Consider the following 144,179-nt stretch of genomic DNA (forward strand, 5'->3'; position numbering starts at 1 on the left):
CCCTCACGGCCATTTTCTTAAGAGCTTCTCACTGCAACTACCTTTCCCTCCCAATCCTCCTTCACATTTAGCAACTCCCTAAAATACTCTGCCCACTTTCCTCTTACTGCCTTCTCTTCCATTATCATCTTTCCATCTGCACATTTTACCTCTCTAATTTTACTTAATTTCTTTCCAAAACACCTTTTTATTACTTTCAAAATTGTCATATCTTCTCTCCTATTTGCCTTCTTTATCTGATACTTTACTTCTCTTTTCTTGTATCTCTCATGAGTCACTCGCCTATTTTGTAACCAATCTGTGAAAGCTCGCTTCTTCTACAACCTCCTTTGCTTCCTCATCCCACCACTCGCTACCCTTCCTTCCGTCCTTGTTCCACACACCACCTTTCCACACCTCATGACTCCCTCCTTGAACTTTCTCTATTCTTCCTCCACTCTTAGTTCTACTCCATCGTTCACTTCTCTCAGCCCTTTCCTTTTCTTTCTCATTTAAGCAGCTCACTCCAAGCACCTTCCCACCTTTTGTCCCCCCCTCTCTCCATCTATCCCCATCCTCCACCAGAAAATGATCTGATATCCCCCCCAGAACATGTACATCCTTAACTCTTCCTATTATACTCCTATTTACCACTACATAGTCCATTAATGCTCTACCACCCTATCCCATGTATACTTATAATCGACTTCCTAAACACTATTTGCTGTCAACTCTAGACATCTCCAATTCTCCACTACGGTTCTTTCCTGGAACTCCACACTTCTCAACCACTCCATCTATTGGTTCATTTCCTACCCTACCATAAGGTCTCCCAATACAACTACATTGACGTTTCTTCTTAATCCCTCTATGCACTAGTTTAAATCTATCCAAAAAGGCTCCCTTTCTTCTACACTCCTCTCACTACCAGGCCCATATGCACTTACAAAACCCACATCCCCTTTCCCAGTTTCACCTTCATCCACATTAACCTTGAAGAAACTTTCCACTCCACTACACATTTACCTATCTCTTCACTTACTAGTATAGCCACCCCTTCTCTCCCTTCACTTACAAGAACCTCCAACTACACTTGCCCCTCCCTTTCAACTTAGTTTCATTCAAAGCCAACACATCCATCTTTCTTCTCACAAACATACTGCCAGTCTCTTCCCTTTTACTCTCATCTGTACCACATCCACGCACATTAAAAGATCGAACCTTAGGGTACTGGTTGGAAAACTCCTAGACCCTTTTATGACTACTTTTTTTAGGAATGTTCCCTGTGGGACTACATGGAGAGGGATGCCCAGTCCTGTTTCTGTTGCCTCTTACAATTGAAGTGGGAAGACTTGGTGGCAGTATTCTTTCCCCCACCACAGGGGTAACAAAGATACTAGTAAATATATTCCACAACACGAACACCACTGCTCTACATCTCATTTTTTCCCTATCTTTGTAACCCCCACCATCCTTCTTAAACATTTCATCTTCCTTACTGCCTTCTTCAAATTCGGACTGTTCCATATAGGGCAGAAATACTACCTGAGTAGAGTTCTTTGTTCTACTGGAATATAGAAAAAGTATTTTACATTAAAACTTTTATTTTCCTACATCAATATACAATGGAGTGAAATATACAGTAAGTCTTACCAAGTGATACCAATTTGTGAAAAGTATAATATCACTTAAGTAAATTGACAAATGAGCTGTATCCTAAGTTTATTTATTGTCCAGGTATCACAGCAGCTTTGCCATTATTATCAAGAAGGAACCATTGCCTCAGCAAAATTTACATCTTTTAGCTATCCACAAATGCAAGCAGAGGCATTTACTGCTTATCTTATAAATTTACTCTTCATCTGCTTCATAGTTAGGTGCGGGAGACTTGAGAGTACTGTAATCTCTGATTGGAGAGTAGAACTGAAAGATAAAAGATAATTGTTACACTAGAAAACAAGAATTAAATATTTGGTTCTTGAGCTTTTATTCCATCCCATAATGCATTACAAGGCAAATTTGCAATATACTACCTTATACTGCTTTCCAGCATATGCCTGGTTAGGTTCAGGGTTGCTAGACCTGTTCCAGCTTACATCAGGATTCTTGGCTGCAAGGCGAAATGTGTACAAGCCAGATGCAACTACACCTGCACCCACGCACACATACAGAGGGATGAGCTGAAAAAGTTACTTTGGTTAGTATATGATAAACCATAGCAATTTATTTATATTTGCATTAACAACTACCCAACTACAGGGTTTGCGCTACCTGTTTGCCACACCAGCAAAGATGCTTCTCATGACGCCAGTGGCAACTGGTAATTTTGTCTGATTCTCTTGTCAATCCCCACAGGCATGGATTCAAACCCTACCCAAGCAGATTACTACACATAATTATGTGGTTGGTAAAAGTCATGATAAATGCAGTTACTGTCCTTTGGGTAAGGAAAGACAGAACCAGATGGACATTCCAGCAATAACACAAGTCATGGATAGAATGATAACCCTATCACAAGTCATGAGTACACACCACATGGCAAAACCATCATCAAGGAGCATTATTAAGAGGTTCTGCATTGCCTCCATAATGCTGTGTGATGCAAATGGATGGACATGTGGGCAGTGGGCAATTAGCAGCTCCATGATAATGCACCCGCCCATTCATCACATTTGACGCACAGTTTATAGGCCAAACCTGTGCTTTGTCAGGCCCCCCTACTCTCCTGACATGGCTCCATGTGATTTCTAGCTTTTTCCTAAGCTGAAAACATCCCTAAAAGGGACCATAATTCAATTTTGAGAAAAATAATCATGTGGAATATGATGGACCAGATGCAGGCCATCCCAAAAGAGGTTCCAGCACTGCTTCCATGTAATAGGCCGGTAGAAAAAGAGAGTAGAATGAGGGATATTACATTTTATGGGTTGGGTGTTTATGAAACAATAGCCGAACAAGTTGCCTGTCATCCTTTCCACCTTGATAAACAAGAGCCAGAAGCTGAAGTGTATTGCTGACATGACATTACCTTTTAACCTAAGTGAGAATTATACAGACTCAAGATTGGATGGATGGGGTGAAGGGGGCTTTGGGGAAGAGGGGAATGTCTGTTGAGGAAGGACGGGAGAGGACAGAAGACGGGTGAATGGAGAATGGTTGTATATGGATGATGATGTGATGCATGAGGTGGAATGGGCGGGGATGGGGGGTGAGGTAGTACTGTATGTGCAAGCAAAATTTGACGCAGCCTGAAGGGATTTCTCCCCGTCTTCTCCTTTTATGCATAGGGGGTTGCCGATTTAATGAAGCGGCCTTGCTGTGTCTTGCGACACTCCTTCTGACCCAGGGCAGTGGACAAGGTGCAGGGATGACCCATCATCCGGGAGGTGCTATGATGAGAGGGAGGGTGGAGGGGTGTGGAGTGTATTCGGGGATGGAATGGGTGGGAATGATTTATGCCTTTTCCTTTTTAGCTACCTCCCTTGTAAGGGGGAAAAAACCTTGGTATATGTATCTATATTATAATTTAATCTATTATATATTTTTTGCATCTGACCTAGTTATGGACCAAAAGGTCTCCTGTTGGCATGCTCTGCCTTTGTGATCCTTTGTAAAGATAGGAAGAGAAGGCGAGCCAAGCAGAGAAGGTAAAAGATGCAAATGGAAGACAGTGAGAGGAAGGTGGGCAGTGTATTTTACAGAGTTGCTAAATGTGAAGCAGGATAGGGAGGAAAAGGTACTTGCAGTGGGAAGCACAAAGAAAATGATCATAATGAGTGAGAAAAATGAAGAATAAAGAAAGATGAAGTGAAGGTAGCTGTTAACCACTTCACTCCAAGCCAAAATCTCGTGGGCAGCATTAGCTGCCAGACATACGATGTTGCGTCATAATACGTTATAAAAAATAAAGTCACTGCTGTATCGATCGTTCTCTCTTTCACCCGTGAATTTTGATAACCATAGAAAATATGATGAAGCCAGTTTATAGAGTATGGAGTCATGCAGGTACAACTACAATAAATATAATCAAGACGCCGACATCGGCGTCCTCACGTACCCACTTGCTCCTCATGACACATACGTAGGCGTCACCATATGGAAGGGGTTAAGACTAGGAGGGCAGGCAAGTCACCTGGGTTGGATGGATGCCATGCAGAATGTTCGAAAAAAAGAGGTACAGTGATGGTGGACAGGTTGGTGAGGTTATTTAATGTTAAAAGAGGGTAGAGTGCCAGAGGACTGGAAGAGTGCCTGTATAGTTCCACTTTACAAGTGGAAAGGGAACAAATGTGAGTGTAGTAGTTTCAGAGGTCTTCAGCTTGTTAAGTGTAATTGGGAGGGTCTTGATTGAGAGGATTAGGAGTGGAACAGAGGAATTGGTGAAGAACAGTGTGGGTTTAGGACAGGTAGGGGTTGCATAGAACACCTAGTCCACGTCAATGCCATCGTCAAACTGACACCATCTCAAACCTTCCATCACAGCTCTTCTCAGTACTAAATTCCTGGTCCTGGAGCTGCAACGTCTACGTCGTGGGACCACCCCCCAACCCCAAGAGTTGGGGGCCAATCAGCAGCAACTACCCCTGGCCATCAGCTCTACGCAGATGGCACCGATCCCCAAGGAGGAGCTACGCCTACCTGGGGGAGTACCACAATCCTTTTTTTTTTTTTTAACACACAATGTTACGTTTTTTCTGCACTGAGGGGTCATTTTCTGGCGATCACCCCTCTTCTTCTACTTTTAGCCGGAGATGTAGAGAGCAATCCTGGGCCCACCACAAAATACACATGCCCAACATGCTCTAAACCCATTACTTCGAGCAGACAGACAAAGGGCTCAGTTCAGTGCAATATATGCAAAAACTGGGCCCACCTCACTTGTACAACACTTGCTGACACAAACCAATACACAAACACTTGGACATGTTCTACCTGCCCTCCAGTAACCCCAATCCCACCTCCCCAACCACAGCCAACACCCTTACCCACTCCCAATTTCCCTTTGCCCTTACCCCCGATTAGTACTCCCCTTCCTTTGTCCCCGATCTCTCCTTTCCCCCCCTCTGACCCAGATCCTATACCTTCCCCACTACCACCCCAACCTCAACCCCAAACGGCAACATACAACACATACAAAACACACAACATCAACATATTACAACACAACATTGACGGTATTAACACTAAAAAACATGAACTTGAACACTTTCTTAAACAACACAACATACACATTGCAATTCTACAAGAAACAAAATTAAGACACTCACACAAAACACCATCATTTCATAATTACACCACCATCAGACAAGACCGGACTGACGGCAATGGCGGTGGACTCATCACCCTGATCCACCATTCCATCTGTTTTGTGGACACAAGTGCCACAACCAAAATTCTCCTCCCTACCACAGATAACACAACAGAAACCCAATCCATTCGTATCCGCACAGGCAACAATTCAACACTAACAATAGTTAACATGTACATTCCCCCCCAATCATCCCCCACAGTTCCAAACACCTTCAGACCTCAACTCAGCCAACTAACCTCAATCCCCAACCTGATCATGGGTGGTGACTTCAACGCCAAGTCGTCTGCCTGGTTTGTCGACAACCCTGACACAGACAGAGGGCTTGATATACAGACTCAATTCGACTCATTGACTATCATGAACAACACGCATAATCATACACATATCCCATACCAAGCCCTCTACACTCCCTCCTCTCCTGATATCACCTTTTGCTCCCCCTGCCTAACCCCAACAACATCATGGAGAGTGGTCGGAGCCCTTGGCTCTGACCACCTTCCAATCATCATCACCACCAAAACAAGATGCACCCCAGCTGGCCACAGACACACTTACACTAATTACAGGAGAGCTAACTGGGAAGCCTTTAATGAAGAGACAGAACAACATTTTGAAACACTTAACAGTACACCAATCACAAACATAAACAATGCTGTGCACGCTTTTAATACAATCATACAAAACGCAGACAAGAGATACATCCCTAGAGGCAACAGAAAATCACACAACCCCAACTTCACACCAGAAATCCAAGGCCTCATCAGACAACGTGACACACTTAAACACGATACCCCCACACCTATCCCTCAAAACATAGCAGACCAAATACAAACACTAAACACTGTGATTGCCAATAAAATACATGAACAAAAAACACAAAATTGGCAAAACTTTATCAATACACTTGATCACAAAACAAACACCAGCAAATTGTACAAAACACTCAACAGCATCACACTATCCAACACTAACACTACACGCTCTCACGCAGCAATAATCACAACAACAGATAATCTACCCTCAAACAGACAACAAGCAAACGCACTCATACGTCATTTTGCACAGACGAGCCATCTTACATCTCACCCTGACGACCGACGCACCATTCGACGTAAGAAAGACTTTCCCACAGACTCAGACTATACACCCTTCATAGACAGTCAGACAAAACTCATAATGCATAGTCTCAAGCACTCATCTGCCTGTGGCCCTGATAACATAAGCAACATCCACCTAAAACACATTGGACCACAAGGTATACACGCACTCACAAACATTGCAAACTACAGCTATTCACACAACACTATACCCGACATCTGGAAGCATGGTAAAATAATCACCATTCCAAAACCGAACAAAGACCCAACAATCCCAACGTCGCACCGCCCAATCACACTTCTCTGCACCCCCTCTAAAGTCATTGAACGCCTAATACTTAAACTTGTCACACCATATATTCCCCTTGCTGACTCACAACACGGTTTTAGGCCACTACACTCCACAAACACTCTTCTGACAAACCTCACACAAAGAATTTTAGATGGCATCAATTCAGATAGGCCCCACCACAGAACACTTCTTATAACATTGGACATTAGTAAAGCTTTTGATGCTATCCCCCGCCACAACCTAACAAATAAAATATATAACACCAAAAGATGGCTGGCCAATTATCTGGCAGGCAGGAATGCTCATGTGTCATATAATGGCCAATCATCGCACATCAGAAACATTAAGAACGGAGTACCACAGGGCTCAGTTCTATCCCCCACATTATTTAATCTATACATGCATGACTTACCCACACCAGACACCTCAGAAATACAAATCTCTTCCTACGCAGACGACATAACAATCACATGCACACATCGTAACACAGACAAAGCTGCAGAAATAATCCAGCCTTACCTTGACACACTCAACACATGGTTCATCACAAACAGACTCAAAATAGCTCCAACCAAATCTACAGCAACACTTCTCACCAACTGGACAAAAGAACACAAATATATACCTTATCTCTACATCAACAACACTCTAATACCACACACAAACACACCGAAAATTCTTGGTGTAACATACGATACATCCATGTCTTTCAAACAACACCTCACAAACATAAAAAACAAATGCACACCTAGACTTAACGCACTTAACCCCTTCCATACGGTGCCGCACACGTAGGCGTCATGGACTTAGATCTCGGTGGCAGCAGCCAATGCCAGCCGTACGACGTGTCGTAATAATACTCGCATCATAAAATATAGTCACCGCTTATATCGATCGTTCTCTCTTCACCCGTGAATTTTGATAACCATAGAAAATGCCATTACAAAAGAATTAGAAAGAATGTCATTATGGAGGGGCGACTACAATAAATATAATCAAGACGCCGATATGGCAGCCTCGCGAATACACTCACTCCCCATGACGTCTACGTGTGCGGCACCGTATGGAAGGGGTTAAGTCAATCACTGGAACAACATTTGGACAAAACAAAGAAACTAATATAACAATATACAAACAATGCATACGCTAAGTGATGAATTATGCGAATCCTGCATGGGCTCCTAATCTCAGTGAGACACACCACAACACCCTTCAAATCATACAAAACAAAGCCCTAAAAACAATTACAGGCTGCACAAATACATCACCTACAGACCATTTACACCATGAAACAAAAGTCCTCAAAGTCAAGGACCACCTCGACATGAGAGGCACACAAACACTTGCTGCAGCCACCACAAACACATCACACCCGCTACACTACATAGCAGAACACCCACACACACCAAGAAACATTAAAACTACACCCAAAGACCTTTATTACACACAGATACTCTCTTCTCTTCCTCCACAACCACCAAATACCAGCCTCCGGAAACATATTCATAATCATATCACTCACCGCTCCATTAACACACTGAAAGACAACACACTGCTGCATGCCAGACCCCCTGATATCCACCCTTCTGAATCCTCTCTCCCACGTAAGGACAGAGTCCACTTGGCCAGACTGCGATGCGGTCACCACCCAGCACTTCTAAGCTACCAGAAGAGGCTGGACGACCGTGTTGTGAACAGCTGCCCAGGATGTAACACTTCACCCCATACCATACAACACATAATGGAAGACTGCATTATACACAATCATGCACGCAAACAACACAACATACACTCTATAAAGGATTTGTGGGAAAACCCAGTTTCGGCTGTGGCCTTCCTTGGGGAGACGGGACTGCTCGGACAGACAGTCTAGGGAACGACAACAACAACAACAACTAAATTCCTTTCAGTGACATTTTTCGTTATTGATTCCCAAGAAAAACATTATGTTGATGGGTAAATATTTAGAAGCGCACACCTATACAATACAGCAACAGAAAATTAAACAATTATGCAAATTATAATAATGCAATGTAATATTATTCTTGGCAGAAAGTTGTTGAAAGCTATAAACAAACGTAGCTTCTTCAGTTGCTTGAGACCATCTTTGTTTTGGTAGAGGAAAGGCCAAAGAAATTAATGTATGATAAATTCATTTATTCTAACCTAACCTGCATGCAATGCCTATAATTCTAATTTAAAAAAAGGTGACAAAAATAATCCAAATAACTATAGGCCTATAAGTTTGACTTCAAACATAGGAAAAATTATGGAAACTATCATCAGAGATGCTATTGAACATCATTTTGAAAGTAACAGTTTGATAAATGATAGCCAGCATGGTTTCAGACGGAAACATTCTTGCATGACTAACTTACTCGAATTCTGTAACAGTTATCTCAAATTATGACAGAAGAAACAATATAGATTTAATATATCTATGCAAAAGCTTTTGATACTGTCCCCCACTAAAGACTACTTACTAAATTAGCTTCACACAGAATAAGTGGTAGCCTATTACATTGGACTAGTAATTGGTTAAATGATCAAAAACAGTCGTTTTAAATGGAAAAACTTCTAGATGGAAAAATGTTACAAGTGGAGATCCTCAGGGTTCCGTTCTTGGGCCACTTCTATTCATAGTATATATAAATAATATTGACCATGGACTAATCTACCATTACCAAATTTGATGATACAAAACTGTGCGGAATGGCAAATGATCACTTAAACCAATTAGATATTCAAGAAGATTTAGATAAATTACAGCAATGGTCTGAAAAGTGGCTAATGAAATTTAATGCAAGTAAATGCAAGGTAATGCACATGGGTAAAAATAACAGTAGGTACGATTACAAGTTATTTGGAAATTTGTTAACAAAAGTGAATAGTGAAAAAGATCTCGGCGTAATTATCAGTAACAATCTCAAATCATCCAAGCAGTGCATTTCAGCCTCTAAGAAAGCAAACAAGATTCTAGGACTGATTGCATGATATTTTGACTTCAAAAGCCCATCACTAATTAACAAGATAAATCGTTAGTTCGTCCACATTTGAAATATGCTGTTTCTGTATGGTCACTGAATCGGTCAATTTATAGTTTCACCCAACCAACAAATTTGATATGTGGCTTATGTGTTTCTGGTGAGAAATGTTGTGATATGAACGATGGTGTACATCATTTCCGTCGCAATTGCGTGCTTTTTAAAATATTAATTATTAAAGATATGGACTTTGGCCTACCTCTCTTCTAGAACGATCCGGGGGGACCTGTGGGAAATCGTGGTTTTTGGGTGGGGAGCAATAATAAATGGAGTAATGCACATTGCAAAAAAGATAGAAAATGGAGAAGAACACATAAGAAATTAAATCAAATACAATATTGTCACCCTTGTTGGCGGGAGTGTGCCGTGTTTTCGGCTATGTCCATGGCAGCCATGTTGTGGTTGAGCAGCGGCAGCGAGGAATCGCTAAATATCTTGCTATATCCGCTAAATTTAGCGAAGCCCACTTCGGGCGCGCAAAAGTTGCTAACTGTAAAATAAGGAATAAATAGTGAGCCTCAAAGAAAATGCCTAAGTGACTTGTCCAGCATTTCAGGAAATCGGGAAAGAAATCGAATTTCTATATAACAAATGTACGTCATTTTCCTCTGAACGTAGTTTTAACCTACTCAGACACAAAAGAAAACATTGTGAATGGTAGCACAAGGACCAATGAAAAACATAACTACACCTAACGTAACATACCCTAACCAGACCTAACCTAATGTAACCAAACCTGACTTAACCTAACCTAACCAGATCTAACCTAACCAACCCTAACGTGACCAGACCTAACCTAACCTAACCAACCCTAACTTAACCTTATGAATCCTAACATAACGTAGCCTAACCTAACCAACCCTACCCTAACGTAACCTCAACCTAACCTAGCTTGGGGGCTTTGCGCCCCCCCCCCAGACCACTCCAATCCGCACAAAAGCACTCTTAGTAACGTAACTTGAGGTCTCTTAAAAGTATAACAAACAGTATAAATATGTGTTTATGTATTATAGAAGTAATAGTTAATAAAGTAAATGGTAAGCATATATTCCGGAAAATAAAAACCGATTTCCAACCTGTTTGGCAATGCACGTTACTCAATTTAATAATCCCCCACCCAAACAAACCCGATGTTAGCGATTTGTTCGTAATGCGTTACCAATGTAGCGGAAATAGAGAAATCTTTCGAATCGTTAGTAAATAAATATAGCTGCGTGCGTGTTTACCCACGCCATTACCGCCGTCAAAGGTGAATTTGTTTAGTGTTCTTGTTCATTTTATACCTGTTTTGGAATGGGCTTTACTCGAATTATTAGTGCTCCTCACCCAAAAAAAAACCAAATCCTGGGGGAGATGTAGACATAAATGCATAACTTCAATATTTAATTACTTAAAAAATACGAATTTACGACGGAAATGTACACCATCGTTCATATCACAACATTTCTCAACAGAAACACATAAGCCACATATCAAAATCGTTGGTTGGGTGAAACTAAAAATGATCTTTTTATTTATTTATTTTTTTTTACATCTAACCTAGATATGGACCAAAAGGTCTCCTATCGGCATGCTCCGCCTTTGTAATCCTTTGTAACTATCAAAAAGATGGAGTCTAAAGGAGTTGAAGCAACTTCATTTATTTCTGTATAGGTTTTAATAATGTTTTCTGGTGTTGATTTTCACCAAGAATCCAAAAAATTTGTAGGGATGACAACACTTTTTAACTCCTGTGGAATTTTCCAATAAAACTGGCACAATATTCTTTACCACTTATATGTATGTCAAATTTGATTGAGATATTTCATTATTAAGTGGTACTTTCCGACTGCTCCGGAAAAGCTCTTGTTACTGAGCTACGGGTGTGTGACCCTTTCTGCAGCGAAGGGCGAGAGTAGTTTTGCCGGACTTAAATTCAAGAATATACGTATACTTTCATTCCCTCCAAAAGTTTGTAGTATCTCGCCTATAGAGATGGAAGTCATTCTTTACAGTTATACCATAATTCTTAGCAGCATGAATTGGGAAAAGATTAAACGTAACCACGAAATATATTAGGGGTAAAACAACCCAGTTCTACTACATTTCACAAATACTAACCAAAATCGTATAATACGAATTACTGGTCGAAACTATTGTTGATACAATTCTAAAAATACCCCGCATGCACCACTATAAATTAATATGGATTGTTTTCATCACTAGCATAGCCTCAGAGAAGTATTGCGTCACTTTAAAATAATTTAACCTAATTTCCAAAATATGCATTCAAACAAAATATATAACTTCACAACTTTTATATTGGAAGTTAATACTTACAGCTGGGTGCCTCTTCAGACTGGCGAAGCTAAGGCCCTGCATGATGTTTGCTCTTTCTTCTTAGATTTTGCACGTACGAGCGGGCCGGACAATATGGCTGACGAAAGTGGAATCAGCTGTTTTCTAGGTAGCGATGGTGTAATTAGAAAATGTAGAAATTTCATTCCCGTTTTTCTTTCAAGGTATGGGTGTCTTTTGTAATACGTTTTTATTAAAAAATCTACCAATTGTGATTTAGAAGTGTTCATTGTAAAATCTAAATTCTTCCATTTTACTTCAGTATTGACTCAAGTCGCCATTGACAAAAAAAATAAAAATCTGAAGCGAAACGTCCGCTTATCTGTTAGCACGTAGTACGAAGTTTGTGAGTAACAGAAGCATATAAGTTGATTAATGGAAAATTTCGTTACAATTGCATCAGAGAGGCAATAAGATGAGCAAGAAAATGTCTGAGTATCTAGTTTGGGCCAAGTACGGGCTTGACAGTTAAATATCGAAATAGTGTAAATAAATAACAGTGAATTCACTTATTGCAGGTATGATTGTTTACAAGATCATTGTTGGCGATATGTGTGATATAATGGTACTTTATGACTCAAAAATTAGTATATTATGCCCATGTTATTTGAATAAATTTCATCTTCGACCTAAAGCTGTAGTACCTGTATAGCCACTAGTGAATGTAAAATGTTCTTGATTCAAGTAAACTAATTACTTAATCCAAAGACTGCCAACATTCATGATATCACCGTGATGTCATGAATGTTTGTTGCTCACAACTGACGTAAATTCGTATACCTCTTATGCGTCACCGTTTTCACAAATTTATATTACAGCATCAATTGAATATGTTGAGCTCTTATGAAGTTTCACCAACATAATTAATCCAACATGGGAACATGTTTATGTTACCTTGCTAGGTGGCAGTGACCTAAACTGAATGTTAATAGAGTTCATATTATGATATTACCTAGCTAGTGGTAGGGTCACGGTGTATAAAACCCCACCCTCTCACACTCATAGTGAGCTGTGTATTACTGAGCCATGGGAGCAAAGACTTTACAGATCCCAAGCAGGGATTATGTTCCAGTAATAGACAAATGCATTTTTCACTTTTATATATATATATATATATATCACAGACAAAATGTAGTGGCGCACACACACACAGACCTCATGACACAGTGGTAAGAGTTCCCGGCTGCCACTATGGTGGTCCGGGTTTGAATCTCGCCTAGGGCTGAAATAAATTCAGTATCGCTGTGCTACTAGTTGTGACTCCAACATTTGTTGGCAGGGAGTAGGGTGTGTGTGTGTGTGTGCATGTAAGGTCATACCATTACCCATAAATTGGTCATATATAAGCTCTGAACTCTCTTCTGGGAGGGAAATAGCTGTCAGTCATGAGTCGAACATGTGATCCAAGACCATGGTGAATCCAACCATCTACAGAATTATGAAAGGTAAAGAACACCTTGATAGAGAGGACTTGTTAAAGTGGGACAGAGGAAAAATGAGGACATGGAATGAAACTCAAAAAAGATAACTACAGAAGAGACCTGAAAAAGAATAGGTTCCCACACAGAGTGATAGATATATGGAACAAACTGGATGAAAAAATAGTGTGTGCAAACAATACAAGAATTTAAGAACAAACTCGATCTTGGGAGATACAAAAATGGATCACCACGAGCATAGCTCCCCTTCCCGTATAATACTAAGTAAATACACACACACACAAGCACAGGAGCAAAAATTTGCAAAAAGGTCGTCAAAAATAGATGGGTTAAACATTTGGAAGAAAAAACTATATTGAATCCAAATCAATTTGGATTCAGACAAGGAAGATCATGTACAACAAACTTGATCTGCTTCATGTTTGCTATATACATAAATGACATGGATGAAGGAGTAGAGTGTTATATGAATTTCTTTGCAGACGACACAAAAATACTAAAGAAAGTAAAAACAGAGGAAGATTGCAACTTGTTACAACAAGACTTGGACAAGATCTGAAAATGGACTCAAAAGTGGGAAGTGAAATTCAATATTATGAAATGTAGTATAATGGAATTTGGAAAAAGTAGAAACAGAATATCGAGAGATTATGAAATTGGTGAAGAAGAGGTCAAAAAAGTAAACTCAGAGAAAGACCTTGGAGTGATGATCAGCAAAGACATGACACTGGATAAGCATATTGATAGAATAGTCGGAGAAACCTACAATTTATTGAGGTCAATAAAAGTGGCATTTGCCTATTTGGACGAGGAAATGATAGAAAAAAATTAACTACACTAAGACCAAAACTCAAGTACACAGCAACACTATGGACACAACACTATGGAACAAAGAAGGGAAAGAGGAGACCTACTATGTGTAGAATTATGAAGGGTATGGAAATTTTAGATAAGAATGACTTATTGAAATGGGGCAATGGAAAAACAAGGACACAAAAAAAAAATAATTACAGAAGAGATATGAAAAAAAATAGCTTCCAAACAGTGATAGATACTTGGAACAAATTGGACAAAGAAACAGTGTGTGCAAACACTATTCAAGAGTTTAAGAAAAAACTTGATGCTGAGAGATACAAAGACTGGTCACCATGAGCATAGCTCCCTTCCCGTATAATACAACTAGGTAAATACAATATATATACAGTCAAACCTCGAATGCCCGGACCCTTGTATGACTGGTCGAAATGAACAAAGGGTGGACTTTTAAAGCAAAGTTCCCTATTTGTCCGGTAGGTGGCAGCGATGGCCGTACACATGTACTCAAACCCGGCCCAGGCAAGCTGCCGTTTCATAGAATTTTGTACCAAAACGTAGTAAAATAGCGGCATGTGGCAACTGCACAAGGACATGAGGAAATTTTTTCTACATATCAGCAGGCTGTTAACCTCTTCAGTACGGGCCAAAATCTCGCGGGCAGCCTTAGCTGCCAGAGGTACGATGTGTCGTAATAATACTCGCATCATAAAATATAGTCACCGCTTATATCGATCGTTCTCTCTTTCACCCGAGAATTTTTATAACCATAGAAAATGTGATGAAGACAGTTTAGAGAGTATGTCATTACGCAGGGGCAACTACAATAAATATAATCAAGACGCCGATATGGCAGCCTCGCGTATCAACTTGCTCCTCATGCCGCCTATGTATGTGGCACCGTATGGAAGGGGTTAAAAACGTTCAAGAACTCAAACTTTAGTTTAAAAATCATAGAACTAGTTATCAAATGATAAATGGTACATCAAAATATGACTTTTATTGGTAATTGTGTTACTTATAAAATATTATACCCCAAAAGATACGTTTTTACCATGTAGAAAAAATTCTACGCTAAAGTTTCAGTTTTTTTTAGCGATAATAATATAAAAAAATAATTTTTATATCTTACTGAATATGTTAGGGCATGGGGACCTTATATACATTCAAGAATAGAAAAACTAGAACCACCATTTTGTCAAAGTTTGACAAGTATATCTTGCTATGAAAGTCTGCACACGCCCGAGAAAAATGTATGGCAACACTCCCATTCTACACGGCAGTGTAGAAAACGCGGCAAACCTGGCCGCCACCACTGTCCTGCGTGCATACTTTCCGATATTTACAGTGTACGTAATAAAAAATACAGTACAGTACACTGTATATACAGTACATTTATATGCCTGTATTACAGTTATTATTACAGAATTATTAGTATTATAGCATTATTATTACAGTATTGTTATTATTACAGTGTTAGAGTATTATTCTTATGTGTTTCTATGCCATATCATACATTACCTGTACGTATACCGCTATGAAAATCTACGGGTGTTAGGGCGATATTTTCGATGACCAGACGTTTGGCATGACCGGACCACCCTTCCCCCCAATTAGTCTGGGCTTTCGAGGTTCGACTGTGTATATATATATATATATATATATATATATATATATATATATATATATATACACAGTAGACCCTCGTTTTACGCGGATTTTTTATGCGCGGTTTTGAATTTACGCGGATTTTTGGGTTTTTGGGTTTTTGTATATATATAGCCTTAGCAAAGGAAGTTGGCGGTGAAGGATTTGCAGATATGGAGGAAGAAGAGGTTCGGGAACTGGTTCGTGGCCATGCAGTTGAGCTGTCTGAGGAGGAACTGGTGGAACTCGTCCAGTCGGCCAGTGAGGAGGAGGAGGAGGAGGAGAAGGGCAATGTTGAAGAAGAAAGCCAGCCACAGGAAGGATTAACTTTGGACTCATTGGCAGCCTTGATACGACAGACCTCCGCTCTCAAGGCTGCCATTTATGAGACTGACACATCCATGGTGAGGGCAATTGCGGCGGAGAATGGCATCGACAGTGTTATGGCGCCCTACAAAGCCGTTTTGCAGGACATGAAAAAGCGCCGAGTACAATTGCCCATCACCATGTTTTTACAGAAACGTGGTGGTCCAGCTAATTCTGATGCCGAGTCCGACTAGACTGCTACCTAGACTACTACTCCTTCTACATATATTCATTTCATGCACTGTTTTTTCTTGTTCTTTTGTTTGTATTGTATTGTTTTCCTATTTTTCTATTGTATTATTTTGTTCAATATGGCAATTCATTGTGGAAATAAAATTATTAGGGTTCTAATGATTGTTTTGGTATATCTCCTTCAGTGGCGGAATTTTATGCGGATTTTCGTTTTACGCGGGGGTTCCCGGTCCCTAACCCCCGCGTAAAACGAGGGTCTACTGTATATATATACACATATATTTACCTAGTATTTTGCGGGAAGGGGAGCTACGCTCATGGTATCCCGCCTTTGTATCTCGCAGTGTCTAGTTTGCTCTTAAACTGATAAATGGTTTTTGCATACACTATTTCATTGTCCAGTTTGTTCCAAGTGTCCACCACTATGTGGAAAACTGTTTTTCTTCAGATCTCTTCTATGTTTTTCGATTTTCTTTCCATGTCCTCTTGTGCTTCTCTTGTCCCAGTTTAACAAGTCCTCTCTATCGAATATTTCTGTGCCCTTCATGATTCTGTAGATGGTCAGTAGGTCACCTCTCTCTCTTCTTTACTCCAGAGTTGGTAACTCCAATTTAGCCAATCTCTCCTCATATGACAAGTTTGCAAGTGCAGGTGCCACTGCCTCTGGTCCGTGGCAGTGGACAAGGTGCAGGGGTGGCCTGTCATCTGGGAGGTGTTGGGATGGGAGGGAGAATGGAAGGGAGTGGAGTGTATTTAGGGATGGAATGGGTGGGAGTGGTTTCTATGCCTTTCTTATTGGCTACCTCCCTTGTAAGGGGGAAAAAGCCTTGGTATATGTATGAATTGACATTATGTTGACTGGGGAACTCGTGTGGAGAAAGATTGTCACTTTGGTGTTAATGGAAGTTGCAATGAATGTTAACCCCTTCCATACAGTGCCGCACACGTAGGCGTCATGAGGAGCAAGTGGATTCGCAACGCTGCCATATCGGCGTCTTGATTATATTTATTGTAGTCGCCCCTGTGTTTTTACATTCTCCCTAATCTGCTCTTAATCCCATTCTCTGTGGTTTTCAAAATTCACGGTGAAAGAGAAAACGATCAACATAAGCCGTGACTATATTTTATGATGCGAGTATTATTACGACATGTACGGCTGGCATTGGCTCCTGCCCGCAAGATTTAAGTCCCGTAGTGAAGTGTTAAGGAAGGGGAGGACTTGTCTGGGATATCCAGGGTATGTACAGGTAGGGTTGATCAGGGAACTTTAGGGTTGATCAGGGAACTTTAGGGTATGAAGTGACTGGCATTAACGTGCACTGAATCTTATTCAATAGTCATAAAGGAGATGTGTTACATGAATGTCTTGCAGGAGAGTGATCTGGGGAGCTTGGTCTGTGTTGCCTCTGTGCTAACAGCACACTGCAACAGTCACTCTTATGGAAATGTTCCATGATAATTGCAGTGGAGTATTGGTTGTGAAGGTTGTCTGTGGTAATGTGTTTGCAGTGTGTCCTGGTTTATGACAGTATGTACAGAGCAGTTGTGTTCTTGATGGAGAGCGTTGGCATGAGCAATGTTGAGTGCGACCTTGTGTCATGTGGTGTGGACCATGTAACTTGTGCTATTGTGTGGGTGGGTGCACTGGGTACTGACTGGCTCTGGATCTGGGTAATTGCTTTGTCAGTGTCAGAGAATTTTCTTGAGTATTCATCTAGTGTGATACCTGGTGTGAATGGAATAAGCTTTCTGGAGTGTGTCAGGGTGTAATTGGGACAGTAGTCAAAAATACGCCATGAGTGAAACTGTGTTCCAATGAAACTTTTGTGTGAGACCCAGTCAGAAATTCTGAGGCTCACTCAGTATGCTTTTAAAGGTTGATGCAATTTTTACAGCTTTCACGTTGGTGTGGTGTGGTCCATGATTGTATGTCCTAGCCAATTAGTATAGTGAGGAAAAGTGATCTAAGTGGCTCAAATGATGGGGGGTGAGGAAGTATGAGAAAAAATTTGACACAGCCCGAAGGGATTTCTCCCCGTCTCTCCTTTTCTGCATGAGGAGACGGAGGGGGAGAGGGGTCACTGAATTTATGAAGTGGCCTTGCTGTAGATGTGCTGTGTCTTGTGACACTGCTTCTGACCCAGGGCAGTGCACAGTATGCAGGGATGACCCGGCATTCAGGAGGTGCCAAGATAAGAGGGAGGGTGGAGGAGAGTGGAATATATAGGAAAGGAAATGGGTGGGAGTGGTTTCTATGCCTTTTTCTTTTTGGCTACCCCTCATGTAAGGGGAAAACCCTTTGGTATATGTATGTATGTATGCATCCTCATGTGATGAAGTAGAGTTAGTTTGAGTGGCAGGTGTTAAATCAAGTTTTGCCTGCTCAACCATATTGATGTAGTCAAATTTGTGGGAACTTGCTGATGGCAATGCAGGGAGGAAATTATTAGCATAAATGATGCCATGTTGAGCAGGGGTAAATGATGATATATACAGACGCTCCTCTACTTACGTTCATTCGTTTTACGTTTTTTCGATTTTACGTTTGAACTGACTGTAAAAAAAAAAAAAATTTGAGTGAATTTTTTTAGTTTAGCGCGCTTTCCGTAGTTCAAACGATACTTGCGCATGACGCTGCGTCCATTGCTTACATTGCACAAATGACAAACTGAACATGCCTTGCCTCCTCCTCCTCCTCCTCCTCCCCCTCCTCCTCCACCATCTCAATTTATGTTGCTTGAGTTTAATTTATTTGAAATTAATATTATTATTTTACAATGTTATGTGTATAATTAATGATTTAGGGGTGTTTTATATGATATGGTAATAGAATTTACGGATGTATAGTACAGTAACAACTTATGTTCATTTTCAACTTACGTTCGGCCGTTCAGAACGTAACTAAAACTTAAGTTGAGGAGTGTCTGTATGTTGCTTTGTCAAAGTTAAGCCTTTGAGGATATCAGCAAGGAAATGGATATCAGCTACATAGGTGGTAACTGGAATGGCTGGGCACTCATCTTTGAAGCTAATGTCTAGTGAGAATTCACCAATGATTGGGAAGGTTACACCATCTATATTGTAAAGGTTGATGTTGGGGGTTCCAAAATGGTGACACATTTTGTTTCAGTGCAGAATCTGTGGAAACTGTAGTGTCATGATGTTAACTGGGGAGCCCGTGTCAAGAAATATTTTCACTGTGGTGTTACTAGACTTAGCAATGAAAATTAAGGAATCTGAAGACATGTCTGGGATATCCAGAGTGTGTACCGGTAAGGTTGCAAATGGAATATCTTGATATGGAGTAACTGTCCTGGGTGTGCACTGAGCCCTTGTATCCTGTATTCATAAGGGAGATGTGTTACATGAATCCCTTGCAGGAGATGTATTATATGAACGTCTTACAGGAGATGTGTTACGTGAATGTCTAGCAGGAGATGGGTTACATGTCTAGCAGGAGATGTGGTATGTGAATGTCTAGCAGGAGAGCTATCCAGGGATTCTTGTCTGTGTTGTCTCCATGCTAACAACACACCGCAATGATCAGTTGTGTGAAAGCATGTACCATGATGCTCGCAGTATCAGTTCTGTTGTGATCGGTATTTGTGATAACACATGTTAATGAGGTGTCCTGGTTTGTGGCAGTATGTACAAAATATTCGTGTTCTTGAAGGAGAGCGTTGTCGTGAGTGATGTCGCTTGTGTGATATATATCTTGCTCTTGTGTTATGTGAGGAGGACAGTGTGACCTGTGCTATCATGTGTGTTGGGGCTGTGGGTACTGACTGGTTTTGTATCTGAGTGATAACTTGTTTTTTGTCAGAGAATTTCCTTGAGAATTCGCCTAATGTGATACCTGGTGTGAATGTAATGGCACTGGCTTTCTGGAGTATGTCTGGGTGTAATTGTGAGAGAAGGCAAAAGTATGCAATGAGGGAGACTATATTATCCAATGAAATTGTTTTTTGAGACCCAGTCACCTTTTTTGAACATGGGAGTTACGTTAGCTAGCTTCCATTCTCTTGGGACATCAGATATGATGGATTTCTTGAAAATAATTTCTAATGGAACAATAATCTCATTTTTCATTTCCTTTAAGATTCTTGGATGCCAGCCGTCAGGCCTTGGTATTTTATAAATTTTGAGTTTCTCTATACACCTTTTAATTTTTTATTTTGTTATATTTACTGTAGTAAGTTTACTCTAAACTTTTCACAAGTTTCAGTTTGGAGTTCACCTTGAGGTATTTCTTCTACAAATACTGAGCTAAAATAGTTGTTTAGAATATCACATATTCCTTCATTTGACTACAGGTGCTCCTCTACTTACGTTCATTCGTTTTACGTTTTTTCGATTTTACGTTTGAACTGACTGTAGAAAAAAAAATTAGAATTTATTTTATTTTTTATTTTTTTGAGTGAATTTTTTAGTTTAGCATGCTCTCCGTAGTTCAAACGATACTTACGCATGACGCTGCGTCCATTGTTTACATGGCACAAACGACAGACTGAACGTGCCTTGCCTCCTCCTCCTCCTCCTCCTCCTCCTCCTCCTCCCCCTCCTCCTCCACCATCTCAATTTATGTTGCTTGAATTTAAATGATTTGAAATTAATGTTATTATTTTACAATGTTATGTGTATAATTAATGATTTAGGGGTGTTTTATAAGATACTGTAATAGAATTTACGGATGTATAGTACAGTAACAACTTACATTCATTTTCAACTTACGTTCGGAACGTAACTAAAACGTAAGTTGAGGAGCGTCTGTATTCAAATTGACCGTCAGCAGATAATAGTGGCCAATGTGATTCCCAATAACCTTTTTATCTCTAATGTAACTATAGAATTCTTTGGGATTCTCTTTGGATTTATCAGCGATATTCATTTCGTATTGTTGTTTTCATTTTTTATTGCCTTTTTTAAATCTTTGTATTATTACATAACTTTGATAGTCATTAAGTGAACCCGAGCACTTGTATTTCTTATAAACCTGTCTCTTTTTAGCAATACTTTTTTTCAGTTTCTTTGTTGAGCCATTTTGGGCGAGCTTGATTTGGGGGGCATCTGTCCTTAAATGGGATGTAATTATGAATCTTAGTAAGCATATTTTGAAATATTTCACACATTTGATCTACAGGTCTTTTGCTTAATTTTGCCTCCCAATCTGTAAGCTGAAGCTCCTGATGTAGTCCTATGAACTGAGTTTTAACCAAAATAGGGTATTTTAGATACACAAGTATCTATTCTAAATTTTTTTAGCAATTTGAATCTAAGTTGTAATCACTATTGCAATAGTTTCACAAACTTCTACATCGGTTATCATGTGTTCACAGTTAGAGGTCCATCTTTGTTTCTTCAAAAAAGGAGTTTTCCCAATTTACATTTTGAAAGAATTTTCTGAGTTTCTCAAAATCCGTTTTGTTGTACATTAGTCTTCCTTTTCTATGTTTCTCATTTCTTCTCAAATAAATTTGTTCTTTTAGTTCAAACTCTATTAGTATATGGTCACTCTTCCCAATTGGTATCTTGTATTCCATTTTATCCACAATATCAGGCTGACATAAATATGAAATCTAGTCTTGATGGTTCTTCATTGTTTCTATATCTGGTATTCTCCTTTACCCATTGATTCATTGTGTATTCAATGGTCATATCCAGAAGTATATTTCCCCAAAGGTCTTCTCCACCTTTCACTGTCATTTCTTTCCAACATATATCTTTTGAGTTAAAGTCACCCATAATTACTATGTTTCTTCCTTTCAGTAATTCAATGCATTCTTTGTGTCTTCCAACATTTTGGAATGATCACTCTCTGTCCAAGGCTGTGTTTTTGGAGGTACATGTATTACTACAAATCTTCTACTTTTCAAGTCACAATTTTCAGCTTTTATCATAATCAGTTCCACATTTTTTTCTTCTGTTATCATTGTCACATTTAAGCCTTTTTTAGTCAAAAACATGACTCCTCCACTCTGGAGGCATCAAAGGGAGATGGAGCTACATTGAATATAAAGATGACAACATATATATATATATATATATATATATATATATATATATATACATATATATATATATATATATATATATATATATATATATATACACACATACATACATACACACATACTCTAACTGTAGACCAGTCTCCATGACAAGCACAACAGCATAAATATGTGAAAAAGTTATCAAAATTAGATGGATTAAACATTTGGAAGAAAATAATATACTGAATCCAAAACAATTTGGCTTTAGACATGGAAGATCGTGTGCCACTGACTTCATTTGCTTTTACTTAAGGCTAATAGAAGTAATGCAAGGGACGGATGGGCTGATTGTGCTTTCCTAGATTTATAAAAAGCATTTCATTTGATTAAGTACCACACAAAAACATACTAAGAAAAATTGAAATAATAGGTGGTGCACAAGGAAAGTTATTGAAGTGGATGGAAGATTTCTTGAATGGGAGAAAAATGAGGGTGGTACTTAGAGACAAAAAATCAACCTGGGAAGAAATGATAAGTGGAGTCCCACAAGGTTTTGTTTTGGCTCTGATAATGTTTGCCATTTATATAGATGACATGAATGAAGGTGTGGAATGTTATATGAACTTCTTTGCAGATGATGCAAGACTACTAAAGAGGAAGACTGTGAATCACTACAGAAAGACCTGGATAAAGTCTGGGAATGGAGTCAAAAGTGGAAAGTGAACTTCAACATAAAAAAATGTATAATGGAGTTTGGAAAAAGTACATACATATACCAAGGCTTTTTTCCCCCTTACAAGGGGGGTAGCCAAAAAGAAAAAGGCATAAAATCATTCCCACCCATTCCATCCCTGAATACACTCCACACCCCTCCACCCTCCCTCTTATTGGAAAAAGTAAAAATAGAATATCAGGGCAATTTAAAATTGGTACAAAGTAAAAAAAAAAAGTTAGTTCAGAAAGAGACCTAGGAGTAATTATCAGCAAAGACATGTCACCAGACAAGCATATCAACAAAATAGTCGGAGAAACCTTCAATTTAACCCATTAAACTCCGATGATAAGATTCTTGTCATTTGGTCAAATAAAACAAAAAATCATAAAACACCAAAATGTTTGATCAAACACCAGAAAAACATGACGTCAGTCCTCGCTTCGCGAGCGAGGGAAGCGAGGACTGACGTCATGTTTTTCTGGTGTTTGATCAAACATTTTGGTGTTTTATGATTTTTTGTTTTATTTGACCAAATGACAAGAATCTTATCATCGGAGTTTAATGGGTTAAAGATCAATGAAAGTGGCCTCTGACTACTTGGATGAGGATATGGTAAAGAAAATATTAGTCACACTGATAAGACCAAGATTGGAGTATGCTGTGACACTATGGACATCCAGCACAAAAAAAGAATATAAAGAAATTAGAAAGAATCCAAACAGCAACATCAAAGATGGCACCAACCTTCTCTAAATTGACATATAAAGATTGTCCAGACTCAAACTACCAACCCTGGAACAAAGAAAGAGGAGATCTACTGGCCATTTACAGAATTATGAAAGACATTGAAGTCCTTGACAGAGAAGATTTATTAAAGTGGGATAAAAGAAAAGAGGACATGAAAAGAAATTCAAAAAGGATAGTTATAGAAGAGGTCTGATAAAGAATAGTTATCCACACAGAGTGGTAGATATCTGGAACAAATTGGATGAGGGAACAGTGGGTGCAAAAACTATACAAGAATTTTAGAACAAACTAGATGCTGAAAGATACAAAGACAGGTCACTACGAGCATAGCTCTCTTTCTGTATAATACAACTAGGTAAATACTTCCAAGCTGTCAACACCTTTCAACTAGAGCTCTGAAGGCTGCTGAACAAGACAAAAATTCTCAATAGTGCAAGTAAAACAAGAGGTCTGGTTTGTATTGAATGGGAGGGGAGCACTCGTTACTCAAAATGATGTCTCTGCAGTGTTAAATCAATCTAATGAGAGAAAATGAAAGAAAATAAAAACATTGATTTTGACCCAAATGTTGACTCAAACACAGAGCCCTCTGGAAGTGCTATGCTGAAATTAAATGTAAACGGAGGCCTTGAAACACCAAGGATGTTTCGACTGTGTAACAAAGACACTTTTTCTGGTTTTGGTAAGTATGAAAGATGAAATTTGAGTCGAATCTTAGACATGGAAAGGGAGATGAGTATTAGTAGAAAATTGTGGAAGAAAGAATTTGTAGAACAAAGGAAAGAGATTGTAAATTTATTGAAAGGCCTTTTTGAAGCTAACAGTGAGATATGTGAACTAAAGAAAATAAATTCTGAACTAAATAATGAGCTAAAGGGATTAAAAAAGATCTAATGGAAGTTAAATGTGACAAAGAAAAGATAAAAATCAATGATACTTCCAATAGTGAGAACTTAAAAAAAAGGCAAGTAACAAAATACAGGCAATGTCTGAAAGAATTGAAAAAAACTTAGGTGAAGAAAATTTACAGAAAAATAAGAAATGGAATGAAAACAGAAAATGAAGAAATTGCTTTTAAAGAAATAGTACAACAGATGCAGGAAAATGCAAAGGACACAATTATTCAAGTAATCAAAGAAAAAGCAAATTGGGTCAGAGATACAGTGGATAGAAAAAAGTGTATTGTGGTATATGGATTAAAGGAAAAACATGGTCTGGTGAGGTACATGAGAGAAAAAGCAGAAAAAGAAATAGCAATAACAATTCTAAAAGAAATACAAGATGGTGACCAGGAAGTAGAGAAAGATATAGAAGTGTATAGAATGGGACAATATTCTAAAGAAAGAAATCGACCTCTAAAGATAAAACTAAGATCACAAATGGTAGTAGAAGACATATTAGCAAAAGCAGGCAAGTTAGCAAAGAGTGAACATTACAATATATGGATAAAAAGAAAAATGAATGTAGAGAAAATAGAAAGAAGACACTAAGAGGTGAAGCTTAGAAAAAAATGCAAAGAGAACAGAGACCTAAAGCAAGGAGTTCTGTTGGAGGGTCATAGACATAAGGCTGAGAAAGTGGTACATCAAGGTAAGAGTAATAAAAGAAACAGAAAACAGGGTGGAGAAGGAAAAAAATTAAAAGTGGCCTATACTAACATAGATGGATTAATCTCAGGATTGAATGAACTAAATGATTACCTGTCAGATGAAAAACCAGACATAATGGGAATTGTGGAGACAATTAAGGGGTCCACTACCACCTAATAGTTTTGGACATTGGTTATACAATTAAAAACAGAAATGAGAAACATGGCAGAGGAATTATGTTCTTGGCAAAGAAAAATGTAAATGTGATAAAGGTTACTGAGGGTAAAAATATTGTGGAAGTGATCATGATAAAAGTTGAAGATAGCAACATGAAAAATAGGAAGTTTGTTGTGATTTATGTGCTCCCAAAAATGGTCTCTTGGAAAGAGGGTGAGCATTCAAAAATGTTAGACGATACAAGGCATTCATTAAATGAGATACTGAAGGATGGAGGTAACCTGGTACTTATGGGAAGTTTTAACTGCAAAGAAATCTGTTGGGAAGAGATGACAGTGAAAGGCAGAGAGGATCTATGTGGTAATGTATTACTTCATGACCATAGAACATACAGTGATGCAATGGTTAATGAAAATACCAAATACAGAAGTAATGAAGACCCATTGTGACTGGGTTTAATATTTACAACAGAACCTGAAATTGTGTATAATATTTAGTACAATACACCATTTGGAAAAAGTGACCACATACTAATAGAGGCTGAACTAAAAGAAGAAATATATGTGAAGAGAAATGAAAAATACAGAAAAGGAAGATTGATGTACAACAAAACAGACTTTATGAAACTTAAGGAATTCTTTCAAAATGTTAATTGGGAAGAATTCTACATTGAAGAGGCAAAAGTGGAAGAGAAATGGATAATCTTGATGGAAATCTATAATGAAGGAGTGAATAAATATGTACCTAGACAGAAACAAGAGAAGGTTCAACAGAAGATGCAGTGAGGCAAAAGAAGAGAGAAAGCCTGGAAAAGATGGAGGAAAGATGAAAAACCTGGAAAATGGCAAATACATATCAACCATATATGTGAATGTGTAAAAATGAGTAGAGAGGAAAAAGAAACTATGTAAAAGACATAATAGAAAATGTAAAGATCAACCCAAGTTATAGATATGTGAATGGTAAATTTAAAAATAAACAGGAAATGGTGAAACTATGCAACGGAAATACAGAAGATCTAGAAATAGCCGAAGTCATGAACAATCACTTCACATTGGTTTTCACTAGAGAAAAAATACAGCATTGGGATGAAGGAAGTGAAGTGCAATCTCCCCCATGAGGGAAATAAGAATAACACAAAAAGAAGGGATCAATTAACGAACTTTGATGTTAGGAAATCACACGGCTTGGATGGAATTGCAAATTGGATACAAAAAGAATACAAAGAAGAACTAATGGACAAAATATCAACATAATAAGTTGCTCACTCAAATAAGGAAAAATACCAAAAGAATGGAAAATGCCAACATTGTACCAATATATAAAGGAGGAAACAAAGAACTAGCTAATTATAGAACAGTCTCCCTTACAAGCACTAGCCAAAGTCTGTGAAAAGATTATCAAAATAGATGGATAACACACCTGGAAGAAAATATAATAAACTAGAGACAATTTGGATTCAGACAGTGAAGATCATGTGCTACAAATTTAATCTGTTTCTACTCAAGACAAATAGATATGATACAAGAAAGGGATGGATGGGCTGATTGTGCATTCCTAGGCAAAAAGTCTTCAACAAAGTACCACACATAAAATTATTTATAAAATTGGAAAACATAGGAGGGATATAAGATAACATACTAAACTGGATGGAGGATTTCCTGCATGGTAGAAAAATGAGAGTAGTGCTCAGAGAAAAGTGTTCAGGTTGAGAGGAGGTGAATAGTGGTGTTCCACAGGGATCAGTATTGGCTCCAATAATGTTCGCTATTTATATGAATGATATGGATGAAGATGTGGAATGTTACATGAGCTTCTTTGCAGACAATGTTAAATTATTGAGGAAATTTAAAACCAAAACAGATTGTGAATCACTACACACAGACCTAAACAATGTTTGGAAATGGAGTCAGAAGTGGAAAGTAGACTTCAACATTAAGAAATGTAGCATAATGGAGTTCAGAAAAAGTATTAAAGAAAAAAAGAAAAAAAAAAAAATCAGAGCAATATACAGTTGGAACAAAGGAAGTGAAGAAGATGAGATCTGTAAAAGACCAGGTAGTAATTATCTCAAATGACTTGTCCTTTGATAAACAAACAAAATTGTCGGAAAATCCTACAACTTGTTAAGATCAATAAAAGGGGCTTTTACCTATTTAGACAAAGAAATGGTTAAAAAAAATATTAGTCTCTCTAATAAGGCCTAGACTGGAGTATGCTGCAACACTATGATCACCCAGTACCAAAAAGAATATAAAGAAAATTGAAGAAATCCAGACAGCAACAACGAAAATGGCCCCAGCACTTTCAAACCTGTTGTATGAGGAGAGACTGGCTAAATTGAAATTACCGATTTTGGAACTAAGAAGAGAGGCAACCTACTGACCATTTAGGGAATCATGAAAGGCATGGAAATTCTTGGTAGAGAGGACTTACCAAATTGGGACAAGAGAAACACAAGAGGACATAAAAAAAAAACTCCAGAAAGGATAGTTATAGAAGAGACATCTGGAACAAACTGGACAAAACAATAGTGTGTGCAAAAACCATACATAAATTTAAGAGCAAACTAGACATTGCAAGCTATAAAGACAGGACACCACGAGCATAGCTCCCCTTCCCATAAGATACAACTAGGTAAATACACACCCATATATATATATATATATATATATATATATATATATATATATATATATATATATATATATAAAGACAGGACACCATGAGCATAGCTCCCCTTCCCATAAGATACAACTAGGTAAATACACACCCACATATATATATATATATATATATATATATATATATATATATATATATATATATATATATAAAGACAGGACACCATGAGCATAGCTCCCCTTCCCATAAGATACAACTAGGTAAATACACACCCACAGCCAAATATATATATATATATATATATATATATATATATATATATATATGTTGAGGCATTGTGACAGGTTGGTGAAGGTGGGTGAGGAAGACATAAATCAGAGTCCAAGTTTATTTCTGACTAGTTTCGCACAAATAGGCTTCTTCAGAGAAATAATGAAGAAGAAGAAGCCTATTTGTGCGAAACAGAAATAAACTTGGACTCTGATTTATGTCTTCCTCACCCACCTTCACCATATATAAATATATATTTATGTATATATATATATCTATATATATATATATATATATATATATATATATATATATAAATCTAGTCTGTCAGGTGATACAAACAAGGTTATGTATGGGTTGATCTTAGGAAGATGACTAGTGACTCCAGTCACTTGAAGGGTGTACACTGCTAAGGGCAATGAAGATAGGGTATGTACCTATATCAGGATAGACTAGCTACTCCAGTCACTTGATGAACATCCACTGCTAGGGACGACAAAGATATATTATGTGCCTTTATCAGAGTAGACAAGTGACTCCAGTCACTTGATAATAATCCACTGCTAGGGGTGAAGAAGTTAGGCTATGTGCCTATATCAGGATAGACAAGCAACTCCAGTCACTTGGTGTCGAATAAGAGAACGTATCCAGGTACTGGTGCTTGCCTTGGGAAGTGAAGCGGCCTTGCTGTGGGCATACTGTGTCTTGCTGCATTGCATCTGACCCAGGTATTGGGTAGGAGACAGGAATGACCTTTCATCAACAAAGAGCTAAGTTGAGAGGGAAGCAAGGGTGGTGAATAGGAGTGGAATGGGTGGGAGTAGGTGCATGCCTTAGACTTTGCTACCTACCTCCATCATAAAGGAGAAGCCCTTGGTGTGTGTGTGTGTGTGTGTTTAAATATATATATTTCTATGTATTATTTTATTTTCCCACATACCAGGTGGGATTGTGTGTGGTTTCTGCAACCTTGCATTGTTTCTATGCTGGTGCCATGCCACATTTGCATATGGTGACATTTTATATCAATTTCAACCAAACCTAAGATTTATATGAGGTCAGATGAAGAGCAGTATGGTAAAATGTAAAAGTTCCTTTAGGTCTCTTATATAGGCTGCAGCAGAAGTTATGAATGCATATGTTATTATACTTGTAGTCTACATTGTTACATAATGAAGGAGACTGCAAGAGACCATAAGGCCTACACTAGGCAGTTCCATGTCCTAATAATTATAATCTGTCAACCCCATCCATAAAGTTGTCTAACCTTTTCTTAACCTGTACAGCGTTGGGGCCTTTTTAATTAAAGCAACTCAAAATTATGTAAAACCAACAAATCTTGCTTATTTTGATTCACCTTAGCCTAGAAGTGGAGAAACTGGGTCGATTTTGTTGAGATATGCGTGCAAAAGTTTGGTAGGACATCCGCAGACTTTCGCTCCTCACGCGGGTTGAACGAGGTTGTATTTTTTGGGGAAGCTTCGTTAGAATTTCAGAGAGTGAAGGAATTTTACATTTATGATGTTTCAAATCAATGTACAGTCACCCATAATAGTCTGACACTTATGGAAAACGTGTTTATAAATAGTTTTTGTGGATTTTTTGGTAAATATTTATTACTTTCTCATCTGGTAAATTGATTTTTTGGTATATTTTTTCTATAATTTCATGGAGGAAAGGTGATTGTGGTGTTTCTTATTGTTTTAGTAAATGTTTTAGTAAGGATCCATCACACCATTATTGTCTGGCCACATTTTGTATTATGCATTTATTACGAAAATTGGCAGTGTGAAATTGCCAGTTCTATACATCTGAATACATACTAAATAGCACCTGCCTAACTGTCGAAGTACAACTTCACCTCCTCAACTTCGTTTTGTACACCAGAGTCACCTAAATCATGTCTTAAATGCCGATTTTATACCCCAAGTTACTCCCAAAAAATTGCTGCTGGGGTTACCAGTTTTGTCAATAAATAAAAAGTTTTGGGTGTTTTTTTTATAGCCAAGGGATAGGATTACTTGGTAATTTCCACAGATTTGACCCTTGACATAATGCCTGTTTTTGGTGAATTTTTAATTTGTGGCATATGACGTATGCCACTGATGCTGTAGGGGTTAAACAACTGATAGTTTCAACACTGACTACAGGGTAACTAAGTCTATTCCATTCATAGTAAACCAGTTCTTGCCTAATTCCTTTTTAAATCTAAATTTGTCAAATTTAAATCCATTACTGTGAGTTCTGCCATTTGCTACATGCCTTTGCATTAACAGGGTTGAATTAGGAAGCCATTGGCTAGTTATATCTTTTTATATTTCTCTATTCCAGACTCCTTTCTCCACTTTAACATTCATTTTACTTCTGAATGGAAGAGATTGGTGCTGTAAGAAGAGAGGAGATTCAACGTAGACTAGACAATGTTAGAATATGACGAAGATGAAATGCTGTTAACATTAGAAAAAAGTATGGAGAAAAGATCCATGAAGTTCAGCAATACAGCAAAGTCCTCTGAACCTGGTGAGGCAGATGCAGCTTCACAAGACTTGGTGGAAGAAAATAAGAGGACAATGGAAAGTTTTCCCATAAGTGACATTAAATCAGAAGAGATGGAGTCCAGTAGTGATGACTCTGAAATACATTCATTTACTGTGATTAAAAGTACACAAGTAAGTTCCTATTGTTTTATATTTGTTAAGTATAATGGGTGTATGCACATCATGTTTAGAATTAAAAATCTTTGAATAGGAAAAAAATATTGTGCTACAGAGAAAGTAAGAAAAAGATCCTATTTTCTTTCAACCACATTTTCTTTCCCATAGGTTGAATTTCCTGTACAGTTCCATGAGCTGCAGTGTAATACAGACCTTAAGCTTCCTCCCTCAAATTGGTTGCAGGAACACACAATGGCAAAAATACCAAATATAAGCCAGCGGCGAGCTGATTTTTCAAGGTAGTTAAAGTAATATCCATTTTGGGGGAGAGTATATAACTGGTCAAGATGTTTGTGGTTTCTGTTATGATTTTGAGCATAGAGGAAACAGAGCTTGTTCAGAAGATCAGAATGGTTAATTCCTAGTTATCCAGATTGTTTAGGGAATTTATTGAGTTAATCTAGTCGGTTTTGTTGAATTGAGAGGTACTAATGGAAACCTATCTCCACTTCTTACATCCCATCAGATTATCTCTTCTTGCCCACCCCAATCATCCAAGTGTAATTGGCATTTGAATACAATCATTTAGTGTGTACTGGTAGTTGTGTTTGTATGTAATAGATCAATATTGATTCAGTATCATGTTGTATTCCTTCAGACCTGGACAGTGGATAGGGGACAAGGAGCTAAGATAGAGGGAACATAATGTGTGATGGATTGGAGTGGGATGGGTTGGGGTGGGTGCATGCTGTGACTGGCTACCACATCTATAGGTGAAGAAACCTTGGTACATGGATGAATAGTTCTATCATATGGTACCATCATATGAAGCAGTGGGGTTACCAAGAATTTGATTTGAGTCCTGCCAAACACTTTTATGTAAATACCATGTACAAATATGTTTTGTGCACATACTATTATGTACAACTGAAACACCCTTTTTGTTGAAGTATTTGTATTGCACTGTGTCTTGCTGCATTGCTTCTGACCCAAGGCAATGGGCGAGATGTAGGGATGACCTGTCATCCAGGAGCCAAGATGAGAGGGAGGGAGGGAGGGGTGATGAATGGAATGGAATGGGTGGGGATGAAATAGGTGGTAGTGGAATTATGCCCTCTGACTTTGGTTACTTTCCTTGTAAAGGGGGGAAAACCGTTGGTTTATAGGAAAGCTATAGGAAAAGGTAAGGATGTTTTTTTGGCTTTTATGGATCTGGAAAAGGCTTATGAGAGGGTAGACAGGAAGGCACTGTGGGAGGTTTTGCAGATATACGGGATAGGAGGAAAGCTTCTAGGAGCTGTCAAGAGTTTTTATGGGAGTAGTAGAGCATGTGTCAGGATTAGAAATGAGAGAGTGAATGGTTCGAGGTAAAGGTGGAACTTCATCAGGGATGCTTTATGTCGCCCTTGCTGTTCAACTTATACATGGATGGAGTGGTGCGAGAGGTAAATGCAAGGGTGGTGGGTCTGGGATTGGAGATGTTTAAAGAAAATGGAGAAAAGTGGGAGGTGAGGCAGCTGTTGTTTGCAGATGACACTGCACTTGTAGTAGGATCAGAGGAGGGATTGAGGAAGTTGGTGTCAGAGTTTGAGAGTGTGAAAGAAGAAAGTTGAAGATAAATGTGGGTAAAAGTAAGGTGGTGAGATGTAAAAGGGGTGAAAGTGGCAGCAGACTGGAAGTGAGCATTAAGGGAGAGCGACTGGAGGAAGTGGATAGTTTTAGATACTTGGGTGTGAATGTGGTCAGGAAAGGGTGGAGTGGAGGTGGAGGTAGAATGTAGATTGAGAGAAGTGAGTAAATGCCTTGGTGGATTAAAAAGTGTAATGAGGAATAGACATTTGGGAATGGATGCTAAGAGGAGACTGTATGAAGGAGTGATTGTGCCAACAGCACTGTATGGAGCAGAAACACAGAACATGAGAGAGGAAGAGAGGAGTTTAAATGTGTTGAGATGAGGTGTCTGAGAAGTATGATAGGGGTTACTAGGCTAGATAGAGTGAGGAATGAGGAGGTGGGGAGGAGAACAGGGGTGGTAAGGGAGTTGGGAGATAGGATTGATGAAAGAGTATTGGGATGGTTTGGACACATGGAAAGAATGAGTGAAGAAAGACTAGTAAAAGAGGTATGGAAGGCAGATGTGGAGGGAGTGAACATGAGGGGGCGACGTAGGATGAGATGGATGGATGGGGTGAAAGGGGCTTTGGGGAGGAGAGGAATGTCTGTTGAGGAAGGACGGGAGAGGACAGAAGACTGGTGAATGGAGAATGGTTGTATATGGATGATGTTGTGATGCATGAGGTGGAATGGGCAGGAGGATGGGGGGTGAGGTATAGTATGTGTGAGAAAAATTCGATGCAGCCTGAAGGGATTTCTCCCCCTCTTCTCCTTTTCTGAATGAGGGGATGGAGAGTGGGGGTCGCTGATTTAATGAAGTGGCCTTGCTGTAGGTGTGCTGGGTCTTGCGACACTGTCTCTGACCCAGGGCAGTGGACAAGATGCAGGGAGGTGCCAAGATAAGAGGGAGGGTGGAGGTTGTGGAGTGTATTAGGGATGGAGTGGGTGGGAATGGTTTTTGTGCCTTTTTCTTTTTGGCTATCTTTGGTATATGTATGTATGTAAAAAAAAGATATTAATCTAATGATTTTCTCAAGAAAACCCCCTTTTGATTTTCTTTCTCTAGTTTCCTTATGGCCCATGAGTTTCCTGACTGTATAGGTGAAGTGGATGTTGTTTCGGATGCAGAACTCATAAAAAAACTGCTGAAAATTCCTTACAACCCAAAGGCTCATGTGAGCATGATGATACACCGCATTGGGAAAACCCTTCTCATTGATGATTTTGACATCTACAAATACCTTTTGCGTCAGTCAGAAATGGAGTGGCTCTGGTTGAGAAAATTCTTCTTTGAGCATGTGCTTCAGTCCTTTGCACAGAAGGTAAAGATAAAAACTTCGTGACACATTCTTGGTCAGATTTATATGGTCATTTATATATTTTATATGATCTTGTCTACAAGTTTTTGTTAGACTTTTGTTCAAATCTTTATGACTGCTGATGTTTTGCATTATTTTGCAGGAGAGGGTTCTGATACGGCCTAACAAGAGTCGTGATATGGTGCAGAGTCGTAGTTTGTTGTCCAAGTTCCTGTACCACAGCATTTGTCAACAAGATGGCAAAAGTGAAACAGAAGCTCAACCAAGGAATAGTTCAATGTCAATGCGCAGAGTAAGTTTCAACTTCCATTTAATATGTATATGCAGATATATGAACATATGAATTTAAGACAAGTTTTGGTAGAATATGTGAGAGGAGGAAATTGGAAGTAAATGTGAGCAAAAGTAAGGTGATGGGATGTACAAAGGGATAGTGGTGACAATGGGGGTTGAATATAAATTTAAAGGGTGAGAAGTTGTCATTTCCTAGACTCTGGTCAAGCAGTCCTGTCTCCCTGAGGAATGCCATAGCTTGAATAGGGTTTTCCTACAAATCCTTTATAGAGTATATATTGTTTTGTTGGTGTGCGTGATTGTGAACAGTCCAGCTTTCCATAATGTGTTGTATAGAAGGGGGTGAAGTATTGTATCCTATGATGTGTTCATCCGGCCTCTTCTGGTAGCTTAGAAGGGCTGGATGGTGGATGCACTGTAGTCTGGCCAAGTGGACACTGTCCTTTTGGTGGAGAGAGGAGTCAGAGGGATGGATATCAGAGGAGGTCTAGTATGCAGCAATGTATTGTCTTTCAGTTTGTTGATGGAGAAGAGAGGGACATGATTATGGATATCTTTTCGGATGCTGATGTCTGGTGGTTGTGGAGGAAGAGAAGAGAGTATTTATGTGTGATAGGTAATTGGATGTTGTTTTGTTGTTTAATAGTGTATGTGGATGTTCTGCTATGTAGGGCAGTGGGTGTGCTGTGTTTGTGGAATCTACATTGTTTGTGTGCCTCTCATGTCAAGGTGATCCTTGACTTTGAGGACTCACTTCATGATGTAAGTGCTCTTTAGGTATTGTATGTGTGCATCCTGTAATTGTCTTTACTACTGGGGTATTGGCTGCATGTTGTTATGGCAGAGTAACACGCAGTTGATACTTTAGTGTCTATATGGGCCGCCCCTATGGACCAGAGCCACACATAATTTTGTCTGTGATAGAGGAGGACTCTGCTCACAGAGAAATGATGAAACTTTTATTGTACTACTACTGTCCTTCTGTTTTGCCGTCCTGTACCATTTCTCTGAATTTCATTTCCTTGTTTCGCTTGCCCTGTTGTGGGGGGAAAAGAATACTGCCATCAAGTATTTCCATTTAGATCGTAAGAGGCGAGAAAAAAGGGACGGGGATTGGGACCAGGCATCCTTCTTCCTGTAGCCCCACAGGGGACATTCCTAAAAAAAGTAAAGGCATAAGAGAGTCTAGGAGTTTTCCAACCAGCACCCTAAGGTTTGGGTCTTTTAATGTGCGTGGATGTGGTACAGATGAGAGTAAAAGGGAAGAGATAGGTATGTTTTTGAGAAGAAAGAGTGTTGGCTTTGAGTGAAACTAAGTTGAGAGGGAAGGGCAAGTGTGAGTTTGGGAGTGTAATTGAGAGGTTTTCAGGAGTGAAGAGAAGGGGTGGCTATAGTAGTAAGTGAAGAGATAGGTAAACATGTAGTGGAGTGGAATGAGGTTTCCTCAAGGATAATGTGGATGAAGGTGAAACTGGGAAAGTAGATATGGGTTTTTGTAAGTGCATAAGGGGCCTGGTAGTGAGAAGAGTGTAGAAGAAAGGGAGGCTTTTTGGATAGATTTAAATGAGTGCATAGAGGGATTAGCGAGGAACGTCAATGTAGTAGTATTGGAAGACCTTAATGCTAGGGTAGGAAATGAACCAATTGTCAGAGCGCCTGGGAAATGTGGAGTTCCAGGAAAGAATCGTAGTGGAGAGTTGATGGTGGAGATGTGTCTAGAGAGTTGATGATAGCAAATACAGTGTTTCGGAAGAAAGTCAAGCAAGTACACATGGGAGAGGGTGGTGGAGGGAAAGGTGGTAGACTGAGCGTTAATGGACTATGTAGTGGTAGATAGGAGTTTAATAGGAAGAGTTAAGGATGTACATGAGCTAAGGGGAGAGAATGGGGGAATATAAGATAATTTTTTGGTGGAAGGTAAGTTAGGAGTGGAGGATAGATGGAGAAAGAGGAAAAGGACAAAAGGTAGGGAGGTGCTTAGAGTGAACTCTTTAAATGAAAAGGAGAAGGAGAACAAGAAGAAGCTGAGAGAGGAGTAGGAGGTAGTGAAGGATAGAGTAGAGCTAGGAGTGGAGGAGGAATGGGGATGGTTCAAGGAGGGAGTCACAAAGTGTGCAAAGATGGTGTGTGGAACAAGAAGGACAGGAGGAAATAGAAGGAAGGGTAGTGAATGGTGGGATGAGGAAACAAAGAAGTTTGTAGAAGAGAAGAAGCAAGCTTTCACAGATTGGTAGCAAAATAGGACGAGGGAGTCATGAGAGGTACAAAGAAAATAAAAGAGAAGTAAAGCAAAAGGTAAAGGAGGCAAAGAGGAGAGCAGATGTGAAATGGGGTAAGAGTATGACAGAAAATTTTGAAAGTAATAAAAAGATAATTTTGGAAAGAAATTAAGAGAGGAAGAGGCAAATCAAGTAGAGAAGAAAAGGTAAAAGGTGCAGATGGAGAGATGATAATGGAAGAGAAGGCAGTAAGGGGAAGGTGGGCAGAGTATTTCAGGGAGTTGCTAAATGTGAAGGAGAATAGGGAGGGAAAGATAGTTGCAGTGGGAAGTGCTAAGAAACTGAGAGTGATGAGTGAGGAAAATGGAGGAGAAATAAGGAAGGATGAAGTGAAGGCAGTTGTTAAGATGATGAAAGCAGGTAAGGCACCTGGTCTGGATGGATGCCATGCAGAATGTCTAATAAAAGGAGGTACGGTGATGGTGGAATGGCTGGTGAGGTTATTTAATGTTTGCTGGAGAGAGGGTAGAGTGCCGGAAGACTGGAGGAGTGCCTGTATAGTTCCACTTTACAAGGGAAAAGGGGACAAGTGTGAATGTAGTAGTTTCAGAGGGATTAGCTTGTTAAGTGTAGTTGGGAAGGCTTATGGGAGGATCTTGATTGAGAGGATTAGGAGAGGAACAGATGGAGTAATTGGCGAGAAATAGTGTGGATTTAGGACAGGTAGAGGTTGTGTAGATCAGATCTTTGTGGTAAGACAGATATGTGAGAAGGCTATAGGAAAAGGTAAGGATGTTTTTTGGGCTTTTATGGATCTGGAAAAGGCTTATGACAGGGTAGACAGGAAGGCACTCTGGGAGGTTTCGCAGATATATGGGATAAGAGGAAAGCTTCCGGGAGCTGTCAAGAGTTTTTACAAGAGTAGTAGAGCATGTGTCAGGATTAGAAATGGAGAGAGTGAGTGGTTCAAGGTAAAGGTAGGACTTCATCAGGGATGAGTTATGTCACCCTGGTTATTCAACTTATATATGGATGGGGTGGTGTGAGAGGTAAATGCAAAGGTGGTGGGTCAGGGATTGGAGATGTTTAAAGAAAATGGAGAAAAGTGGGAAGTGAGCCAGCTGTTGTTTGCGGATGACACTGAGCTTGTAACAGGATCAGAGGAGGGATTGAGGAAGTTGGTGTCAGAGTTTGAGGGAGTGTATGAAAGAAGAAAGTTGAAGATAAATGTGGGTAAAAGTAAGGTGATGAGATGTAAAAGGGGTGAAAGTGGCAGCAGACTGGAAGTGAGCATTAAGGGAGGGCGACTGGAGGAAGTGGATAGTTTTAGATACTTGGGTGCAAATGTGGCAGGAAAAGGTGGAGTGGAGGTGGAGGTAGAATGTCGATTGAGAGAAGCGAGTAAATGCCTTGGTGGATTAAAAAGTGTAATGAGGAATAGACATTTGGGAATGGATGCTAAGATGAGATTGTATGAAGGAGTGATTGTGCCAACAGCACTGTATGGAGCAGAAACATAGAACATGAGAGAGGGAGAGAGAAGGAGTTTGAATGTGTTTGAGATGAGGTGCATGAGAAGTATGATGAGGGTTACTAGGATGGATAAAGTGAGAAATGAGGAGGTGGGGAGGAGAACAGGTGGTGGTAAGGGAGTTGGGAGATAGGGTGGATGAAAGAGTATTGGGATGGTGTGGACACATGGAAAGAATGAGTGAAGAAAGACTAGTAAAAGAGGTATGGAAGGCAGATGTGGAGAGAGTGAACATGAGGGGGTGACCTAGGATGTGATGGATGGATGGGATGAAAGGGGCTTTGGGGAGGAGAGGAATGTCTGTTGTGGAAGGACGGAAGAGGACAGAAGACGGGTGAATAAAGAATGGTTGTATATGGATGATGTTGTGATGGATGAGGTGGGATGGGTGCGGGGATGGGGGGTGAGGTAGTATGTGTGAGCAAAATTTGACGCAGCCCAAAGTGATTTCTCCCCCTCTTCTCCTTTTCTGCATGAGGGCACATAGAGGGAGGTCGCCGATTTAATGATGCGGCCTTGCTGTGGATGTGCTGGGTCTTGCGACACTGCCTCTGACCCAGGGCAGTGGAAAAGTTGCAGGGATGACCCGTCATCCAGGAAGTGCCAAGATAAGAGGAGGGTGGAGGGGAGTGGAGTGTATTTAGGGATGGGATGGAATGGGTGGGAATGGTTTTTATGCCTTTTTCTTTTTGGTTACCTCCCTTGTAAGGGGGAATAGGCCTTGGTATATGTATATATGTATTGTCAGAGAGAAGTTTCCTCTGGCATCAAACAATGAAATACAAATTCTGAAGAGGCTGCCAACCACTGTCTTGGCAGACTTGTTGGTGATGGCTGATGCCACACAATATCTTGTAGCAAGATCTACTATGACAAGAAATAGATGTTGCCAAACCTGTTTGAGATCCATTGCAATTACTTCATTAAATTTCTCTTCTATTGGCATACTAACAATTGTTCTAGGTTTTGGGTGTTTATACTTAATATACACTTCACAATTTTCAGTAACACATCTGTTTCTCCATGTCAAAGGATTACAAAGAAGGAGCATGCAGACAGGAGACCTTTTGGTCCATAACTAGGTTGGATGCAGAAAAAATTATACATACATATACCAAGGCTTTTTCCCCCTTACAAGGGAGGTAGCCAAAAAGGAAAAGGCATAAAATCAATCCCACCCATTCCATCCTTGAATACACTCCACACCCCTCCACCCTCCCTCTTATCTTAGCACTTCCTGGATGACGGGTCATCCCTGCACCTTGTCCACTGCCCTGGGTCAGAAGCAGTGTCGCAAGACCCAGCATATCCACAGCAAGGCCGCTTCATTAAATCGGCGACCCCCCCTATCCGTTCCACCATGCATAAAAGGAGAAGACGGGGAGAAATCCCTTCAGGCTGCGTCAAATTTTGCTCACACATACTACCTCACCCATCATATGTTCATCAACCAAAGTAACCTTTACAATGGTGTGCTGTAGTTGGCTTGATATGCCTATGGGTACCCCCTCAGTGGGTCCCATTGGTTTGGCCCAACCAGAAGTAGGCATAACCCTCACTACTGATTATACAGCTGCCTGGTCTTCTCACCTCTGAGAGGGCCACTATATGTAAGCTACCTGAGCTTCATTAATGTAAAGGTGGGAATGGAAATAAATTATTAAAATAAAGGAAGCAAGTTCATGTCTAGAGGGAATGAAAAGTGTCATGAGAAATAGGTATTTGGAAATAAGCATAAAGAGAAAATTAGACAAAGGATTGGTTGAGTCCATTGCAATGTATGAAGCTAAGACTTGGAATTTAAAGGAACCAGAAAGGAAAAGCCTAAACAAGTTTGAGACAGAGTGTTTAAGAAGTATGTCTTCCAATTTTTTTTTCCAAAATCATGTTCTGATTCTTCACTAAATTACTTCTGTAGTTTTGCTCCACATGATTTTTCAGTTTTGTGATATAGAACCTTGGAATTATTACCCCATGTATACTCTTCCAACCCCTCAACTACATGCATAGTTCTGTTAACTCTTTATCTATATTGCAGCCTTCTATTATGGTGTCAGAGGTGCCTGAGCCAACACTTGAAGATCAACTTCCTCAGTCATCAGGCCAAGCATTTACTCGTAATATTCTATGGACTTTTGAAGATTTGCGTATGCTGATAGGGACAGACTTGCCAATATTTGGTGGAGGAACTCATCCTTGCGTCTCATTACGACTCAGAGACACAAACAAACCCATCAACATACTCACAGGTACTTATGTTGTCCTTAAAGGGTAACCACTTCATAAATAAAAGGTGTCTAATTTTACTGGAATTAGTTTTGAGTACTTCACAAAGTCAATAATAGCTAAATGAGTTACACCAAAACTTTTTTTTTATTTTTTTTTATTTTTTTTTTTATTGGAATTTGAAATCACTGATCCTATTCCCAAAATGTCTGCTTCAGCCTTTCTTCATCAGTTGTATTCATTCTTCATGCATTGTCATTTTATTAACTTAATTGTAGTATACAGAAAAGGAACAACACTCATTGGGTCCTGTCTTCTATTCTCTAATTTTTTATCATGCCTAGCCTCAAAGCCATACAGTTTCAACTTAATCTATATCCTTGATTTCCAATTATTATATTTAGATTTGAACTTGTGCATTGTTTGAGCTTGGGCTATATCACTTTCTAAGTTATTCCAAGTATTTATGCCTCTATATGGAAAACTGTATTTCATCACATACTTTAGGCATATGGTCTGTCTTAACTTCTATGACCTCTTAAGTCCCTCCCATCTTTAATCAGGAGAACTCTTCTGTCAATGCACTCTGTCCCCTTTAATGACCTCAATACTATAATCATATCACCTCTTTCTCTTCTATCTTTCAAAGTTGGCAGACCCAGTGCTATTAGTCTTTCCTCGTATGGTTTATCTGCCAGGCTGGACCAGTTTGGTTTCTGCCCATCGTATTCTCTCAATCTTGTTGATCTTCTTCATTCCTGTGATTATGTGTGGACCATACTACTGACACATATTCCAGTCTTGGATGGATCAAGGTTTTGATGAGTTTTTTCATCATCTATTCATCCATGTAGTGAAACGCCACCTTGATCTTCTGTGGTCGTATGTCTCTCTCACAACTAATATGTCTGTCAGAAGACAGGTTGTCTTTTATTAGCACTCCCAAATCTTTCTCCTCTTTTGCTTTTGTAATGAGTTTACTTCTCAAGGAATAGTTTAACCTCTTCCATACAATGACACCTACGAAGGCGTCATGAGGCACGAGTGGGTACACGAGGATGTTGGTGTCAGTGTCTTGATTATATATATTTTGTAGTTGTAGCTGAGTGACCCCCAAATTCTATGAGATTGCTTGATCATATTTTCTGAGAGAAGTAAAGCAAAAGGTAAAGGGGGCAAAGAGGAGAGCAGATGTGAAATGGGGTAAGAGTATGACAGAAAATTTAGAAAGTAATAAAAAGATGTTTTGGAAAGAAATTAAGAGAGGAAGAGGAGGCGAATCAAGTAGAGAAGAAAAGGTAAAAGGTGCAGATGGAGAGATGATAATGGAAGAGAAGGCAGTAAGGGGAAGATGGACAGAATATTTTAGGGAGCTGCTAAATGTGAAGGAGGATAGGGAGGGAAAGATAGCTGCAGTGGGAAATGTGAAGAAAATGAGTGATGAGTGAGGAAAATGGAGGAGAAGTAAGGAAGGATGAGGTGAAGGCAGTTGTTAAGATGATGAAAACAGGTAAGGCACCTTGTCTGGATGGATGCCATGCAGAATGTCTGAAAAAGGGAGGTACAGTGATGGTGGAATGGCTGGTGAGGTTATTTAATGTTTGCTGGAGAGAGGGTAGAGTGCCTGAGGACTGGAGGAGTGCCTGCCTGTATAGTTCCTCTTTACAAGGGAAAAGGGGACAAGTGTGAATGTAGTACTTTCAGAGGGATTAGCTTGTTAAGTGTAGTTGGGAAGGCTTATGGGAGGATCTTGATTGAGAGGATTAGGAGAGGAACAGAATTAGTAATTGGTGAGGAACAGTGTGGATTTAGGACAGGTAGAGGTTGTGTAGATCAGATCTTTGTGGTAAGACAGATATATGAGAAAGCTATAGGAAAAGGGAAGGATGTTTTTTGGGCTTTTATGGATCTGGAAAAGGCTTATGATAGGGTAGACAGAAAGGCACTGTGGGAGGTTATGCAGATATACGGGATAGGAGGAAAGCTTCTGTGAGCTGTCAAGAGTTTTTATGAGAGTAGTAGAGCTTGTGTCAGGATTAGAAATGGAGAGAGTGAGTGGTTCGAGGTAAAGGTGGGACTTCAGCAAGGATGCGTTATGTCACCCTGGCTGTTCAACTTATACATGGATGGGGTGGTGCGAGAGGTAAATGCAAGGGTAGTGGGTCAGGGATTGGAGATGGTTAAAGAAAATGGAGAAAAGTGGGAGGTGAGCCAGCTGTTGTTTGCGGATGACACTGCACTTGTGGCAGGATCGGAGGAGGGATTGAGGAAGTTGGTGGCAGAGTTTGGGAGAGTATGTGATAGAAGAAAGCTAAAGATAAATGTGGGTAAAAGTAAGGTGATGAGATGTACAAGGGGTGAAAGTGGCAGTAGACTGGAAGTGAGCATTAAGGGAGGGCGACTGGAGGAAGTGGATAGTTTTAGATACTTGGGTGCAAATGTGGCAGGAAAAGGTTGAGTGAAAGTGGAGGTAGAATGTAGATTGAGAGAAGCGAGTAAATGCCTTGGTGGATTAAAGAGTGTAATGAGGAATAGACATTTGGGAATGGATGCTAAGAGGAGACTGTATGAAGGAGTGATTGTGCCAACAGCACTGTATGGGGCACAAACATGGAACATAAGAAGAGAGAAGGAGTCTAAATGTGTTTGAGATGAGGTGTCTGAGAAGTATGATGGGGGTTACTAGGCTAGATAAAGTGAGAAATGAGGAGGTGAGGAGGAGAACAAGGGTGGAAAGGGAGTTGGGAGATAGGGTTGATGAAAGAATATTAGGATGGTTTGGACACATGGAAAGAATGAGTGAAGAAAGACTAGTAAAAGAGGTATGGAAGGCAGATGTGGAGGGAGTGAACATGAGAGGACATCCTAGGATGAGATGGATGGATGGGGTGAAGGGGGCTTTGGGGAAGAGAGGAATGTCTGTTGAGGAAGGACGGGAGAGGACAGAAGACAGGGGTGAATGGAGAATGGTTGTATATGGATGATGTTGTGATGCATGAGGTGGAATGGGCGGGGATGGGGGGTGAGGTAGTATATGTGAGCAAAATTTGACAGAGCCCGAAGTGATTTCTCCCCATCTCCTTTTATGCAATGGGGGGACGGATAGGGGGGGTCGCAGATGTAATGAAGTGGCCTTGCTGTGGATGTGCTGTGTCTTGCGACACTGCTTCTGACCCAGGGCAGTGGACAAGGTGCAGGGATGACCCATCATCCAGGAGGTTCTAAGATAAGAGGGAGGGTGGAGGGGTGTGGAGTGTATTCAGGGATGGAATGGGTGGAAATGATTTTATGCCTTTTCCTTTTTGGCTACCTCCCTTGTAAGGGGGAAAAAGCCTTGGTATATGTATGTATGTGTGTAGGGGAGGGGCCACTATGGGCATTGGTCAGATGGTCAGTCCCATGTTACTGTGCCTTTGAGGGTTCATCCTCCCTCCATCACCTCAATGTCACCTTTTAAAAATATGGTCCTTTAAGTGGTTGCTCTCTCTGCTGGACAAAAATGTTAAAAATACATGGTTTCATAAATACACACAAGAGCTTCATTTTACATATAAAAGACCTCCCAGTGAATGCCAATGAGAAACTGAACATAGTTGGAGTAGTAGCGAACACATGATTTAGAGAACATTTCTTAATCCAAACTAATATCCCTTTTATTGTCCATTGCTCAGGTATCGATTACTGGTTGGATAATCTCATGTGTAATGTCCCTGAAGTCCTGATGTGTTACCATCTAAATGGTATTGTCCAAAAATATGAACTTCTGAAGACTGAAGATCTCCCTCACATGGAAGACTCACCATTTTCCCCAAGGCTTATTCGTGATGTAGCACAGAATATTCTTTCTTTCCTGAAGAACAAAGCTACCAAGGAGGGACACACATACTGGCTTTTTAAAGGTTGGTTCCCATTATAAAGTACCTTTTCATAATTAAGTGATGTTCGGGAGTGCAAGATTTCATTTGAATCCATTCACTGACATTAACAGCATACAATATAGTAAAATCCACAGCACCCATTGCTATATCATGGACTATCCATGTACATGTAGACCACACATCAGACATAATCCAGATCAATCAATCTACTCCCCATGGGTCTCTTGTAGGAGACCAATGGCTCCCAGCTATGGCCACTGGGCAGGCTCATTACGTCACTCAGGGAAGAAGTATGGTGTTATGTAGGAATGCATGGCCAGTATCTGCAGATCAGGGAAGAGAGAATGCAAAAGATAGGGTGAATGAAGGGAAATTGTGAATGGATGAAAGGGTGACGTGGCCTGAAGGGATGTTCTTATCTGCTCTGTAAAGTATTTTGAGGGGATTAGGAGGAGGGGATTCCCATATTGTGAGGTGGTGGTGGTAAACCAGATCTGGCTATTGGGCCATGTTGTGGAAATATGTACCTTGCTGCATTGCCTTCAGCTCAAGCGGTATGGTAGGAGACAGAGATGATTTCAGCCATGAGGTGCTGAGATGGGAGAAGTATTGAATGGGTTAATGCTTATAAAGTTGGTGTGTGCTTTGACTTGAACACCTTACAAGAGAGAAAAGCCCTTTATATGTGGGTGTAGGTTTTTTTGTGCTCCTACTTATATTACAAAGAATAAGAGCTAGCTCATACAGTCAACTTAAACATTCCCAATGGTTGATTCTGACCTTGAATTGCCCTATGTTGTTTGATTTTATTATTCCTCTAATCATATTGTTTCTATCTATACACCAAAGGCTTCTCTTCCCTTATAAAGGAGGTAGCCAGCCAAGGCAGGCATCCACCCCTACCCTCACCCATCCCATTCCCATCCATCATCCATCATTGTTTGAGATTTATCTCAGCTCCTCGTAGACGAAGGGTCATCCCTGTCTCTTGTCCATTGCCCAGGTCAGGAGCAGTGCAGCAAAACACAGCTTCATTACTTAGCAACCCTTGCACCTCATCCCCTCATGTGAAAATAGAGATGGGGTGACACCTATTTGGGATGCAAAAATTTATTATACATTCACGTATTATTCCATGAATTAATAAGTCTACATGAAAAAAAGTTTTTTAATGACCTTCAAACATCAAATTTTTAAATTTCATCTCATGACCTATTTTTCCAAGACAAATATTCTTTATTCTAAAGGTTATTTATGTACCAGTCACCCTTCCCCCCACTTCAGGTTGGGTGGCAGAGTTATATTATATATTGATTCCTTGTGAGGGGGGGGAAATACAGGAAGGGATTTTCTCTCTCTCTCTCTCTCTCTCTCTCTCTCTCTCTCTCTCTCTCTCTCTCTCTCTCTCTCTCTCTCTCTCTCTCTCTCTCCCTCTCTCTCTCCCTCTCTCTCTCTCTCTCTCTCTCTCTCTCTCTCTCTCTATATATATATATATATATATATATATATATATATATATATATATATCTCTGTCTCTCTCTCTCTCTCTCTCTCTCTCTCTCTCTCTCTCTCTCTCTCTCTCTCTCTCTCTCTCTCTATTTTCCTTCCTTGGCAGGTTACATGGTGCAAATATGCCTCTGATTATTATTATTTTCCTACTCTCCTTGAATAGGCAAAGATGATGACATTGTCAAGTTGTATGATTTGACATCTTTATGCAGTGAAGGAGGAATTACAGTGGATGGCTCAGAAGAGTTGCCAGAGAATGGTGAAGGGAATCCATTTACAGTTCCAGTTGGAATGTTGTTTTACAGAGTAGCTAAGAACATGAAGGCATCAGAAGAGGCTCATTCAAAACAGGCAACCATAAGAGCTCTGCTAAAAAACTCCCTTAGCCTATTGGACAAACACAAATACCCCCAAGTAAGCTTGATTTACATATGTGGTTTGGTTAGTTCATGATTTTGTAGGATGTGTTACCAATAGAAAATTACAAAAGACAAGATTATTTGAAGGATAGACTGAGCAGCACTTGTTCCAGTATGATACTGCAGACATTACTAAATAAAGATGTATTTACTGTAATTCTGGCAAGGACCATTGATTTGCAAGGTAAACAATAAAAGGAATTACACAGCATAACACATGTTTTGTTTATTTGTATGTTTAATGTTCATACATATAATATTTGCTACTGAATTCAAATATCTCATTCGTTTTGACATAATATTAATAGTTTTTTATTTAATTTTAATTTCATATTTTCTCATTATATATGCAACTTTTCTATATGGCAGTATATTGATTCAATCCATTTTAATATTGTAAGGATAATTACACAACATTTAGTACATACATAGATATACCATGGCTTTTTTCCCCCATACAAGGGAGGTAGCCAAAAAAAAATGGTATAAAAACCACTCCCACCCATTCCATCCCCATCACACTCCACTCCCCTCCACCCTCTTCCCTCCATCTTGGCACCTCCTGGATGATGGGTCATTCCTACATCTTGTCCACTACCCTGGGTCAGGAGCAGTGTTGCAAGACACAGCACATCCACAGCAAGGCCACTTCATTGAATCAGCGACTCCCCCTCTCCATCCCCTCATGCAGAAATGGAGAAGACAGGGAGAAATTCCTTCGGCTTGCTTCAAAATTGTCTCACACATACTCCCTCACCCCCCAACCCCCCACCCAATCCACCTCATGGATCACAACATCATATACAACCATTCTCCATTCACCCGTATCTTCTGTCCTCTCCTGCCTTCCTCAACAGACATTCCCCTATTCCCCAAAGCCCCTTTTACCCCATCCATCCATCTCATCCTAGGTCGCCCCCTCATGTTCACTCCTTCCACATCTGCCTTCCACACCTCTTTTACTAGTCTTTCTTCACTCATTCTTTCCGTGTCCAAACCATCCCAGTACTGTTTCATCAACCCTATCTCCCAACCCTCTTTCCACCCCTGTTCTCCTCCTCGCCTCCTCATTTCTCACTCTATCCAGCCTAGTAACCCCTATCATACTTCTCATGCACCTCATCTCAAACACATTCAAACTCCTCTCTTCCTCTCTTATGTTCCGTGTTTCTGCCCCATACATTGCTGTCAGCACAATCACTCATAGCATCCATTCCCAAATGTCTATTTCTCATTACACTTTTTAATCCACCACAAACTCTGTCACTAACTTCCTCAATCCCTCCTCAGTTCCTGCTATAAGCACAGTGTCATCTGCAAACAACAGCTAGCTTATCTCCCACTTTTCTCCATTTTCTTTAACCATCTCCAATCCCTGACCTACCACCCTTGCATTTACCTCTCACACCACCCCATCCATGTATAAATTGAACAGCTAGGGTGACATAACACATCCCTGATGAAGTCCTACCTTTACCTCAAACCACTCGCTCCCTCCATTTCTAATCCTGACACACGCTCTACTACTCTTGTAAAAACTCTTGACAGCTAAAAACTTTCCTCCGATCCCATATATATGCAAAACCTCCCACAGTTCCTTCCTTTCTACCCTATCATAAGCCTATTCCAAATCCATAAAAACCCAAAAAACATCCTTACCTTTAGCTATAGCTTTCTCACATATCTGTCTTTCCACAAAAATCTGATTTATGCAACCTCTACCTGTCCTAAACCCACACTGTTCCTCACCAATTCCCTCTGTTCCTTTCCTAACCCTCTCAATCAAGACCCTCCCATAAGCCTTCCCAACTACACTCAACAAGCTGATCCCTCTGAAACCACTACACTCACACTTGTCCCCCTTTCCCTTGTAAAGTGGAACTATACAGGCACTCCTCCAGTCCTCCAGCGCACTACCCTCTCTTAAACAAACATTAGATAACCTCACCAGCCAGTCCACCATCACTGTACCTCCTTTTTCCAGACATTCTGCATGACATCCATCAAGACCAGATGCCTTACCTGCTCTCATCATCTTAACAACTGCCTTCACTTTATCCTTCCTTACTTCTCCTCCATTTTCCTCACTCATCACGGTCATGTTCTTAGCACTTCCCACTGCAACTACCTTTTCCTCCCTAACCTCCTTCACTTTTAGCAACTCCCTAAAATACTCTGCCCATCTTCCTTACTGCCTTCTCTTCCATTGTCATTTCTCCATCTGCACCTTTTACCTTTTCTTCTCTACTTGATTTGCCTCCTCTTCCTCTTATAATTTCTTTCCAGAACATCTTCTTATTACTTTCAAAATTTTCTGTCATACTCTTACCCCGTTTCACATCTGCTCTCCTCTTTGCATCCTTTATCTTATGCTTTACATCTCTTATCTTTGTGCCTCGCATATGATTCTCATCTTTTGTAACCAATCTGTGAAAGCTTGCTTCTTCTCTTCTACAAACTTCTTTGTTTCCTCATCCCACCATTCACTACCCTTCCTTCTATTTCCTCCCATCCTCCTTGTCTAGAAGTCCTTTTATGATCAAGGTTTTCTAGAGTGCATACTTTCATCTTCTCCTCTAGAGACCATACATCTCCCATTATAGCAATATCCCATTGTCCTTGATATCTTCTTTCCATTATTGTGATGTCCTGATGAAATCTCTCACTATGCTCCTCACTAACATCACCCAAGTTTTTGGGGAAGAAAGCTGGGTGAGAATGCATAAAATTAACCTTTAACCTCTTCAATACGAGTTACAGACGCTCCTCAACTTACGTTTTAGTTACGTTCCGAACGGCCGAACGTAATGTGAAAATGAACGTAAGTTGTTACTGTACATTTGAGTAATGTATGACCGTTCATACTGTACTGTACATTCATAAATTCTATTACTGTATCTTATAAAACACCCCTAAATCATTAATTATAAACATAACATTGTAAAAAAATAACATTAATTTCAAATAAATTAAATTCAAGCAACATAAAGTGAGATGGTGGAGGAGAAGGGGGAGGAGGAGGAGGCAAGTCACGTTCAGTCTGTCGTTTGTGCCATGTAAACAATGGACGCATAGTTATGCGTAAGTATCGTTTGAACGTCTACCACTACGGAGAGCGCGCTAAACTAAAAAATTCACTCAAAAAAAAAAAAAAAAAAAAATTACAATTTTTTTTTTTACAGTCAGTTCAAACGTAAAATAAAAAAAACGTAAAATGAATGAACGTAAGTAGAGGAGCGTCTGTATATTCTTGCATGCAGCATCGGATGCCTGATGTTCAATGCATCACTCCACTTGTGATATGAAATATAAAGTCACTGCTTTATTAGTCATTCTCTTTCCTTTTGAGTAATAATAAACACAGAAAACATGAACCAGTTCACAGAATTCAGGGAGTCACTTAGCTACAGCTACATACATACATACGCACATACATACATATACCAAGGCTTTTTCCCCCTTACAAGGGAGGTAGCCAAAAAGAAAAAGGCATAAAATCATTCCCACCCATTCCCTCCCTAAATACACTCCACTCCCCTCCACCCTCCCTCTTATCTTAGCACCTCCTGGATGATGGGTCATCCCTGCACCCTGTCCACTGCCATGGGTCAGAGGCAGTGTCGCAAGGCACAGCACATCCACAGCAAGGCTGCTTCATTAAATCGGTGACTCCCCCTCTCCGTCCCCCCATGCATAAAAGGAGAAGACGGGGAGAAATCCCCCTGGGCTGCGTCAAATTTTGCTCACACATACTACCTCACCCCCCATCCCCCCATCCATTCCACCTCATGCATCACAACATCATCCATATACAATCATTCTCCATTCACCCCTGTCTTCTGTCCTCTCCTGTCCTTCCTCAACAGACATTCCCCTCTTCCCCAAAGCCCCCTTCACCCCATCCATCCACCTCATCCTAGGACGTCCCCTCATGTTCACTCCCTCCACATCTGCCTTCCATACCTCTTTTACTAGTCTTTATTCATTCTTTCTTTCCATGTGTCCAAACCATCCTAATACTCTTTCATCAACCCTATCTCCCAACTCCTTTTCCACCCCTGTTCTCCTCACCTCCTCATTTCTCACTCTATCTAGCCTAGTAACCCCTATCATACTTCTCAGACACCTCATCTCAAACACATTCAAACTCCTTCTCTCTTCCTCTCTCATGTTCCATGTTTCTGCTCCATACAGTGCTGTTGGCACAATCACTCCTTCATACAGTCTCCTCTTAGCATCCATTCCCAAATGTCTATTCCCCAGCTACAGCTACAAAATAAATATAATCAGGGCACTGATGGCAGCATCCTGGTATACCCACTTGTGCCTCATAATAATGCCTATGTAGGCGTCATCATATGGAAGAGGTTAAGGATATATGACAACCCAGTTTCTTGAATTTCTCAATAACCTTTGCTACCAGTTGTTTATAATTTGGATCTTTTAATATCCTAGGAATCCACAAAGTACATTACAAAATGCACACCAAGCTTCTTTTTCAACTTTTGTCATCACTCTTTCCCTTTTCTCCAACTTCAACATTGCATTTACTTGGGGTCCAACAAGTGCACCACCCTTGATCTTAGCCTCAGATAGCTTTGGAAACATGAGACAAATGTCTTGAAAAACTTCTCCATGGAGCTGGTCAGGATGTTTTTTCTTCAATTCAGCTGCCATTATTGAAGGGTCCTGCTTCATCTCACATACCAACTTTGACAGTCTGAGCAGTTGTCTTCTTGCCCCGGGAGCCAGGTTTGTGAGGTGGTGCAGTGCCGGGAGAGAGTGTGGCGACTGCCTTTTTGAGCTTGAAGAGTGACACATGGCTCACATTCAGATCAGCAGCTGCATGCTTTACTGGCACTCCCTGCTCCATTAGGGTGAGGGCACGAGTCTTCTCCATTGTCAGCTTGCTATGCCCCATTGTGATGGTATGGTGGTGTCTGACAGGGCGTCAAATTCAGCAGAAAGATGAAAAAGTTGTGGTCTGTAAAGCTGCGTAACACAGGTGCATGCTGTCTGAGCTCTGAGAACACTCTGGAGCTGAGCTTGGCAAGAAGTTGAGGGAGACAAGGGGAGGAGGGAACATGCATCATACCAAGCTCCTCCCACTGCCTATATGGTGGGAACATGGTGTAAAAGTTAACTGCAAATTTCAAATTAACATTTCCATTACAGTGGAGAGGTCAACTTTTCCTTTGTGCCAACTGTACGTAGCAGAACATCCACACATGCCAAAAAACGTCAGAACAATACCCAAATACCTATACCACGCACAAATACTCTCTTCTCTTCCTCCACAACTGCCAGACACTGGCCTCTAGAAGTATATCCATGATCATATTCACAGCTCCATTAACAAACTGAAAGACAATACATTGGTGCATGCTAGACTCCCTGATATCCATTCCTCTGAATCCTATCTCCCCAAAAAGGACATCCACCTGGCCAGACTGTGATCTAGCCACCATCCAGCCCTTCTAAGTTACTAGAAGAGGCTGGATGACTGCGTTGTAGACAACTGCCCAGGTTGTAACACTTCATCCCAAACTATACAACACATTATGGAATACTGCATTTATACAATCATGAATGCCAACAACACAATATACGCTCTGTAAAGGATTTGTGGGAAACCCATTCCAGCTGTGGCATTCCTCAGGGAGACAATACTGCTTGGCCAGACATTCTAGGGAATGACAACAACAACAACAACAATCTTGCCTAGAGGTGACCCACAGGGTTAACACTCAGTCTCCTGACCAGGTCCCACATTTCTGTCAAATTTATATTTTCTTCACCTATTTTACATGAAGAGTGCTAACAACTGGTCACAGCTCCTCACCTTTACATGTTAGTAACAGAAACAATCCTACATTAATACAGTGTGTCTTCCCAGAGAAATCTATAGGGGAGCCTGGGTACCATTGTTGTACACTGTGGGGTTGTTGCCTTCCAGTCAGTGAAACTTGAGGCAATGGCCACAGACACTGGTTCAGCCCACAATTCACTCATTGAAGAGATTTTGTTGTGTGGAAGGACTAAATGAAGGACTATAGTTGTCCCGGTTTTTTGTATGGTGGTAGAATATGGAGCAGTAGATGTCCGTTGACAAGTGAGTACTTTGTGGTGTACTGATTGGTGCCCTAGAAGTACAATTCTGAAGCAGCCACCCTTCCCATTCCCAACAACTCTCATTAGGTTCAGTGGATATACCCCATCCATGAGTTCTATGGGCGTCCCCTTGATCTCCTCCATCAAGGGTTGTCTCATTTATTTGGTGCCTTCCAACAGATTGTTTCTTCTGCGCACTACTTGCTGTCAGATCTCTACATGCCCCAAGACATTGACCCAGAATCACCTCATGTTTCGGACTGTAGTGATGAAGAGAGCGAGTGGTCATCTGTTGCCAGTAGTGATAATGAGGACAGTGACAGTGAAGGAAAAAGTGAGGTAGATGCTGTAGCTTCAGCATCAGGGAGTTCAAGTTCAACAATAAAAGTTTCTTCTTTGTGTCTTCCTTATAGAAATCGCACAAGATCTGAAAGCTACAGGTAAGTTTTCTTTCATTGAAAGAACAGCTGATTATAGTTCCGAGTCAAAAAAAAAAAAAAAAACAATGTGTAAGTGATCTTTTCTTCATTTATTTACTTGTTTGAATTTGTATTTCATTTCTTCCCTGTCTTCTCTATTTTATGCATGAGGGGATGGAGAGGGAAGGTTGCTGATTAAGTGAAGTGACCTTGCTGTGGATGTTCTGTATCTTGCTGCATTGCTTCTGACCCAGAGAGTAGGCAGGAGATGGGGACGACCCTTCATCCATGAGGAGCTAAGATGAGAGGGAAACAAGGATGGTAGGTGGGAGTGGGTGTGTGCATTTGTCTTGGGTACCTCTCTTATAAGGGGGAAGAAGCCCTTGGTATAGATAGTTTTATTTTTTGGGGAGTGGGGTGTTTCAAGGATTTACTGATGACTGTTTTGAGAAATTTTATTTTATTTTATATATTAGGGCTTCTTCCTCCATATAAGGGAGGTAGCAAAGTCAAAGGCATGCTCCTGCTCCCACCCATTCCACTCCCATCCATCACCCTTGTGTCCCTCATTTATCAAAGCTCTTCATAGATGAAAGGTCATCCCTGCCCCCTGCCCACTGCCCAGGTTTGAAGTAATGCAGCAAGACACATTTTTGAGAAAAACCTTTGATATTTAATACCTCACCTTTTTTGCAGGCCTCCACCCCTTCAGTTCTCAATAGAGGAGCGATGCAAGGTAGCATTGGAACATGTGGTGGCAGCACTTGAGGTGTTACAACATAGTAATAACACAGACCAGTCAAGTGTACCAGGATCATCGAGTACAGGAAGAAATTCACCTGTTAAATCTAAAGAGCAGGTGGGGCCCAAGATGGCCAAGCCATTCCAGCCTATCCCAATGCCTTATTCTCCTCTAAAGAAGGAAAATAAGAATGAAGATCCAGTATCAACAGTGCAACAGTCATTTGGACAAGAACCACAGCTCACAGTCTCCATGTTCAATCAGCAGTACTCAGTGTCTAGCTGGTCCGATAAACTTAGTGTACTGCTTCTGAGGAAGGCTGCACTAGTTTATTTAGTGATGGCATATAACACCTTTAGGAACAACAAGCAAGTATTGAATGATTTCAATTATTTGTTTTGGAATTTGATGAATTGATGACAGAAAGAGGTTTTGATCAAGAGGGGAAGTTTGTTGAGCAGGGAAGGGAGAGGGTGGGGGATAGGAGCGAGTGGAGGATGGTTGCGTGTAGATGATATTTTCACACATCCTGAAGAAATTTCTTCCCATCTTCTCTCATTTCCACATGAGGGGACAGGGAGGGAGGGATTGTTGTGTAAGTGAAGCAGCCCTGCAATGGGTGTGCTGTGTCTTGCTGCATCGCTTCTGACCTGGGAAGATGAGAGTGAGGAATGGATGGTGGATGGGGTTGGAGTACATGTTTGCCTTTGATTTGGCTATCTATATCTATCTACCAAGGGTTTTTACCCCCATATAAGGGAGGTAGTCAAGTCAAAAGACGTGTATCCAGTCCCACTTATTCCTCCACCCATTCATCAGCCCTCCCATTCGAGCACTGCAGGAATAAAGGGTCATCTCTGTTCCCTCACTGCTCAGGTTGAAGGCAGTGCAGTGAGACAGCCTAGAGATGTTAGCCCATCAGGGGGCTGCACCTTCTCATGGAAGTGAGGGGGTTGATGGGTTTTGAAAATGGGTAACTTTGCTGTCCATATTACAGTTGTTTGTGAAATGAATGAATCTGAATTAAGATAAATGTGAAGCTACCCCCCTGTGTAAGGGGGGAAAAGCCTTTGGTATATGTATGTATGTATAATAAATTGTGTACTTGCTAACTTACCATTGGTGTCATTATAGGTATGGATTGTCACTCCGATATATCCGCTTCTGTTTACATTCATGGTATGGTATGATAAGACTTCTTGGGCTCAATGACAATGAACTGCCTGTACCCAGCCAGACACTAAGCCTTGCAGGAGACATATACTATATGCTGGTCAAGGCATGGAGTGAGATAACTATCCATATAGAAGACTATAACATGGAAGCAGAATCACAAAAAGAAATGTTGCAACTCCTTGAGAGCATTTTACCTGCTCAGGGTAAGCACAACCAGATTTGAATATGTAATAATCTACAAGGTGATATTTGTGGAAACATTATGTCTAAGTATAGTTTAAGAAAAATCCTGCTCATTAAAAGATTTATTTATCCTGGTTAGAATGCAGCTGGCTCATTAAGGTTCCTTGTGATATTGAAGAAGCTCTGGTGCTAAGCTCCAAAGTTTATCAACAGGCACTGGATTTAAGTGGTGCATCCGTCAATACAAACCTCTGCAAGAGACTTGGCAATGTATACAATGAATTGGGTGTTAACTACATGAATCAAGCATCAAGTAAGTATCCATTTGTATTTTGCTGTTTCTCTAGGATCCCCAAATCTAAGACATGAACAGATTGGAATTACATACATGCTTACATACATATATCCATATACCAAAAGGCCCTTCACCACTTATAATGGGAGTGACCAGTCAAGGCATGTGCTTACTCTTCACCCATCCAACACCCATTTGTTGTCCCTTTTATCTAAGGTCTTTTTGGGTGAAGGGTCATTTTTGATATCCCCCTGGCCTGTGTCAGAAGTAATGCAGCAAGACACAGTATTTCTACAGCAGAACCAGACAGCCAAAGCTAGTTTACCCCATCACTTCATTACATAGTGACACTCCCCACTTACCCTGTCAAGAAACTACAGAGCAGACAGGATCATACAAAATGTAAAGCATTTAAATCTATTTCCCATTAAAAAGTGGAACCCTGGGGGACTTCAAACAGATCTCTCAGATTTTGATGACACAAATATTTATTGCCTTGAGTTTAACTGGCTGCAAACCTAGAACTCCATACTGGTTGGGAGTGGACCTTAGCAAGATCACCACCTTCAGGTATTGTCATTGAAATGTAGTTCAATGCAGGAATTTGTGTTACACAGATTGTGATTGTGTGATACACAGTTGTGAGGAATGAGGTCTATCTATATACCAAGGGTTTTTCCCCCTTACAAGGGAGGTAGCCAAGTCAGAATGCACATACCCACTCCCACCCATTCATTTCCCATCCACTACCCTTTACTCCTCCTCCTTATAGCTCCTCATGTATGATGGGTCATCCCTGTATCCTGCCCACTGCCCTAGGTCAGAAGCAATGTAGCAAGACTAAGTACATCCACAGCAAGGCCACTTCATTTAATCAGTGACCCCTTCTCCATCTCTTCATGCAAAAAAAGAAAAGACGAAGAAATTCCTTTGGGATGTGTAGAAATATCATTCACACACAATGACTCCTTACCCTTACCCCTCATCCCCCATTCCCTCTCTTCCTTGCATCACAGCATCATCTATACACAGCCATTCTCCATTCACCCCTATCTCCTACCTTTTCCCTTCCTTGCTCAACAGACATTCCCCTCTTACTCGATACCTCTCTTAACCCATCCAACTGTCATCCCCACAATTTCATTTCATCCACCTGTGCTTTCCACACCTCTTTTACTACTCTTTCTTCACTCATTCTTTCCATATGTCCAAACCATCCCAGTACTTTTTCATCAGCCCTATCTCCTATCTCCTTTTCCACCCACACTTTCCTCCCCACTTTATTTCTCACTCTGTCCAACCTTGTAACCCCTACCATACTTGTCAGACATTTCATCTCAAACTCATTTAAACTTTACCTCTCTGCCTCTCTTAAATTCCAAGTTTCTGCCCCATACAGTGCCATCAACACAATCACCCCTTCATATAATCTCCTCTTTGGATCCATACCCAAATGTCTATTTCTCAAGACACTCTTTAATCCCTCAAGGCATTTACTTGCTTCTCTCAATCTACAATTTACCTCCACCTCTTCCACTCCCCCTTTCCTGTCACGTGTGACCCCAGATACCTAAAACTATCCACTTCCTTCATCCTCTCTCCTTTAAAACTTACCTACAGCTCGCTGCCATCCTCTTTCCTTGTACATCTCATCACTTTACTTATATCCAAATATACCTTCAACCTTCTTCTATTGCATACCTTTCCAAATTCCATCACTAACTTCCTTAATTCCCCTCTGACCCTACCACAAGCACATTGTAGTCAGCAAACAACAATAACACCCCACATTTCTCCATTTACTTTAACAACTCCTGTCCCCTGCCCATTATTCTTGCAATTACCTCCAGCACCACCCCATCCATGTACACATTGAACGGCCATGGTAACATGACACAGCCCTGACAGACCCACCTTTACCTCAAACCACTTGCTCTCTCCATTTCTAATGCTAACACAGGCTCTACTACATACATACATATACCAAAGGCTCTTTTCCCTCTTATAAGGGAGATAGTCATAAAACAAAGGCATAAAAACCACTCCCTCTCATTCCGTCCCTATGACACTCAACTCCCCTCCACCCTCTTCCCTCCTTCTTATCTTGGCACCTCCTAGATGATGGGTCATCCCTGCATCTTGCCCACTGCCCAGGGTCAGAAGCAGTGTCACAAGACACAGCACATCCACAGCAAGACCACCCCCCATCTCCTCATACAGAAAAAGAGAACATACATACATATACCAAGGCTTTTTCCCCCTTACAAGGGAGGTAGCCAAAAAGGGAAAGGCATAAAAACACTCCCACCCATTTCATCCCTACATACACTCCACACCCCTCCCACCCTCCCTCTCATCTGAGCACCTCCTGGATGACGGGTCATCCCTGCACCCTGCCCACCGCCCTGGGTCAGAAGCAGTGTCGCAAGACACAGCACATCCACAGCAAGGCCACTTCATTTAATCGGCGACCCCCCCTCTCTGTCCCCCCTTGCATATAAGGAGAGGACGGGGAGAAATCCCTTCGGGCTGCGTCAAAATTAACTCACACATACTACCCCACCCCCCACCCCCCTGCCCATTCCTCCTCATGCAATCACAACATCATCCATATATAACCATTCTCCACTCACCTCTGTCTTCCGTCCTCTCCCTTCCTTCCTCAACAGACATTCCCCTCTTCCCCAAAGCCCCCTTTGGGGAGAAGACTGGAAGAAATCCCTTCGGGCTGTCTCAAATTATTTTTCATACATACTCCCTCACCCCCCCCCCCCCTTTCCACTGCATGCATCACAGCATCATCCATATACAACCATTCTTCATTCACCCATATCTTCTGTCCTCTCCCATCCTTCCTTAACAGACATTCTCCTCTTTCCCAAAGCCCCATTTACCTCATCCATCCATCTCATCCCAGGCTGACCCCTCTTGTTTACTCCTTCCACCTCTGCCTTCCACACCACTTTTACTAGTCTTTCTTCACTCTTTCCATGTGTCCAAACCATCCCAATACTGTTTCATCAACCCTATCTCCCAACTCCCCTTCCACTCCTGTTCGCCTCCTCACCTCCTTATTTTTCACTCAATCCAGCCTAGTAACCCCTATCATATTTCTCAGGCATTTCATCTCAAACACATTCAAACTCCTACTCTCTTCCTCTCTTATGCTCCGTGTTCCTGCCCCATATAGTGCTGTCGGCACAATCACTCCTTCATATAACCTCCTCTTAGCATCTATTTCTCAATGCACTTTTTAATCCACCAAAGCATTTACTCGCTTCTTTCAATCTATATTCTACCTTCACCCCCACTCCTCCCTTTCCTGCCACATTTGCACCCAAGTATCTAAAACTATCTACTTCCTCCAGTCTCTCTCCCTTAATACTCACTTCCAGTCTGCTGCCACTTTCTCCCCTTGTACATCTCAACACTTTATGTTTACCCACATTTATCTTCAGCTTCCCTCTTTCACACACCTCCCCAAGCTCTGTCACCAACTTCCTCAATCCCTCCTCTGATCCTGCTACAAGCGCAGTGTCATCCACAAACAACAGCTGGCTTATCTCCCACTTTTCTCCATTTTCTTTAACCATCTCCAATCCCTGAGTCACTACCTTTGCATATACCTCTTGCACCACCCCATTTATGTATAGATTGAACAGCCAAGGTGAAATAACACATCCCTGATGAAGTCCCACCTTCACCTCAAACTACTCACTCTCTTTATTTCTAATCCTGACACAAGCTCTACTACATACACATACCAAAGGCTTTTTCCCCCTTATATGGGAGGTAGCCAAAAAACAAAGGCATAAAAACCACTCCCACCCATTCCATCCCCATCACACTCCCCTCCCCTCCACCTTCTTCCCTCCCTCTTATCTTGGCACCTCCTGGATGACAGGTCATCCCCGCATCTTGTCCACTCTACTACTCTTGTAAAAACTCTTAAGAGCTCCTAAAAGCTTTCCTCCCATCCCATATATTTGCAATACCTCTCACAGTGCCTTCCTGTCTACCCTGTCATAAGGCTTTTCCAGATCCATAAAAAGACCAAAAAACATCCTTACCTTTTCCTATAGCTTTCTCATATGTCTTACCACAAAAATCGGATTATGCAACCCCTATCTGTCCTAAACCCACACTGTTCCTCACCAATTACTCCCTCTGTTCCTCTCTTAATCCTCTCAATCAAGACCGTTAAGCCTTCCCAACTACACTTACCAAATTGATCCCTCTGAAACTACTAGATCCTCTTATGCTTTTACCTTTTTTAGGAATGTCCCATATGGGACTGCAGGGAGAAGGATGCCCAGTCCTAATCCCCGTCCTGTTTTTGTCGCTTCTTGTGATTCAAGTGGGAAGATTTGGTGGCAGTATTCTTTCCCCCCACCACAGGGGAGAAAGAGGGAGGGAAGAGGGTTGAGGGAGTAGAGTGATGGGGATGGAATGGGTGGGAGTGGTTTTTATACCTTTGTTTTTTTGGCTACCTCCCTTGTAAGGGAAAAAAAAGCCTTTGGTATATGTATGAAACTACTACACTCACATTTGTCCCCATTCCCTTTGTAAAGTGGAACTATACAGGTACTCCTCCAGTCCTCTGGCACTCTCTTAAGCAAACATTAAATAACTTCACCAGCCAGTCCACCATCACTGTACCTCCTTTTTTCAGACATTCTGCATGACATCCATCCAGCCCAGGTGCCTTACCTGCTCTCATCATCATAACAACTGCCTTCACTTCATCTTTCTTTATTTCTCGTCCATTTTCCTCACTCATCACTCTCATTTTCTTAGCATTCCCCACTGCAGCTATCTTTCCCTCCCTATCCTCCTTCACATTTAGCAGCTCCCTAAAATATTCTGTCCATCTTCCCCTTACTGCCTTCTCTTCCATTATCATCTCTCCATCTGCACCTTTTACCTTTTCTTCTCTACTTGATTCGCCTCCTCTTCCTCTCTTAGTTTCTTTCCAAAACATCTTCTTATTATTTTCAAAATTTTCTGTCATACTCTTACCCCATTTCACATCTGCTCTCCTCTTTGTATCCTTTATCTTATGCTTTACTTCTCTTTTCTTTGTACCTCTCATATGATTCCCTCATCCTATTTTTTAACCAATCTGTGAAAGCTTGCTTCTTCTCTTCTACAACCGTCTTTGCTTTCTCATCCCACCACTCACTACCCCTCCTTCTGTTTCCTCCCATCCTTCTTGTTCCACACACCATTTTTGCACACCTTGTGACCCTCTCCTTGAACTATCCCCATTCCTCCACTCCTAGCTCTACTCTATCCTTCACTCCCTCCCACTCCTCTCTCAGCTTCTTCTTGTACTCCTCTGTCTCATTTAAGCAGTTCATTCTAAGCACCTCCCTACCTTTTGTCCTTTTCCTCTTTCTCCATCTATCCTCCACTCTCAACTTATCTTCCAGAAAATGATCTATCCCCCCACTCTCTCCCCTTAGAACATGTACATCCTTAACTCTTCCTACTATACTCCTATTTACCACTACATAGTCCATTAACACTTTACCACCCTTCCATCTACCATCCTCTCCCATGTGTACTTATGCTTGACTTTCTTCCTAAACACTGTATTTGCTATCATTAACTCTCTAGACACATCTCCACCATCAACTCTCCACTACAATTCTCTCCTGGAACTCCATACTTCTCAACCACTCTGTCTGGTTCATTTCCTACCCTAGCATTAACCCCTTCCATACGGTGCCGCACAGGTAGGCGTCATGAGGAGCAAGTGGATTTGCGATGCTGCCATATCGGCGTCTTGATTATATTTATTGTAGTCGCCCCTGGGTTTTTACATTCTCCCTAATCTGCTCTTAATCCCATTCTCTGTGGTTTTCAAAATTCACGGGTGAAAGAGAGAATGATCGATATAAGCCGTGACTATATTTTATGATGCGAGTATTATTACGACACGTCATATGGCTGGCATTGGCTGCTGCCCGCGAGATTTAAGTCCCATAGTGAAGTGGTTAAAGTCTCCCAATACTACTACATGAAGCTTCTCCCTAATCCTTCTATGCACTCATTTAAATCTATCCAAAAAGCCTCCCTTTCTTCTACACTCTTCTCATTACCAGGCCCGTATGCACTTACAAAAACCCACATCTCCCTTCCCAGTTTCACCTTCATCCACATTAACCTTGAAGAAACTTCTTTCCACTTCACAACGCGTTTACCTATCTCTTCACTTCCTAGTATAGCCACCCCTTCTCTCCCTCATCCTCTCTTCACTCCTGAGAACCTCCCAACTACACTCCCAAACTCACACTCGCCCCGCCCTCTCAACTTGGTTTCACTCAAAGCCAACACATCCATCTCTCTTCTCACAAACATATTACCTATCTCTTTCCTTTTACTCTCATCTGTACCACACCCATGCACATTAAAAGACCCAAACCTTAGGGTACTGGTTGGAAAACTCCTTGACCCTCTTATGCCTTTACTTTTTTTTAGGAATATCCCCTGTGGGGCTACAGGGAGAAGGATGCCTAGTCCTAATCCCTGTCCCATTTTTGTCCCCTCTTATGATTCAAGTAGGAAGACTTGGTGAAAATGTTCTTTCCCCACACCACAGGCTCTACTACTCTCATAAAAACTCTTGACTGCTCTTAACAGCTTTCCTCCAATCCCACATATCTGTAAAACTTCCCATAGTATCTTCCTGTCCACCCTGTCATAAGTCTTTTCCAAATTCATAAAGATCCATAAAACATTCTTACCTTTTACTAAAGTCTCACATATTTCATTATATGGACCAGAGCCATGCATCATTTTGTCTGTGTTAGAGGAAATTTCTGCCCATAGAGAAATGATGCTACTTTATTGTAGTGCAACTGCCCCTTTGTTATGCTGTCCCCCCCTCTTAATGCTATCTTGTACCACTTCTTTGAGTACATATTTCCATTTTTGCCTCTGTCCCCTGTGATATATATATCTTTTTCCATCTTACCAGGGAGGAATAAAAAATCAGAAGGCATATACCTACGTTCACTCCCATCTATCACCCTTCCTCCATCTCATCTTAGCTCCTCATGGATGGTCATCCTTGTATCCCACCCATTGCCCTAGGTCAGAAGCAATGCAGCAAGACACACTACATTCACAGCAAGGCCATTTCACTTAATCGGCAACCATCCCTCTCTGTCCTCACATGCAGAAAAATAGAACAGAGGGAGAAATCCCTTTGGGCTGCGTCAAAATATTATTCACACATAACCACTCCCTATACCTACACCCCTCCCTTCCTTGCATCACAATATATACAGTCATTCTCCACTCACCCCATCTCCTGCCATCTCTGTTCCTTGCTTAACAAATATTCCCCTCCTGCTTACTGCCCCTTTCACCCCATCCATCCATCTCATCATCGGTCATCCCCTCATGTTCACTACATCCACCTCTGCCTTCCACACCTCTTTTACTCCTACCTCTACTGTATCCTTCATTACATCCCACACCTCTCTCGACTTCTTGTACTCCTGCTCTTTTTCCTTCTCATTTAAACAGTTTACTCTAAGCACCTCTCTACCCTCCACCCTTTTTCTCTTTCCCCCTGTGGTAGGGAGAAGAAAGAATATTGCCATCAATTTTTCCCACTCAGGTCATGAAAGGTGCCTAAAATGAGATGGAGGGATGGGATTAGGCATCCTGCTCTCTGTAACCTTAAGTGCTAAGTTCTTACAAGAAGTCAAGGCATAAGAGGGTGTGGGAGGAGTTTTCTAACCAGAACTTGTTTGGGTCTTTTAATGTGTGTGGGTGTAGTACAGATGAGAGTAAAAGAGAAGATAGGCAGTATGTTTGTGAGAAGGAATATGGATGAGTTGGCATTAAGTGAAACTAAGTTAAAAGGGAGGGGTGATTTTGAGTTTGGGAGTGTAGTGAGGAGGGTGTTGGGAGTGAAGAGAGGACGAGCGAGGGAAGGGGTGACTCTACTATTAAATGAATATATGGTGGAGTGGAGGGATATTTCTTCTAGGAAAAAATCATGAGTGGAAAATCTTGTGAAATGTGTTTTTTTAAACAAATAAAAAAATATGGAGTAGTACATACATACATATACCAAGGCTTTTTCCCCCTTACTAGGGAGATAGCCAAAAAGGAAAAGGCATAAAATCATTCCCACCCATTCCATCCCTGAAAACACTCCACACCCCTCCACCCTCCCTCCCATCTTAGCACCTCCAAGATGACGGTCATCCCTGCACCCTGTCCACTGCCCTGGGTCAGAAGCAGTGTCGCAAGACACAGCACATCCACAGGAAGGCTGCTTCATTAAATCGGCGACCCCCCCCCCTCCATCTCCCCATATAAAGGAGAGGACGGGGAGAAATCCCTTCAGGCTGCGTCAAAATTTTGCTCACACACACTAATATCTCACCCCGTCCATTCCACCTCATGCATCACAACATCTTCCATATACGACCATTCTCCATTCACCCCTATCTTCTGTCCTCTCCCGTCCTTCCTCAACAGACATTCCCCTCTTCCCCAAAGCCCCTTCACCCCATTCATCCATCTCATCCTAGGACGTCCCCTCATGTTCACTCCCTCCACATCTGCCATACCTCCTTTACTAGTCTTTCTTCACTCATTCTTTCCATGTGTTGAAACCATCCTAATACTCTTTCATCAACCCTATCTCCCAACTCCCTTTCCACCCCTGTTCTCCTCCTCACCTCCTCATTTCTTACTCTATCCAGCCTAGTAACCCCCATCATACTTCTCAGACACCTCATCTCAAACACATTCAAACTCCTTCTCTCTTCTTCTCTTATGTTCCATGTTTCTGCTCCATACAGTGCTGTTGGCACAATCACTCCTTCATACAGTCTCCTCTTAGCATCCATTCCCAAATTTCTATTCCTCATTACACTTTTTAATCCACCAAGGCATTTACTCGCTTCTATCAATCTACATTCTACCTCCACCTTCACTCCACCTTTTCCTGCCACATTTGCACCCAAGTATCTAAAACTATCCACTTCCTCCTGTTGCTCTCCCTTAATGCTCACTTTCAGTCTACTGCCACTTTCACCCCTTGCACATCTCATCACCTTACTTTTACCCACATTTATCTTCAGCTTTCTTCTATCACACACTCTCCCAAACTCTGTCACCAGCTTCCTCAATCCATCCTCCGATCCTGCCACAAGCGCAGTATTGTCCGCAAACAACAGCTGGCTCACCTCCCACTTTTCTCCATTTTCTTTAACCATCTCCAATCCCTGACCTACTACCCTTGCATTTACCTCTCACACTACCCCATCCATGTATAAGTTGAACAGCCAGGGTGACATAACGCATCCTTGATGAAGTCCCACCTTTATCTCAAACCACTCACTCTCTCCATTTCTAATCCTGACACAAGCTCTACTACTCTCATAAAAACTCCTGACAGCTCCCAGAAGCTTTCCTCCTATCCCGTATATCCGCATAACCTCCCACAGTGCCTCTCCGTCTACCCTATCGTAAGCCTTTTCCAGATCCATAAAGGACCAAAAAACATCTTTCCCCTTTCCTATAGCTTTCTCATATATCTGTCTTACCACAAAAATCTGATCTACACAACCTCTACCTATCCTAAATCCACACTGTTCCTCACCAATTACTCCCTCTGTTCCTCTCCTAATCCTCTCAATCAAGATCCTCCCATAAGCCTTCCCAACTACACTTAACAAGCTAATCCCTCTGAAACTACTACATTCACACTTGTCCCCCTTTCCCTTGTAAAGTGGAACTATACAAGCACTCCTCCAGTCCTCTGGCACTCTACCTTCTCTCTAGCAAACATTAAATAACCTCACCAACCAGTCCACCATCACTGAACCTCCCTTTTTCAGACATTCTGCATGGCATCCATCCAGCCCAGGTGCCTTACCTGCTTTCATCATCTTAACTGCTGCCTTCACTTCATCCTTCCTTATTTCTCCTCCATTTTCCTCACTCATTACTCTCATTTTCTTAGCATTTCCCACTGCAGCTATCAGTCAAATTTAATAATTAAAGACCAATTTTTAGGAATATTTATGAGAAAAATTAACTAGGTTAGAGTCCATATTGAGTGTAAATATAAAAGTAGACTCAAATCAGAATGTTTTTTCAATTTTCATTGATAGAACTTTGTAATGAGGCGGGAGTGGATATGTGTGGAGTTGAAGAACTGTGGAAGCAGAGTGCAACAACACTACAAAATGGCATCGAACTTTTCACGACCATCGGGGACATTGTAAATGTATCCCTCTTACACTCCAACTGGGGTCGGCTTCTACGACTCTGTGCCTTCTACACTGTGCCCAAAGGAAGCAGAGGAGAGTTTAAGGGACAAGAGAGACATTATTACAATCAAGTAAGTAGTTAACTTAGTTAAAGCCTTGGTGTTCTCTCTCTCTCTGTGTATGTGTCTCTCTCTCTCTCTCTCTCTCTATTTTTTTCTTATTTCTATTTTTATTCTTATTTATTTATTTTTTCTCTCTCCTGTCCCCTGATAGTATCTATCTCATATATCAGAATGTCATGCCAACTCCCCAGCTGCTGCCTACAGAAATGTGTTTGAATCAAAGAGTGAAATATTTAATTTTATTAAAAGCATGGATTTTTTTTTCCTCTCCAAGTTCATTCCCTGACCATGACCCTTTCCTATTCCAGACCAAGAGTTAATCTCCATTAGTTTAATCTGTTCCCTTTAAAGACTCAAGCAATATTATTGAGTCTCCATTTTCTCTTGTTTTTTGAATGCTGGCAGGTCCAGTGCTTTTAATTATTCTTCAAATGTTTTACCTGTAAGCTGGGTGAGTGTAATCTAATTGTCTTTTAAATATCTTTTCAGGCTGTTAAGGCATACCATAAAGCACTGGAAGTTATTAAGTCACGGAAAAAAAATCCAGAGGTATGGGATCTTGTGGTGTGGGAATTTTGCACCACTCTTTACACCATTGGAACTCTCCTGCAAGACAACCCACCTCTGTCTCAGCAGGTCAGTGAAATGTCTTCAGGTTGGAATATATATATATGATCAATCTGTTGCCCCTGGTCTCTTGCAGAAGACCCAAATTCTCCAGGAAACCAGCAATAGCCTCCAGGTAGGACCATAAGCCACTTAGATGTGTATGCATAAATCATTTACATGTGCATGTATACATTCTCATTAGACTACACTTCTCTGCTCTTGGTTATTTTTAGTTAATTGAATGGTAGGAAACAGGTTAGGAGGGTCCAGTGTTTAAAAATAGAACTGCCTGTCATAGGTAGACTGCAAGAGGTATATATACATAAATGTAGACCAAGGAAAACATGGTTGAAGGGATGAGCAAAGCCAAGAGAGCAGTTGGTATGTCATATAAATGAAAATATGTATAGAGGACAGACTTTGAGAACAGTGTACAGAAGATAACCAGTTACTTGAGATAGGAATGGCACACCAGGGATATATTGCTTAATGAGAAACCTGGTGCTATTTACATTTAAATTTAGCAAGTCTTCAGGACTGTGATTTTTTTTATTTATTTATTTAATTTACTTTTTATATATACACAGACCATGTTTTTTGTGATACTATATTCTGTTGTAATTCCTGTAATTTGTAATTATGGTTACTTGTTTTGAGTATAGCGATAAATTGATTCAGAAAAACTCAGGAAATTAACATTGAACAGTATAATTTCTATTTTTATACAGGATGACCTATTTTTAACTAATTTAAAAGATTTGGTGTTCAGGGTCAGGAAGAAATAGATCGTGAAGTGATAGAGGTTTTGTCTAAAGCCCTGAAGCACTGTGATGTCAAAACACCCAGCCCGAGACAGCCACTCTATCAGTATCGAGCAGCAGTGATACATATGCGACTTGCTGGGCTCTACCACAACATGTACAGGTGGGAACCATTCACTTGTTTATGGGTGTGCCTGAACACTAGTACACAGGAGGAGGGGAGAGTATAGAATATTAATATAAAGTCATGGAACAGTAACTGTGAAGAAAGCAGTTCAGAAAAAATAATGTGGAAAGATTGTGTCAAGACAGAGATAAATTTTTGGGTGGTGTAAGCATTTTTTTATGTTGATGAAGATGTGATACATACCAAATAGCCTTTTCCCCCATATAAGGGTGATAGCCAAATCATAGCATAAATCCACCCTACACCCATCCCACATTTGTTTAAAATACATTCATTGCCCTTCCTGTCTTACCATCATATGGATCAAGGATCATCCCTGTCTCCCACCACATTGCTTAGGTCAAGGGCAGTACAGTGAGACATTATCACAACAGCAGGGCCCAAGAGCCAGAGCTGGTTTAGTTTTACTATTTCATTATAAGGCAACTTGTTCCCTACTCCACATCCAATTGAACAATTTACTGAGCAGACAAGACCCTTCCTTCAGGTGGGATTATGTCTTCATCCATTTACAAAGGATTACAAAGGAGGAGCATGCCGACTGGAGAAATTTTGGTCCATAACTCGGTCAGATGCAAAAAAAAATATAATAATGATAAATGAATGAATAAAAGCTATGATAATGTACATAATATTAGATACATACATGCATATACCAAAGGCTTTTTCCCCCTTACACAGAGGGTATCCTAAAAGAAAAAGGCATAGAAATCACTCCCACCCATTTCATTTCCCATATATTCCACTCCCCTCCACCCTCTTCCCTCCCTCCTATCTTGGCACCTCCTGGATGACGGGTCATCCCTGCATCCTGTCCACTGCCCTGGGTCAGAAGCAGTGTCGCAAGACACAGCACATCCACAGCAAGGCCGCATCATAAATTCGGCGACCCGTCCCCTCATACAGGAAAGGAGAAGATGGGGAGAAATCCCTTCGGGCTCTCTTCAATAACACTGAGCTGAGCGTCCTTCAGTGGAACATTAACGGGTTCCTTCGCAAAAGATCATATCTATTGGCTATCGCTCAGCAATACGATTTTGACATCATTCCACTACAGGAAACACTACTTAGGGAGGAGGCATGATTCCCGGGATACCGCACCTTCTCCTTACTACGCAGCGACACCACAAGAGGCTGCATGGTACTCGTCAAGGACAGCCTACCCTGCAGCGAAGACACCAACCCCATATACTGTGGCGATGGCGTGGAGGCTCATGCGGTTCTCGTACAACGAGGCCATGAAACCTTCACCGTCTACAATTTGTACAGGGGCCGTCAAGCTGTCCTGGACCTTGGGGAAGTGAGCACCCTTGCTGGGGACAGACTCCTCATCCTCGGAGGGGATTTTAATGCTCACCACCCATCTCTGTCATCCACACAGGGCCCCAATGCTGCAGGGAATCACCTACACCATACACTGACTTCCTCCTCCCACATCGCCTTGCTGAACGACGGCTCCCCGACCCATGTACGAGGAGGCAGGCTTGACCTAACCCTTGTGACTGCCACTCTCTCCTCCCGCGCAAGATGGGAGGTCCATCCTGTTGTCACCAGTGACCACCTCGCCGTATGCATGTACATACAAGATGTGGCTCCCCCACCGGTGGTGCCACACATCCCGCGGTGGAACACATCCAAGGCCAACTGGCCTCTCTTCTCCAATGCCCTGGCATCCTGGGCAACTGAGTACAACCCCTCAACTTGGGACGTCGACAGCTTGGAGGCGGACCTCTCAACCGCCCTCCACACTGCCGCGAGAGATACGATTGCACTGCAGGGACAGCCCACCCGGAGGCACAAGAACCACTGGTACTACAACGAGGAAATGAGAGAGGCTAACCACAGGGTGTGCATGTTCCGTCGCGCCTTCAGACAGAACAGGACGCAGGTCAATCTTGCCAACCTTTGAGCAGCCGTTTGTGAAGCGCATGCCACGGCTATGCGTGTCAGGGTCAACAAATTCCATGAGTGGTGTGAGAGCTTCAACACCCACACCTCCCTCTCCGAGGTCTGGTGCAAACTTCATGTAGCCACTAACAGGTCTAGCCCACGTCTAACCCACCATGCCCCAACCGAAGAGGCACAGCGGCTGGTAGAGGAATTTGCCTCTCGAACCAGCAGTGCCTTCCTGCCGCAGCGCACCCAGCCACCCACGAGATGCAACAACAGCTGCGGGAAGAAAGGATTCACCACGTTGGGGACATGATGGCCCAGACGGACGAGACCGACGAAGAATTCACTCTCGGAGAACTCATGGCCGCCCACAGACCTAACAAGCGGCTGGTAGAGGAATTTGCCTCTCGAACCAGCAGTGCCTTCCTGCCGCAGCGCACCCAGCCACCCACGAGATGCAACAACAGCTGCGGTAAGAAAGGATTCACCACGTTGGGGACATGATGGCCCAGACGGACGAGACCGACGAAGAATTCACTCTCGGAGAACTCATGGCTGCCCACAGACCTAACAAGGACACCGCACCCGGCGAAGACGGAGTCACCTACTCCATGCTGGCACACCTCGGACCTGCAGGAGATGAGGCCTTCCTCCGCGTGATCAATGCGTCCTGGAGAACTGGGAGACTGCCCACAGCCTGGAAGACGGCCACAATAGTACCAATCCCCAAGCCCAAGGAACCCGGTACCTACCGCCCCATCAGCCTGGTCAGCTGTATGGGAAAGACAGCAGAAAGGATGGTACTCAACAGATTGCTATGGAAACTAGGTCCGTTGCATGAGCATATCTTTGCTTATTGCAAGGGCACTAGTACGGCCCATAGCATTGCCACCCTTCTAGCGGCAGTGAGCAGTGAGCCCTCCATCACAGTTTTTCTCGATCTGGAAAAGGCCTTTGAGCTAGCCAGTCCTCTGGCGATCCAGGACACTCGCATGCAAAGGTCTGAGAGGAAGACTTCTCACCTGGATAGCCGACTACCTGTCACGCAGATCTGCGCGGGTGCGCTTCCAAGGCCACATGTCGGAGCCCACGGTGCTAGAGAATGGTACACCACAGGGAGGGGTTCTCAGTCCGACCCTTTTCAATGTGCTTATCTCCAACATACTGAAGCTCCCCCTCCCCCACGGGTGCAAAATCATTTCCTACGCCGATGATCTAGCTCTCATCATTGCTGGGAAGCAACGATGCCACGACAGGGCACAGCGCTGCCTCGACGCCGTCGCAGCGGAATGCGTCAGGATCGGGCTCAAAATATCCCCTCGGAAGTCTAAAGCCATGGCATTCGGACTCAGACGAGGAAAGGAACCCCTCGCTGCTCAAGGATTCGCGCTGTACTGGGTCACACAATTCCAGTACCTGGGCGTATGGCTCGACAGGGGCCTCACCTTCAACAGGGAAATATCCTACCTCAGAGAAAGAATGAAGGCCAGAACCACAGTGATGAGGGCCATGTGCGGAAGAGCACTTGGTGCCACACATCAAGTCCTCCGCACGTACTACGTACAAACGGTGCATTCTATCGCCGACTACGCAGCCCTCTCCTTACTGTGGACGTGGACAAACTCCAAAGGCTTGAGACATGCCAGAATGAAGTGGCTAGAGTTATCCTGGGAGCACAACGGTGGTACAAAGTTCTCAACCTCCAGCGGGAAGCCTCGCTCCCTCCTCTCCAACTCAGGATAAGAATGCTCGCGGCGGACTTTGTTGCCCGCGCACTCCACCCCCACGACGAGACAGGCCTAAGTCGGGACATCTACTCCTCACTTGCACGCGCAGACACAGGTCTAAGTCAGGACATCTACTCCTCACTTGCACGCGCAGACACACTGCAACGCCCCAACACTTGGCTCTCACACGCGGCCAAGCTCCTGGATTCCTTCCAATTACAGCAACCTCACCTCGAGAAGGGCATCCCACAATCCCACCCGGACTTCAAATGCCCGCCTCCGTGGGCACCAGCTCCCGTGACCTTTAAATTTACGACACTCCCGGGGACAAAGGGCGCATGCCACCCGGACAAAGCGCGTGTATTAGCAAATAACGGCATCTGGGCACTGACGCGACCTGGTCATACAGTGTATTTTACAGACGGGTCCGTCGAACAATGCAGCCCAAACACGGCTGGAGCTGCCTTCGTCACTGATGGACACATCTTCGGCAGGAGAGTCAGCGACTCCGCGTCCTCTCTTCAAGCCGAGGCCGTGGTGATGCAGGGGGCCCTAGAACATGCCCTTGTATCCCACTCCAATTCCGTGGTCATCCACACTGACTCTCTGAGCCTGATAAGCTGCTTACAACAGGCAGAGCCTGAAGGTAATGTCCACCTCCTCACCAACATAATTGCACTCCTGCACAAATTACACCATGAAGGACAACATATCATCATCAACTGGGTGCCAAGCCACGTCGGTGTGCATGGAAACAACCTTGCAGACGCAGCTGCTGCCACAGCCCGCAAAAGAGCCAGTGTCGATGTCCAGGTCCCTCCCAGTAAGAGTCAGCTCCAACTTAAAACCAGGGCATTAGCACGCAAGAAGTGGCACCTCCAATACAGGCAGGAGGCGCAGATCTCCCAACGAGCGGGTTGGTACATAAAGGTGACAGCCTATGAACCTCTAGTCCTCCCCCGCTCCACTCCCAGAAGGCTAGAAAAGCTGCTTTTCAGGTTACGTCTAGAGGACCGTTGCTTCTGGCAACTTAATCCCCAGAGCACCATAGAAGACCGCTGGTGCAACCACTGCCATGAAGAAAATGCCGACCTCCACCACTACCTGAGCGATTGCCCCGCCACCTCTTTCCTCAGACGAGGACCACCGGCTCCCCCTGAAGGTCTTGTGAGCCGCCTATGCCGCCTCCAAAGCCCCTATGAGCTCGGTCAGCTGCTAGAGCGTCCACCGCCGCTCTAGCAGCCGCAGCTTCTCTTTTCTACTGCCCCCTATCACCCTCTGACTAGCTATACTATTTCACCTCCTCTCCACAAGGTGTGCCCTACATAAACACCACCGCACAGGCTCAAACAAAGCCTGTGGGAGTGATTCTTCACTCCCGAATTTCGGAAAAAAAAAAAAAAAAAAAAAAAAAAATTCTCATCCCCCATCCCCCACCCACTCCCCCTCATGCATCACAGCCTCATCTATACACATCCCTTCTCCATTCACCCCTATCTTCTGTCCTCTCCCATCCTTCCTCTACAGACATTCCTCTCTTTTGTAATGCCCCTTTCACCCCATCCATCCATCTCATCCTAGGACACCCCCTCATATTCCTTCCTTCCACCTCATCCTAGGACACCCCCTCATATTCCTTCCTTCCACCTCCACCTTCCACACTTCTTTTACTAATCTTTCTTCACTCATTCTTTCCATGTGTCCAATCCATCCTAATACTCTTTCATCAACCCTATCTCCCAGCTGTCCCCCAACCCCTTGTTACTGGCCTGTACCATTTCTCTGAATATTCATTTCCTTTTTTCGCCTACCTACCTACCCTGTTGTGGGGGAAAAAGAATACTGCCACCAAGTATTTCCACTTGAGTTGTAAAAGGCGACAAAAAAGGACAGGGGATGGGATTAGGAGTCCTACTACCTGTAGTCCCAAAAGGTGACATTCCTAATAAAGAAAGAAAAGGCATAAGAAATAATAATAGAATAAGTAAATAAATATGTAAAGTTAAATGATAAATAAACAGGTAAATAGTACATACCTATATCAAAGGGAGGTAGCCAAAAAACAAAGGCATTAAAAACTTTGCCCACCCATTCCATGCCTATCACACTCCACTCCCCTCCACCCTCTTCCCTCCCTCTTATCTTGGCACCTCCTGGATGATGGGTCATCCCTGCATCTTGCCCACTGCCCTGGGTCAGAAGCAGTGTCACAAGACACAGCACATCCACAGCAAGGCCACTTCATTATATTGGCGACCCTGCCTCTCTGTCCCCTCATGCAGAAAAGGAGAAGACGGGGAGAAATCCCTTCGGGCTGCATCAAATTATTTCTCACACATACTCCCTCACCCCCCATTCCACCTCATGCATCACAGCATCATCCATATACAACCATTCTCCATTCACCCCTGTCTTCTGTCCTCTCCCATCCTTCCTCAACAGATATTCCCCTCTTTCCCAAAGCCCCTTTTACCCCATCCATCCATCTCATCCTAGGTTGCCCCTTCCTGATCACTCCTTCCACCTCTGCCTTCCACACATCTTTTTCTAGTTTTTCTTCACTCATTCTTTCCAAGTGTCCAAACCATTCCAATACTGTTTCATCAATCCTATCCCCCATCTCTCTTTCCACCCCTGTTCTTCTCCTCATTTCCTCATTCATTTCTCACTCTATCCAGCCTAGTGACCTCTATCATACTTATCAGACCCCTCATCTCAAACACACATACATATACCAAAGGCTTTTTTCCCTCCTTATAAGGTGCTAAGATAAGAGGGAGGGTGGAGGGGTGTGGAGTGGATTCAGGGATGGAATGGGTGGGAATGATTTTATGCCTTTTCCTTTTTGGCTACCTCCCTTGTAAGGGGGAAAAAGCCTTGGTATATGTATGTATGTATAAGGGAGGTAGCCAAAAAACAAAGGCATAAAAACCACTCCCCCCATTCCATCCCTATCACGCTCCCCTCCCTTCCACCCACTTCCCTCCCTCTTATCTTGGTACCTTCTGGATGATGGGTTGTCCCTGTATCTCACCCACTACCCTGGGTCGGAAGCAGTCTCACAAGACACAGCAAATCCACAGCAAGGCCGCTTCATTAAATCAGCGACCCCCCTCCCTCTCCGTCCCCTCATGCAGAAAAGGAGAAGATTGGGAGAAGTCCCTTCGAGCTGCATCAATTTATTTCTCATACATACTCCCTCACCCCCCATCCCCCACCCACTCCCCCTCATGCATCACAGCATCATCCATATACAACCATTCTCCCTTCACCCCTATCCTCTGTCCTCTCCTGTCCTTCCTCAACAGACATTCCCATTCTTCCCAAAGCCCCTTTTACCCCATCCATCCATCTCATCCTAGGTCGCCCCCTCATGTTCACTCCTTCTACCTCTGCCTTCCACACCTCTTTTATTAGTCTTTCTTCACTCATTCTCTCCATGTGTCCAAACCATCCTAATACTCTTTCATCAACTCTATCTCCCAACTCCCTTTCCACCCCTGTTCTCCTCCTCACCTCCTCATTTCTCACTCAGTCCAGCCTAGTGACCCCTATCATACATATCAGACACCTCATCTCAAACACATTCAAGCTCCTCCTCTCTTCCTCTCTTATGTTCCATGTTTCTGCCCCATACAGTGCTGTTGGCACAATCACTCCTTCATACAATCTTCTCTTAGCATCCATTCCCAAATGTCTATTTCTCATTACACTTTTTAATCCACCAAGGCATTTACTCACTTCTCTCAATCTACATTCTACCTCCACCCCCACTTCTCCCTTTCCTGCCTGATTCGCATCCAAGTATCTAAAACTATCCACTTGCTCCAGTCTCTCTCCCTTAACCTCTTCCCTCCGGGGCACATCGCACGTCTGGCAGCATTAGCTGCCCGATGTGCGATGTCTCGAAATGATAATCGCATTATAAAAAATAAAGTCAGTGCTAAATTGTCCGTTCTCTTTCACCTATGTATTTTGATAACCATAGAAAACTGATGAAGCCAGTTTAGAGAGAATGAAAATTATGTAGGTACAACTACAGTAAATATAATCAAGATGGCGACTTCGGCATCAACGAGTACCTACTTGCTCCTCATCCCGCCTACGTAGGCGGCACCGTATGGAAGTGGTTAATACTCACTTCCAGTCTGTTGCCACTTTCTCCCCTTGTACATCTCATCACCTTACTTTTACCCACGTTTATCTCCAACTTCCTTCATTTGCACACCTTCCCAAACTGTCACTAACTTCCTCAATCCCTCCTCTGATCCTGCTACAAGTGCCGGAGGACTGGAGGAGTGCCTGTATAATTTCACTTTACAAGGGAAAAGGGAACAAGTGTGAGTGTAGTAGTTTCAGAGGGATCAGCTTGTTAAGCGTAGTTGGGAAGGCTTAAAGGAAGGTCTTGATTGAGAGGATTAGAAAAGGAACAGAGGGAGTAATTGGTGAGGAACAATGTGGGTTTAGGACAGGTAGGGGTTGCATGGATCAGATTTTTGTGGTAAGACAGATATGTGAGAAAGCTATAGGAAAAGGTAAGAATTTTTTTTTTTTAGGGAGGTGCTTAGAGTGAATTCTCTAAATGAAGAGGAAAAGGAGAAGGAGTACAAGAGGAAGCTGAAGGAGGAGTGGGAGGGAGTGAAGGATAAAGTGGAGGTAGGTGTGGAGGAGGAATGGGGATGGTTCAAGGAGGGAGTCACAAAGTGTGCAAGGATGGTGTGTGGAACAAGAAGGTTAGGAGGAAATAGAAGGAAGGGTAGTGAATGGTGGGATGAGGAAACAAAGAAGGTTGTAGAAGAGAAGAAGCGAGCTTTCACAGATTGGTTACAAAGTAGGACGAGGGAGTCATACGAGAAGTACAGGGAAAAGAAAAGAGAAGTAAAGAAAAAGGTAAAGGAGGCAAAGAGGAGAGCAGATGTAAAATGGGGTAAGAGTATGACAGAAAATTTTGAAAGTAATAAAAAGATGTTTTGGAAAGAAATTAAGAGAGGAAGAGGAGGCGAATCAAGTAGAGAAGAAAAGGTAAAAGGTGCAGATGGAGAGATGATGATGGAGGAGAAGGCAGTAAGGGGAAGATGGGCAGAATATTTTAGGGAGTTGCTGAATGTGAAGGAGGATAGGGAGGGAAAGATAGCTGCAGTGGGAAATGCTAAGAAAATGAGAGTGAGGAAAATGGAGGAGAAATAAGGAAGGATGAAGTGAAGGCAGCAGTTAAGATGATGAAAGCAGGTAAGGCACCTGGTCTGGATGGATGCCATGCAGAATGTCTTAAAAAAGGAGGTATAGTGATGGTGGACTGGTTGGTGAGGTTATTTAATGTTTGCTGGAGAGAAGGTAGAGTGCCAGAGGACTGGAGGAGTGTGTGTATAGTTCCACTTTACAAGGGAAAGGGGGACAAGTGTGAATGTAGTAGTTTCAGAGGGATTAGCTTGTTAAGTGTAGTTGGGAAGGCTTATGGGAGGATCTTGATTGAGAGGATTAGGAGAGGAAGAGAGGGAGTAATTTGTGAGGAACAGTGTGGGTTTAGGACAGGTAGAGGTTGTGTAGATCAGATTTTTGTGGTAAGACAGATATGTGAGAAAGCTATAGGAAAGGGGAAGGATGTTTTGTGGGCCTTTATGGATCTGGAAAAGGCTTACGACAGGGTAGACAGAAAGGCACTGTGGGAGGTTATGCGGATATACGGGATAGGAGGAAAGCTTCTGGGAGCTGTCAGGAGTTTTTATGAGAGTAGTAGAGCTTGTGTCAGGAGTAGAAATGGAGAGAGTGAGTGGTTTGAGGTAAAGGTGGGACTTCATCAGGGATGCGTTATGTCACCCTGGCTGTTCAACTTATACATGGATGGGGTGGTGCGAGAGGTGAATGCAAGGGTAGTGGGTCAGGGATTGGAGATGGTTAAAGAAAATGGAGAAAAGTGGGAGGTGAGCCACCTGTTGTTTGCGGACGACACTGCGCTTGTGGCGGGATTGGAGGAGGGATTGAGGAAGCTGGTGGCAGAGTTTGGGAGAGTGTGTGATAGAAGAAAGCTGAAGATAAATGTGGGTAAAAGTAAGGTGATGAGATGTACAAGGGGTGAAAGTGGCAGTAATCTGGAAATGAGCATTAAGGGAGAGCAACTGGAGGAAGTGGATAGTTTTAGATACTTGGGTGCAAATGTGGCAGGAAAGGGTGGAGTGAAGGTGGAGGTAGAATGTAGATTGAGAGAAGCGAGTAAATGCCTTGGTGGTTTAAAAAGTGTAATGAGGAATAGGAATCTGGGAATGGATGCTAAGAGGAGACTGTATGAAGGAGTGATTGTGCCAACAGCACTGTATGGAGCAGAAACATGGAACATGAGAGAGGAAGAGAGAAGGAACTTGAATGTGTTTGAGATGAAGTGTCTGAGAAGTATGATGGGGGTTACTAGGCTAGATAGAGTGAGAAATGAGGAAGTGAGGAGAACAGGAGTGGAAAGGGAGCTGGGAGATAGGGTTGATGAAAGAGTATTAGGATGGTTTGGACACATGGAAAGAATGAGTGAAGAAAGACTAGTAAAGGAGGTATGGAAGGCAGATGTGGAGGGAGTGAACATGAGGGGACGTCCTAGGATGAGATGGATGGATGGGGTGAAGGGGGCTTTGGGGAAGAGGGGAATGTCTGTTGAGGAAGGACGGGAGAGGACAGAAGACGGGTGAATGGAGAATGGTTGTATATGGAAAATGTTGTGATGCATGAGGTGGATTGGACGGGGGAATGGGGGTGAGGTAGTGTGTGTGAGCAAAAATTTTGATGCAGCCCGAAGGGATTTCTCCCCGTCCTCTCCTTTATATGGGGGGACAGAGAGGGGGGTTGCTGATTTAATGAAGCGGCCTTGCTGTGGATGTGCTGTGTCCTGCGACACTGCTTCTGACCCAGGGCAGTGGACAGGGTGCAGGGATGACCCGTCATCTAGGAGGTGATAAGATGGGAGGGAGGGTGGAGGGGTGTGGAGTGTTTTTGGGGATGAAATGGGTGGGAATGTTTTTGTGCCTTGTCCTTTTTGGCTACCCCCCTGGTAAGGGGGAAGAAAGTCTTGGTATATGTATGTATGTATGTATGTTTTTTTTTTTTTTTTTTATGGATCTAGAAAAGGCTTATGACAGAGTAAAGAGGAAGGCACTGTGGGGTGTATTGCAGATATATGGGATAGGAGGAAAGCTGTCAGGAGCTTTCAGGAGTTTTTACGAGAGTAGTAGAGCATGTGTCAGGATTAGAAATGAAGAGAGTGAGTAGTTTGAGGTAAAGGTGGGACTTCGTCGGGGATGTGTTATGTCATCCTGGCTGTTCAATTTATACATGGATGGGGTGGTGTAAGAGGTAAATGCAAGGGTAGTGGGCCAGGGATTGAAGATGGTTAAAGAAAATAGAGAAAAGTGTGAGATAAGCTAGCTGTTGTTTGTGGACGACACTGTACTTGTAGCAGGATCTCAAACATAGTAGATAATAATAAATTGACAAATAAATGATAATAAATGATAATCAAGGAAATAATAATAAACAGATAGCAAACAAATAAATAAATGATATAGAATAAATGGCAGGCATTACAGCATCTAGCTTAGGTGTTTATCTAAAGAAATCTTAAATCTTCAAACTGAACTACATTGCACTGTCACTGCAGGAAGTTTATTCCATTCATTAACCCCACAGTTGGTGAAGTTGTTTCTACCCACTTCCAAATTAAATCTATTTCCTGATAGTTTGAAACCATTATTTCTTGTCAGATTCCCATTCAGTGCAAAAAAAAATTTCACTTGATGTCGATTCCCTTTAGAATCTTAAAGTCCTTTATCAAGTCACCTCTGAGTCCATGCTTTTTTAGGGAAAACAGATTCATATGTTATATAAATTTTCACATGATTTATTTTTGATATTTGGAATCAGTTTTGTGGCTCGCTGTTGTACTTTTTCCATCTGTCAGTGTCTTTAATAAGATCGGTGACCATATGGAAACACCATATTCCAAATGTGGATAAACTAACAATTTATATAGCTTGTTAATTAGAGATGGACTTTTAAAGTCAAAAGATCGTGCAATCAGTCCTAGAATCTTATTTGCTTTCTCAGAGACAGAAATACACTGCTTAGATGATTTGAGATCATTACTAAGATCCTTTTCACTATCCACTTTTGTTAACAAATTTCCAAATAACTTGTAATCATACTTGCTGTTAGTTTTACCTATATGCATAACCTTATTTGTGTTAAATTTCTTTAGCCACTTTTCAGACCATTGCTTTAGTTTATCTAAATCTTCTTGAATACCAAATTGGTTTAAGTGATCATTTGCTATTGTGCACAGTTTTGTATCATCAGCAAATTTGGAGACAGTAAATTGTCCGTGGTCTATATCATTTATATATACTATGAATAGAAGTGGCCCAAGAATGGAAACCAGAGGAACTCCACTCATAACATTTTTCCATCTAGAAGTTTTGCCATTTAGAATAACTCTGTTTTTTAGGTACTCCCCAAGACATGCACAATAACACCAAAAGATGGCTGGCCAATTATCTGGCAGGTAGGAATGCTTACGTGTCATATAATGGCCAATCATCGCACATCAGAAACATTAAGAATGGAGTACCACAGGGCTCAGTTCTATCCCCCACACTATTTAATCTATACATGCATGACTTACCCACACCAGACAACTCAGAAATACAAATCTCTTCCTACGCAGACGACATAACAATCACATGCACACATCGTAACACAGACAAAGCTGCAGAAATAATCCAGCCATACCTTGATACACTCAACACATGGTTCATCACAGACTCAAAATAGCTCCAACCAAATCTACAGCAACACTTCTCACCAACTGGACAATAGAACACAAATACATACCTCATCTCTACATCAACAACACTCTAATACCACACACAAACACACCGAAAATTCTTGGTGTAACATACTATACATCCATGTCTTTCAAACAACACATCACAACATAAAAAACAAATGCACACCTAGACTTAACGCACTTAAGTCAATCACTGGAACAACATTTGGACAAAACAAAGAAACTAATATAACAATATACAAACAATGCATACGCTCAGTGTTGAATCATGCGAGTCCTGCATGGGCTCCTAATCTCAGTGAGACACACCACAACACCCTTCAAATCATACAAAACAAAGCCCTAAAAACAATAACAGGCTGCACAAATACAACACCAACAGACCATTTACACCATGAAACAAAAGTCCTCAAAGTCAAGGACCACCTCGACATGAGAGGCACACAAACACTTGCCGCAGCCACCACAAACACATCACACCCACTACACTACATAGCAGAACACCCACACACCCCAAGAAACATTAAAACAATACCCAAAGACCTTTATTACGCACAAATACTCTCTTCTCTTCCTCCACAACCACCAAATACCAGCCTCCGGAAACATATTCATAATCATATCACTCACCGCTCCATTAACACACTGAAAGACAACACACTGCTGCATGCCAGACCCCCTGATATCCACCCTTCTGAATCCTCTCTCCCACGAAAGGACAGAGTCCACTTGGCCAGACTGCGGTGCGGCCACCACCCAGCACTTCTAAGCTACCAGAAGAGGCTGGATGACCACATTGTGAACAGCTGCCCAGGATGTAACACTTCACCCCATACCATACAACACATAATGGAAGACTGCATTATACACAATCATGCACGCAAACAACACAACATACACTCTATAAAGGATTTGTGGGAAAACCCAGTTTCGGCTGTAGCATTCCTTGGGGAGACGGGACTGCTCGGACAGACAGTCTAGGGAACGACAACAACAACAACTCTGTTTTTGATCATTCAACCAATTACTAGTCCAACTTAATAGGCTACCACTTATTCCGTGTGAAGCTAATTTAGCAAATAGTCTTTTGTGGGGGATGGTATCAAAAGCTTTTCCAAAGTCTAGATATATTAGATCTATATTGTTTCTTTTGTCATAATTTGTTCACTCCTATCTTTTACATTCTCACCAGTGTCCCCATTAACTCGTCCATCCACCGCAAATAGGCACATGTCATTGGTCCATACAATTGGCTAAAATGCTTTCAATGTTATTGAAACATATACCAACACAGAATAGGTCTAGTCATAGATTCAAACTGCCCCAGATGCAACCAACGCACAGAATACTCAGAACATCTCATACTACGATGCCCCACACTAACAATACCTTGACAACACAATATCTCTTCCCTAAGTGACTTATGGTCCTGCCTGAGAGCAGTTGCTTGTTTCATGGAGGCTACAAGTCTTCTGCTAGTAGAGACCAGTGGCAGTGGAGTGATTGATTGAAATACATTAATTTTGAATGTGGAGTTTTGTGGTCAGAAATTGGAGCCATATCTTCAGATTTCCACCATCATATGTAGATTGAAATACTGTATGCTTGTTTAACATAATTTTTTAAGACTGCATTATTTTTAGCTTTGGTGAAAAAAACCTTGGGCAATGGGCAAGAGACAATGATGGCCCTTCATCCATGAGGAGGTATGATGAGAGGGAACAAATGGGTTGTGGATGGGTATGGAATGGATAGGGATGGGTGCATGCCTTAGCTGCCTAACTCCTTTATAAAGGGAAAGAGGACCTTGTTATAGAGATAGATACAGATAGATTTTTAGCTTTGCTGTCTGTCAACATAAACTTTTTTCTCCATGCTTCCTCCAAGGCTGCGCCAAGGAGATGCCCGCAATATGAGGCATCTTGCTGAACTCAACTATAGCAAAGCTGCTCAACAGTTTATGCAACTGGAGAACCCTGTGGATATCCTGAAAGTTCAACTAGACCAGGCTGTCCTTGTGCAGGACCAGATGCAAGGTGAAGAAAAAGGGGAACTACTTGTGGAATGACATTACAGTTAATCGCAGCTCCACTATCACCATATTTTTCTTTCCTTTTCTTTTCCTGTAAGCATTAATAAGCTAATTAAGATTATTTTTCCAGGAATCTTGAATCAAAATGCTGTTGCCAAACTGCACTGTTCTATCTTGAATTTGTTAATTGAATGCCAGCCAGCTCTTCAAATCATTGTCAAACCCAAGATTGAAACTTGTACACAGGACGCACAAAATGCCAATATCAGTGATAAGGCAGTTAAGAGTAATCTAGAAAAGGACATCACTGAATGTCAAAGCAATGAGAAGGATGAAGCTGGAGAAGTGTCCAGCAAAGATGAAGAGGAAATGCAAGCCAAACTCCAAGCACTCCTTGGTGTATTTGAAAAGAAATTACAAACATCTTTGAAAGCTCTGATCAAGTATCAGAGTGGTGTGAAAACCCCAAAGAAAGGGTAAGCAAGGATTTTATAACTTTATGAATTTTTTTTTTTAAAGAATCCCCCCACCTTTTTAAGAGGGGTGGCTGAGTCAAAGCATACACCCACCCAATGCCTATATTCATTCCTCATCTCTTTTCTCATAACACCTCATGAAGGAAGGGTCATCTGTGTTCTCTATCACACTGCAAGAGTCAAAAGTAGTTTAGTAAGACATGGCATTTCCACAACAAGGCCCAACAGCTAAAGATGGTTTACCCCCAGCACTTCATTATATGGCAATCTCTCCTTCATTTACACAAAACGCTTGATACATATACCAAGAATTTTTTCCCCCTTACAAAGGAGGTAGCCAAAAAGGAAAGGCATAAAAACATTCCCACCCATTCCATCCCTGAATACACTCCACACCCCTCCACCCTCCCTCGTATCTTAGCACCTCCTGGATGACGGGTCATCCCTGCACCTTGTCCACTGCCCTGGGTCAGAAGCAATGTCGCAAGACACAGCACATCCACAGCAAGGCCGCTTCATTAAATTGGCGACCCCCCCCCCTCTCTGTCCCCCCATGCATAAAGGAGAAGACAGGGAGAAATCCCTTCGGGCTGCATCCAAATTTGCTCACACATACTACCTCACCCCCCATCCCCCCACCCATTCCACCTTATGCATCACAACATCATCCATATACAACCATTCTCCATTCCCCCTGTCTTCTGTCCTCTCCCATCCTTCCTCAACAGACATTCCCCTCTTCCCCAAAGCCCCCTTCACCCCATCCATCCACCTCATCCTAGGATGTCCCTTCATGTTCACTCCCTTCACATCTGCCTTCCATACCTCTTTTACTAGTCTTTCTTCACTCATTCTTTCCATGTGTCCAAACCATCCTAATACTCTTTCATCAACTCTATCTCCCAACCCCCTTTCCTCCCCCGCTCTCCCCCTCACCTCCTCATTTCTCACTCTATCTAGCCTAGTAACCCCATCATACTTCTCAGACACCTCATCTCAAACATATTCAAACTCCTTCCCTCTTCCCCTCTTATGTTCCATGTTTCTGCCCTATACAGTGCTGTTGGCACAATCACTCCTTCATATAGTCTCCTCTTAGCATCCATTCCCAAATGTCTATTCCTCATTACACTTTTTAATCTCTCCTTCATTTACACAAAATGCTTGATAAAGCAGATAAGAACATCCCAAATGACTGTCATTTTGTCATCCATATATAACCATTCTCCATTCACTCTTGCACTCTTCTCCTTGCTCAGTAAACATTCTTCTTGGTTCTAGTGGCCCTCCATCCTGGCCAGCCACTTTATTATTGGTCTTCTCAAGTTCATTACATCCACTTCAGTTTTACTCATTCGTTTTGCTTGTCTTTCCTCATTCATTCTATATGCCTAGACCATCTCTGTACTCTTCAATCTATTGTATCCAGCAACTTTCTTTCCACCTCTACTCTCTGCTTCACTATCACAGCTGTAACATTATTTTTTATAATGCGAGTATTGTGATTCATCATTGAATCAAGATACATCAGGCAGGTGATGCAAAAATTTGACATGTATTGAAGAGGTTAAAGCTCTCCACCCTTAACCCCTTCCATACGGTGCCGCACACGTAGGCGTCATGGACTTAGATCTCGGTGGCAGCAGCCAATGCCAGCCGTACGACGTGTCGTAATAATACTTGCATCATAAAATATAGTCACCGCTTATATCGATCGTTCTCTCTTCACCCGTGAATTTTGATAACCATAGAAAATGCGATTACAAAAGAATTAGAAAGAATGTCATTATGGAGGGGCGACTACAATAAATATAATCAAGACGCCGATATGGCAGCCTCGCGAATACACTCGCTCCCCATGACGCCTACGTGTGCGGCACCGTATGGAAGGGGTTAAGCTGTATCACAAACCAAGTCATCATTCCTTTTATATTTCATCACCTTTTGTAAGGTCGGGTGGGGTTAAGGGAGTTTGTGACGGAGTTTGGGAAGGTATACAATAGCAGAAAGTTGAAAGTAAAGGTAAGGTGATGAGATGTACAAGTGGAGAAGATGGCAGCAATTTGGAAGCAGGTCTTAAAGGAGAGAGACCAGAGGAAATGGATAGCTTTAGGTACTTGGGGTCACATGTGGCAGGAAAATGGGGAGTGGAGATGGAGGTAAATTGAAGATTGAGAGTAGCAAATAAATGCCTTGGGGGATTAACCTCTTCGATATGATGACACCTATATAGATGAGGTGTGAGTGGGTATACAAGGATGCCAGTGTCGGTGTCTTGATTATATTTATTTTGTAGTTGTAGAGGAAGAGAGGAGTTTGAATGTGTTTGAGATGAGGTGTCTGAGAAGCATGTTGGGGGTTACTAGGCTAGAATGAGAAATGAGAAGGTGAGAAGGAGAACAGGGGTGGAAAGGGAGTTGGGAGATAGGGTTGATGAAAGAGTATTAGGATGGTTTGGACACATGGAAAGAATGAGTGAAGAAAGACTAAAAGAGGTATGGAAGGCAGATGTGGAGGGAGTGAACATGAGGGGACGTCCTAGGATAAGATGGATGGATGGGATGAAGGGGGCTTTGGGGAAGAGGGAAATGTCTGTTGAGGAAGGATGGGAGAGGACAGAAGACAGGGGTGAATGGAGAATGGTTGTATATGGATGATGTTGTGATGCATGAGGTGGAGTGGGTGGGGGGATGGGGGGTGAGGTAGTATGTGTGAGCAAAATTTGACGCAGCCCTAAGGGATTTCTCCCAATCTTCTCCTTTTCTGCATGAGGGGATGGAAAAGGAGGGGGTCTCCGATTTAATGAAGCGGCCTTGCTGTGGATGTGCTGTGACTTGCGACACTGCCTCTGACCCAGGGCAGTGGACAAGGTGGTTGACCCGTCATCCAGGAGGTTCTAAGATAAGAGGGAGGTTGGAGGGGAGTGGAGTGTAAATGATTTTATGACTTTTTCTTTTTGGCTGCCCCCCTTGAAAGGGGGAAAAAGCCTTGGTATATGTATGTAGTTGTAGCTGAGTGACCCCTGAATGATGTGAACTTGTTTGATCATGTTTTCCATATTTATTATTACTCAGAGTGAAAGAGAATGAGTAATACAGCAGTGACTTTGTATTTTATAATGCAAATAATGTGATGTATCGTACAGTAGGCATCTGATGCTGCTCGCGAGAATTTGACTTGTATTGAAGATGTTAGAAATTGTCATGAGAAATAGGCATTAAGGAATGGATGCAAAGGAGATTATATGAAGGGGTGATTGTCCTGACAGCACTGTATGGGACAGAGACATGAACTTCTTAGAGGCAGAGAGAAAAAGTTTAAATGTGAGATGAAATGCCTCAGAAGTATGGTAGGGATTGCAAGGTTGGATAGAGTGAGAAACGAGGAGGTGAAGAGGAGAGCAGGAATGGAAAAGGAGATATCAGATAGGATTGATGAAAGAATATTGGTATGGCATGGACATGTGGAAAGAATGAGTGAAGAAATATTAGTAAAAGAGGTGTGAAAGGTAGAGGTGGAAGGAGTGAACATGAGGGGACGACTGAGGGTTAGGTAATGGATTAGGTGAAAGGGGCGTTGAGCAAGGAAGGAAGATGGCAGGAGGTAGAGGTGAGTGGAGAATGGCTATGTATAGATGATACTGTGATGCAAGGAAGGGATGGGAGGTTTACAGAGTGCTTATGTGTGAATGATATTTTGATGCAGCCCAAAAGGATTTCTCCCCATCTTCTATTTTTCTGCATGAGGGAATGGAGAGGGAGTTCACCGATTAAGTGAAGCAGCCTTGCTTTGGATGTACTGTGCTGCATTGCTGCTGACCCAGGGCAGTGGGTGGGATACAGGGATGACCCATCATCTATGAGGAGCTAAGATGAGAGGTGAGGAAAGGGTTGATGGGAATGACATGGGTGGGAGTGGATGTATGCCTTTTGATTTTGGCTACTTCCCTGGTAAAGGGGAAAAAGCCCTTGGTAATAGATAGATACACCTTTTGCCACATTTGATTCCAGCTTTCTCTTTTCACACACCCTCACAAACTCTGCCACCAACTGCTTCAGTCTATCTTCCATGAGACGAGCACACCAGGGGTGAACTGGCATTATTTCTGGTAGAGAAATGATGCAATATTCATATGATTTAAGCAGGAATGAGTTAAAGGGATGATTATGATAGTATTGAAATAGGTGAGATTTTTTTTCTCTTGCCTTGGTGAGGGAGAAGGGTTGACATGTATTGAAATGGTGAGGGTAAACCAGTTTTGGCTGTTGGGCCCTGTTGTGGAGGTGCTGTATCTTCCTGCATTGTTCGAGACCCAAGCAATGGATAGAGGACAGTGAATGACTCTTCATCCACAAGGAGCTAAGATAGAAGGGGCAACAAATGGGTATGGGATTGGTGGAGGGTGGCTACTTCATCTATCCACTACAAATAGATACCTGTCATTGGTCCCTTATAAAGGAGGAAAGCTCTTCATGGTGTATATATGGCTACTTGGCTTTATATGTAATAGGTTATTGATTAGGTGAATGTGATTACTTGGATTTGTCAAATAATATTCCAACTTTTCTTTGACAGATCAACCAACACCCAGGAGAATGAACTTCATACTCTGAAGCAGATGTACAGTGTAAGCCTCAACACAAGAGACCTCCCTCTTGCAAGCCACCTGCTAGCAGCTGTCACCATAATTGGAACTCTTTTGCCTCATCTTTCTCTCAAGAAATAGCAGAACCTTCTCAGGAAGGATGAATTATACTGTTAGTTTCAGTATATTATACACTGTGCTTTGTTTTGAAAGCACCATGCATAAAGAGATAGTGGTACAAAGAAGGTTGCATCAGCCATAATAGAATAACACACATGGTCTGTGTTAACTTTGATTAGTGTTTTGTTCTTTGTATATTGGTCTATATGCAGCTTCCTACATTGTTTATAATCTGTGATATAAAATATTACAATAGAGAGAATGAATATTATTATCCCTTTGGCTTTGGAAACTCATCACCTTTTCATGTGTTTGAGACAAGTATAAACACTATCATCAGTCCCTGAGCCATGCAAACCTTTGACTCAGATTCATATCTTGGAGGACTCTGAATCCCAGCCACCATGTGGTTTTACATCTTACTCTTCCCAAGACTTTAATTGACTATGTACATGAGCAGAATTCTGCACTTCCCTTGCCAATTGTAGAGCACTAGTTCCAGGCTCAGACAACATAACACTATTGCACACCCAATCACAACATTCTTCATATTAAACCTTTTCAACTGAAAGGTAGAAGGCACCTTCCCATCCCATAATTCACTCATGGGATGAGGGTGATGTTAGGTTAACCACTTCAGTATGATTCAAATTCTTGGGTGCAGCATTGGCTGCCATACGTAATTTGCATCTCACTACTAACATTATAAAATATAAAGTCACTGCTGTATTATTCGTTCTCTTTTACTCAGAGTTATAATGATGATATGGTTTAATGTCACAAACTCCCCCCTATTGGAAGGCTAGGACGGTGACCCTCAAAGAGGACTTTGTAGCGTGGAATTTAATGAACCATGCCCTTGATTAAACTTCACCGGTGGTAGGATTTGAACCGCCATCTCCTCGACCTTTGGCAAGGGTAGTGGGTCAGCGGTTGGAGATGATTAAAGAAAATGGAGAAAAGTGGGAGGTGAGCCAGTTGTTTGCTGACGACACTGCTTGTAGCAGGATCAGAGGAGGGATTGAGGAAGTTAGTGACAGTTTGAGGTGTGTGAAAGAAGGAAGCTGAAGATAAATGTGGGCAAAAGTAAGGTGATGAGATGTACAAGGGGAGAGAGTGACAGTAGGCTTAAGGGGGTACGCGACACCTGGAGGTCATTTTCTAAAATATTTAGAGTAAAGAGCTGAAACTTCTCAGGTAAATAGGTATCCATATTGCTTACATTTTAGGTGAAGCAGAATGATGTATGTACACATGTACATATGTACACATGTACATATGTACACATGTACGTATACTAGTAGCGACATTTAAAAGTGCACAGCACCATGATACGTGGACCAATTTGTTTTATATTTTGGCTATGATTAGTCAGTAGGCACACCTAGGGCCGGTCATTGAGTAATTGAACAATTTCCTTTATACTTTTGCATACAGGCATTTCAATTTTAATGGCTGGCAAAAATCGTGAAAAATACAATTTTTTTGCTCTTGTTTCCATTATTACTCCGAACTCTTTCATCCTATTCAAAATATTCGAACGATCGGCCCTAGCAGTTACTAAAAGTAATATTCCCTGTAAGTTTCATTTAAATCTAATGTATATTAGATTTTTTATGATTAAAAAAAAGTAGAAAAATATCGAACGGAGATATGGCAACTTGAAATATGAATATATCTGTAACTTGCTTATAGTTTCACCAATTTGACTGATTTTTTCATGGCTTAATTCTTATTATATAATAAGTAAGTACAGTAAAAATTATCAACATATTTTAATTATAAGTACTTTAAATACTGAAAAACTAAAGTATAAGTATGTCACAGTAGTGACGACGCACAGACGACAACATCATATAATTTGCTTTTTTGCACCTTTGGCGGTTTCTTCATATGAAACCTCTCTGCTGGGGGTCTTCAGGGTATCTAAATCATTGGAAAGAGGTTTATTTTCCAGTAGTGGGCACCTTCTCTTTCCTCATCAGATTCCCCTCGCCAATCTATGTTGGTAGGGCACCCCCTCCAGCATCATATGATGTCCCTTCTTCTTTCTTCTTCCTGTATAGCCTTGATTTTTTTCCTCTTGCTTTCTTCTTTGGATTTAATCTTCCTCTTTGAATTGTTTAGTCTAATGTTGTCCTTTACCTCTGTCACCGTCACAGAGGTGCAGGTGAGGGCGGTGGTGGAGTGAGAGGTGGTGAGATCTTTAGTCGTCTTTGACTGCTTGCCATCTTTAACTGCTGTTTTTTGTCATTGTGATGTTCTTTTGTTCTTTTTGCTACCCATGATGACTGTACTAAAGAGTAATATGTACTAGCTAAAGTAATAGATTGCAATGAGAGCTCATGAGACATGCGTACTTCCCTTTTCAGAGTTAGCCGGTAACTAACGCTTAGTTTCGCACAAAGTTGGCGAAATATTCTCCCTCCACCTTCCTCCCTTCCCCTCCACAATCGTATTGGCCGTTGATACACTGGGCGAGTGTAAATTCAATCAAATTTCAACGTTATTCGCTGCGCCTGAAGGTCCTAAGTGGCACGCCTCCCGCTAGTGTGGGTTGCGCCTTTAAATCTGTCCCTTTAATCCTCACCCAGGACCTTTAAATTGCGCGCGGCTGGAAAATTATTTGTCGGGATTTATTTCTAAGTGGTATACGAACATTTTGAACACAGTTTTGAAAAATGCCATATCTTGACCAAATTCACCCCCCCAGGTGTCGCGTACCCCCTTAAGGGTGAAAGACTGGAGGAAGTGGGTAGTTTTAATCCTCACCCAGGACCTTTAAATTGCGCGCGGCTGGAAAATTATTTGTCGGGATTTATTTCTAAGTGGTATACGAACATTTTGAACACAGTTTTGAAAAATGCCATATCTTGACCAAATTCACCCCCCCAGGTGTCGCATACCCCCTTAAGGGTGAAAGACTGGAGGAAGTGGGTAGTTTTAGATACTTGGGTGCAAATGTGGCAGGAAAGGGAGGAGTGGGGGTGGAGGTAGAATGTAGATTGAGAGAAGTGAATAAATGCCTTGGTGGATTAAAAAGTGTAATGAGAAATAGACATCTGGGAACGGATGCTAAGAGGAGGTTATATGAGGGAGTGATTGTGCCAACAGCACTGTATGGGGCAGAAACATTGAATATGAGAGAGGAAGAGAGGAGTTTGAATGTGTTTGAGATGAAGTGTCTGAGAAGTATGATGGGGGTTACTAGGCTAGATAGAGTGAGAAATGAGGAGGAGAACAGGAGTGGAAAGGAAGTTGGGAGATAGGGTGAATGAAAAAGAATTAAGGTGGTTTGGACACATGGAAAGAATGAGTGAAGAAAGATTAGTAAAAGAAGTGTGGAAGGAGTGAATATGAGGGGGCGTCCTAGGATGAGATGGATGGATGGGGTAAAAGGGGCATTACAAAAGAGGGGAATGTCTGTTGAGGAAGGATGGGAGAGAACAGAAGATAGGGGTGAATGGAGAGGGGTTGTGTATAGATGATGCTGTGATGCATGAGGGGGAGTTGGTGGGGGATGGGGGGTGAGGAAGTATGTATGGGAAAAAATTGACGCAGCCCGAAGGGATTTCTCCCCATCTCCTTTTCTGCATGGGGGGACGGAGAGGGGGGGTCGCCGAATTTATTAAGCGGCCTTGCTGTGAATGTGCTGTGTCTTGCAACACTGCTTCTGACCCAGGGCAGTGGACAGGATGCAGGGATGACCTGTCTCAATAGGTGGTCCAGGTGTCCCAGGCGGTCTTTTTGCCCCTACCACCAAAACAGGACACTGTGTCACAACCATTAATTATTCATCTTTCATTTCAATCTTATACATTGACCAACACAATCAAGAGAGTCCAAGACTGCCAGAGAATCTTGTTGATGTGCATTGTGCAGATTCTGTAGCCTTGCGTTAAAAGTAGCAAGGTGGCGACGGCGTTTCTTGTCTGTTTAACCGGCTTCTGGCATCAGTCACATTTCAATGTCAGCCTGAGACAATGAACACATTAACCAATACATACACTTATTTCATGCTCACAGGTGGAAGACTGCTCTGGCAAACTAGCCGGCCTTTGAGAGATCTGTTGAAGAATGGGCAGCTTCTTACGTTCCACCACAGGACGTGGAAACATTAGAGGCTGACTTTTCTGCAGCCCTTCAGGTGGCTGCCAACAGAGCCATCCCAAAGACTCGCTGGTTCCCCAGGGAACATAAGAACAATTGGTACTATACCCCCAAGGTGAGAGAGGCCAACCATCCTGTCTCTAACATCTATCCCTGCGCCGGGGAAACACATCTGCGTCCTATGTTTCCTATCTTTATCGCAGAAAGCCCTGTCTAAGTACCTCAACTGACTGTTTCCTACAACCAAAATCTTACCTGTGGGCAGGGATCCAGCATCTGTCCTTCCTCTTTCTCCAGGCAAGGATTTAAAATTGAGAATAAACCAACATAAATATAACATCAGAACAGGGCAAGTTTCAAGTGGGTTGTTTTTGCATTTAAGGGATTTTAATCATTGCATTGATTGGGATAACACAAAACAGTAGCCGGGTCAAACGTCCGGCAGTGCTGAGAGAGTTAGGTCACTATCGGACCTGTTCTAATTCCCCCCTAAGGTGCTTCTTTTGTATATATAATGTCACTGCTACCTTACTCTGTACCTTTGAAAATGTCTTAAATAGACAAAAACATTCGGTCACCTTTCATTTTATTTTCCAAATGGTTTTTATTACACATTTTGCGAATCACGTGTTTTTGTGATTTATTCGCATATATATATATATATATATGTTGAGTCCCTTTTTTTTTTTTTATTTGATCTGATGTTTTAAAACAGTTGTTTTGCCTAAGGCGTCCCCCGGCAAAACAATTACTGTACTGTGCTTCAAGGGCAAAGCAACTAAGTTTTTATCCAACTCAGGGCAGCTAATAGGTTCTAGTTGATTCTTGTATTTCTTTCCCAGCTCTGTTTCTTTCTGAACTGAACAGATTGATGAAATTAGTAATTCCACCTCCTCAGTACTCTCATTTAAAATCTTAATGGGCTTTGCTAACACTTGGAAACATCTTATTTGTGTACCTTTTCTTAAGACTATGCCTTTATTCAAAGTACTAATCACTAATACATCTACCATGTTCTTATTTGACTTATAAATCCCTGAGTCCAATTCCAAACCTTTTAATCTAATTGATTCTGGAATGGTTAAAATTTCAGAGTCTACAGTGACTCCTTTTAACTGCATTTCAACCCTGTTAATTGCTCTGGAGTGTAATAATGTCGACTTATTACGCCACCATCCACAAATTGCAAGGCTTCATTTGTAGTTGATGAATTAGTATTTTCTGGGATTTCTTGAACATGTGAGTCGGGTTCACTATATGTGACTTTACTTTCTGTTGGTCTGGACCGCTCGGCCTCCTTATCTGAAATATGTATGTTATCTTTCCTATCTATTTCTAGGGATTTTTTTTTTTTTTTTTTCCTGTCACTGGCCTTAAGTCTGGTTGATTTAGAAATGGGATGAACTGTGATTTCACTAAGATTCCTAAGTGAGCAGGACATATGACCATGTTCTCTTTTCTCATAATTCAACCTGACCTAATGTTTTAAACTGATTTCCATTTACTTCTTGCAATGAATAATGGATTGGTTCCAAGATTTTCACTCCTGGTTTTAATTGGTCTAAAACTCTACTAGTTATAACATTAACTACAGATCCTGTATCAATAAATATTTGAATAGGTTCATTGGACACTCTACCAGCAATGAGAGGTCCTACAGAAGTTGTAATTGTCAGTTTACAAGTATCTTTGATGTTCGAGTTTTCTTTCACCCTTCTATCACTTTTATCCTTACACAATACTGTCTGTATATATATATATATATATATATATATATATATATATATATATATGTATCATATATATATATATATATATATATATATGTATATATACATATGTATATATATATATATACATATATATATATATATATATATATATTTACATATATTATATATATGTATTTATATATATATGTATATACAGTATATGTGCATATATATACATATATATGTATATATATACATATATATGTATATATACATATATATATATATATATATATATATATACATGTATGTATATATATATATATGTATATATACATATATATATGTATATACATATATATGTATATATATACATATATATATATATATATATATATATATATGTATATATATATGTGTGTGTGTGTGTGTGTGTGTGAGGAGTTCTGTAGTATTCTTTCATTCTGTGTCTGGGGTTTTTCCTCTTGTTTCGGGGTGCATACGAAAATTCTACATTCATGTGTTCTATGTCTTATCCTTTGATGATACATACAGAAAGGTGGGTTTCTACGATTATATTTATCATGACCTGCAATTTGCAATGTGCAAATTTGCAGTTTCTACAAATAGTTCCATAATAACAGTCTTGTGCTTTATGCCCCCAAGTATTAGAATTGTAACATACAATTCTAGCATCCTTCCAAGGGCTTCTAACTCTATGTCCAAATTATCTTTTTCTATAATTGATTTGACTTGACTGCCTCCACGTAGTCTTCCTTACGTACGTCAACCTCGTCGTCCCTCGTCAGTCCTTGTTCACTACTGCTTGTTGTGGCTCATCCCCCGCCTTGTAGATCGCTGTAACTCGTTCACTCGTAGTATTGTAGACCCCTCATTCCTCGTCTTGTTGTTCTTTGGATTTAGCATACGCGTTGGTTGTGGTGGTGCACTGCGTGGTTGTGGTTACGTGCACTGTAGATTGGGGTACCCGCACCCGTAGACTTATCTTACACTCAGTCTTGTAATTACTTTGGAGGTTCATCCCACCACTGCCACCACTGTTTTCCCCATAACTTTCAGTTCCCTTCTCTCCGTAACCACTGGTTTAATTCTGTTAACTGTTCCTTCTATGGTATTATATTTCTTTATTTTCACTTTCTTTTCATCATTGTTTTAATGTAAGTTAGTCACTCACTTTCCATTGTTTTCATCTGTAGGCCCCATGCCTCAGTTCATCCTACTTAGTCAAGTTCCACTTAGTATATGCTTTTTGTAGGATATTTAAAAAGATTCAACAAAAACCCACTGTGTTGGATAAGAAGAAATGAAATAAATGAATTCCATATATTTCGATCACGGACTGTGATCCTCTTCAGTGGAATACAGAAAGGTAGAGCAAAAGGCATGTCTTTTACCTTTCTGTATTCCACTGAAGAGGATCACAGTCCGTGATCGAAATATATGGAATTCATTTATTTCATTTCTTCTTATCCAACACAGTGGGTTTTTGTTGAATCTTTACGAATGTGTTACGACATTACTTTATAGTTATATTTAAAAAGGTTGTTGTTGTTGTCGTTCCCTAGACTGTCTGTCCGAGCAGTCCCGTCTCCCCAAGGAAGGCCACAGCCGAAACTGGGTTTTCCCACAAATCCTTTATAGAGTGTATGTTGTGTTGTTTGCGTGCATGATTGTGTATAATGCAGTCTTCCATTATGTGTTGTATGGTATGGGGTGAAGTGTTACATCCTGGGCAGCTGTTCACAACACGGTCGTCCAGCCTCTTCTGGTAGCTTAGAAGTGCTGGGTGGTGACCGCATCGCAGTCTGGCCAAGTGGACTCTGTCCTTACGTGGGAGAGAGGATTCAGAAGGGTGGATATCAGGGGGTCCTGGAGCTGCAACGTCTACGTCGTGGGACCACCCCCCAACCCCAAGAGTTGGGGGCCAATCAGCAGCAACTACCCCTGGCCATCAGCTCTACGCAGATGGCACCGGTCCCCAAGGAGGAGCTACGCCTACCTGGGGGAGTACCACTATTTAAAAAGGTTGAGATATTTTCTTGATTTTCTTCACTATTATCTTCTACAACTTTTTAGTCTAGGTACACCAGAGGACTCCCCCTGGGATCCCCAATCCACCCACTAAGCCATCCCTGTTCCGACGTCACTACTTAATTCATCCAATAATTTTGACCGTTACAAATAAGTGCCTCCCCTTAAGGCGTGACTTCTCACCCAATGCACCAATAAATTTTTCTCCACCCTTCTCCAATCAGAAAGACTGTTACACCGCCTCAAGCAATACTGCTTACGCAAGCAATCTTGATCTCGAAGCGGAATGGCTTAGTGTTTACATTTCGTCACATAAACGCCAATATCGGTACCCTAGCTGTGTTTTACAACTTTAGACGGTGAGCGAGATTATACAACTCCGCAACTCCCTCGCGACCATTGTTTTCAAAACATTTAACCCGTGAAAATGAATTTCTCGCCACCTACCCCTCTATCTACCTACTTATCTACCTTCATCTATCAGCCTCTTACAAAAGTAAAAGATACTTGAAAAATATGAAATTGTGAAGTAGGTGAATCCCTAACGGCGTGTAATTCCCAATGTTGCAAGCGAGTACAAGGTTGTGATAACATACCACGTGGACGAGTATAGCGTTTAAGCGGGGTCTCCGAAAGGCACAGGCCTGGGTATTTATATTATCACGCGTTTCTACCTCGCGCGAACAGGCTGCCTGCGGCCGCATCTCACCCTCCACTCTCTCTCAATGCTTGGCGTTTCTCAACTATGTACTTACCTTTCCTTGTATTTTTTTTAGTGTTTAATATTCAATGACGATAGAAAACATCATTGCTTGTATTCGGTAAGTGGCAATTAAATAAAAACGTAATGAACGATAGGTAGAGTTTAGGGTATTTGTAGACCACGATAAACGTGCAAATGAAATATGTTAATTTGTATGCAATAGAGTGAACTTCTGTACCATTTATACACAGTATTGTACTTTATGAGGAGTGCAATTTCAGCATATACACCAGTGTTTCTTAACATTTTCTAATGTATGTACACCTTTTAAACTCAGCCACTTCTCATGCACCCTGATATGTTCCACTGACGCTGTGCAATCTCTATATGGTTGTTAAATATAATTTTAAGGCTTGACTTGCACTGTTGCACTATTTTCATGCATACTATATGAATATATCAAGGTGCATAAGAGACAGAACTCAGTGCCGAAGTAGGCATCCTCACACCCCCGGTTATTATTCACTGATCCACGCGCGCGCGCGCACACACACACACACACACACACACACGTCAACGAATGGACAGCTTAGAAGACGTTCTGAAGAAAATTGAAGTCTGTGGATCCCAACGCAAATAGAAGTGCCTATTGTTTTTACAGGGTGGGGGGGAAATTGCTCGTGGAGTAGTGGGAAAGTAGGGAAAGAGGAAAAGGGGAGGGATTACTGAGGGAAATGGAAGGAAATGAGGAGGGAGTAGACTTGGCCCAGGCAGACAGGCGAAAGGTAAACAAAAGGCCCCCCCGATCAGCTGAGCGACGATGAAATGTCTAATAAGAATGTAAAGATTAGAAGCATAGATAAGAGCAATACAGTAGAAAGTGATGAGAATATTTTCCAGAAGAGAAGGTCGATAAGATGATCGAGGACTTGGAGCGTAGGTTCGGTGATGTTAAAATTATACGGAGAGTTGAAAAATTGGAAGAACTAGAGAAGGCGAACAAAAACTTAACTAAGGAAATTGACGAATTAAAGAAACAGTTGAGGGAAGTAAAAGATGAGAATAAAGTCTTAAAGGAGAATAATAAGGAGAACAAGGAGGGTTGGAAAAAATTCAAGAAAATAGCAAAGTTGCATTCACTGACATAATCAGACAGCAAATGAATGAACAAACTGAAAACTCAGTTATTAAAGTGATGAGACAGAAGGAGAATATAGTACGAGACCTAGCAGACAAAAAGAAATGTATAATTATATTAGGAATGGAAGAGAAACATAACCCAGATAGAACCACAAGAATCAAGGAGGAAAATGAAAAACTAAGAAATTTACTAGAATTAGTTCAGGAAGATGAACCAGAAATAATGAAACAAATCGAAGAGAGATTCATGCTAGGGAAATATAGTACAGACAAGATCAGACAAATTAAGATTAAATTCAGGTCACAAACTACGGCTGAGAATATCTTATCCAAAACAGGGAAACTAGCAACAAGTGAACAATATAAAAAGGTATGGATAAAAAGGGAAATGAATAAAGAGGAAAGAGTAAGAAAAACAGAAAAGACTTGAAGCAAAGGAAAAAAAACGAGATAAGAACGGAGTCAGAAAAAGAGAGATTCTATTGGAGAGTAGTGAATATGAAACTAAAGAAAGTCGACATACAAGAGAAAAACAAAAGGGAAACAGAGAACACAATGGAAGTGGCAGAAAACTAAGAGTATCTTACACAAATATAGATGGATTAATAACAGGATTGAATGAGCTGAATGATTATTTGAAAGAAAAAGAACTGGACATAATGGGAATTGTAGAAACAAAAATAAAAGGTCCACTACCACCCAACAGTGTAGGACATGATGCATATAATTATTGGATTAGAAACAGAGTGAAAAAGGAAGGGGGTGGAGTTATGTTCCTGACTAAGAAGGATATAAACGTGAAGAGTGTCACATATGGAAAGAATACAGTAGAGATGATAATGATGGAAGTAGAAGACAGAGATAAGAAGAACAGAAAGTTTGTGATAAATTATGTGCCCCCAAAAACAGCCTCATGGGAAGAGAGTGAACATAAAAGTATGTTAGAGGACACAAAGATAACATTAAACAAGATAATGGAAGAGGGAGGAAAAATAGTTATGATGGGCGACTTTAATTGCAAAGAAATCTGCTGGGAAGAAATGACAGTAAAGGGTGGAGACGGCTCATGGGGAAACGCTCTACTTGAGATAGTTACTGACCATACAATGACACAATGGATACAGGAGAACACTAGGTATAGAAATGAAGAAGAGCCATCGAGACTAGACCTAGTAATTACATCCGAACCTAGAATAGTGGACAAAATTGAATATAAAACACCAATAAGTAAAAGTGACCACATATTGATTGAACTGGAACTTAATGAAGAAAAATATATGAAAAGAAATGAACAATACAGAAAAGGAAGAATGATGTATGAAAAAACAAACTTTGATAAAATAAGAGAATTCTTTCAAAAGGAAAACTGGGAAGAAATATACGAAGAGAAATGGAATATTTTGACAAAAATTTACAAAAAAGGAGTGGAAAAGTATGTCCCAAGACAAAAACAAGAAAAAGAATATGTAAAATGCTGGTACAACAAAAGCTGTAGGGAGTTAAAAGACAAAAAAGACAAAGCCTGGACCAGATGGAAAATAGACAGAAGACCTGAAAAATGGAAAATATATACCTGTTATAGAAATGAATATGTACAAATGTGCAGAGAGGAAAAGAGAAAATATGAAAAAGATATCATAGAAAAGTGTAAAGATCAACCAAAACTATTCTACAGATTTGTAAACAATAAACTGAAAAACAAACAAGACTTGGAGAAATTAAGACAGGAGGGAGTTGAATACACTGAGGAAATGGAAATGGCGGAAATTATGAACAAACATTTTAAATCAGTGTTTACAAGGGAGAACATACAACCTGAAGAGAACGAATGGAAAGAGAAAGTCCCCCCTATGGAAGAAATAGAAGTAACAAAGAATGAAATATTAACACACTTGAGTAATCTTGATGTCAGAAAATCGCATGGACCAGATGAAATAGCAAACTGGATACTGAAAGAATGCAGGAATGAACTGGCAGACAAAATACATAGCATACTAAATAGTTCCTTGAAAGAAGGAAAAGTTCCAGAAGATTGGAAAAAAGCAAATATAGTACCTATATATAAAGGAGGAAATAAAGAAGAACCTACAAACTATAGACCAGTCTCTCTAACAAGTACAATAGCAAAAATTTGTGAAAGAATTATCAAAAGTAGATGGGTAAAATATTTAGAAAAAAATAAAGTGTTAAATCCAAGGCAATTTGGATTCAGACAAGGACGATCATGCGTCACCAATTTAATATGTTTCTATTCAAGGCTAATAGATATAATACAAGAAAGAGATGGATGGGCGGACTGTGCATTTTTAGATCTAAAGAAAGCTTTTGACAAAGTACCACATAAGAAGTTGCTTAAGAAATTAGAAACTGAAGGAGGAATACAGGGCAAGCTACTAAATTGGATGGAGGACTTTTTGCAAGAAAGAAAAATGAGAGTAGTGATAAGAAATCAGCACTCAAAATGGGATGAAGTAATAAGCGGTGTTCCGCAGGGAACAGTTCTGGCCCCAATAATGTTTGCTATATATATTAATAATATGGATGAAGGAATAGAAAGCTATATGAGCTTCTTTGCAGATGATGCAAACTACTGAAAAGAGTGAAAACTGAAGAAGATTGTGAATCGCTACAGAGAGATCTAAATAAAGTACAGGAATGGAGTAGGAAGTGGGAGATGGAGTTCAATACAAAAAAGTGTAGTATAATGGAATTTGGAAAAAGCAAAAACAGAATAACAGGAGCATATAAATTGTGAGAAGAAGGAATAAAAAAAGTAGAAAATGAGAAGGACCTGGGAGTCATTGTTATGAATAATTTGTCACCTGAGAAACATATAAATAAGATTTTTGGAGAAACTTATAATCTAATAAGAACAATCAAAGTTGCATTTACATACCTGGATGAAGAAATGGTGAAGAAAATCCTAATCACCCTGATAAGACCAAGATTGGAATATGCAGCAACGATATGGTCACCAAGTACAAAAAAATGTATAAAAAAACTTGAAAGAATACAAAGAGCAATTACAAAATTGGCACCAACACTCTCAAAACTATCATATGAAGAGAGACTAGAAAAACTTGAACTACAGACACTAGAGCAAAGAAGAGAGAGAGGAGATTTGATAGCTATTTACAGAATCATGAAAGGCATAGAAATTACTGACAGAGAGAATCTGATAAAATGGGATGACAGAAATACTAGAGGACACGGAAAGAAAATAAAAAAAAGACAGCTATAGAAGAGATTTGAAAAAGAACAGCTTTCCTCACAGAGTAATAGACAGTTGGAACAAGTTAGATGAGAAAGTGGTGTGTGCAAAAACAATACATGAATTTAAAAATAGTTTAGATAGAATGAGATATGAAGACGGTACCCCACGAGCATAGCTCCCCTTCCCGTAAAATACAACTAGGTAAATACAACTAGGTAAATAAACACACACACACACACACACACACACACACACACACACACACACACACACACACACACGCACACACACTTACGTCGGACAGACGGCGAGGATTGACGTCTTGAAGAAAAAGTGAAATTTTCGTGGATCTCAACGCAAAGGAAGTACCTATTGTATTTGCAGGGAAGGGGATTGCTCATGGTGTAGGGGGAAAGTGAGGAAAAAGGAGAAGGGGAGGGATTACTGAGGGAAATGGAAGGAAATGAGGAAGGAGAGGACTTGGTCCAGGCAGGCAGACGCCATGTAAACAAACGCGGACCGGATGAATTTAGTGACGATGAAGGGTCTAACAAAAATGTAAAGATTAGAAACATAGATATGAGCAGCACAATAGAAAGTGAGGATAATAATTTCCATGGATTTAATGAGGGAGGCGGGGGGGGGGATACCAACCTCCCCCGACTGGCAAGACTAGAACAAAAACTTGAACAAATGACCTAACATTGGGAGAGTAGGTTCGGTAGAATGTTAGAAATTGCGCAAAGGGTTGAAAGATTGGAAGAACTAGAGAAGGCGAACAAAAACTTAACTAAGGAAATAGAAGAACTAAAAAGACAGTTAAAAGAAGTAAAATAGGAGAATGAAGAATTAAAGAGTAATAAAGAAAACAAAGAGGCCATAGCTAAAGAAGCTAAGGGTTGGAAGACAATCCAAGAAAACAGTAAAGTTGCATTTATTGACATAATTAAACAGCAAATGAAAGAACAAACTGAAGACTCAGTTATTAAAGTGATGAGACAGAAGGAGAATATAGTAAGAGACTTAGCAGATAAAAAGAAATGTATAATTATATTAGGAATGGAAGAGAAACACAACCCAGATAGAACCACAAGAATCAATGAGTAAAATGAAAAAGTAAGCAGATTACTAGAATTAGTTCAGGAAGATGAACCTGAAATCATGAAACAAATTGAAGAGAAGTTTAGACTCGGAAAGTATAGTACAGATAAGACCAGACCAATTAAGATTAAATTCAGGTCACAAACGACGGCAGAGAATATCTTATCAAAAAAAGGGAAACTAGCAGCAAGTGAACAATATAAAAAGGTATGGATAAAAAGGGAAATGAATAAAGAGAAAAGAGAGGAGGAAAAAAATGAAAAGACAACAAGCTAAGGAAAAAAAAACGAGAACAGAACAGGGTCAGAAAAAGATAAATTCTACTGGAGAGTAGTGAATATGAAAGTAAGGAAATTCGAAATACTAGAGAAAAACAAAAGGGAAACAGAGAATACAATGGAAGTGGCAGAAAACTAAGAGTGTCTTACACAAACATAGATGGATTAATTACAGGATTGAATGAGCTGAATGATTATCTGAAGGAAAAAGAACCGGACATAATGGGAATTTTAGAGACAAAATTAAAAGGTCCACTACCACCCAACAGTGTAGGACATGATGCATATAATTATTGGATTAGAAACAGAGAGACAAAACAAGGGGGTGGAGTTATGTTCCTGACTAAGAAGGATATAAACGTGAAGAGTGTCACATATGGAAAGAATACAGTAGAGATGATTATGATCGAAGTGGAAGACAGAGATAAGAAGAGCAGAAAGTTTGTGATAAATTATGTGCCTCCAAAAACAGCCTCGTGGGAAGAGAGTGAACATAAAAGTATGTTAGAAGACACATGGATAACATTAAATAAGATAATGGAAGATAAAGGAAGAATAGTTATGATGGGCGACTTTAATTGCAAAGAAGTCTGCTGGGAAGAGATGACAGTAGAGGGTGGAGACGACTCATGGGGAAATGCTCTACTCGAGATGATTAATGACCATACAATGACGCAGTAGATACAGGAGAACACTAGGTATAGAAATGAAGAAGAACCATCGAGACTAGACCTAATAATCACATCTGAACCTAGAATAGTAGAAAAGATTGAATATAAAACACCAATAATTAAAAGTGACCATATACTGATTGAACTGGAACTAAATGAGGAGAAATACATGAAAAGAAATGAACAATATAGAAAAGGAAGAATGATGTATGAAAAAACAAACTTTGATAAAATAAGAAAATGAGAAGAACTTGGGAGTCATTGTTATGAATAATACGTCACCTGAGAAACATATAAATAAGATTTTTGGAGAAACTTATAACTTAATAAGAACAATCAAAGTGGCATTTACATACCTGGATGAAGAAATGGTGAAGAAAATTCTAATCACTCTGATAAGACCAAGACTGGAATATGCAGCAACGATATGGTCACCAAGTACAAAAAAAGGTATAAAAAAACTTGAAAGATAACAAAGAGCAATTACAAAATTGGCACCAACACTCTCAAAACTATCATATGAAGAGAGACTAGCAAAACTTGAACTACAGACAATAGAGCAAAGAAGAGCGAGAGGAGATTTGATAGCTATTTATAGAATCATGAAAGGCATAGAAATTATTGATAGAGAGGATATAATAAAATGGGATAATAGAAATACAAGAGGACACGGAAAGAAAATCAAGAAAGACATCTATAGATGTATACGCCACCATATACATGATGAGTAATATCACTCACACACTCACTCACCCCACTCACTCACTCACTCACTCACTGGTCCACCACCAAGCACATCCTCCCAATCTTGCTGACTGAGCGGTTGCCGACACAGCACTTCCTGTCCGTGTCACCAGCACCACCACAAGCAACCGATACACACACACACACGAACATACTCATAAGTGCAGTCAACCTCTAACTCACAAAACACACGACAACCAAATAATAATGAACCCTTCCCCCCTGGAAATATTATATACTGTAAATAACATATAGCTAGTAATTAAGAACATGATATTTTATTTGCGGGAAACCAAACATTCCCATTAAAAACCCATATTAATACATTTACCAGCACCTCCTATTTTTACTGTGTCAGCACTTCCGATGAACAAAAAGTAGATGCTCCAGAGCAGGACCAGTCGGTCCGATGATACGTACAGAGACATTAAAAAGTGCATTGTGGCATAGAAACAAGAAGTGATTGACATTGTGTAAAACCATAGAAGAAATTGTGAACCAGTAAACTTATTTAATAAAAGAAAAAGATGTTACATTGAGTTTGGTGTCGCCGCCTTAAGTTCTGTGTTATGTATTTACTCAACACCAGTTGGGGATACATTTAATGGCGGCAGCGGTGTTCGCTCCCACGTCTCAAGAGAAGAAAACCGAATAAAATCGTCAGCCATTCAAGCCACGCCTACCAGAAGAAAGGATGTCAAGGCCTCCTCACCGCAAAGATCTCGTCACACACACACACCCCTCTACACCATCCTCCACCAACCTCTCCCTTCGAGACGTCGATACCAACTCAAACCATCACAGTCTTCGATTCGGTGGTGAAATTTAAATTTCAAACCACCTGGTGGCAGTGAGCTCCCAACAAGATATCCCCTATCAACAATAACAAGTTCTGACTGCCCTCCAAGAGCCTCTTCTCTCTACACAGCGCCGTGTCCAGTCACTTCCCTTCACTCCGTCCTCACCCGAGAACGATACGTGCTGACGCACCTACACCACACGACTTTAGTCAAGACCCAGTGCACTATACGTACGTCATCATCACCGACTCCAAATTATCTAACCACTTCTAAACAAGGTAAATAATATATCAACCCCTCACAATACTTGATAATATTGATAATCCACCAATAACCAATCAAAACCAACCCCCCTGATACTGCCTTCTCTCCCTTTTTACGAGAACGTCAACAACCACCTCCCCCGCAAGCTTCCTCACCTGGAGGTAATTGCACACCACTGAACTCTTATAACTACCAACTATCCTACTACCAAGGAGACCTTCCCAAATCGTCGTACGTAAGGACAAACAAGTCTACGGGCCGCCACAGCCACACCTGACGGACCTGCACATACGTCGATACACCTAAACCCAATCATACCTTTCAAGGTATTCTAATGTTCATCATATAGACAATCTTGTAAGATTCACTTTAACCTTCATATCACCAATAATTAACGATAGCTTAACTCCATTTTTCCTTCTTTGATTAATAATTCAGTCTCTAGTGATTTAATAATTCAAACAAAAATATAATTTTACAAAACTAAGTTACATAAGTAAGTTAAAAACATTTTTGCATACTTCTATCTTGTACCTTTCCAATTTATTATTTAGAATAATATATTTTCAACTTTTACAACAACCTGTATAATCACATTACTTTTTTCTTGCCAATATCAAATATTACCTTTTTCTTCCCAATATCATATATGCCCATTTATATTGTATATCTTTTTACCTTTTACAATAACTTATATATATTTTTAACTATATGTAATTACATTTTTTGTTGCAATTATACCATTGTATACCCATTGAAACCCTATACCCCCCTCTTATCTAACCATAACATACTACCCCTTAGATAATGTATACCAAATATTTCTAATTTAACTATTTCAACTTAGACCTCCTATCTCACCTAACTACTTTATATATATGTTAAGTCATACATGCATCTCTAGTTAGACACTAACATGGCTACAGGTACGAGAGCCAAGGTCAGAAATTTACTTCAAGGAATTCTTTCCTCATCTAAAGAAGATAAACCCTCTCAAGACCAAGACCATGACACGACTAAGGCAGATTCTCAAATACCTCCTGAGGAATACTATGACCACATACCCCTTCATCATGACCACTCACGAGAAGACCCTTTTAACCCTTTCCAACTACAACACTTGCCCAACCCCCTCCCTCACTCCACACCAAAACTTCAAGTTACCCCTCAACTAGATCATCAACAACAACCCCCGCACACTCCATCACAACCCCAAATTCCCCCCCACCTAGACCCTCAACAACAACCCCCCCACACCTCTCCGCAACCCCAAATTCCCTCTCATGTCGACCCTCACCAACTAAACCCTCAACAACCCCCCCCCACACCCCAACCCCCTGATTCCCCTGCAACAACCCCTAATCCCCACAAACCATGCATACGAGAACTTTGCCTTCCCTTCTCCCAACTTCCCATCTGGTCAACCCACCTCCACACCACACCCCCAACCACCACCTAACCTTGCCCCAAACCCATCACAACATCCTAACCCACAACTTCAACCTACAATAATTAATAACTACCAAACCATTACCCCTCTAACCGAAATTCCAACCTTCTCTCAAGCTAGCGGACTCTCCATCACAGACTTCCTGACAGCATGTGATCTTTTCTTTTCAAAAAACACAAACTACTCTGACTTAGATAAGATAAATCTATGCCGCCAGAAAATAGAAGCATCGGACAAACATAGGTCCACGGCTCGGATGCTAGATAGTTTGATAGCCACAGGGATCACATATAGCAATTATAAGCAACATCTGTTAAATGTCTTTCAAAGCAAACAAACAAATAACATTAGTTTTATCCTCACATTTCTAAATAATACTAGAGTTAAAAAACAAAGCAACGTTAAAGATAATGTTGCAAACACAATTAAAGAAATTAGGGAAAATCTGTACAACAATAGCCCATGGACTTACACAGACACCATCACAGGTAAAAAGGTAATGACCTTGGAAAACCTATGCTCATTACTAGAGATAGGTCTCTATCTTTCCCAACTCCCTCCAAAGTGCCAAAGAGAAGCCGCAAAAAGGGATTTAAACACTAGTAACCCATTAGCTTATACTTACATCTTAGACATCACCAACGCTTGCAACATCTCCCTCTCTGACCAGCACCATTTTGCTAGACTAAATAGCCTTCAATCACAACAGCCCCCTAGCCCCAATCTAGCGCAACCATCTAACTGGTGTTCCTACCATCTTTCAACAAGTCACAACACCAGAGACTGCATACAGAAACAACAAATGCAAGCACAACACCGCGCCACCCCTTGCTCAGTTCATGGAACTACTTCCCACACTGATTCTCAGTGTAGAGCGCAACAATACCAACACCCACAGGTACAACACCGCGCTACCCCTTGCTCAATTCATGGTACCTCCCACACTGATTCCCAATGTAGAGCTCAACAGCAAACCAAACAACTCCCACCCACCCCTAGACCACCCACCATGTCAAAACCAACACAACCAGGCAAATACTGCAACCTACACAAAACCACAACTCACTCCAACGAAGAGTGTTCTCAACAAAAATCACAACCACAACCACATCAGAGAACAAACAAACAAGTCACCACACCTCGACAAACACCTTCCTCCCACACAACACATACAACTCAACACCGATTGGGGGAACGTGCACCAGCCTCACGCACCAGACCACCATAGGAACATCCGACACACCACACAACTATATCACCCTAAAGGTGAAATTAGATCAAATTACTGTTGACATGATGGTTGACACAGGAACAAACCTAAACCTCATCCCCAGAGCTCTCTACCAAGCACTAAATGACCCACCCCAAATCCAGTATTCAAATACGGAAGGTCTATTGATAGAAGGATCTACCATATCACTTCACGATATGATTGATTTAAACATAGAGGTAAACAATTCCCAAGTAGGTTTCACATCCTTCCACTTAGCTGATGAACGGAGTCTCGACCAACAAGGTATAATAGGTTTAAAGTCCCTACGAGACTGGAAGTCCATTATTAACTTAGATACCAACAAAATCTCCTTCCGAGATGAAAGTAATGAGTCAACCCTTCCTGAAACACCCGACCCAGACACACAACCTCTTTCATATCTATCTAGCTTAAATAAACCCTCTCCAACTAAGAGCTACTCATTCCGTCCACCACCTTATGTCACCTCAAAAGCACTGATGTCTAACAGTCATCATACCCCCTAGACATTCTATAACAGTTCCACTATACATACCCGGAGCAATAGAACACCAGGATGTCATAATTGACCCAGATACGTCAAGAATAGATAACATAACCTTGGAATCCTCCTGGGATATAATATCAGAAAATAAACACACCCTAGCTATGTTAACAAATCTCTCCGATCAACACCGCAAAATCAGGAAGAACACAAACATTTGTTCAGTCCATCTCCATAATTCCCCAATCCAGGAACCACTCCCACAACATATCAACACTGTATGACCACCACAAACTCTCACCCCTATCCACCCCAACCAAATCACAACATCAGCAAACGGAGAGATGAATGACAAGCTACTGACCCTCCTACAAAGGAATAGATCGGCTATCGCCTTAGAAGGCGAACCCTTAGGCAAATGTGATATAATCAAACATCACATCCAAATTCCCCCCAAACCCCCCCCCCTCATACACCCCCGCTTACCGCATACCCCACAGTAGGAAAACACAAGTCAACAACAGTGTACACGAGATGTTACACCAAGGCGTAATTTCTCACTCCCAAAGTCCGTGGAACAGTCCCCTCTTCCTAGTCCCAAAGAAAGACGGAACTTTACGCCCTGTTGTTGACTTTAGGAAAGTCAACAACCTAACTCAATCTGACCCACACCCCCTCCCCGCCATGCAAGATGTCTTACAAACCATCGGTATTGGAAATTCAGTTTTTTCCACAATTGACCTTAAGTCAGCCTTCTGGCAGGTCGAGCTCACCGATGAATCTAAACCCGTAACTGCATTCTCCACTGACAAGGGACATTTCCATTTCGAGCGTATGCCCTTTGGCCTTAAGAATGCCCCCTCAACCCAACAAAGGTTGATGACCCGCATTTTCAGCGACATGATAGGAATCTCATTATTCGTCTACTTAGACGACCTCATCATCTATAGTCCCACACAAACTGACCACCTTCACACACTAGAGATTGTCCTAAAAAGACTCAAAAACACAGGATTGAAAATCCAACTAGGAAAGTGTAAATTCCTACAGACGGAACTCACCTTCCTAGGCCATAAGGTAGATAGCCAAGGCATCCATACCACCACAGATAAGATAGATGCCATAAACAATTTCCCAACCCCCAGAAACGCAGATGAAACTAGAAGTTTCGTAGGACTAGCATCTTACTACAGACATTTCATACACAAATTTGCAGAAATTGCATCCCCTCTCACCAAATTCACAAGAAAAGGCGAGCCTTTCAAATGGTCTGAAGAGGAACAGACAAGTTTCAACACCCTTAAACATGCTCTTACCACAGCCCCTGTCCTTACCTTTCCTGACATGAAGAAAGAATTCCTTCTTTACACCGACGCCTCCTCTAAAGGAATAGGCGCAGTCTTACAGCAAAAAGCTGAAAACGGGAAAGAGCACCCCATAGCCTACGCAAGTAGAGTACTGAATAAGCCTGAAAGTAACTATTCAACTACCCACAAAGAAGGACTTGCATTGATATGGGGCTTGAAACATTCTAAATACCTTATACTAGGGTATAAGATCACAATCTTTACAGACCATCAACCCCTAGTCTACCTCTTTAACACTAAAGACTTACATGGCAGAATTGCAAGGTGGAAAACCACCCTATTGGAGTTCGATCCAAAGATAACATATCTAGCGGGAAAAGCTAACATAGTAGCTGACTCTTTAAGCAGACAAACTCACGTCTCATCACTAACACAAACAACATGCATTCCGATGCAAGAACTTAGAGATGAAACAGACAATGACCCGACATGGTCTCAAATAAAACAGCATCTCCTTTCAAGAACTCCCTTACACTCCCGACCACCTGTCCCTATAGACGAACTCAAACTGGTCGACGGAATCATAAGGAGAACCACTAATGACAGGGAAGTAACTGTCGTTCCCAGAGTTCAAGTTCCCAAGGTCCTACACATATTGCACGACAGTGCAATGGGAGGCCACTCAGGCAGAGATAAGACACTGAACACTGCTAGGCACTCCTTCTACTGGGTCAACATGAAAAAAGATATAACCACACACATAGACTCATGTGTAACTTGCAACCAATTCAGAGGACCTTACCCCAAAATACTCAATATCAAAGACATCCCGCTCCCTGCTGAGCCATGGGAAACACTTGGCATTGACTTACTGAAAATGCCAACGAGCCATCAAGGTTCCAATTACGTACTCACGGCAGTCGATTATCTGTCCAAATACACCATCCTAGTCTCTTACAAGACAAAACAGCACTGTAGCCAAAGCCTTAGTTAACAATATATTCTGCAGATACATTTCCACACGAATGTTATCTGACAACGGGTCAGAATTCAAAAACGAGGTAATGCGCGAAATAGCACATCTTTACAATGTAGATCAAACTTTCGCCACTGCCTACCACCCACAAGGGAATGGACTTACAGAGCGCACCAATCGCAAAGTGCTTGAAGTCCTCAGACCTTTGGTCAACGATCTCATGGACAGTTGTGAAGATTGGCCACCACAGGTACAAGCCAGTATCAACAGCACAGTCAACTCCTCAACAAAGATGTCTCCCCATGAGATCATTTTTGGCCAAAGAATGCGCTTTCCCTACCAAATCTTCAACCCCCCCCCTTATACAATCTAGATAATCTCACCCAATGCCTAAAAAGAGGAATGCAAACCATTTATAAGCAAGTCAGAGAAAACCTCAAGGTAGCCCAAGAAAGAACAAAAACAAAACAACACAGACGTTCATCTCCACTTGACATAACACTTGGAGACACAGTCATGGTCAAAGACTCAATCAGGACTAACAAACTCAAACCCAAGTTCCTAGGCCCCTTCACAGTCACAAGCTCACTCCCTAACAATGTTTTCCTACTAACAGATCCTTCTGATCACACAACCGTAACCATACATGGAGAGAAATTGAGAAAAGTTAAACTCAACCTAGACCCAACTCCACCCCCCACCTACAACCCACCTACCGCACTCACACATAACTCACCCAAGCGCAAGTCCCATCCCATGACTCTGCGTCGACGCAACTAAACATGCACTCTAGCTCTCGCCCCTGAAGATGCAGGACGTCATGTATCTCTCAGTGGAGGTTAAAATGGCCCATTTCCAATAAGAACTCCCTTCCGCATATCTAGTGAAACTTCTCCACTTCCTTCCGACCAATATAACCTTAGCGAGAGTCAGATAGACATATCCTCATTCACTGAGACATAACCTTCATCCACAGGATGACTACAATACTACTACTACTTCACCTCGTCCACCTCTCCCTCTCCACCCCCGTTTTGATCCCAGGAGCAGTCATCAACAACCATGGAACCGCCGCATGCGTAGAAGATTCCATAATGGTAAAACTGAGAATTTCCCCAGATACTCTGCTAAATCCCCTCACAAAATTACATAAAGACCTCATAGACATAGAAAAATTAATCTCCACCCAAATACCCAACACCACTCATCAAAACCATGAAATCTCCATGACACTATACCACAACGTCAACGCCTTACATGACAAGATCAATACGATCAAATACACAATATACCACCTCCCCAACCCAGACAATGAGAACCCAAAGACCAGTAGAACCAAACGCGGATTGTTCGATTTTATCGGAATAATCTCTAAATCGCTATTCGGGACTGCAACTGAACAAGACTTACAAACAATCCAAACACACATAGGAAATATAACAAAAGTACTACACCAACAAGGTAAACTCATAAATCTAAACTCTAAGAACATCGACCTCCTCGCTGACTCAATCAATTCGGTAATTGATAAGTTCAACAACCTCGCAACATTCACAAATTCCCAGTTATCTAAGATTACCAATTCCCAAACAGCCCTCTTCTTCCTTCACCACCTAAATGAACTAGACAAACAATTAGACAAGCTATTGGACCATAGTAATCTTATCCAAAGAGATATTTGGAACGCCCACGCAAGTATAGTCAACTTTCAAATGATCACTCCAACCCAACTTGATCAAACACTACGACAAGCCCACAATACATTGAAACTTACCCCCTTCTTCTCCCGAAATGAAATACATCATTATTACCCCATCTTAACATCAACTATCTTTCAAGAATTTATTCTTATCAACATACCTATGGACCCGATCAAGAGATTCTCCCTTTGGGAAATTTATCCCTTCCCCTACCCCTACCAAAACCGCACAATGACCCTCAACCTACCAACCTCCACCATCCTAAAATCGACAGACGGCCAATGGATCACACTAACCTCACCAGAAACCATGGCAATTTGCAAGATAGCACGACCCAACTTCCATATCTGTCCAGCTTACCCCTTCCATTTCCAATTAACCAAATCCCAACCTTGCCTCTCAGAGCTCACAACACCCAAAGTCAATTTTTCCGAGACGTGTGACTTTCGCTTCTCAGACAACACTCAAATACACCACACCCACGTAGGACATAAACACTTCATATTTCTTCCCCACCCCATCATAGGATCAACGGCTCTATCACTCTACCAGACACCTGCCACATCTACATGATGGACTCAATGCTCCTCCCAAACAAACTCCACCAACAAGGCACTCTCAACATGACCCACGATCTAGGTCCCATAACCCAACTAACACTCCCACCCCTCCCTAAGATCCCCGATACCATCCTCCCAAGTAAGATAGACATGGTACACCTCCTAAATAAATCAACTACCCTTGATATAGACTCCTTAGACCTACATTACAAAATATTACCTTATGCATCCACTGCCCTCTCAATCTTAATCATCCTTTTTATATTAGTGGTACTAACCAAATTCCTTTGCACGAAATAAGACCATCAAACAGTCTCAACCCCCCTTTCCCAAATTATTGTAAACCTAGATTAAGTTGAACTTTGTATCTCACCAATATCTTATCTTACTATAATGACATACATATTCATAGATAAGAGTTCCTCAGAAAAGACAGATTGTGCCAAACAAACTCATAGATAAGAGTTTCAGAAAAGACAGATACTGACATACAAACTCACAGATAAGAGTTTGTCAGAAATAATAAGGAAGTGTCACAAAAACTCTTAGATATAAGTTGAATATATGTAATGTTGGTGAGACACAACCATATTCCTTTTTTCAGAGACACAACATCGCATACCCATCCTTCTAGCTCAAAATGCCCTCTTGGGACCCCACAATCACTTCAACATCACACACCCCATCTCCACATATATCCACCCAAGATTTTGTGTCTCTGACTTTATAACTATATAACCATATATATGTATAGATATTTTCTTAACCATGTAACATTAGGTGCCGGGAGCCACCTAACCCCAGGGGGAGGGCGATATGTATACGCCACCATATACATGATGAGTAATATCACTCACACACTCACTCACCCCACTCACTCACTCACTCACTCACTGGTCCACCACCAAGCACATCCTCCCAATCTTGCTGACTGAGCGGTTGCCGACACAGCACTTCCTGCCCGTGTCACCAGCACCACCACAAGCAACCGATACACACACACACACACGAACATACTCATAAGTGCAGTCAACCTCTAACTCACAAAACACACGACAACCAAATAATAATGAACCCTTCCCCCCTGGAAATATTATATACTGTAAATAACATATAGCTAGTAATTAATCAAAGTCAAAATAATCACCTCGTTTTTTTAAATGCAGTAGAAGTATTTTATTTTTATTTTACCTGTTAAGGGTTAAGAACATGATATCTTATTTGCGGGAAACCAAACATTCCCATTAAAAACCCATATTAATACATTTACCAGCACCTCCTATTTTTACTGTGTCAGCACTTCCGATGAACAAAAAGTAGATGCTCCAGAGCAGGACCAGTCGGTCCGATGATACGTACAGAGACATTAAATAGTGCATTGTGGTATAGAACCAAGAAGTGATTGACATTGTGTAAAACCATAGAAGAAATTGTGAACCAGTAAACTTATTTAATAAAAGAAAAAGATGTTACATTGAGTTTGGTGTCGCCGCCTTAAGTTCTGTGTTATGTATTTACTCAACACCAGTTGAGGATACATAGAAGAGATGTGAAAAATAACAGCTTTCCTCACAGAGTAATAGACAGTTGGAACAAGTTAGATGAGAAAGTGGTGTGTGCAAAAACAATACATAATTTTAAAAATAGTTTAGATAAAATGAGATATGAAGACGGGACATCACGAGCTTAGCTCCCCTTCCCGTAAAATACAACTAGGTACAACTAGGTAAACACACACACAGACACACACACACACACACACACACACACACACACACACACACACACACACACACACACACACACACACACACACACACACACACACACACACACACACACACACACACACACACACATTTGTCGGATGGACGGCGAAGATTGGAGTTCTGAAGAAAAAGTGAAATTTTCGTGGATCTCAACGTCAAGGAAGTACCTTATTGTATTTACAGGGAAGGGGAAAGCTCGTGGTGTAGTGGGAAGGTGAGCAAAAAGGAGAAGGGGAGGGATTACTGAGGGAAATGGAAGGAAATGAGGAAGGTGAGAACTTGGTCCAGGAGGCCAGGCGTCTTGTAAACAAGAGAAGGACCGATGATTTTGGAGGAGAAGGGATTAACAAAAATGTAAAGATTAGAAATATATATAAGAGCAGCACAATGGAAGGCGAGGATAATAATTTCCAGGGATTTAATGACGGGGGGGGGGGGGTACCAACCTCCCCCGATTAGCAAGACTAGAGGAAAAACTTGAGAAAATGACCGAGCACTGGGAGAGTAGGTTCGGTAAAATGGCAGAGATTGCGCAGAGAATTGAAAAATTGGAAGAATTAGAGAAGGTGAACAAAAACGCAATTAAAAAAATAGAAAAATTAAAAAGACAGTGAAAAATAGTAAAAGATGAGAATGAGGAATAAAAAAAAAAAAAAAAAAAAAAATAAGAACAAAGAGAATAAAGAGTCCATAGCAAAAGAAGCAGTGTTGGAAAAAAATAAAAGAAAACAGTAAAGTTGCATTTACTGACATAATAAAACAGCAAATGAAAAAACAAACTGAAGACTCAGTTATTAAAGTGATGAGACAGAAGGAGAATATAGTAAGAGACTTAGCACATAAAAAGAAATGTATAATTATATTAGGAATAGAAGAGAAGTATAATCTTAATAGAACCACAAGAATCAAAGAGGAAAAAGAAAAAGTAAGCAGATTACTAGAATTACTTCAGGAAGATGAACCGAAATCATGAAACAAATTGAAGAGATATATAAACTCGAAAAATATAGTACAGATAAGACCAGACCAATTAAGATTAAATTCAGGTCACAAACGACGGCAGATGATATCTTAGCAAAAACAGGTAAACTAGCAAACAGTGAACAATATAAAAAGGTATGGATGAAAAGAGAAATGAATAAAAAGGAAAGAGAGGAGGAAAAAAATGAAAAGACAAGAAGCTAAGGAAAAAAATAAATAAAACGAAAACAGAACAGAGACAGAAAAAGAGAAATTCTATTGGAGAGTAGTGAATATGAAAGTGAGGAGATTGGCCATACCAGAGAAAAACAAAAGGGAAACAGAGAATACAATGGAAGTAGCAGAAAATTAAGAGTGTCTTACACAAATATAGATGGATTAATAACAGGATTGAATGAGTTGAATGATTATCTGAAGGAAAAAGAACCGGACATAATGGGAATTTTAGAGACAAAATTAAAAGGTCCACTACCACCCAACAGTGTAGGACATGATTCATATAATTATTGGATTAGAAACAGAGAGACAAAACAAGGGGGTGGAGTTATGTTCCTGACTAAGAAGGACAGAAACGTGAGGTGTGTCACATATGGAAAGAATACAGTAGAGATGATTATGATGGAAGTGGAAGACAGAGATAAGAAGAGCAGAAAGTTTGTAATAAACTATGTGCCTCCAAAAACAGCCTCGTGGGAAGAGAGTGAACTTAAAAGTATGTTAGAAGACACATGGATAACATTAAATAAGATAATGGAAGATGGAGGAAGAATAGTTATGATGGGCGACTTTAATTGCAAAGTCTGCTGGGAAGAGATGACAGTAAAGGGTGGAGACGACTCAATGGGGAAATGTTCTACTCGAGATGATTATTGACCATACAATGACACAATGGATACAAGAGAACACTAGGTATAGAAATGAAGAAGAACCATCGAGACTAGACTTAATAATCACATCTGAACCTAAAATAGTGGAAAAGATTGAATATAAGACAACAATAAGTAAAAGTGACCACATATTGATTAAACTGGAACTAAACGAGGAAAAATACATGAAAAGAAATTAACAATATTGAAAAGGAAGAATGATGTATGAAAAAAAACTTTGATAAAATAAGAGAATTCTTTCAAAAAGAAAACCGGGAAAGAATATACAAAGAAGAAATATCAGTGGAAGAGAAATGGAATATTTTGACAAAAATTTATAAAAAAAAAAGGAGTGGAAAAATATGTCCCAAGACAAAAGTATGAAAAAGAATTTGTAAAGTGCTGGTACAACAAAAGTTATAGGGAGTTAAAAGACAAAAGAGATAAAGCCTGGACCAAATGGAAGAAAGACAAAAGACCTGAAAAATGGAAAATATATACTTGTTATAGAAATGAATATGTACAAGTGTGCAGAGAGGAGAAGAGAAAATATGAAAAAAATGTCATTGAAAAATGTAAAGATCAACTAAAACTATTTTACAGATCTGTAAACAACAAACTGATAAACAAACAAGATTTAGAGAAATTAAAACAAAGAGGAGTTGAATACACAGAGGAAATTGAAATGGCAGAAATTATGAACAAGCCTTTTAAATCAGTGTTTACAAAGGAGAACATACAACCTGGAGAGATTGAATGGGAAGAGAAAGTCCCCCCTATGGAAGAAATAGAAATAACAAAGAATGAAATAATGAAACACTTGAGTAATCTTGATGTCAGAAAATCGCATGGACCAGATGAAATAGCAAACTGGATTTTGAAAGAATGCAGGAATGAACTGGCAGACAAAAGACATAGTATAATAAACAGTTCCTTGAAAGAAGGAAAAGTTTCAAAAGATTGGAAAAGCAAATATAGTACCTATATATAAAGGGGGAAATAAAGAAAACCCTACCAACTATAGACCAGTCTCTCTAACAAGTGCAATAGCAAAAATTTGTGAAAGAATTATCAAAAGTAGATGGGTAAAGTATTTGGAAAAAAACAACAACGTGCTAAATCCAAGGCAATTTGGATTCAGACAAGGACAATCATGCGTCACCAATTTAATATGTTTCTATTCAAGGCTAATAGATATAATACAAGAGAGAGATGGATGGGCTGATTGTCCATTTCTAGACCTAAAAAAAGCTTTTGACAAAGTACCACATAATAAGTTGCTTAAGAAATTAGAAACTGAAGGAGGATTACAGGGCAAACTGCTTAAATGGATGGAAGACTTTTTGCAAGAAAGAAAAATGAGAGTAGTGATAAGAGACAAACACTCAAAATGGGATGAAGTAATAAGTGGTGTTCCACAAGGAACAGTTCTGGCCCCAATAATGTTTGCTATATATATTAATGATATGGATGAAGAAATTGAAAGTTATATGAGCTTCTTTGCAGATGATGCAAAACTATTAAAAAAAGTAAACACGGAAGAAGATTGTGAGTCACTACAGAGTGATCTATATAAGGTATGGGAATGGAGTATGAAGTGGGAGATGGAGTTCAACCCTGAAAAGTGTAGTATAATGGAATTTGGAAAAAGCAAAAATAAATAAATAAATAAATAAATAAATAAATAAGTAAATAAATAAATAAAAAATAATAGGATCATATAAATTGGGAGAAGAAGGAATAAAAAAAAAAATTGAAAATGAGAAGGACCTGGGAGTCATTATTATGAATAATATGTCACCTGAGAAACATATAAATAAGATTTTTGGAGAAACTTACAATTTAATAAGAACAATCAAAGTGGCATTTACATAGCTGGATGAAGAAATGGTGAAGAAAATACTAATCACTTTGATAAGACCAAGATTTGAATATGCAGCAACGATGTGGTCACCAAGTACAAAAAAAGGTATAAAAAAAACTTGAAAGAATACAAAGAGCAATTACAAAATTGGCACCAACAATCTCAGAACTATCATATGAAGAGAAACTAGCAAAACTTGAGCTAAAGACACTAGAGCAAAGAGGAGAGAGAGGAGATTTGATAACTATTTACAGAATCATGAAAGGCATAGAAATTATTGATAGAGAGGATCTAATAAAATGGTATGATAGAAATACAAGAGGACACGGAAATAAAATAAAGAAAGACAGCTATAGAAGAGATATGAAAAAGAACAGCTTTCCTCACAGAGTAATAGACAGTTGGAACAAGTTAGATGAGGAAGTGGTGTGTGCAAAAACAATACATGAATTTAAAAATAGTTTAGATAAAATGAGATATGAAGACGGGACATCACGAGCATAGCTCCCCTTCCCGTAAAATACAACTAGGTAAATACACACACACACACACACACACACACACACACACACACACACACACACACACACACACACACACACACACACACACACACACACACACACACACACACACACACGCACGCACACTTTCGTCGGATGAACGGCGAATATTGGAGTTCTGAAGAAAAAGTGAAATTTTCGTGGATCTCAACGCAAAGGAAGTATCTTATTTTATTTAAAGGGAAGGGGAAAGCTCGTGGTGTAGTGGGAAAGTGAGGAAAAAGGAGAAGGGGAGGGATTACTGAGGGAAATGGAAGGAAATGAGGAAGGTGAGAACTTGGTCCAGGAGGCCAGGCGTCTTGTAAACAAGAGAAGGACCGATGATTTTGGTGAAGGGATTAACAAAAATGTAAAGATTAGAAATATAGATAAGAACAGCACAATGGAAGGTGAGGATAATAATTTCCAGGGATTTAATGAGGGGAGGGGCGGATACCAACCTCCCCCGATTAGCAAGGCTAGAGGAAAAACTTGAAAAAATGACAGAGCATTGGGAGAATAGGTTCGGTAACATAGCAAAGAATGCGCAGAGAGTTGAAAAATTGGAAGAGCTAGAGAAGGTGAACAAAAACTTAACTAAAGAAATAGAAGAATTAAAAAGACAGTTAAAAAAGTAAAAGATGAGAATGAGGAATTAAAGAGGAATAATAAAGACAATAAAGAGGCCATAGCAAAAGAAGCACAGGGTTGGAAAAAATAAAAGAAAACAGTAAAGTTGCATTTACTGACATAATAAAACAGCAAATGAAAAAACAAACTGGACTCAGTTATTAAAGTGATGAGACAGAAGGAGAATATAGTAAGAGACTTAGCAGATGAAAAGAAATGTATAATTATATTAGGAATGGAAGAGAAGTATAACCTAACTAGAACCACAAGAATCAAAGAGGAAAAAGAAAAAATAAGCAGTTTACTACAATTACTTCAGGAAGATGAACCTGAAATCATGAAACAAATTGAAGAGATGTATAAACTCGGAAAGTATAGTACAGATAAGACCAGACCAATTAATATTAAATTCAGGTCACAAACGACAGCAGAGAATATCTTAGCAAAAACAGGGAAACTAGTAAACAGTGAACAATATGAAAAGGTATGGGTAAAAAAAAGAGAAATGAATAAAGAGAAAAGAGAGGAGGAAAAATGAAAAGACAAGAAGCTAAAAAAAAAAAAAAAAAAAACGAGAACAGAACAGTTAGAAAAAGAGAAATTCTATTGGAGAGTAGTGAATATGAAAGTGAGGAGATGGGCCATACCAGAGAAAAACAAAAGGGAAACAGAAAATACAATGGAAGTAGCAGAAAACTAAGAGTGTCTTACACAAATATAGATGGATTAATAACAGGATTGAATGAGCTGAATGATTATCTGAAGGAAAAAGAACCGGACATAATGGGAATTTTAGAGACAAAATTAAAAGATCCACTACCACCCAACAGTGTAGGACATGATTCATATAATTATTGGATTAGAAACAGAGAGACAAAGCAAGGGGGTGGAGTTATGTTCCTGACTAAGAAGGACAGAAACGTGAGGTGTGTCACATATGGGAAGAATACAGTAGAGATGATTATGATGGAAGTGGAAGACAGAGATAAGAAGAGCAGAAAGTTTGTAATAAACTATGTGCCTCCAAAAACAGCCTCGTGGGAAGAGAGTGAACATAAAAGTATGTTAGAAGACACATGGATAACATTAAATAAGATAATGGAAGATGGAGGAAGAATAGTTATGATGGGCGACTTTAATTGCAAAGAAGTCTGCTGGGAAGAGATGACAGTAAAGGGTGGAGACGACTCATGGGGAAATGTTATACTCGAGATGATTATTGACCATACAATGACACAATGGATACAAGAGAACATTAGGTATAGAAATGAAGAAGAACCATCGAGACTAGATCTAATAATCACATCTGAACCTAAAATAGTGGAAAAGATTGAATATAAGACACCAATAATATAATTAAAAGTGACCACATATTGATTGAACTGGAACTAAATGAGGAGAAATACATGAAAAGAAATAAACAATATAGAAAAGGAGGAATGATGTATGATTTTTTTTTTTTTTTTTTTTTTATAGAATTAGAGAATTCTTTCAAAAAGAAAACTGGGAAATAATATACAAAGAAGAAATAACAGTGGAAGAGAAATGGAGTATTTTGACAACAATTTATAAAAGAGTGGAAAAGTATGTCCCAAGACAAAAGCAAGAAAAAGAATATGTAAAGTGCTGGCACAATAAAAGTTGTAGGGAGTGAAAAGACAAAAGAGACAAAGGTTGGACCAAATGGAAGAAAGACAAAAGACCTGAAAAATGGAAAATATATACTTGTTATAGAAATGAATATGTACAAGTGTACAGAGAGGAAAAGAGAAAATATGTAAAAAATGTAATTGAAAAATGTAAAGATCAACCAAAATTATTTTACAGATCTGTAAACAAACTGAAAAACAAACAAGATTTAGAGAAATTAAGACAAAGAGGAGTTGAATACACAGAGGAAATTGAAATGGCAGAAATTATGAACAAGCATTTTAAATCAGTGTTTACAATGGAGAACATACAACCTGGAGAGATCGAATGGAAAGAGAAAGTCCCCCCTATGAAAGAAATAGAAGTAACAAAGAATGAAATAATGAAACACTTGAGTAATCTTGATGTCAGAAAATCGCATGGACCAGATGAAATAGCAAACTGGATTTTGAAAGAATGCAGGAATGAACTGGCAGACAAAAGACAGTATAATAAACAGTTCCTTGAAAGAAGGAAAAGTTCCAAAAGATTGGAAAAAACAAATATAGTACCTATATATAAAGGGGGAAATAAAGAAAACCCTACCAACTATAGACCAGTCTCTCTAACAAGTGCAATAGCAAAAATTTGTGAAAGAATTGTCAAAAGCAGATGGGTAAAATATATTAAAAAAAAACAACAACATGCTAAATCCAAGGCAATTTGGATTCAGACAAGGACGATCATGCGTCACCAATTTAATAGGTTTCTATTCAAGGCTAATAGATATAATACAAGAAAGAGATGGATGGGCTGATTGTCCATTTCTAGACCTAAAAAAAAGCTTTTGACAAAGTACCACATAATAAGTTGCTTAAGAAATTAGAAACTGAAGGAGGAATACAGGGCAAACTGCTTAAATGGATGGAAGACTTTTTGCAAGAAAGAAAAATGAGAGTAGTGATAAGAGACAAACACTCAAAATGGGATGAAGTAATAAGTGGTGTTCCACAAGGAACAGTTCTGGCCCCAATAATGTTTGCTATATATATTAATGATATGGATGAAGAAATTGAAAGTTATATGAGCTTCTTTGCAGATGATACAAAACTATTAAAAAAAGTAAACACGGAAGAAGATTGTGAGTCACTACAGAGTGATCTATATAAAGTACTGGGAATGTGGGAGATGGGTTTCAACACTAAAATGTGTAGTATAATGGAATTTGGAAAAAGTAAAAACAGAATAACAGGATCATATAAATTGGGAGAAGAAGGAATAAAAAAAGTTGAAAATGAGAAGGACCTGGGAGTCATTGTTATGAATAATATGTCACCTGAGACATATACAGTAAATAAGATTTTTGGAGAAACTTATAATTTAATAAAAACAATCAAAGTGGCATTTACATACCTGGATGAAAAAATGGTGAAGAAAATACTAATCACGCTGATAAGACCAAGATCGGAATATACAGCAACGATGTGGTCACAAAGTTAAAAAAAATTATAAAAAAAAACTTGAAAGAATACAAAGAGTAATTACAAAATTGGCACCAACACTCTCAAAAATATCATATGAAGAGAGACTAGGAAAACTTGAGCTACAGACACTAGAGCAAATAAGAGAGAGGAGATTTGATAGCTATTTACAGAATCATGAAAGGCATAGAGATTATTGATAGAGGGGATCTAATAAAATGGTATGATAGAAATACAAGAGGACACGGAAAGAAAATCAAGAAAGACAGCTATAGAAGTGATCTGAAAATGAACAGCTTTCCTCACAGAGTAATAGACAGTTGCAACAAGTTAGATGAGAAAGTGGTGTGTGCAAAAACAATACATGAATTTAAAAATAGTTTAGATAAAATGAGATATGAAGACGGGACACCATGAGCATAGCTAGGTAAATACACACACACACACACACACACACACACACACACACACACACACACACACACACACACACACACACACACACACACACACACACACACACACACGACTCAATGGCGCGGTTCGTAGTCTCCGACTGTCACTACGGGGGTCCAGGTTCGAATCCTGCCCAGGGCTGAAATAATTTCAGTATCGCCGCGCTTCGAGTCGTTACTCCAACTCTCGAAGTGTGTATGTGTGCGTGTATGTGTGCGTGTAGGGTTACATCATTTACCCATATATCGGTCATACGAGCTCTGAGTTCTCTTCCAGGAGGGAAAATAGCTGTCGATCACGAGTCCAACACGTGATCCAAAGACCATGGTGAATTACACACACACACACACACACACACACACACACACACACACACACACACACACACACACACACACACACACACACACACACACACACACTTTCAACGAACGGACGGCTTGACGAACGCTCTGAAGAAAAGTGAAGATTGTGGATACCAACGCAAAGAGAAGTGCCTTTTTGTATTTGCAGGGGGGGGGGGAATTGCTCGTGAGGTAGTGGGAAAGTAAGGAAAGAGGAGAGGGGGAGGGATTACTGGGGAAATGGAAGGTAATGAGGAGGTGGAGGAAATGGCCCTGACGGGCCGCCGGGTAGACAAAAGACCCCAAGACGAGTTGGATGATAACATGTCTAATAGGAATGTGAAGATTAGAGGTATAGATAGGAGCAATATAGCAGAAAGTGATGAGAATATTTTCAAGGGATTTAAAGAGAGTGGGGGGGACTCAAACCCCCCCCGACTGACAAGACTAGAGATGAAGGTTGATAAGGTGATCGAGGACTTGGAGAGTAGGTTAGGTCATATGAACACCATTTTAAAAAGGGTTGAAAGATTGGAAGAACTGGAAAAGGCGAATAAAAACTTAACTGATGAAATAGAAGAACTAAAAAGACAGTTAAGAGAGGTAAAGGGGGAGAATGAGGAATTGAAGAAGAATAGTAAAGAAAACAGAGAAACAATAGCTAAAGAAAGTAAAAATTGGAAGCAAACCCAAGAAGGAAATAAGATTTCATTCACTGACATAGTCAAACAGCAATTGAAAGAACATACTGAAGACTCAGTTATTAAAGTGATGAGACAAAAGGAGAATATAGTAAGGGATTTAGCAGACAAGAAGAAATGTATAATTATATTAGGAATGGAAGAGAAACACAACACAGATAGAACCACAAGAATCAAAGAGGAAAATGAAAAAGTAAGCCAATTACTAGAATCAGTTCAGGAAGATGAACCAGGAATTATGAAACAAATCGAAGAGAAATTTAGACTCGGAAAGTATAGCACAGACAAGACCAGACCAATTAAGATTAAATTCAAGTCACAAACAACGGCAGAGAATATCTTATCCAAAACAGGGAAACTAGCAACAAGTGAACAACACAAAAAGATATGGATAAAAAGAGAAATGAATAAAGAGGAAAGAGAGGAAGAAAAGCAGAAAAGACTGGAAGCTAAGACAAAAAACGAGAACAGAACGGAGTCAGAGAAAGAGAGATTCTATTGGAGAGTAGTAAACATGAAACTAAGGAAGTTCGACATACAAAAGAAAAACATAAGGGAAACAGAGAACACAATGGAAGTGGCAGAAAACTAAGAGTGTCTTACACAAATATAGATGGATTAATAACAGGATTGAATGAGCTGAATGATTATTTGAAAGAAAAAGAACCGGACATAATGGGAATTGTAGAAACAAAATTAAAAGGCCCACTACCACCCAACAGTGTAGGACATGATGCATACAATTATTGGATTAGAAACAGAGAGAAAAAGCAAGGGGGTGGAGTTATGTTCCTGACTAAGAAGGATATAAACGTGAAAGGTGTCATATATGGAAAGAATACAGTAGAGATGATTATGATAGAAGTGGAAGACAGAGATAAGAAGAGCAGAAAATTTGTGATCAATTATGTGCCTCCGAAAACAGCCTCATGGGAGGAGAGTGAATATAAAAGTATGTTAGAGGACACAAAGATAGCATTAACTAAAATAATGGAAGACGGAGGAAGAATAGTTATGATGGGCGACTTTAATTGCAAAGAAATCTGCTGGGAAGAAATGACAGCAAAGAGTGGTGATGACTCATGGGGAAATGCTCTACTTGAGATGATTACTGACCATTCAATGACACAATGGATACAAGAGAACACTAGGTATAGAAATGAAGAAGAACCATCGAGGCTAGACTTAATAATTACATCTGAACCTAGAATAGTGGACAAGATTGAATATAAAACACCAATAGGTAAAAGTGACCACATATTGATTGAACTGGAACTTAATGAAGAAAAATATATGAAAAGAAATGAACAATATAGAAAAGGAAGAATGATGTATGAAAAAACAAACTTTGATAAAATAAGAGAATTCTTCCAACAAGAAAACTGGGAAGAAATATACAAAGAAGAAACATCAGTGGAAGAGAAATGGAATATTTTGACAAAAATTTACAAAAAAGGAGTGGAAAAGTATGTCCCAAGACAAAAACAAGAAAAAGAATATGTAAAATGCTGGTACAACAAAAGTTGTAGGGAGTTAAAAGACAAAAGAGACAAAGCCTGGACCAGATGGAAAAAAGACAGAAGACCTGAAAAATGGAAAATATATACTGGTTATAGAAATGAATATGTACAAAAGTGCAGAGAGAAAAAAAGAAAATATGAAAAAGATGTTATAGAAAAGTGTAAAGATCAACCAAAACTATTCTACAGATTTGTAAACAATAAACTGAAAAACAAACAAGACTTGGAGAAATTGAGACAAGGAGGAGTTGAATACACTGAGGAAATGGAAATGGCAGAAATTATGAACAAACATTTTAAATCAGTGTTTACAAGGGAAAATATACAACCTGAAGAGATTGAGTGGAAAGAAAAAGTCCCCCCTATGGAAGAAATAGAAGTAACAAAGAATGAAATATTGACACACTTGGGTAATTTTGATGTCAGAAAATCGCATGGGCCAGATGAAATAGCAAACTGGATTCTGAAAGAATGCAGGAATGAACTGGCAGACAAAATACATAGCATAATAAGCAGTTCCTTAAAAGAAGGAAAAGTTCCAGAAGATTGGAAAAAAGCAAATATAGTACCTATATATAAAGGAGGAAATAAAGAAGAACCTACCAATTATAGACCAGTCTCTCTAACAAGTACAATAGCAAAAATTTGTGAAAGAATTATCAAAAGTAGATGGGTAAAATACTTGGAAAAAAACAACGTACTAAATCCAAGGCAATTTGGATTCAGACAAGGACGGTCATGCGTCACCAATTTAATATGTTTCTATTCAAGGCTAATAGATATAATACAAGAAAGAGATGGATGGGCTGATTGTCCATTTCTAGACCTAAAAAAAGCTTTTGACAAAGTACCACATAAGAAGTTGCTTAAGAAATTAGAATATGAAGGAGGAATACAAGGTAAATTGCTAAATTGGATGGAAGACTTTTTGCAAGAAAGAAAAATGAGAGTAGTGATAAGAGATCAGCACTCAAAATGGAATGAAGTAATAAGCGGTGTCCCGCAGGGAACAGTTCTGGCCCCAATAATGTTTGCTATATATATTAATGATATGGATGAAGGAATTGAAAGCTATATGAGCTTCTTTGCAGATGATGCAAAACTACTGAAAAGAGTGAAAACTGAAGAAGATTGTGAATCACTACAGAGGGATCTAAATAAAGTACAAGAATGGAGTAGGAAGTGGGAGATGGAGTTCAATACAAAAAAGTGTAGTATAATGGAATTTGGAAAAAGCAAAAACAGAATAGCAGGATCATATAATTTGGGAGAAGAAGGAATAAAAAAAGTAGAAAATGAGAAGGACCTGGGAGTCATTGTTATGAATAATATGTCACCTGAGAAACATATAAATAAGATTTTTGGAGAAACTTATAATTTAATAAGAACAATCAAAGTGGCATTTACATACCTGGATGAAGAAATGGTGAGGAAAATCCTAATCACCCTGATAAGACCAAGATTGGAATATGCAGCAACGATATGGTCACCAAGTACAAAAAAATGTATAAAAAAACTTGAAAGGATACAAAGAGCAATTACAAAACTGGCACCAACACTCTCAAAACTATCATATGAAGAGAGACTACAAAAACTTAAACTACAGACACTAGAGCAAAGAAGAGAGAGAGGAGATTTGATAGCTATTTACAGAATCATGAAAGGCATAGAAATTACTGATAGAGAGAATCTGATAAAATGGGATGACAGAAATACAAGAGGACACGGAAAGAAAATAAAAAAAGACAGCTATAGAAGAGATTTTAAAAAGAACAGCTTTCCTCACAGAGCAATAGACAGTTGGAACAAGTTAGATGAGAAAGTGGTGTGTGCAAAAACAATACATGAATTTAAAAATAGTTTAGATAAAATGAGATATGAAGACGGGACCCCACGAGCATAGCTCCCCTTCCCGTAAAATACAACTAGGTAAATACAACTAGGTAAATACACACACACACACTTCATCGAACGGACGGCGTAGAGGACGTTCTGAAGAAAAAGTGAAATTTTCGTGGATCCCAAAGCAAAGGAAGTACCTATTGTATTTACAGGGTGGGGAGAAATTGCTCGTGGTGTAGTGGGAAAGTGAGGACAAAGGAGAAGGGGAGGGATTACTGAGGGAAATGGAAGGAAATGAGGAAGGGATGCAAAACTATTAAAAAAAGTAAACACGGAAGAAGATTGTGAGTCACTACAGAGTGATCTATATAAAGTACTGGGAATGTGGGAGATGGGTTTCAACACTAAAATGTGTAGTATAATGGAATTTGGAAAAAGTAAAAACAGAATAACAGGATCATATAAATTGGGAGAAGAAGGAATAAAAAAAGTTGAAAATGAGAAGGACCTGGGAGTCATTGTTATGAATAATATGTCACCTGAGACATTTACAGTAAATAAGATTTTTGGAGAAACTTATAATTTAATAAGAACAATCAGAGTGGCATTTACATACCTGGATGAAGAAATGGTGAAGAAAATACTAATCACGCTGATAAGACCAAGATTGGAATATACAGCAACGATGTGGTCACAAAGTTAAAAAAAATTATAAAAAAAAAACTTGAAAGAATACAAAGAGTAATTACAAAATTGGCACCAACACTCTCAAAAATATCATATGAAGAGAGACTAGGAAAACTTGAGCTACAGACACTAGAGCAAATAAGAGAGAGAGGAGATTTGATAGCTATTTACAGAATCATGAAAGGCATAGAGATTATTGATAGAGGGGATCTAATAAAATGGTATGATAGAAATACAAGAGGACACGGAAAGAAAATCAAGAAAGACAGCTATAGAAGTGATCTGAAAATGAACAGCTTTCCTCACAGAGTAATAGACAGTTGGAACAAGTTAGATGAGAAAGTGGTGTGTGCAAAAACAATACATGAATTTAAAAATAGTTTAGATAAAATGAGATATGAAGACGGGACACCATGAGCATAGCTAGGTAAATACACACACACACACACACACACACACACACACACACACACACACACACACACACACACACACACACACACACACTTTCAACGAACGGACGGCTTGACGAACGCTCTGAAGAAAAGTGAAGATTGTGGATACCAACGCAAAGAGAAGTGCCTTTTTGTATTTGCAGGGGGGGGGGAATTGCTCGTGAGGTAGAGGGAAAGTAAGGAAAGAGGAGAGGGGGAGGGATTACTGGGGAAATGGAAGGTAATGAGGAGGTGGAGGAAATGGCCCTGACGGGCCGCCGGGTAGACAAAAGACCCCAAGACGAGTTGGATGATGACATGTCTAATAGGAATGTGAAGATTAGAGGTATAGATAGGAGCAATATAGCAGAAAGTGATGAGAATATTTTCAAGGGATTTAAAGAGAGTGGGGGGGACTCAAACCCCCCCGACTGACAAGACTAGAGATGAAGGTTGATAAGGTGATCGAGGACTTGGAGAGTAGGTTAGGTCATATGAACACCATTTTAAAAAGGGTTGAAAGATTGGAAGAACTGGAAAAGGCGAATAAAAACTTAACTGATGAAATAGAAGAACTAAAAAGACAGTTAAGAGAGGTAAAGGGGGAGAATGAGGAATTGAAGAAGAATAGTAAAGAAAACAGAGAAACAATAGCTAAAGAAAGTAAAAATTGGAAGCAAACCCAAGAAGGAAATAAGATTTCATTCACTGACATAGTCAAACAGCAATTGAAAGAACATACTGAAGACTCAGTTATTAAAGTGATGAGACAAAAGGAGAATATAGTAAGGGATTTAGCAGACAAGAAGAAATGTATAATTATATTAGGAATGGAAGAGAAACACAACACAGATAGAACCACAAGAATCAAAGAGGAAAATGAAAAAGTAAGCCAATTACTAGAATCAGTTCAGGAAGATGAACCAGGAATTATGAAACAAATCGAAGAGAAATTTAGACTCGGAAAGTATAGCACAGACAAGACCAGACCAATTAAGATTAAATTCAAGTCACAAACAACGGCAGAGAATATCTTATCCAAAACAGGGAAACTAGCAACAAGTGAACAACACAAAAAGATATGGATAAAAAGAGAAATGAATAAAGAGGAAAGAGAGGAAGAAAAGCAGAAAAGACTGGAAGCTAAGACAAAAAACGAGAACAGAACGGAGTCAGAGAAAGAGAGATTCTATTGGAGAGTAGTGAACATGAAACTAAGGAAGTTCGACATACAAAAGAAAAACATAAGGGAAACAGAGAACACAATGGAAGTGGCAGAAAACTAAGAGTGTCTTACACAAATATAGATGGATTAATAACAGGATTGAATGAGCTGAATGATTATTTGAAAGAAAAAGAACCGGACATAATGGGAATTGTAGAAACAAAATTAAAAGGCCCACTACCACCCAACAGTGTAGGACATGATGCATACAATTATTGGATTAGAAACAGAGAGAAAAAGCAAGGGGGTGGAGTTATGTTCCTGACTAAGAAGGATATAAACGTGAAAGGTGTCATATATGGAAAGAATACAGTAGAGATGATTATGATAGAAGTGGAAGACAGAGATAAGAAGAGCAGAAAATTTGTGATCAATTATGTGCCTCCGAAAACAGCCTCATGGGAGGAGAGTGAATATAAAAGTATGTTAGAGGACACAAAGATAGCATTAACTAAAATAATGGAAGACGGAGGAAGAATAGTTATGATGGGCGACTTTAATTGCAAAGAAATCTGCTGGGAAGAAATGACAGCAAAGAGTGGTGATGACTCATGGGGAAATGCTCTACTTGAGATGATTACTGACCATTCAATGACACAATGGATACAAGAGAACACTAGGTATAGAAATGAAGAAGAACCATCGAGGCTAGACTTAATAATTACATCTGAACCTAGAATAGTGGACAAGATTGAATATAAAACACCAATAGGTAAAAGTGACCACATATTGATTGAACTGGAACTTAATGAAGAAAAATATATGAAAAGAAATGAACAATATAGAAAAGGAAGAATGATGTATGAAAAAACAAACTTTGATAAAATAAGAGAATTCTTCCAACAAGAAAACTGGGAAGAAATATACAAAGAAGAAACATCAGTGGAAGAGAAATGGAATATTTTGACAAAAATTTACAAAAAAGGAGTGGAAAAGTATGTCCCAAGACAAAAACAAGAAAAAGAATATGTAAAATGCTGGTACAACAAAAGTTGTAGGGAGTTAAAAGACAAAAGAGACAAAGCCTGGACCAGATGGAAAAAAGACAGAAGACCTGAAAAATGGAAAATATATACTGGTTATAGAAATGAATATGTACAAAAGTGCAGAGAGAAAAAAAGAAAATATGAAAAAGATGTTATAGAAAAGTGTAAAGATCAACCAAAACTATTCTACAGATTTGTAAACAATAAACTGAAAAACAAACAAGACTTGGAGAAATTGAGACAAGGAGGAGTTGAATACACTGAGGAAATGGAAATGGCAGAAATTATGAACAAACATTTTAAATCAGTGTTTACAAGGGAAAATATACAACCTGAAGAGATTGAGTGGAAAGAAAAAGTCCCCCCTATGGAAGAAATAGAAGTAACAAAGAATGAAATATTGACACACTTGGGTAATTTTGATGTCAGAAAATCGCATGGGCCAGATGAAATAGCAAACTGGATTCTGAAAGAATGCAGGAATGAACTGGCAGACAAAATACATAGCATAATAAGCAGTTCCTTAAAAGAAGGAAAAGTTCCAGAAGATTGGAAAAAAGCAAATATAGTACCTATATATAAAGGAGGAAATAAAGAAGAACCTACCAATTATAGACCAGTCTCTCTAACAAGTACAATAGCAAAAATTTGTGAAAGAATTATCAAAAGTAGATGGGTAAAATACTTGGAAAAAAACAACGTACTAAATCCAAGGCAATTTGGATTCAGACAAGGTCGGTCATGCGTCACCAATTTAATATGTTTCTATTCAAGGCTAATAGATATAATACAAGAAAGAGATGGATGGGCTGATTGTGCATTTCTAGACCTAAAAAAAGCTTTTGACAAAGTACCACATAAGAAGTTGCTTAAGAAATTAGAATATGAAGGAGGAATACAAGGTAAATTGCTAAATTGGATGGAAGACTTTTTGCAAGAAAGAAAAATGAGAGTAGTGATAAGAGATCAGCACTCAAAATGGAATGAAGTAATAAGCGGTGTCCCGCAGGGAACAGTTCTGGCCCCAATAATGTTTGCTATATATATTAATGATATGGATGAAGGAATTGAAAGCTATATGAGCTTCTTTGCAGATGATGCAAAACTACTGAAAAGAGTGAAAACTGAAGAAGATTGTGAATCACTACAGAGGGATCTAAATAAAGTACAAGAATGGAGTAGGAAGTGGGAGATGGAGTTCAATACAAAAAAGTGTAGTATAATGGAATTTGGAAAAAGCAAAAACAGAATAGCAGGATCATATAATTTGGGAGAAGAAGGAATAAAAAAAGTAGAAAATGAGAAGGACCTGGGAGTCATTGTTATGAATAATATGTCACCTGAGAAACATATAAATAAGATTTTTGGAGAAACTTATAATTTAATAAGAACAATCAAAGTGGCATTTACATACCTGGATGAAGAAATGGTGAGGAAAATCCTAATCACCCTGATAAGACCAAGATTGGAATATGCAGCAACGATATGGTCACCAAGTACAAAAAAATGTATAAAAAAACTTGAAAGGATACAAAGAGCAATTACAAAACTGGCACCAACACTCTCAAAACTATCATATGAAGAGAGACTACAAAAACTTAAACTACAGACACTAGAGCAAAGAAGAGAGAGAGGAGATTTGATAGCTATTTACAGAATCATGAAAGGCATAGAAATTACTGATAGAGAGAATCTGATAAAATGGGATGACAGAAATACAAGAGGACACGGAAAGAAAATAAAAAAAGACAGCTATAGAAGAGATTTTAAAAAGAACAGCTTTCCTCACAGAGCAATAGACAGTTGGAACAAGTTAGATGAGAAAGTGGTGTGTGCAAAAACAATACATGAATTTAAAAATAGTTTAGATAAAATGAGATATGAAGACGGGACCCCACGAGCATAGCTCCCCTTCCCGTAAAATACAACTAGGTAAATACAACTAGGTAAATACACACACACACACACACACACACACACACACACACACACGACTCAGTGGCGCGGTTGGTAGTCTCCGACTGTCACTACGGGGGTCCAGGTTCGAATCCTGCCCAGGGCTGAAATAATTTCAGTATCGCCGCGCTTCGAGTCGTTACTCCAACTCTCGTGGGCGGGGAGTTGGGTGTATGTGTGCGTGTAGGGTCACATCATTTACCCATATATCGGTCATACGAGCTCTGAGTTCTCTTCCAGGAGGGAAAATAGCTGTCGATCACGAGTCCAACACGTGATCCAAAGACCATGGTGAATTACACACACACACACACACACACACACACACACACACACACACACACACACACACACACACACACACACACACACACACACACACTTCATCGAACGGACGGCGTAGAGGACGTTCTGAAGAAAAAGTGAAATTTTCGTGGATCCCAAAGCAAAGGAAGTACCTATTGTATTTACAGGGTGGGGAGAAATTGCTCGTGGTGTAGTGGGAAAGTGAGGACAAAGGAGAAGGGGAGGGATTACTGAGGGAAATGGAAGGAAATGAGGAAGGGATGCAAAACTATTAAAAAAAGTAAACACGGAAGAAGATTGTGAGTCACTACAGAGTGATCTATATAAAGTACTGGGAATGTGGGAGATGGGTTTCAACACTAAAATGTGTAGTATAATGGAATTTGGAAAAAGTAAAAACAGAATAACAGGATCATATAAATTGGGAGAAGAAGGAATAAAAAAAGTTGAAAATGAGAAGGACCTGGGAGTCATTGTTATGAATAATATGTCACCTGAGACATATACAGTAAATAAGATTTTTGGAGAAACTTATAATTTAATAAGAACAATCAGAGTGGCATTTACATACCTGGATGAAGAAATGGTGAAGAAAATACTAATCACGCTGATAAGACCAAGATTGGAATATACAGCAACGATGTGGTCACAAAGTTAAAAAAAATTATAAAAAAAAAAACTTGAAAGAATACAAAGAGTAATTACAAAATTGGCACCAACACTCTCAAAAATATCATATGAAGAGAGACTAGGAAAACTTGAGCTACAGACACTAGAGCAAATAAGAGAGAGGAGATTTGATAGCTATTTACAGAATCATGAAAGGCATAGAGATTATTGATAGAGGGGATCTAATAAAATGGTATGATAGAAATACAAGAGGACACGGAAAGAAAATCAAGAAAGACAGCTATAGAAGTGATCTGAAAATGAACAGCTTTCCTCACAGAGTAATAGACAGTTGGAACAAGTTAGATGAGAAAGTGGTGTGTGCAAAAACAATACATGAATTTAAAAATAGTTTAGATAAAATGAGATATGAAGACGGGACACCATGAGCATAGCTAGGTAAATACACACACACACACACACACACACACACATACACACACACACACACACACACACACACACACACACACACACACACACACACACACACACACACACACACACACACACACACACACACACGACTCAGTGGCGCGGTTGGTAGTCTCCGACTGTCACTACGGGGGTCCAGGTTCGAATCCTGCCCAGGGCTGAAATAATTTCAGTATCGCCGCGCTTCGAGTCGTTACTCCAACTCTCGTGGGCGGGGAGTTGGGTGTATGTGTGCGTGTAGGGTCACATCATTTACCCATATATCGGTCATACGAGCTCTGAGTTCTCTTCCAGGAGGGAAAATAGCTGTCGATCACGAGTCCAACACGTGATCCAAAGACCATGGTGAATTACACACACACACACACACACACACACACACACACACACACACACACACACACACACACACACACACACACACACACACACACACACACACACACACACTTCATCGAACGGACGGCGTAGAGGACGTTCTGAAGAAAAAGTGAAATTTTCGTGGATCCCAAAGCAAAGGAAGTACCTATTGTATTTACAGGGTGGGGAGAAATTGCTCGTGGTGTAGTGGGAAAGTGAGGACAAAGGAGAAGGGGAGGGATTACTGAGGGAAATGGAAGGAAATGAGGAAGGGAAGGACTTGGTCCAAGAGGCCAGACGGCTTGTAAACAAACGCCGAACCGATGATTTGGATTTCGATGATGGGACTAACAAAAATGTAAAGATTAGAAACATAGATAAGAGCAGTTCAATGGAAGGTGAGGATAATAATTTCCAAGGATTTAATGAGGGGGCGGCGGATACCAACCTCCCCCGACTGGCAAAACTGGAGGAAAAACTTGAACAAATGACTGAACATTGGGAGATTAGGTTCGGTAAAATGTCAAAAATTGCAGAGAGGGTTGAAAAATAGATGAACTAGAGAAGGCGAACAAAAACTTAACTGATGAAATAGAAGAACTAAAAAGACAGTCAAGAGAAGTAAAATAGGAGAATGAAGAATTAAAAAGGAACAATAAAGACAATAAAGAAACAATAGCAAAAGAGGCACAGGGGTGGAGGAAGATACAGGAAAATAGTAAAGTTGCATTTACTGATATAATTAAACAGCAAATGAAAGAACACACTGAAGACTCAGTTATCAAAGTGATGAGACAGAAGGAGAATATTGTAAGAGACTTAGCAGATAAAAAGAAATGTATAATTATATTAGGAATGGAAGAGAAACATAACCCAGATAGAATCACAAGAATCAAAGAGGAAAATGAAAAAGTAAGCAGTTTACTACAATCAGTCCAGGAAGATGAACCAGAAATAATGAAACAAATCGAAGAGAAGTTCAGGCTTAGAAAGTATAGTACAGATAAGACCAGACCAATTAAGATTAAATTCAGGTCACAAACGACGGCAGAGAATATCTTATCCAAAACAGGGAAATTAGCAACAAGTGAACAATATAAAAAGGTATGGATAAAAAGGGAAATGAATAAAGAGGAAAGAGAGGAAAAAAAAAGACTTGAAGCTAAGAAAAAAAAAACAAAAAAAAAAACGAGACCAGAACAGAGTCAGAAAAAGAGAGATTCTATTGGAGAGTAGTGAATATGAAACTAAGGAAATTCGACATACTAGAGAAAAACAAAAGGGAAACAGAGAACACAATGGAAGTGGCAGAAAACTAAGAGTGTCTTACACAAATATAGATGGATTAATAACAGGATTGAATGAGCTAAATGATTATCTGAAGGAAAAAGAACCGGACATAATGGGAATTGTAGAGACAAAATTGAAAGGTCCACTACCACCCAACAGTGTAGGACATGATGCATATAATTTTTGGATTAGAAACAGAGAGACAAAGCAAGGGGGTGGAGTTATGTTCCTGACTAAGAAGGAAATAAACGTGAGGTGTGTCACATATGGAAAGAATACAGTAGAGATGATTATGATGGAAGTGGAAGACAGAGATAAGAAGAGCAGAAAGTTTGTGATAAATTATGTGCCTCCGAAAACAGCCTCGTGGGAAGAGAGTGAACATAAAAGTATGTACAATATACTTTATTGTGGCATGGTCTACAGTGTACTGCCCCGGCAGTGCGCGGCAGCGCCGACAACGGCTTGCGCGTTGCCGATATGTCGGCCCAACATATCGTACATATCGTACATCTCCCCCCAAGATAATACATGTACATGGCATTCACAAATGTATGGACATTGTACTATCTGACTGCAGTAACATTCACGAATATAAACATAAAGGAATGTAAATTTAATCAGAGTATCTTACAAGGTATAAGATGAACCAAGAAAAAAAATAAAAAACTGTAGTTGTACAAAAATGCACACGTAAATACAAACAGATATACACGCATATATCTAATGTGAGGGTGTGGTAATAAAATCCGCCATCCATGCCGGTTGTTTGACACGACGCCGTGGGCGATCCACCGTCTCTTGCTGTGTGTGGAGTCGAGGAGTTGGTGGAGGAGGAGAGCTTGGGTTTGTCCGTGTTGTGAGTTGAGATGAGCCTCTTACGGCTCGCAGATGCCTGCGGTTGCGTAGCGTCAGTCGTCCACTTCCCTCGAGTTTGACTGTATATTGACGATGCGGCAGGATTTCACTGACCACGCCTCGTCTGTCCCACAGCTTCGTGGACTGGTCTTGCACAAACACACGGGTACCAAGCGTTAATGGGGGCAGCGATCTGGGTGTGCCTTGTTTCCCAACCCATGCTTCCTGTTGCCGTACTGCCTCACGCTCCCTTGTCCGGAGGGCGTGTCGCCAGTGGATGTCCACTTTGTAGTGTTGCCTGTGGACGGGGACACCGTCCCGCAGCTGCCTGCCCATAGCCAGCTGCGCTGGTGACTTGTTCACCCCGCGTAGAGGCGTGTTTAAGTACTGCAGTAACGCCATAGCTGCTCTGTCGGTGTCAAGGCTCCCTCCGACGCCTGTGTTGTCGCGAAGTAGCCTCTTGGCAGACTTGACTGCCGCCTCTGCACGCCCGTTCGACTGTGGGAAGTGAGATTATGCGATTCTTCCCTTCACTCCCCATTTCCCAAAGAAGTTGCGCATCTCCTCGCTGGTTAGGTTGGTTCCACCGTCTGTCGAGATTGACTCTGGTGCGCCCCACCGATGGAAGTACTGTCGAAGTGTTGACGAGAGCTTGCTTGATGTAGCTCCGCTGGTCAAGTGCGCTATTTCCAGCCAGCCCGTGAGCCTGTCTGCGTACGCTAAGTATACTCGTCCGTCGAGCTGGAACAGGTCTGCCACGGTGTGTTGGAATGGGTACTGGGGTGGGGGTGTCAGGGTGAGGGGTTCGGCGGCTTGCGAGGGTGAGTGCGTGTTACAGCTGGCACAGGTGTCTCTGTGGTGCTGTAGGTCACCTTCCATGCCAGGCCAGTACACAGCCTGTCTCGCCCTTCGTAGCATCCCGTCTAAACCTTGATGGCTTTGCGTGGAGGTTTGCTGCCACACGGTGTCTCAGTGCTGCAGGTACCACTAAACGGACCGCTCCTTGTTCGTAGGTGTATGTCACCAGCCCTTGCGACACCGCCAGTCTGTCCCTGACTCCATAGAACTGTCGCAGGCAGGTCAGCTCTTGAGCCCGTTGTGGGTGCCAATCTCCTGCTGTCACTTTAGCGATGAGTAGCTGATAGTCTGGGTCATCGGCGGCGGCCTGCACCACTGCCGAGTTCTCCAGGGCTATTTGGTCATCGCTGTCGAGCACCGCCACTGTTGCGGCCGCTACAGCAGCTTCCATGTCGTTGGCCAGCTCTTCATCTATGACGTCCGGTGGTGCACAGAGCGCTGGGTAACGGGACAAGAAATCGGCTGCAGAGTTGCGCTTACCTGGGAGGTACTTGATCTGGAACCTATATTGCAGCGTTTTCTCCTTCAGGGCAAACAGTCTCGGGTTCACTATGTCCTTCAGCTCTCTGTCCCCCAGGAGCTTCACTAGCGGACGGTGGTCGGTGATTATGAGGAGATTGGGGCATCCAAGCAGGAAAAGGCGAGCTTTACGGAGGCACCATGCGACAGCCAGAGCTTCGCCCTCCACCGGTGCGTAACCTGCCTCCGCGGGTGTTAGGTGACGGCTGCCACACAGCGCCAAGCGCCACCCGCTCTTGCAGCAGAAGGGAGCCTCTCTCAGGGGGCAGGGGCAGTATTGCTGTAGAATGACAAAGCCAATGCCCACCTTGCTCCAGTCCGTCACTACCACCGTAGGTCTGTCCTTGTCGTAATATGTTAGGCCTTCTTTGGCGAGCTTGCAGACTACTTCTTTGGCTTGCCGAAACTTTTCCTGTAGGTTTTCGTCCCAGTAGACTTTCCTCCCCTGTGGTCTCCGTAGTAACTCCCGGAATGGCTCCATGACTGGAGCGGTGGCTAGGAGAGGTGCCAGCTGGTTGACGAACCCATGCCAGGAGCGTATGTCTGTTATGGATGGTTCGACAGGCATGTCAAAGTTCCTGATGGCGGCCAGTCTTTCTTCCGTGGGCTTGTAGGCGTCCCAGCCTACATGAAAGCCCACAAAGTCCACCTGCCTTCTACAAAACCTGATTTTTTCTGGTTTCAGGGTCACACCTTTCATGGCACACGTCTCCAGAAAATCATACGTGTGCCAGAAGGCGTCTTCCACGCTGGCGTCGTACAGCAGGGTATCGTCCACACACTTGAATTTTCTTGGGATCCCAGCGATGGCGTCGTCGTACCTTCTGGTATAGGCATCCGGAGCAGCACAGTGGCCCATGGGGGTTCTACAGTACCTATACCTGCCCCAAGGTGTGATGAAGGTAGTAAGCCTTCTGCTGGCTTCCTGTAGCTCTACCTGATGGAAACCCCAGTGAGCATCTGCTGTTGTCTTGTAGGTGTGGCGTGGGATGCCAGATACCATGTCAAACGGTGTAGGAGTGTGGTGGGTCTCTCTCCTGCAGGCGGCATTGAGTTTCTGGTAGTCGATGGTGCGTCTCGGTTGGCCCGACTTCTTCGCGACCACCACCATCCTTGCGCACCATTCTGTTGCCTCTCCAACTGGTACCGGCTCCAAGATTCCCTTCCTCACGTCCTCGTCCAGCTGCTTCTTCACCACCGCCTCCCAGTGTTTCGGCACCGTAGCCGGTGTATGGCAGGCGTAGGGCTTGGCGTCCGGGAGCAGGTGGATGGCATGTGGCTCACCTTCCATTACTGGCAGAGGGCTCCTGTCAGTGTTGAACGTTGACCCGGAAAAATGGCGGAGAAGCCAGTTCTCTAGCTGTGGCACATTTTCTTCTAGTGAGGTGAACGGGACTGAGGTAGGCCGCGGCAGCGGCAGTGCGCCGTCAGTTGACTCGGTGGCAGCCGATGCTGCAACTGCGGGCTGGTGCGGGAAGTTAGGGTGTACCAAACCCAGATCCTTACAGGCCTGTAAGGAAATGTAGCAACGGGAGGCGGTCTTCACGACGAAGACCTCTTGCGTCGTGAACCTGCTGCCATGTTGCATGCGACAGGTAACTGCGCCCATGGGTTTCAGGCTCACATTCGCTACGTCACGCAGGCTGCCCCGGCTCACTAGCGATTTCGTATCAACGCCCAGGGCGGCTAGCAGGCCTGGTCCCGCAACGCACACCTGGGCTCCTGTGTCCGGTACCACTCGAATCCTGGCCGATGTCTCCTTCCGTGTGTCGCTGACGGTCACCCAAATACACGGCTGGCTCTGGGCTTTCCCTGCGGCTGCAATTACTATACCGGAGGCTTCCCCCTCCATCGCAGCTGCTTTTTTACTCTTCCTGCACAGGCGACGTAGATGACCGGTCTTGCCGCACCCGTAGCATGTCAGCGTCTCCGCAGGACACATGCCTTTCCTTGGCATGTGTTTGCCCCCATAGTTGCCACAGTGGGGCTTGTGGGGTGGTGGGCGGTTCCCAGCGACCTGTGGCTGGAGATCCTCTTGCGGTGCGCATGGCTGCGGAGTCACCGCCGCCGTTGGCGTTAGCGTCTCACGCCCAAGATTACCGTCCAGACCTGGGGGAGCGGCGTCCTTGTGAGCCGCCTCGAACGCCACACAAAACTTACGCAAGGAATCTGTATCCTTGAACGAATCACATTTGCGAAATACCTCCTCTTTTAAACAAACACTCTCCAAACCACTCACTAGCTTACGGAGCAGCATGTACTCAGACAAGCTACTGTCACAATGGGGGCACTTAAATTCGCAATCCGCTGCACACTGAGCAGACCGAGTAAAGTACTCACTTATGGGCTCGTTGCGTTCCTGGCGAGCGGTGAAGAACCTGCACCAGTCGGCTGCCTGGTTGGTCGCCTGGAGGGCGATGCCACTGATAGAGTCCAAGGCTTCCTTGACGGTCAGTGCCTGCCACTCGGCTGCGGTGAACCTGGCATCTAAGGAGCGTTGCAGAGGAGGCGTGCAAAGGAGGCGGATGTACAGGACGGCCTCCGTCGGTGCCCACCCATTCAGGTCCAGCCAACACTGCATCGAACGTCTCCACGACCGGAACGCTGCTGTGGACATGTCCATGTCGCACTTCTCAGTGAGACTGATGTGGTCTGAGCAGGGCGCGCTGCTAGCTGCTGCTGTAGGGAGACGATGGCGTCGGTTTGCGCCAGGAGCAGCCGGTGAGCCTGCTCGAGTGCTGTCGGCGTCTGTGGCGTCTGTGGTCCACCCAACACTCTCCTGTGGGTGGATCTGGGGGTATAGGTGGGTCTTTCTCGTGCACGTCCAGCCATGGTGGGTAGCGTAGGTTTGATCTCTCACTGCGCCATGTACAATATACTTTATTGTGGCAAAAGAGACAAAGACAAAAGAGACAAAGCTTGGAGCAAATGGAAAAAGACAGAAGGCCTGAAAAATGGAAAATATATACTTGTTATAGAAATGAATATGTTCAAACGTGCAGAGAGGAAAAAAGAAAATATGAAAAAGATGTCATAGAAAAGTGTAAAGATCAACCAAAACTATTCTACAGATTTGTAAACAACAAACTGAAAAACAAACAAGACTTGGAGAAATTAAGACAAGGAGGAGTTGAATACACAGAGGAAATTGAAATGACGGAAATTATGAGCAAACATTTTAAATCAGTGTTTACAAGGGAGAACATACAACCTGAAGAGATCGAATGGAAAGAGAAAGTCCCCCCTATGAAAGAAATAGAAGTAACAAAGAATGAAATATTGAAATACTTGAGTAATCTTGATGTCAGAAAATCGCATGGACCAGATGAAATAGCAAACTGGATTTTGAAAGAATGCAGGAATGAACTGGCAGACAAAATACTCGTACATAGCATAATAAACAGTTCCTTGAAAGAAGGAAAAGTTCCAGATGATTGGAAAAAAGCAAATATAGTACCTATATATAAAGGAGGAAATAAAGAAGAACCTACCAACTATAGACCAGTCTCTCTAACAAGTACAATAGCAAAAATTTGTGAAAGAATTGTCAAAAGTAGATGGGTAAAATATTTAGAAAAAAAAAAAAACAACGTGCTAAATCCAAGTCAATTTGGATTCAGACAAGGACGATCATGCGTCACCAATTTAATATGTTTCTATTCAAGGCTAATAGATATAATACAAGAAAGAGATGGATGGGCTGATTGTCCATTTCTAGACCTAAAAAAAACTTTTGACAAAGTACCACATAATAAGTTGCTTAAGAAATTAGAAACTGAAGGAGGAATACAGGGCAAACTGCTTAAATGGATGGAAGACTTTTTGCAAGAAAGTAAAATGAGAGTAGTGATAAGAGACAAACACTCAAAATGGGATGAAGTAATAAGTGGTGTTCCACAAGGAACAGTTCTGGCCCCAATAATGTTTGCTATATATATTAATGATATGGATGAAGAAATTGAAAGCTATATGAGCTTCTTTGCAGATGATGCAAAACTACTGAAAAAAGTGAACACGGAAGAAGATTGTGAATTACTACAGAGTGATCTAAATAAAGTACAGGAATGGAGTAGGAAGTGGGAGATGGAGTTCAACCCTGAAAAGTGTAGTATAATGGAATTTGGAAAAAGCAAAAACAGAATAACAGGATCATATAAATTGGGAGAAGAAGGAATAAAAAAAATTGAAAATGAGAAGGACCTGGGAGTCATTGTTATGAATAATATGTCACCTGAGAAACATATAAATAAGATTTTTGGAGAAACTTATAATTTAATAAGAACAATCAAAGTTGCATTTACATACCTGGATGAAGAAATGGTGAAGAAAATTCTAATCACCCTGATAAGACCAAGATTGGAATATGCAGCAACGATATGGTCACCAAGTACAAAAAAAAAAAAAAATGTATAAAAAAATTGAAAGAATACAAAGAGCAATTACAAAATTGGCACCAACACTCTCAAAACTATCATATGAAGAGAGACTAGCAAAACCTGAACTACAGACACTAGAGCAAAGAAGAGAGAGAGGAGATGTGATAGGTATTTACAGAATCATGAAAGGCATAGAAATTACTGATAGAGAGAATCTGATAAAATGGTATGATAGAAATACAAGAGGACACGGAAAGAAAATAAAAAAAGACAGCTATAGAAGAGATCTGAAAAAGAACAGCTTTCCTCACAGAGTAATAGACAGTTGGAACAAGTTAGATGAGAAAGTGGTGTGTGCAAAAACAATACATGAATTTAAAAATAGTTTAGATAAAATGAGATATGAAGACGGGACACCACGAGCATAGCTCCCCTTCCCGTAAAATAGAACTAGGTAAATACTAGGTAAATACACACACACACACACACACACACACACACACACACACACACACACACACACACACACACACACACACACACACACACACACACACACACACACACATATATATGTATATATATATATATATATATATATATATATATATATATATATATATATGTATGTATGTATATACTATGCATATGTACTGCTACCAACAATCCCTCCCTGTGCTCCACATTCGACAGCTCTCTAAGATACTCTGTCCATCTCCTTACAGCCTCTTTCGTCAAGATCTGTCTGTCCGCGCCTTTTACATTTTCCTTTCTACTTGACTCACCTCCTCTTCCTTTCTTGATTTCCTTCCAAACATCTTTTCATTGCTTTCAAAATTTTCTGCCTTACTCCTCCCCCATTTTACATCTGCTCTCCTTTTTGCCTCCTTTGTCTTTTGTTTTTGTTTTTTTCTTTTTTCTTTATACTTCTCATATTTTTCTCTCATCCTACTTTGTAACCAATTCCTCAATGCTCGCTTCTTCTCTTCTACTACCTTCTTCATTTCATCATCCCACCACTCACTACACGTCCTTCTATTCCCTCTCTTCTTCCTTGTTCCTCATCCAATCCTTGTATACCTTGTCACTTCGTCTTTGAAACTCCGCCCACTTACTCTTCCACACCTACTTCCACTTTATCCATTACCACCTTCCACACTTCTCTCAGCTTCTTCTTGTGCTCCTGCTCCTTTTTCTTTTTATCTAAACATTTTGCTCTATGCACCTCCCTGCCTTCTGTACTTTCCCTCTTTCCCCTTCTATCCACTACTCTCAACTTATATTCCACCAAAAATATACACATACTCGTATACATAAATACACACAGCATTACTCACAGATGGGGCAATGAGATTTGAGCTCTCATTCATAGCTGTCAATCACGAGACCAACATGTATATGTACGTACGTATGTATGTATGTATGTATGTATGTATGTATGCATGCATGCATGCATGCATGTACCGTACGTATTTACCATTATACCATATGTACACACACACACACACACACACACACACACACACACACACACACACACACACACACACACACACACACACACACACACACACATACACACACACACACGCACGCACACACACGCACGCAGACACACACAAACACACACACAAACACACACACACACACACACACACATACACACACATGTAATTGTTTAGATAAAATGAGAAATAAAGACGGGATCCCACGAGCATAGCTCCCCTTCCCGTAATATACAACTAGGTAAATACAACTAGGTAAATACACACACACACACACACACACACACACACACACACACACACACACACACACACACACACACACACACACACACACACACACACACACACACACACACACACACACACACACACACACACACACACACACACACACACACACACACACACACACACACACACACACACACACACACACACACACAGTAAAAGACATTGTCTCATAAGTGTTGCTTCTGCTCTGTATATTTAGATTGAAATGCACGCATACATACTTTACACGCAAATGTTTTAGTAGAATAGTGAGTGTCTACATCCTGGTATTTATAGGTCGACGTGCCTTATAGACCTAGGGCTCTACCGTGCCCCAACTTGGGAAGATTTGGTCAATAGATTCTGCTCCTGCTTCTGCTGTAGTCGAACCTAGTGTCACCGAATGGCCATGTCGACGCCTTGGCTAGGTTAAGCACGCTAACCATATAGAAAATCAAAAGTGAAATGCAGTTATTCCAAACAAGTGAAATATAGATATATACACCTCTTTTAGTTTAGTCAAGATTATGGATCATTTGATCCATTTAGTTATCAAGATAACGGTGACTTGTACAGAAAAAAATTCTACTCACGGGTACTATGTATCTGTGAGTATGAATTAAATTAGTTACCCCTGTGTAAGTTTTTTTTCTGTTGACCAAGAAAATGTAGAAAACCTCGTTTTTACGAGTGACTAAATATTGTGTTTCACTGACCTATTACAGTCAGCTTTTACAAACGGACATTCCTGAATGACACACCTGAATGACACATCATGCCAAAGTGCCGCCCCGGGGCAAAGTTCTCAACTGACTCCCCCATCACCACTTCCCATCTCCACCATCCTTTACTGCCTATTTTAGCAACTGGATTGCGAAATAATCAAACTAATTTTTAAATGTGTATTTAACATCCCTACTGTAGGAAAGATAAGGGAAAATATTTTATAATTTGTTGATTCTAACGCAAAAAGTAGTTGATTACGGTAACATATTCAGGGGTTCTTTGACTTTTTTTTATTATCATTATTTTGTCAGCCTTGTGCGCGGGATATCCAGGCTAGAATCGCCGCCCTCTAAAAGTGTCGCCCCTCGAACATATGACATCCCCCCCCCTCATATTTCGTGAAGTCTTAGAAAACTGTCGAGTCAGTTTAGATGACCAATCAGAAACAATGTAATTGGTAATCAGTTGCCTTTGCAAATTCATTATATGTTTCAGCGTTCTACTAAGTTGTGGTAGACAGGATCTTCACTGTTGAGTGACTGTGAGGGAACGTTGACTGTACGAAATTGATGTTGTTGTTATTTCAAATTCATTACTTTCAGTCTTCTATAAATACAGCTGTGGATATGCCATCCCCATTAATCCTTTTACAAGAGAAAGTGTCAACTCATACCTCTTGTTCGAAATATTCCCGAGTTAGTTATTACGACATTTCGTCTTACTAACATACACCATCAATTGAACCATCGCCATACTCACATGCATTACAACCTA

At 40.8% G+C, this 144,179-nt stretch overlaps 2 protein-coding genes across 6 annotated transcripts; one reads left to right on the top strand and one right to left on the bottom strand.

Annotated features, from left to right (window-relative positions):
* Window positions 1-1,565: 1,565 nt before the first annotated feature.
* ND-MLRQ (NADH dehydrogenase (ubiquinone) MLRQ subunit) lies at window positions 1,566-12,184 on the bottom strand. The gene is made up of 3 exons (XM_076174224.1): window positions 12,043-12,184; window positions 2,013-2,159; window positions 1,566-1,902 (listed from the first exon to the last, which is right to left on the bottom strand). The coding sequence occupies exons 1-3, from the start codon at window positions 12,082-12,084 to the stop codon at window positions 1,831-1,833; spliced, it is 261 nt and encodes an 86-aa protein (XP_076030339.1). The 5' UTR covers window positions 12,085-12,184; the 3' UTR covers window positions 1,566-1,830.
* Window positions 12,185-12,271: 87 nt separating this feature from the next.
* Window positions 12,272-87,061, top strand: LOC143018649 (erythroid differentiation-related factor 1). Of its 5 annotated transcripts, none has more exons than XM_076174220.1 (19): window positions 12,272-12,406; window positions 30,962-31,299; window positions 31,453-31,583; window positions 33,965-34,220; window positions 34,360-34,509; window positions 40,300-40,510; window positions 44,159-44,386; window positions 46,038-46,288; window positions 52,585-52,844; window positions 53,520-53,933; window positions 54,700-54,944; window positions 55,064-55,237; window positions 65,365-65,594; window positions 66,075-66,221; window positions 66,964-67,118; window positions 81,230-81,292; window positions 81,474-81,622; window positions 81,749-82,094; window positions 86,670-87,061. In XM_076174220.1, exons 2-19 carry the CDS (start codon window positions 31,051-31,053, stop codon window positions 86,818-86,820), a joined length of 3,810 nt encoding a protein of 1,269 aa, XP_076030335.1. In that variant the 5' UTR covers window positions 12,272-12,406; window positions 30,962-31,050; the 3' UTR covers window positions 86,821-87,061. The 5 variants fall into 5 exon arrangements, with proteins under 5 accessions (XP_076030335.1, XP_076030334.1, XP_076030337.1 ...); XM_076174219.1 differs by having other exon boundaries at window positions 12,323-12,578; XM_076174221.1 differs by lacking the exon at window positions 12,272-12,406 and adding an exon at window positions 15,643-15,661.
* Window positions 87,062-144,179: the final 57,118 nt, after the last annotated feature.

The sequence above is a fragment of the Oratosquilla oratoria genome, chromosome 35 (genome assembly GCF_046742065.1).
Source record: "Oratosquilla oratoria isolate Oo_2021 chromosome 35, ASM4674206v1, whole genome shotgun sequence".
NCBI classification, from domain to species: domain Eukaryota; kingdom Metazoa; phylum Arthropoda; class Malacostraca; order Stomatopoda; family Squillidae; genus Oratosquilla; species Oratosquilla oratoria.

Excerpts from the sequence above, each read along its gene's own strand:
- ND-MLRQ (XM_076174224.1), bottom strand. The coding sequence starts at position 12,084 with ATGCAGGGCCTTAGCTTCGCCAGTCTGAAGAGGCACCCAGCT. Across the intron at positions 2,160-12,042 it reads GTCTGAAGAGGCACCCAGCT|CTCATCCCTCTGTATGTGTG; the intron begins GTAAGTATTAAC and ends TAACTTTTTCAG. Across the intron at positions 1,903-2,012 it reads ATGCTGGAAAGCAGTATAAG|TTCTACTCTCCAATCAGAGA; the intron begins GTAGTATATTGC and ends TTTATCTTTCAG.
- LOC143018649 (XM_076174220.1), top strand. The coding sequence starts at position 31,051 with ATGTTAGAATATGACGAAGATGAAATGCTGTTAACATTAGAAAAAAGT. Across the intron at positions 34,510-40,299 it reads GTTCAATGTCAATGCGCAGA|CCTTCTATTATGGTGTCAGA; the intron begins GTAAGTTTCAAC and ends TCTATATTGCAG. Across the intron at positions 46,289-52,584 it reads ACAAACACAAATACCCCCAA|ATTGTTTCTTCTGCGCACTA; the intron begins GTAAGCTTGATT and ends GCCTTCCAACAG.